General features: G+C 40.4%; 1 protein-coding gene across 1 annotated transcript; it reads left to right on the plus strand.

Moving 5' to 3' along the window:
* Positions 1 to 39,653: 39,653 nt before the first annotated feature.
* HFM1 (helicase for meiosis 1) lies at positions 39,654 to 105,336 on the plus strand (the record flags this gene model as incomplete). The annotated part of the gene is given in 38 exon segments (XM_070748573.1): positions 39,654 to 39,730; positions 40,322 to 40,434; positions 41,683 to 41,761; positions 43,007 to 43,254; positions 44,557 to 44,604; positions 45,118 to 45,188; positions 46,796 to 46,928; positions 48,890 to 49,041; positions 49,501 to 49,578; positions 49,659 to 49,820; positions 53,164 to 53,397; positions 53,399 to 53,541; positions 54,531 to 54,574; positions 54,665 to 54,766; positions 57,403 to 57,548; positions 61,198 to 61,292; positions 62,895 to 63,028; positions 66,610 to 66,657; positions 67,612 to 67,692; positions 69,573 to 69,664; positions 70,441 to 70,547; positions 72,259 to 72,306; positions 73,503 to 73,600; positions 74,133 to 74,264; positions 75,535 to 75,620; positions 76,907 to 76,990; positions 78,904 to 79,061; positions 79,151 to 79,254; positions 87,463 to 87,597; positions 89,530 to 89,625; positions 90,378 to 90,496; positions 91,931 to 92,013; positions 94,525 to 94,628; positions 95,061 to 95,288; positions 97,751 to 97,856; positions 98,324 to 98,435; positions 101,981 to 102,132; positions 104,940 to 105,336. Coding segments are annotated over 38 exon segments (4,296 nt in total), but the record flags the coding sequence as incomplete, so codon positions are not given.
* Between the last annotated feature and the right edge of the window lie 30,896 nt (positions 105,337 to 136,232).

The raw sequence follows: 136,232 nt of genomic DNA on the forward strand, positions 1-136,232 counted from the left end.
CCCCAGCAATAAATAACACGGCAAGAAAAAATATGTTAAAATAGCATTTTAATAAAATATGCAAAACGTATCTGAAATTTCAAAGCAACTGCTGCTTGTGAAATGTTGTCTTGCTACTCTCCTGAGGAATATTCACCCTGAGAGCTGGAAATAAATCAAGTTTTCTTCTCTCAAACAAACAGTTTGAGTTTTTTAAAAGACGGTCTTTATTTAAATTAGATTCGATAGTGAGCCTTGAATAAAACTAGCTTGTGCTTTTTGGTTATATACCTTGTTCACCCTCCCTCAATTAAATTAATTTTTTATGCTGGAACTGAAAGTGGGCTTTCTTTTTCTGCTTTTTCGCTTATTATTTATTCCTCCGGGAAGAAGATGTTTAAAAGTATAAAGAAACTTGTCTCTTTGGGGAATGTAGGCCAGCCTATACCTGTAGGTTGTTTTGGAAATATATGAATGTTCCTATCAACATGATCACCAATTCTTGCACGCATAAAAGGTATATAATAGAACTTAACATATCTTCCTTTAAAAAGTTGAGGAAAGGGAGAAAATTAAAATAGTTCAATAAAACATACATTCATTTGCCATATATCACATAATCTTATAGTGAATAACAATTCAGGGTAATGTATTTTGTGGATGCCGTCAAAAGGAAGCTGCACAAGTCAGGGAAGAATCACAATTATTGCAATGATTGTTGGCCCTGCTTTAGCAGAAAGAGGAACTCCAAACAATATAGAAACGGAGGGACTGTAGAGTGGGAAAACTCGAGGGTCAGATTTCTTGAACAGTTTTGGAGGGGCTAGAGAGATTCTTGTAAATGAAAATGAGCACGTAGATAATGTCTATTGTCAGATAAAAGCTGGACTTTCAGCAGCAGTTAGTTGGGCAGAGAAAGATATCCACTTTAAGGGAATAAATTGTTGATGTAACCAGACCTGATAAACTTAATTGACAATGGAACATTGTAGACTCTCATTTTGCTAGGTGTTGCAGTTTCTTTGCCAGGCTTTCCTTGGACTTATCACAGCTTCTGCTCTTCTGATGATCCTTCAGCTCCTATTGAAGCTCTGAAATGTCAGCCTCAGGAGACACCAAGTCAAGAATCACATGAGGCTAATCAAATATAGGTGCCACCTCGATAGTTAGAACAGTCAAATGACAGTGACGTAAGGCCTTCCAGGCCCGAACCATGGGCGACATGGTACCAGTTCAGGCTGGTTCGCCGGAACCATTAATAATAAATACTCCCAGTTCTCCAAATTGATAGTAAAAATGCTTTTTAAAAGTTTTTTTTTAAAGTTTTCCAGTTCACACAGTACAGCTGATTGTCAAAGCTGATAAACCTTTTTTTAAAAAAATTAAAAGCATTTTACTATCTATTCCACGGATCTAGTAGTAAGAAAATGCTTTAAAAAGTTTTTTTAAAGTCCCAACCAGTGTTCCCTCTAATTTTTTGGGGGGTGGGCGGAAAAGTATAGTGTCTGAGCGGCAGTCCCTTCGGGACTGGGCGGCACAGAAATAATAAATAAATAAATAAACAAACAAACAAATAAATAAAAAACCCACCCTGTTTTGCATCAGAGAATTTCAAAATAAAATACTGTACTGTGTGTCTATAACAGTGAGCTCATAATAGGGCAACTCTATCAATATCAAAATGCCACTTAAATGGTTGAGCTAGTTTCAAACTAGATTTTGATTTTCTTTCTCTCTTCCTTACTCCCATTCTTTTTCTTTCTCTTTTCCTTCCTCTCTTTTTTCTATCTGTTTCTCTCTCTTCCTCTCTTCCTCTCTCTCTCCTTCCCTCTCACTCTTTCCCTCTCGGCTTCTGGGCAGGTTTGGAAAACTCTGAGTTGATGATGATTTTTAAGTGAGCGATTGCTCACTGCTCAGCTTAAAGGGAACTATGGTCCCAACTCAACTGTTTGACAATCAGCTGAGAAGGATCATGGAACCTTTTAAAAAAAACAAAAACTTTTTAAAAGCATTTTTTTAAAAACTACCTATTCACTGTAACTGTGACTCTGTGAGGTTCCTGCTTTGTTGAAGGGGTCATTGTGTGTGAAGTTCAGCTGCTTCTGCATTGTGTGTGAGTCAGTTGTGTAGGAGTCAGTTGTGCAGCATTCATGTTATTTTTGTGTAAAGTGTGAAATTAGGTTTTTGAGTTTCCTGCTTGTTGCAGGGGCCATTTTGTTTGTTTGTTGTTTTTGCACAATGTGTGAGTGAGTTGGGTGGCTTTTGTATTATTTTTGTGCAAAATGTGATAGCTTTTGAGCTCTTTGTGGCTCTGTGAGGTTCCTGCTTGTTGTTGCAGGGACCATTTTGTGTGAAGTCAGCTGCTTTTGCATTGTATGTGAGTCAGTTGTGTGGCTTTTGTGTTGTTTGTGCGTGAAGTGTGAAAGTTGGTTTTTGAGCTCACCAGGTCACATGACCATGACCGCCAAGGCATGCCCACAGAACCAGTAGGGAAATTTTTTAGATTTCCCCACTAGCCCAAACCCAGTGAGTAGAGAGGAGAACAGAGATGTTCCACGAGGCTTCTTGCCAAGCAAGGGAGTAAATCTCCTGATTAATTATGGTTGTCTGCAGTTGATTTAAGAAGGAGATCTGATCCATGTTCCTTTTGCTGGAAACAATGTCCGATCTCTGGCTTTTGTGTGACATTCCTACAAATCCTATTTGTATAAAAAATACTTGAACGTTTGACCTCTGGACTAGCTAAAAACCCTGACCTGGCTCTCCCAGGTTTGGATTCGGACTATTCTTTTGCATGCTCCTATTAAACCAAACATTTCAGGCAAACATTCTGTTTTGTTTACATTCTTTGTTCGCTGTTCTATCTTCAGCCTTGAAATTAAAAGTGCAAGTCTTCATTGCAACTATGTTTGAGTGTGTGTGGCTGAAAGGTGAGGCAGGACACATAAGATAATAGGATTATAGAACACTTTGCCTGTAGGTGAGGATGGTAATTTGAGTATGATGGGATTAGAAAAAAAAAGAAAAGAGAGCAATCTAGGTCAAGGTGAAGCAATCTAAGTCATGAACACAATAGTCATTTTGAGATGCTACTTTGTTGTCTACATTACATTTATGCTCTTCCACTACTTCTAGCAATAACTTCAAGGATTATTGAAAATGTTGGGGGGGGGGTGACTTTTGGGTAGGAAATGGAGAACTAGATATTTCAGAAAGAGCCAAAATGACAATGCAGCACCAATTGACATATCAGTTGTAGTCTTGGCCAGTGAAATCTCTCCAGATAAGGAAAGGATGACAGATTGCCCATTTTTGCTCCACATGGCTACTTCTCACAAGGAGACTGCAGAAAACAATGGTCCTATAGGACTGAACATCAGACAAGAGAAGTCAACAAACTTTCAATCATGGTGGAGACTTTAAAGACATCAGGCTTATCTAATCTCATTTTCTAATTACTTTTGGATTTCTAATAATTTCAGCATTTTAAAAGGTTTTATCAGTTTATGAGGGAGAAAACATTTATTGTTGATTGCAACTGGCTTACATTTTTGAAAGGCTTATTGATGCTTTAAGACTCTGTTACTTCCTTATACGTACTAGCTTTTATACTAGCTTCCAAGTCTCTTTATTCACTCTACCAACTTGAACAATTTGATCTAGCAGTTAAGGCACCAGGTGTGATGGAATGTGTGCCTGAGAATTGATAGGTGGTAATAATAATAATAATAATAATAATAATAATAATAATAATAATAATTTATTAGATTTGTATGCCACCCCTCTCTGAAGACTCGGGGCGGCTCACAAGATAATAGAAATCATACTAGAATGGTGATAGAAATCGCCACTTATTGGTTGAAGAGTTTTGGTCAGTGTATGTAATAAGAGAAAATGGTGGAATCCTAGATATACACAGATAACAGGAGACAATTTAATTTGAAAGGCCACCAAGATTATAATGGAAATGACTGGAAATGAGTCCAAAAAGCTATGGTCCAGTTTTTACTATGGATGTTGTACTGTGAGATGTTTTGATTAAATCTATGACAGCTAGAAGAGCCAGATTGATGGAGTCTTCAAATCACTTGCAATCTTTATTAGCCTTTTCCAATTGAATGTAGAAGACTTGGTGGATCACCCACAATTCTAACTAAATTTAACTGTTTTCCTGTTTTAATCATTAGATTTGTATTTTGTATTCTTGTTGTGAGCTACTCCGAGTTTTCGGAGAGGGGCGGCATACAAATCTAATAAATAAATAAAATAAATTCTAAGAAATATATCCTAAGAAATCAATGGTTGTCCGTTCAAATTCACACTTCTTCTTGGCAGGGGTATAGCATAAGGTGCCTGGGCTTGAGTAGCTCCCAATTTGGTCCAGTCTAGTTGCCCTTCTAGACTGAGCGCAGTCTGTTTCATAACTGAGGAGGTCTAGTCTTCTTGGCAGGACAGTGGCAGGCATAGTGACCCTGCCCTGCAAATAGCATAGTCCAGTGATGGCAAACCTGTTTTTGGTTCACATGCCAAAAGGGGGTATGTGGGTGTGCTAGCATGCATGCATGTGCCCACATCCCTTCCCCTCACACATATGCACTCCCCACACTTCAGTGAGACCTATGTGCATGCACACAACCGCCTGTCCCTGCGCATGCACACATGCCTCACTGAAGCCTGGAAAGTGAAAAAAATGGGCAACCGGGCAAACTGGAATTTGGAAGAATGGACTTCTAATTTGCCCATTATGCTGTTTTTTTATGCTCTGGAGTGCAAAAAAAAAGCCCAACAGGCAAACTGAAAGTTAGGAAAACTCACTACCAGTTTGTTTGTTGTGCCGTTTTTTGCACTCTGGGTCTTCAGGAAGCTTCCCTGACCCCTCTGGAGTGCAAAAAACAGCACAACGGGCAAACTGGAAGTGTGTTTTCGAAACTTCCAGTTTGTTCATTGGGTGGGGCTTTTTGCACTCTGGGGCTTCAGGGAAGCTTCCCTGAAGCATCTGGAGGAAGAAATTGTCTTTCCCAAGGCTGAAAATCAGTTGGTCAGTGCGCGCATGCATGCTGGAGCTAACATAGGGCAATGTCTCCCATGCTCTCCAATATGGCTCCACATGCCACCTGTGGCACACGTGCCATAGGTTCGCCATCATGGGTACAGGCAGAGCCCTTCTATTGTCTTCTGTCCTTTTCTACTTGGCTGAGACAAGATGATAGAAAATTTGCCGATCTTTCTCTTTCATCTAAGATGGTAAATGGCTTCTTTTCTGTTAGCCCACCTTAAATCACATTTGTGATTGGTGTCATATGACTTACCTGCAGATTGCCCTACTAAAATCTTGGAGCTCTAACAAATGTTTATATTATCATTATTGTTTTTGAGTAATAGGAAAGCTATTGTCCCTCTTTTGTGGGTCATTCCATCTTATAAAACACCCCACTGTTTTCCAAATGTACCAATGTCTCCTTAAGTTTAAGTACAACAAGTGGCACTTTTGTGTATCCATAAATCACTAACATTATTGCAAGGTATTATGTATGTCACATTCTTCTTTAAATTCTCCCAGTCTTTGAAAACAATAACAATAAGCCAGTCTTTGAAAACAAATAAACTTCAGTATTATTCAGCAAGCAAACTACCGTAAGTCTAATTCTATACATGCTGTTCTACCTAACATAGAATATCTACCTGATGCAGGTCATGCAGAGATATCCACTAATGCATTCCAAATTAATTACTCCCAATGGTACTATCAGGTTACTAAACATTGGTTCGAGTTCTTGGCAGTAACCTTTTACAAGAAAATTGCTAAAATGTTTCTATGGGCTATATTTTCACTTCTGCATCTAATTTAAACCTTACTGTCATTTTGTTTTTACACAAGCATTAGCTCTTCCTATTGTCTGAACAATGGAAAACATATTTCCCAGTAAATATGCTATCCATGTTTTTGCTATGCAATTAATAGCATTCATATTCCTTGCGGTTTTGGAAATACATATATTTAGCTGCCTTTGCAAATTTATATTTATTTATTTCTACATTTATACACTAAGTTTTTCAAATGTGGGACAATTCTGAGAGGGTAAAGCCAATGATATTGAGGACAAATGTATACCTTTTTTTTTTGGTTGAATTCAGCTTCATTTTCTATTTTTTCCCCACCAGAACTGATGAAGCTTCTTGAGTGAGAAATAAAATGTCTTCTTCCTCAGAGAAAAAAATCAAGTCCAGTTAGTTTTTGAAAAGACACCTTTGAGATATTTTTTTCTTGTAATTTCTTTATTTCCTTATCATGGAAACCAGAGCCATTGCTTATCATAATTATTAAAGCAATCTTTAAAATACACTATGAATTGTACAGGCACATTCCACTTTTTATTTCATAACTAGGGAAGACCATGAGTTTCAGACAGAACAAAATTGGACATACAGAGCCTCCTTGTGGTAGTGTTGAATCAGAAGGACCATATTTCTCCCCCTGCTTCCTATAAATCTATGGACCGCTTATGCAGGGTTTTGTTTGAAATTGGTAGAAACTATTCAAACCATTTGGAATGGAAAATTAATTCTAGATAATATATTCATTTCTACTATCACAATGAGTCGAAAAAGTTTTAAATTCTTTTCTACCATTCTAGGCTTAATTTCCCCTTCTCACGATTGTTATAAATGTTCTGAATTGTATCTTTATTGCAGCCAGTCAAATCAGAGATTTAGAATGGAAAATTATTTCACAATTTTATCAATTCTTAATTTCTTTGCATAGCAATGCTTTTCTATTAACAATATTTGATACATTTCCATTGTCAGTTTTAGAAAGAAGATACCCCTAACTGGTAAATGTCTCTGCGGTGTTGGTGCCATCAAATTAATTGGGCCTATATTTTTATACTGCCATTTTTACTATACCTGAAAAAGAAAATTAGTATCTTCTCTCATGGGAAAATTGCTGGGCACTTAGATGAATTCTACATCACTTAACTTGAAAATCCTTTCATCTGCTTATACTACATGCCCAGAGTATATTAATTTTGGCTTGCTCACTTTGTTTTAGCTTTTTGTTTTGTTTTGTTTAATAACAATATCCCCAACAACCAAAACTGTAGTCAAATTTTTAATCCTTGAGAATGGACAATGGTAAAATTGAGGAAAAAATTGATTTGACATTACTGAGTTTCTGGGAAGTCTGCAGAGGATTTCAGTTCTTACAATCAGTCCAAAGCATTTTGTGATGTGCTGAACCCTTCTAAAAGATCTTTCCAGTATTGGAAAATATATTTCATGGCTAACAGTTCCTTGTTAAAAACATCATAGTTTAGTTCAACCTGGGAAAGCAGCGTGGAATAAATGGCAGAAGGCAAGGGATCTTTTCTCCTCTCAGTTGTGTCTTAAAGGAGGATACCACCTAAGGCAAAGTCTGAAGCATCGATTTGCACAATGAAAGAATGAGTGTGATCCAGATGGTGCAGCATAGGCTGGGAGGTAAAGATTTGTTTCCAATGCTAAAATGCTTCTTGAGTCAGCAATCCACTTAAACAGAATCCCTCCCCCTTTAAAGTAAGGTTGAATTAAAATCAGCAAAATCAGGTATAAAACACCTGCAAAAATTGCAGAAGCCTAAATACCATTGCACATCCCTGATAGTTTTTTTGCAGAATAGCAGGACAGAATAAGAGTCACCTTAGTAGAATCCATCTGCAGAGTGTCTGTAGAGATCCAGACAGGGATGTTTAAAGCACTTTGCAAACTTAGCAAACAGCCTATATGTGCACAGTCTTTCCAAAACATTTCTAACTTGATTGTTGTGGACAGTCAAATTGGGAAAATAAAAAAAAGCATCTAAACATACCATAATATAGTGAATGTTCAAGACTCAGAAAATACATTGTTCATGAATCTCATGAATACAGAAGGGTAATTAGACAGTCCTTGGGGTATGACCATGCATTAAAATGTCCCACAGCATGTGTCAAAGCCGGTTAAATACTCATGGCTTTCCTTCATATGGATCAAATTCCAAGCCTTTCACAAGTCAAGTTTAGTAAAAAAGAAATTTGCCTTTGGAGATATTCCAGAAGACCAGAGATAAATTACAGTGAATTAATGATGGTTATCATTTTCAAAAGTGTGAAATTGTAAACAATCTTCTGTTGTCACTTATAGTATTTTGGGGTCAGACAGCAAAGGAGGAATACACAAGGGAACAATACACCAGCACAACTGCAGTTAATTAAAATGTTAGTAAGGATTAGCTGCATTGTTAAGTGTCTAACAGATATTTGGCACTTAGTTAGGGCAAAAGCAGGAATAATTATTTAACTGGGGTTATAGTTAGGGGTTTGATATCTCACCATGCATACTTAGCAAGGCATGCTGCTCAGTAAATAGAATAAGCTTGCTTAAGAAGCCTCTTTTTCTAGTGTCAATTTTAAAAGTGTGGGTCAGCTACCAGAGATTCTCAAAAAAACATTTTCAATTTGGCAAAGTAGAGCAGAGGCAGAAGACTAAGAAGTGCTAATAAATCCTTTCTTAATGTTGTCATCAATTTTTTTTAAAAAAAAAAAGCCAACTGTGGTATACGCAGAATATTGGCTTGAAGCAGCTCCAGAACCTGAAGTTATAACAAAATCCCAGGAATAGGTTTAAAAAGCATGAAACACAATTACAACAGTGTGGGATTGGGACTTCAGCTCCTGCAATTAATGATCTTATCACTTATTTTAATATAAGAGACAGTTTTTCAAATATCACAAACATCAAAATTAAGAGTTTCTAAGCAACCCCAAGGTAATGGGAACATATAAGGCATTAAAAAAACCGATGGTTTCTATGGAATAATTGATGAGATAAAAGATAGAAGAACATTCAACAGAAGTTTTGAGCAGATAAGATAAATTGATGAACAGTATTCTTATTAATAAAATTTCTCATCATTCCTGAGACCAATAGTGCAAAAAGATACACAACTGGGCTTGTTTGAAAATTAAGATCACAGGTTAAATGTTGTTTCTTAACTTTTATTTAGTTACTGGCTGACTCTTTTCTGAACTCTTGAAAGGTTTGTCCTCCTCAGATTCCAAAATTTAGCAATGTAGGCTTTCCACAGGTAGTATTCAGGGCAAGCAAGTTTAGCAAGGTAGTCAAGGAAGAAGTCACCTGAGGTGACACAATAAACTGAGATTCTATTTGTAGAATCTGATCTTTGTATTCAAATAGTTTCCAGCAAGCAATCATTTTATATCATCAATTGCCTCTGAAAGTATCAGCCACAAGATAGAGAAGATGACTTAACATAGAAACATAGAAGACTGAGGGCATAAAAAGACCTCATGGTCCATCTAGTCTTCCCTTATACTATTTCCTGTATTTTATCTTAGGATTCATATATGTTTATCCCAGGCATGTTTAAATCCAGTTACTGTGGATTTACCAACCACGTCTGCTGGAAGTTTGTTCTAAGCATCTACTGCTCTTTCAGTAAAATAATACAGTGGTACCTTACTTAAGATCACCTTTACTTAAGAACTTTTCTAGATAAGAACCAGGTGTTCAAGATCTTTTTGCCTCTACTTAAGAGCCATTTTCTACTTAAGAACCTGAGCCCGGAAGAACTTCCCAGGAAATTTGAGAGCGGCATGAAGGCCCAACCAGTTTCCTGCCATTCCCCCTTTGGCAGCCCAGAGCAAACGGAGCGTTTTCCTTTCTCTGGGCTCTTGGAGAGGGAATAAACCACTTCGCTGTGATGACTCCCTCGCACTGCTTCCCATACACCCGGCGCGAGGTTGCCTCCTAGAGTGCCTGGGCACGGAAAGGCAAAAGGGGGCACTTCGCCCCAGCCAGATCAACTCGGCCTTAGCCAAACCGAGGAGTTGCCACAGTGAAGGAAAGGCGCCGGCTACAAAGCAAACAAGTGAGAGGAGAGGGGACCCTTTCAGCATGGGAAGGAAGAGGCAGCAGGCAGAAGCAGCAGCAGCAACCACCTTTCGGTCAAAGGAGTGGGAGGTTCCCCACTCTCGCCTGCCTGGGTTTCTCTCTCTGGCGCAGTGTATGGGAGGCAGCCTCACGCCGGGTGTATGGGAGGCGCATGCTCCTCCTCGCCCCTCAGAATCCCTCTTTTTTTTTTAAGCCTTAAAGTTTTGGATTTTTTTGATTCCCCTTACTCACCTTCTTTCTTCGGCAGCGACTGTCCTCCTCCTCTTCTTCCTCCTCCTCCTCCCACCCAAATTCTGAGCTTTTATTTCTTTCCTAGTGGATTTGCACGCATTATTTGCTTTTTCATTGATTCCTGAAGTAAACCCAGAGGCAGGGTTGGTTAGAACGGTACTTTATTCAGCTCAGCATAGGTAAGTGACTTTCAGCGAGTACCGTCTACTCTGCTTGGGAGAAACCGCTTCTTTTATACATTTGCGGTTCCCGCCAAAGCAAGAGCAGGGCGCGTCTGAGCCAATCAGGAGCGACTTCCTGATTTCCAGCTCAGACAGCGCTTTAGCAAGGAACAAACTATTTACAGAGATACAAGGTAGCCATTACAGGATACAACACCCCTCCCTCCTTAGATGGATGCAACCATCAAGAAAGCCATGTGACGAAGTCGTCCAATCTGTTGGGTCGCCGCGAGGCTCGCTCCGACCTGCGCAGTTCAGTTGCGTCCTCGCTATCGGCGGTGGAGGTTGGCTCGCTGTTGCTCCCCCGGCGCGGCTGGGGCCTAGTCGGGGCTCCGGCCGGTTGATTCGGCCTGGCCGGCACGACAATGGCTTCGGAGGAGGACGATGGTTCAGCGTCGCTGGAGGATTCCCCCTGACCCGATAAGTCCATTTGAATGTCTAGTAAATCGGGTTGCGAGTTACAGTCTGCTGGAATGGGAGAGGTTTTGTCAGCGGTTTGCTCCAGGGGGTTTCCCATGCGTTTCCGAATGTGATCAATGTGCCGTTTCCACATTCGACCATCCTCCAGTTTCACCAAATATGTTTTTGGAGCAGTCTGTTTAACAACAATTCCTTTCATCCAATTTACACCTCCATTAAAATTCTTTACAAATACATTTTGTCCCAAATACATTTGTCTTTCTGGGTTCACATATATTGGGTCATTAGTACAAAATCTTGGGTGTAACCTATCCAATGGGGACCTTAATTTTCTTCCCATTAGTAACTCAGCAGGACTCACGTGCGTGTGAGAGTTTGGGGTAATGTGCTGGGTTAACAAGAACTGGTCCAAATTCTGTTGTACATCTCCTGGGCCTGACCTGCGTAATGCTTCCTTAGCCACGCGAACATAACGTTCCGCCAACCCATTAGCCCAGGGCGAGTAAGGTGAGATGAGTGCATGTCTGACCCCTAGGTTATCTAAAAATAATTCAAACTGCCTGGCCGTTAATTGAGGCCCATTGTCAGACACTAGGATATCGGGACAACCATGGGTAGCGAACAGTCTGCGCAAAACCTTGATGGTGGCACTTGTGGTTATGTTGTTCATTGCTATGATTTCCACCCATTTGGAAAATGCATCAACCACTATTAGGAAATATTGTGACCCCACTGGCCCTGCAAAATCAATATGGACCCGTGACCAAGGCCCTGCAGGTTGCTCCCACTCTGCTGGAGTTGTTTTTGGGGGGTTAGGCCGTGATTCTTGGCATGGGTCATATTTGGCTACCCAATTTTCAATATCAGCATCCAAACCTGGCCACCATAAATGCCCTCTAGCTAGGCCTTTCATCCTGACAATCCCAGGATGGCCCACATGTAACATTTCAAGTACCTTTTCTCTTAGGCTTTTAGGAATGATTATTCTATCCCCCCACAATAGACAACCTTTTACATATGACCATTCAAGTCTTTTGGTTTTGAAGTCACACAATTCAGGTTTTACAGAGTCATATTACCATCCTTTTAGTACACAGTTAACCACCTGTTTTAGGATTGGGTCTTGCTGCGTATGTGCAGCCACCTCCCTTGCAGTAGTTAGTGGGTTGTCTTCGAGCTCTATCATTAAAACATCCGCAGAAGGGGCAGGGTCCTCCACTAACTCTGCCATGGGGCACCTACTGAGGCCATCTGCGTGGTTGATGGTTTTACCCCCTTTATGGATGAGCTCGTACTGGTATCCTGAGAGGAAAAGGGCCCATCTGATTAATCTTGGGAACATAAATGGAGGAGTAGGCTTGTTGGGGGCTAAAAGGCCTAATAAAGGCTTGTGGTCGGTAACCAACTCGAAACTCCTCCCAAAAAGGTAATTATGAAACTTTTTTACTCCTGCCACTAGAGCTAGAGCTGGCTATAGTTCCTTTCAGTATTGGTCATCGTTCTGGAAAAGAAAGCAATTGGGGCCTCTGTTTTGTTAGGCAAAACGTGAGCCAAGACTCCTCCCACGCCGTATGGGGAGGCGTCGCACGTAAGCCTGATAGGTAGCGAAGTACTATACTGGACTACCACACTTTTAGAGGTCAATAATTGTTTTATTTGTACAAAGGCTTCGTGTTCAGTTCTCCCCCATGTCCAAGGGGTTTCTTTCTGTAGCAAACGGTGTAGAGGCTCTGCTGCTGTTGCCTTCTGTTTTAAAAAAACGGAGTAAAAGTTAAGAAGGCCTAAAAAGGCTTGCAATTCAGTCTTATTTTGTGGCTCTGGGGCTTCTCTAACAGCTCTCAGTTTCTCATTGGTGGGGTGGATACCTTCCTTGTCGATTTTGTACCCTAGGAATTCTACACTGTTGGTTCCCCATATGCATTTGTCAGGCTTAATTCTCAACCCTTTGTCTTGAAGTCTCTGGAGTACTTCCCTAATCCTTTTGTTGAGCTGTTCTTGGTTTCCCCCTGCAATTAAGATGTCATCAAAATAGGGAATGGCCCCTTTAATCCCTGATAACAATCTTTCCATTATGCTTTGGAATATCCCTGGGGCTATGCTTACTCCAAACTGTAATCTGGTGCATTTAAAGGCACCCCTGTGAGTCACAATTGTTTGAGCATTTGCTGTCGCTTCATCGACCGGCAGCTGCTGATAAGCCTGGGCGAGGTCGATCTTTGCAAACCTTTTCCCTTCCCCCAGGGAGTGCAGGAGTTGTTGTACCACTGGAATGGGGTAAGGGTGGTGTTGGAGGGCCTTATTTAGCGTAGATTTATAGTCAGCGCAAACTCTTAAGGAGCCATCCGGTTTTAGAGGGGTGACTATGGGTGTTTCCCATGGTCCCTGCTCCACAGGAACTAGAATGCCCTGGCTTATGAGCTTATCCAGCTGCAGGTCAAGTTTGGGGAGTAGCGGAAGGGGTACCCTGCGAGGTTTGAGCCGGACAGGTGGGACCTTGGGATCGATGGAAAACGAGATAGGGGGCCCTTTATACGACCCCCAAGGTGGGGCTAAACACTTCAGGGAACTCTTGTAAAAAGTTAGGCATGCTATCACAGTTAACATTGCAAATACCAGAAATTTCAATTCCCAAAGGTTCCATCCAAGCCAACCCCAGGAGAGAGTGTTTAGCCCCTGTAACAACAATCATGGGTAGGGTACATTTAACATTCTTAAATACGATAGGTACATTCACTTTGCCCAGAACAGAGATTATCCCCCCTTGAAAATCTCTAATTACCAACGAGGTTTGCAATAGCTCAGATTTAGACAGGCTAGGCATGTACAATTTAAGCTTTTCCCACGGCATGATGGTGTATTTAGACCCCGTGTCAAGTTCCATAGAACATGGCTTGTTATTTAAAAGTAAAGAAATAACAATCTTGCCCCCATTTTCTGTTGCCGTGGTATTCACGAAAAATTGAGTGTTACCTCTTGAGTAGTCGCGGTTAGCGGCTGAGTAGTTCTTACGGCTCGAAAAACGAAAAGGTCGGTTTTCTCGCGGTTGCGGTGTTTGATTCTGGGGTCGTTGGTGGTGCGGTGTGGAGAAGGTTTCCTCCGGTGCTGATGCTCTGCAGGCTTCGTTGATGTGGCCCCGATGGTTGCAGCGGCGGCATATGGCGTCCCGGAAGGGGCAACGTTGGCGCTGATGGTTTCCTCGGCAGCCGGCGCAGGGGGTGGCGGGGTGAGGAAGTCTGTGTTGTCTCGGCTGGTCTTGCAACAGGAAACAGCTGTCCTCGTGGCGAGCTGGTGGGCTGCGGTCATCTGGGTCCTCGGCGCGGGAGAACGTGGACTCTATCTTGGCGATGACTTCTTTCTTTTTGTGATCTATCAGCTCTTTTGCAGCGGCGTCGGCGACCTCTGCAGTTTGCGCTAGCTTAATCACTGTTTGTAGGGTCGGTTCGTCTTCGGTGAGGAGTTTATTCCTGACCGCGGCGTTTCTCATGCCAAAGACTAAGGCACCGGTGAGGCGAGCTTCCGGGTTGTCAAACTTGCATTTCACAAGCACCGTTCGAAGTCGCGTTGCAAATTGGTTGATTGATTCCGCTTCGCGCTGAGCCATTCTCCCATGTCTCTGGAAGGAGAGTCCATCATGGGTTTAGCTCGAGTCTTATTGGTAGGGACTGAGTTATAAATTAATATAATTATCATATTAATTAGGTACCGCCCCCTTGCTGCCCCTGTACCTCAGTTTTAAAAAACTCAGTCAAGGAAGGGACTATGAGTTTTTTACTCCTGAGGGAGAGTAATTAATTTTATGGTTAATAAAGAGTATCAACTGTTAATTTCTGTATTAATGTTGTTGTTTTATCTTTCTACAGGTGACAGAAGGTTTGGGGTTCCTGCCCTCCGCGGGCAGCACCCCCCTCGGTCTCCTTATGGGGCCTCTTCTCCCCGCGAGTACTGCCCTGAAGAGGAGAGGATGGGCTGCAGGTCCCTGTCCCCAGAGGTCAAACCTAGCCCTACACCTCGGGTGGGGGGGGGGGTCCGCCCCCCCCCATTAACGAGGGCGGCAAGAAGTCAAATAACGTAAATATAAAATGAATAAAATGAACAGACCAAGCGAAAGCAGCACATTGGAGCGCCTGTCAGCTGATCCCCAGCGTGCTGGACACAGGCACCGAGACAAGCCGGGCTAAAGGCAGGCAGAGCGCAGCGGCGCCGCAGGAAGCGATTCCTTGCTGTCCCCAGCTTCCCGGCTAGATGGACAGCCAGAGAGCCGAGGGGAAAGTCGCGCCCGCCATTTTGGATGGCAAAAAAAGTGCGAAAAGCCGGCATTGCTACCGGCAAGCTTGGCGGCGAGCCAGGAGCAGTTTGGAGTCTGCCTAGTGACTCCTCTGATTGGCGGTGGGCAGGTCACGTGACGTGACGTCATAGCCCACATCGAGCAACCAAGCTGTGCTGCAGCCTACTGCTTTAATTGTGAGAGAGAGTTGCTTCGATTGTCATTCTGGTGCTGCTTGTATAAAAATAGACTGTGAGTACGCTGCCCCGTTATAATATTAAACAAGGATGGCTGATCAATCCAGCACTCATGGGGAGGACCAGCCTCAATCCACTGCTGTGCCTGCAAAAAGCAAGGAAAAGGTGTCTGGCAAGGCCAAATCCAAGTCTTCCCAGTCCTCAGCTTCAATTAAGGAGGCTGAGAGAAAGATCAAGGCCTTAGAACAGAGGCTGGAGGCGGCCTTAGCTTCTCCTGCTTCAGGAATCCTGGCCATACCCCCATTCCAGCCTCTTCCCCCTTCAAGAACAGCATCCCCTGGATTGTCCTTGGGGGCCATGGGCACTGCAAGTGAAAGGGATTGGTCTCCTGACCGCCAGGCCTTACCAGGCCCTACTCCACCTTCATCTTTCGCTAGGCCAGATAGGCCTGCTTCAGCCAGCCATCATGCTTATGGGGTTTCTTCAGGAACACAGGCTTGTGCTCCAACAGCAACGTTTACACCAACAGCTGCAGGGCTTAGATCCCACACTGATGTCTGGCAGGCCTTCCCGCCATCCCTGCAGGACATGATTGCTAACGTTTATGCGCAGGGAATGGCGGTTGGGGCCCAAAGTGTGACACCCCCATTGCCACAGTCATACCATCCCAGGGACCTTTGGTCAGCACCACCGCCCCCACCTGGGCTGGATTCACTGGCAGAAGATACTGGGCTGCTGGAGGAGGACAGTGAGCATGGGAACAATGAACTGTCTGATGATGAGTATGCCTTTCCAGAACAGCCCGCTCCCGCAGGGCTATTTAAGCCAACATTGTTTAGGCTACTCTTGCACAAGGTGAAACAAACCTTGGATGCGCCAGGTGCAGCAGCACCTCTGGATGCAGGTGATGGACTTAGAACTTCTGCTTCCCTGTGTAAGGAGCAGCCCAGGGAGTCCGATACTGTTCCGGCAATGGAGATATTCTTGGAGAACATCAAGCGCACCTGGCAACACCCAGCAGCGGCCCAAGGCCCTTCTAATGTAGAGCGTCGTTTCTACACATTTGATAGCGAGATGGAGAATCTATTACAGTTTCCGCCTGTGGACAAGCCGGTAGCCACACTGGTGTCCAATGCCGCCTTTCCTTCCGAAACGGCGGATAGTCTTAAGCCGGATGAGAGACGGGCCGAAACCCTCCTGAAGAAGGCCCATCAGATGGCAGCTTGGGCCCTACGAGCTGCATCAACGGCATCCATCTTTAATAGGGCATCCATCATGTGGCTCCAGGAGGTTCAGGCTCGGATGGGTCCTGAAGATCCTCGTCTTAAACAGGATCTCAACAAGCTCCTGGCTGCGGCCGAATTCTCGGCGGACGCTACCTTGCACGCAGCGAAATTTGCCGCAAGGGGCATGGCCTCTACGATTTCTTCTCGACGCCTACTTTGGCTTCGACACTGGCAGGCGGATGCCAAGTCGAAGTGGCGCTTGTCATCTGCCCCCTTCGAAGGCACGAAGTTGTTCGGGGAGGTGTTGGAGGCTGTTCTGGTGGAGGACAAGGACAAGAGGAAGGTCCTCACCAGATCCTCTAGGCGCCAAGATCGCAATAGTACCCCGTACCAACGCCGGCAGCCATTTCGATGGGACCCAGCTTCCGGAGTTACCCAGGCCTCCAGGCCTTATTCGCAGGGCCAATATGGTCAGTCCTATTCATACCGCAACGATAGGACCTACTTCCAGGGCCGGGACAGAGGATATCAATCGTCAAAACGGCCCTTTCGTGGTTCCAACCAGCGAGGTTTCCGTGGAGCCAAGTGACTCCACAGGGCAGGTCCCTTTGGGGGGAAAACTCCAAAGGTTTTGTACCGCCTGGACGGCCACAACCTCCGACGCTTGGATTTTGGACACAGTGACCCGAGGGCTCCGCCTCGAATTTTTATGTCTCCCACCTACCCAATTTGTGCCCTGTCCAGTGCCCGCCGATGCTGCCAGGCGGGCATTGCTGGAGCAGGAGATCGCACATCTCCTGGAGATCCACGCCATCGAGAAGGTGCCAACCCACATGGAGGGCATGGGGTTCTACTCCAGGGTCTTCATAGTGCCCAAGTCATCGGGAGGTTGCAGGCTAATTTTGAACCTGAAGCGCCTAAACAGGTACGTGCTATACCGCAGGTTCAAAATGGCCTCCCTTCGCACCATACTCGCGTCAATCAGAAACCGAGATCTCATGTCATCCATCGACCTGAAGGAGGCGTATTTGCATATCCCCATCCATCCGGGGCACCGGAGATACCTCCGGTTTTATGTCCAAGGGAAGCACTACCAGTACCGGGCAATGCCATTTGGCCTATCCTCCGCCCCGCGTACCTTCACGAAGTTACTGGACTCGCTGATCGCCTTCTTACGGTCCCGATCGATAAGAATAATCGCTTACTTGGACGATATCCTCTTACTGGCCAGGGATCTGGCGACTGCGCAACGAGACCTACGAGCCACGTTAGCACTGTTGCAGGAACATGGCTTTACAATAAACGAGGGAAAGAGTCACCTTTTCCCCACCTCCACTATTACTCATCTCGGCGCGGTGATAGACACCACCACCATGGAAGTCTACCTGTCATTGGAACGACGACGCAACATTCAGACCTTAGTCAACAAGTTGCAACACCACCGGATGGTGACGCTGGCCCTTTTATTCAAGGTGCTCGGGACACTAGTGTCATGCGTGGACATTGTTCCCTGGGCACGGTATCATTTTCGCACGCTGCAATGGACATTACTCCCATACCAGAAACGACAGGTCAGTCATACACACAGACTGGTCACGGTAGGAAGTCGCCTACGAGCCTCCTTGAAATGGTGGCAGTCCCGGGCAATACATCGAGGGTCTCCCTTTGGCCACTTACACCACGTCATTGTGACCACGGATGCAAGCCTCCTTGGTTGGGGGGCACATGTGGACCGTCATGTAACTCAGGGGTTGTGGCTTCCCCAGGACTTGACCCCAACGAATATCAACTTCCTGGAGCTGAAAGCGGTCCGTCTCGCCCTGCTAACCTTCACTCCGTTCCTTCAGGGAAAGCATGTGCTGATTCATACGGACAATGTCGCGACCAGGGCGCATCTCAACCACCAGGGGGGGACCAGATCGCTCAGACTGATGGAGGAAACTCAGCTCCTCTTCGACTGGGCAGAGGTCCACCTGGCATCTCTCCACGCGGAGCACATTGCGGGGGAAACCAATACTCAGGCGGATTGGCTAAGTCGGCAAACAGTGGACCCAGGGGAGTGGAGTCTCACCCTGCTGTTGTTCCAGCAGGTGACCAAAAGGTTTGGCAACCCGACGGTGGATCTGTTTGCGACTACGTACAATACTCAGCTTCCCCGCTTTTATTCCAGGTTCCCCACGCCGGGAGCCGAGGGGACCAATGCCTTGCACTCCCCGTGGCCCAAAGAACTGCTATACGCCTTCCCGCCAATACCACTCATCCCCAAGGTGATAGAGAAGATCATAGTGGAACAGGCGGAGATCATCTTGATGGCACCCCATTGGCCGCGGAGGGCTTGGTTCGCCGACCTAATGGGACTCTCAATTGTTCAACCCTGGCGGATTCCAGACGACCAAATCATCCTCACTCAGGGAGCAATCTTCCATCCGGAGCCACAGTGGTTCCATCTGACCGCTTGGCGCTTGAGGGGGACAGATTGAGAGCCTGGCATATTCCTGAGAATGTCATTGCTACGATCCAGTCGGCCAGGAAGCCTTCGACGACTAGGATTTACCAGGCCACTTGGACCGCATTCGACACCTTTTGTAGGGATAGACATCAGCGACCGCAAGATGCTAGTGTGGTAGTGGTGTTGGAATTCTTACAATCCGGACTAGAGAAAGGGCTGGCTCCCAACACCTTGAAAAGGCAGGTGGCAGCTTTGGCAACGATTGTTCGACCTGAGAATGGTGGTTCGTTGGCTCACCATGCCTTGATCAGGGACTTTCTGAAAGGGGCTGCCAATAGGCATCCTCCACCAATACGACGTTTTCCTACTTGGGATCTTACCATAGTACTACAAGCGCTCACAGCGCCCCCATTCGAGCCGCTGAGGACGGTTTCTTTAAGGATGTTATCCCTTAAGACAGCGTTCTTGGTGGCCATTACATCGGCACGACGGGTGTCGGAACTGTCTGCCTTGTCAGTAAGGCCGGACCTTTGTACGTTTCATCCTAATAAGGTTGTTCTCCATTTGGACCCAACGTTCATACCAAAGGTCAACACCCATTTTCACCGGATACAGGAACTTGTCCTGCCAGATTTCTGCGTGCATGGGTCACATCCGCTGGAGCTTAAGTGGCATAAAATAGATGTGCGCAGAGCTGTGAAACTCTATATTAGGCGCACTGCCCCTTTCCGCAAGTCTGAGGCCCTGTTTGTCTCCTTTGGTCAACATCGATTGGGCCTCAGGGTGACCTCGCAGACCATTAGCCAGTGGTTGAAGCTTTGTATCACAGAGGCGTACAAAGCAGATTCCCGGACGTTGCCTAGTGGAATCACGGCTCATTCGACTCGTAGTGCCGCTACTTCTGCGGCATGGGCCACTCAGGCATCGATAGAGGACATCTGTAGAGCGGCCACGTGGGCCTCTCCGACCACCTTTATACGGCATTATAAACTGGACACATTTGCTTCGGCTGAGGCGTCCTTTGGGAGGAGAGTTTTGCAGCAAGTGTGTGATCCTACTAGGACATGATTCAATGATATCCCTCCCTGGAACACTGGAACTTGGGTATATCCCATGATGGACTCTCCTTCCAGAGACATGGGAGAAGAACCGTTGTACTCACCTGAACGGTCTTCTCCAGGTCCTGGAAGGAGAGTCCATACCCTCCCATTGAACCATGGTTATTGTGGCATTCAGTTACTGGTTGTTGTTGGTTGTTAAATAAATTTCTGTTATTACTTGAATTCGTTTTTTAAAACTGAGGTACAGGGGCAGCAAGGGGGCGGTACCTAATTAATATGATAATTATATTAATTTATAACTCAGTCCCTACCAATAAGACTCGAGCTAAACCCATGATGGACTCTCCTTCCAGGACTTGGAGAAGACCGTTCAGGTGAGTACAACGGTTCTTCTCGAGAACTGGTGCCGGAAAACCATGGCTGGTTTTGTTGGCCTGAAATGGCTCGCGAGCTTGTCTTGTAGGACGTCCCAAGCGACGGATCTTGCCGGCAGCGGGTCGGTGAGAGTCTGGGTGAGGGCGCGGATTTCTGGACCGCAGTAATTTAGGAAAATGGCCCGTCTTCGATCGGCGTCGGCGTCCCATATTCCTGCTGCCTCGAGGAAGATCTCGAAGCTGGCTAGGTAGTCATCCCAGGAAGTCTTTTCTGGGTCGAAGAATTCAGGAGCCCGGCCGATTTGGAGATTGTTCATGTTGCACGCGTAGTTTCTTTCGTCCGTCGTCGCCAGTGAAGTAAACCCAGAGGCAGGGTTGGTTAGAACGGTACTTTATTCAGCTCAGCATAGGTAAGTGACTTTCAGCGAGTACCGTCTGCTCTGCTTGGGAGAAACCGCTTCTTTTATACATTTGCTGTTCCCGCCAAAGCAAGAGCAGGGCGCGTCTGAGCCAATCAGGAGCGACTTCCTGATTTCCAGCTCAGACAGCGCTTTAGCAAGGAACAAACTATTTACAGAGATACAAGGTAGCCATTACAGGATACAACAATTCCTATGGGAAAAATTGCTTCTACTTACAAACTTTTCTACTTAAGAACCTGGTCACGGAACGAATTAAGTTCTTACGTAGAGGTACCACTGTATATCCTAACGTGAAAAGAGCTAGATCGGGGACAAACTGTAATATATTATTGGAAGAAATGTGCTCCTGGGTTCAGTTCCATTGGAAGCATGGAGGCTCTTTGGAAAGATGGTTTAATGCTGGACAGTAGGATCACATGGTTTGATGTCCTGGGTAAAAAGGGGTATCACATGTATTTATTTACTTTGTCCAATACACAATAATATACAATGAAGCTTATAGAGATATGATAGAGAAGATATAGGAGATATAGGAGAGACAATAGGACAGGGGACGGAAGGCACCTTAGTGCGCTTATGTACGCCCCTTACTGACCTCTTAGGAATCTGGAGAGGTCAACCGTTGAAGAAGAAAAGAAGGGCTGAGATGCTGAGAGTGCCTGAGTTTTATACCCTCTGTTGGGCCCCAACTTAAGAGTTTTCTGCTCCTGTACATGAAATATATCCCATTGGCTGTCAGATTCCCTGCGGCAGGGGACATAGCTAACTCTGTAGGCTTTGTCTGTGTCCCAGGCTAGTTTAAGTGCTGACTGATGCAATCTTCCCAGGTGCCATATGGTGAGATGGGCAGAGGGCTAATCCTATCTTTGTTATGTAGAATAGACTGCCCATTGACAAAGGGGGGGAGGAATGAGTGAGCTGGGCTCAGGCCTTGATGGTCCATTGACAAAGGTCAGGGCTACTAAGAGTGAATCTGTTTCCTGCCTAAAAGCATGTTTCTCCCTTTTCTCATCCAGGGAAATATAATATTCTGCTTTTTTAATATTTCCTAAAATATTTTATTCCTCTGGGGGTGGGTGTTAACTTCCTACCATATATCCTCTAGAATTTATATAAACTCTATACCTGTATTCCTTATTCTTTTTTTAAAAATATCTTTATTAATTATTAACATTAAAAAGAGGACAAAACAAATACAGAACAAAGACTAAAGACAAAAATAAAACAAACATAAATTTGCCAATCTATTTGTTGGCATTGCAAACTACAGCTTTCTAACTATTATTTTTTATATTCATTTATAAGAATCTTGGCCGTATTAATTTTACACTTATGTCCAATATTTTTAAAAAAATGTTCCTTATTCTTAATATTTTTTTAAAATTAATTATAATGTAACCCCTTTCCTAGTTTGTTTAGAAATAAATCTCACTTGGCTTGTGTGTAGGATTGCAAATTGAAGTTCAATAGATTTCTGGATAGAAACTACATATGTTCTAACTGCAGGAGGCAGGAGAGACACCACCAAGTAGTAGTACCACTGATCTCTATTGCTTTCACTTAATAAGGTGTGGGGATCCTCAGCAGCCCTCCTTGGGTGAATGCACAGGATGGGTTGATTCTGGTCAAGAGAGATGATGTTGGAGATTTCCATTTGCTGATTCATGCATGGGTTTAAAAGTTAGAATGAGCATTAGACCCAGAAGCCAAGTAAGATACAATGGCTGTAGAGAAAGAGGCTTTTTGGTGATCTTTTTAAAAACAGGCTTGTCTGTTTATATTGTATTCAGTGAAGATATTTTCCCACTTTTCCGAGCTCAGTTTGTTTTAGTGAGAGTTTGGTGCTATTGTTGATTGTATTCTGTTCTGTTCTTTTTAATATATACTGTATACCAGAACCAAAAAGAATGGTCCAGAGGTAAGGACCTTTTTCCCCATAAGTAATGTATTTGTTGCATTGTTTCTATTGCAGACCTATAATCTACAATTAGGATTTCCTTAAAGTTTTAAATTTTGTTCCAAACACATGTGCTTTCTGTTGGTTATTACCAACTGAGTAAAAAGACTCTATTTCTGAAGCTTTATTAATAAGATGTGAATAATTCAAACTACTCTGTGAAGAAGCTTATTTGCATATAAATGAAATGATGCTTTAGTGTCAGAATCGAATATTAAATACAATATAAAGTTTTACAATGGTACCCTAACACTGATAAAAATAGTAGGTCAGAAGTTAACAATTTCAAGCAACTTATCTTTCGCAAATATACGACTGAGAGGCCAAATCCTCTTTGCCATACTGATATGAATTGTTCCAAAGACCGATACATGAATTAACACATATAATACAAACAAATCCACAATGACATTGGATTAGGGAAGACAGATACTAACCTAACAAAATATGTAGAAATTGAGGTTACATAAGTAAATAGAAAAGATCGAAAAAGAAACGAGTATTAGATTGTGGATGTATAATAGAATGGCAGCGCCGGACTTACCCGGCGGCAGGCTTTGCTGGAGGGACCGGGAGACACGGTCCCTCATGGCGGCCACCATTTTGGATCCCGGGCGAAGTCTCGCGATGCGAGACTTCGCTCGGGAGATCAGGCCTAATTGGCCAGGCTCCTGATTGGTCCGGGCGGGGCCTGCTTGCCCTATATAAGGGCGAGCAGGCCCGGGGCTCTCCCTTTTCGCCCGGACTGCAGAGCCTCGAGAAGACGTTTGTCAGTCTGCTCGCGGCGGCCATTTTGTGGACGGCCTCGTGCGAGGCGCCATTTTGTGGCCTGTAGGACAGCGAGAAGCCCTTCTTGTCACAGCGGAGCCAGCATCGGCTGGGCTCCGCTCCGGTTTGGAGCCGCATTAGCATCGTTGGTGGTGGTGTGGTGTGCTGCCCTTGGGTGGCCTCGCGGGCCCGCGGGCTCTTCCTGGGGGCTTGAGGCCTTGTCTTAAAAGGCCTGGTGGTGGGGCCTTCCTGCCACCGTCTGGGAGGGGTTGGTGGTTTGGCCTCCTGGGAGGTTTGTGCTTCGAGGCCTGCTGGTTAGGGCAGGCCTTGCCTGGGAGTGCAGGGCCTTCGGGGGGGATTTGTCACGCCCTCTTCTGCTCTTTGGTTTGCTACTAGACTACCAGTTAGGGTCATGGCTCCTAAAAAGCGTCAAGCTCAGGGCCCTCCGCCCCAACCAGTGGTGCGGCCCAGGAGGGCTGCCAGGCCGTCTGCCCGGGCTCGGGCTGCGGCAGAGGGGCCCCCGGGTGGGATCCCGGCGGGGGTGGTGGTGGGGTTTATGCCCACAGTCCCTCAACCCGAGATTTCCCCTTCTCTCTCCTGGGCCAGGGTCTTGGAGCGGCTTGATGACTTGGAGAGGTGGCGGTCGGGTGCAGGCCTGGAGGGGCTTCCCACGACTGCCACCGCAGCATGGGGCACCGACCCCGAAGAGGAGTCAACCCCAGAGGGGCAAGTGGCCCACAACACGCAGACGGCCCACACCGGGCAGACGGCCCACACCGGGCAGACGGCCCAGACCGGGCAGATGGCCCAGTCGGGGCAGTGGTCATCGTTCCAGGGCCCAACAAGGATAGGCCCACCGTGGATGGCTTCTACCCCTTACGGGGCAGGTGAGGTCGCACCACATGTAGGCACATCACCGCTCCTTCCTGTGCAGGGTCCCGGGTTTATCCCACCTGCATTGGGGAGTGGCAACAGCTTCATGGGGGCTGCTGCGGGCACATGCGGGCAGGTCTGGTCTCCGCCTGCCCCGCCAGTGGGGGCGCCAGGGGTGTCTTTCCCACCTGGGGCGGGGGTGGGGGGTTGGATCTCTCCTCCGCCGGCCATTATGCCACCGCCCCCTTTTGTGTATCCTTCGGGGCTTGGTGTGCTGGGGTCGGGGGCCACCACGGTGTGGGACCCGTTCGCCAGCATCAAGCCTGGGGCCATCCCTTGTGGGTTGCCCGCAACACCTTTAGGTTATCATCTCCACCCGTCGGTGAAGGAAGCAATATGGCGGGGGGAGTATGTCGACCTTTTCTCCATTCTAAACAGGGAGGTCCCCAAGCAAGACAAGGAGGTGGTGCCTGGGGAGAAGGTTAAGAAAACAAAGGTCACAAAGTGTTTCAGCTCTTGGCTGTACGCTTTTTTGACCTTTGCGTCGGTGGTAATTCAGAGGCAGCCGGGTAGGGCCGCTGCCTTGCTGAAGTACATCGACCTTATAGCGAGGGCCCACTTTGAATATGGGGGCACCATATGGAGGCATTACGATAAGGGGTTCAGGATGCGTATTGCCCATGACCCCTACTTGCCCTGGGATATGGTGGTTCCGGACCTGTGGTTCCAGGCCACGCATATGTCAGGGAAGGAGGGCTGTGATAGGACCGATAGCGGTCACTTTATGGAAGAGGAGCCCGTGACGCCCGCGCCGGCCAAGGCCGTGGCGGGTGCCGTCGGAAAAGGGGCCTCTTTGGTGTGTCACGAGTTCGCTGCAAAGGGGGCGTGTTTTCGTCCCATTTGCAGGTTTCGTCACGCCTGCGGGAGTTGTGGGGGGAACCATTCCGCAGCCGTGTGCCCCCGCCCCAAGAAGGGGACTGAAAAGAAGGGCTTGGGTCTCCCAAAGCCTCCCCCGCCTGCTGGGGGAAAAGGGGCCCAGCCCAATTAATTTACGAGTGCTTGAGGGTTGGTTGGGTGACTACCACCCTCGCTCGAGAGCGGCCGCTCTCTTGCTAGGTTTTTCGGAGGGATTTAGGATCCCTTACATGGGTGTTAGGAGGGCCTTCATGTCTGACAACCTTAGGTCGGTTGTTGGTCATGAAGACATTGTTAGGGAGAAGATTCGGAAGGAGGTGGCCGAGGGCAGGGTCCTCGGGCCCTTCCCGGGACCGCCCTTCCCGAATCTTCGTGTGTCTCCCTTAGGTGTGGTCCCCAAAAAGGCGAGTGGTGAATTTAGGTTGATTCACCATTTGTCTTTTCCAAAAGGGGAGTCAGTGAATGATTTCATTCCTGACGAGCTGTGTTCAGTCCGGTATGCGTCCTTTGATGCAGCCGTGACTATGGTTAGGAAGTGTGGGGTGGGAGCCCTTATGGGTAAATGCGACATTAAGTCGGCATTCCGGCTCCTCCCCATACACCCAGACGACTTTGAGCTGTTGGGCTTCCATTTCGAGGGGGGTTATTACGTGGACAGAGCCTTGCCCATGGGTTGCTCTGTCTCGTGCTCGCTTTTCGAGAGTTTTAGCACCTTTTTGGAGTGGGCGCTCAGGAGGCAAAGTGGTCTGGGTACTGTCGTTCACTACCTTGATGATTTCCTGTTGGCGGGGCCTGCGCATTCGGAGCAATGTTTTGCTCTGATGCGGGACTTCGAAGCCCTTTGTGCTCAATTAGGGGTGCCTTTAGCCTCTGAGAAGACCGAAGGCCCCGCCACCAGGATTACCTTTCTGGGTATTGAATTGGACTCAGAGGAGCAATCTTCCAGATTGCCCCTAGAGAAGTTGGTCAAGATTAAAAGGAAGCTGGATGAGGTGCTGGGCTGCCGGAAGGTGACCCTACGGCAGCTTCAGGAATTGGCAGGCATTCTTAATTTTGCCTGTCGGGTAGTTGTGCCTGGTAGGGCTTTTTCCAGGAGGTTGTATGACGCGATGAAGGGGCTCCGTTTGCCCCATCATCGTACCCGCCTCTGCGCTGGGGTCAGGGCTGACCTCGGTGTGTGGCGGGATTTCTTGGTCAGGTTTAATGGTTTGTCTTTCTGGAGGCACGAGCTTCTTTTGGAAGCTGAGTTGCAGCTCTGCTCTGATGCCGTGGGGACTTGTGGTTTCGGGGTGGTGTTAGGTGACCAGTGGTGCTGGTCGGCATGGCCTCCGGAATGGAGTGCCTCTTCGTTGGTTAAGGACCTGACGTTCTTGGAGCTCTTCCCCTTAATAGTGGCCTTAGAGCTTTGGGGGGAGCAGTTTAGGGACAAGACGGTGCACTTTTGGTGTGACAACCTAGCGGTTGTCCATGTGGTGAATGCCCTGTCCTCAAAGAGCGACAGGGTCATGCGGCTTGTCCGCCATTTTGTGCACAGGTCCTTGTCTCTAAACGCATTGTTTTTGGCTAAGCATGTCCCCGGGTTGGATAATGGGGTCGCTGATGCCTTGTCCCGTGGTCAGTTGTCCAGGTTTCGGACCCTGGCCCCGTGGGCCCGAGAGTTGCCAGAAGCGTTCCTCAGCCACCTCTGGAGTCTGGGGGGGATCCAGAGTGGTGGAGAGACGAGGCATCCCGGGCAATCTCCTTGTCTGTAGCGCCCGGCACCCTCAGGGCATACCAGCGTGCAGGTAAGGAGTTTGGGGAGTTCAGGCAGGGCAGGGGTTACCAGCTTAGTTGGCCTGTCCCTGTAGAGCACCTGGCCGAGTTTTGCGTCCAGCTTAGGCAGCGTGGCCTGTCAGTTAGGACGATCCGGTCCCGGTTAGCCGGCCTCGCCGTTCTGTCCAAGGCGGGGGGGTTTGCAGATTTTTCGGGTGACTTTCGCATCCGGAAGATGCTGGAAGGCTGGCTTAGGGAGCAAGCTCGGGCCCCTGGTGACACTCGTCAGGCTCTGACGGTGGAGCAGCTGTCTTTAATCAACGTGGTTTTTGACAGTCTGTGTTCCTCATTGTACGAGGCCCGTCTTTTTAGGGCAGCGGCTTGTGTCATGTTTTTTGGGGCCCTTAGGGTCAGCGAGGCCATGGCTTCATCTCAGGCTGACACTTCGCTCCGAGCCTTCCAGTACGCTGATCTGGCCTTTAGACAAGGGGGGGTGTCCCTTGTAGTAAGGCGGTCTAAGACAGATCAGCTGCGCAGAGGGGTTACCATCCAACTTAGTGCGGCAGTATGGGGGGGGCGGCTCCTGGAGTCGTGCCCAAATGGGTTTGGGTGGGCAGCGTCCTGTGGCCACACCCAGGTGGCTGGTATTGCACTTAGGTGGCAATGACCTGTGCATACTGGGAGGCCTGGCGCTGATCATCCAGGCACGCGAAGACCTGCGAAGGCTTCGTGAGGTATGGCCCACCACGCAAGTGGTGTGGTCAGAAATATTACCTAGGCTTGTGTGGAGGGACGCCTCTTCCCTTAGGGCCATTCACCGGGCTTGACGACGGGTGAATAGGGCTATGGGTAAAACAGTTAGGGAACTAGGTGGGGTTGTAGTGCCCCATCCCCTTATCACAATAGACCGGCCATGGCTTTACCGGGCCGATGGCGTTCACCTGTCTGAGCGGGGGAACACCATTTTCTTACAGGACCTGCAGCGGTCTCTGCGTGAGCTGGCGCAGCTAGAGGGGGGAGTCGGGGGGCCAAGATAGAGATCTGACCCCCACTCCTGTGGCAGGTTAGGGGCGGAAAACTGGGGTGGTTTAGCAACCGCGCGTTCTCCCTTGGGCATCTTTGGGGATGATTGACAGGTTCTCCGCAAGCTCATGGAGGGAGTTTCTGCCTGAGCAGCTGGGGGGAACCTGTCTTTGGGTCCTGCACCTTTAATTCCCGGATTCGGGTTAGCCGGTGGGACCCCCCTCATGCACAGCATGGCAGGGTCGCAGGTGACGGCCTGGCCCTCACCTGGACTTGCATCGAGATACGCCCATGAGTTGCCCAGGAATGTTTTTGGCATAACGTCATTTCCGCCCCGGAAGTATTTGTTTGACCCTGCAGGTCCATTTCCGGGTCATAGTTGATTATGCTAATTTATGCAAAGTATTGAATAAATTATGCAAATTTATGTTAATAAAAATGACCCAATTTAAATCCAGCTCTGGTGTCCGTGTCGTTACTCCGTCTCTCCAGCAATAGCTTATTTTTAAAAGTTAATGGTATAAAGAATTGTGTTCTATGTATCTAATTTAATTTCTGTTTGACATTTTAAAACAGACTTCTCTCATTTTTCTTCAGCCACGAAAGATCTTCAGTACTTGGCTAAGACTACCAGAAGTAGGTTGCAAAAATCCAGGCAGCCACTAGATGAAGCAGAGACACAGAAATCACTTTTCTGTGTTGTAATAGTCATGCAGATTTATGCAATCTCTTCTAGTAGCCTTAGGACCAGGTCTCCACTGGAAGACTTAGGTTATATTCATTGAATAGAAACATAGAAGATTGATGGCAGAAAAAGACTTCATGGTCCCCAAACCCCAAACATTTTACCCTTAGATTATCAAAGGTTGACCTATCCAGATTCCTAAGAGGTCAGTAAGGGGCGAGTACAAGTGCACTAGAGTCCCCTGTCCTATTGCTCTCCTATATATCCTATACCTTTTTTCTATTCCTATATCTCTTCTATTCTTTCTTAGATATATTTTACTATGAGTATCTCCTCTATAATCTTCTTCATGTATTTTACTATGTGTATATAGATATACACCCACTAAAACTCTCATTGTGTATTGGACAAAATAAATAAATAAATAAAAATAAATAAATCTAGTCTGCCCTTATACTATTTCTTGTATTTTATCTTAGGATGGATATATGTTTATCCCAGGCATGTTTAAATTCAGTTACTGTGGATTTACCAACCATGTCTGCTGAAAGTTTGTTCCAAGCATCTACTACTTTCAGTAAAATAATATTTTCTCATGTTGCTTCTGATCTTTCCCCCAACTAACCTCAGATTGTGTCCCCTTATTCTTATGCTATTAAAAACACTTCCCTCCTGAACCTTATTTAACCCTTTAACATATTTAAATGTTTTGATCATGTCCCCCCTTTCCCTTCTGTCCTCCAGGCTTTACAGATTGAGTTAATTAAGTCTTTCCTGATAGGCTTTATGCTTAAAACCTTCCACCATTTTTGTAGCCCACCTTTGGACCTCCTAAATGGGCTCCTTTAGTGTACATGTTGTGATTCTATTAAATGCGGACTTGTTTCCCCAGATTTATGTTTTAACTTTTTTCTAAAACTGTATTCTAAAACATTTATACTATAATTCCCTATAAATTTTGTTGGAAGTATTGTTAGCAAATATAACAAATTCTGAAGCTTCACTCCTTCTTGGTTCAAATCCACATTACCATTTTCATAGTCTCAGTTAATATTTCAGTATGTTTTAAGATAGTAATTTACTTAAAATTATGTCCTAATGAGTGAGTTCTGTAGGCAATACTCCCAGATAAAATGAGTTCTGAATTGCAATTTCCAAAATGTATAAATAATACTGGTATTGAGGAAGAGCAAATTGAAAGACAAAGATTTTGTTATTATTAGAAATAATTAATAATTACTTTTGATTGACTGGTATTGATCCTAAACCACTATTGCTCAGAATAATTTTTAAACAGAAGTAATTTGGTTTCTTTTGTGGATAGCACTTGAAATAAGTATTATTTGAGAAACTCTTCTGAATATTTCTCACAATCTGAATTTCACTGCATTAATGGTTTGTCTGAACAGTTTATATAGGCATTACTGTTGAAGTATGAAATGATTTCATAGTTATTTTTCACTGCTTTCGTGTCAAGCCCCACATAGCTTGCAAACTCAAGAAGTGAGAACCTCACAGGTTTTAGAAAGGCATGTTTAATTCTAGTCAGGAGTAAGAACAATCTTGAAAAGTGTAAAAGTAAGTTTTCGGGCAGACTTTTAGCAAGCCAATTAAAGCAGGATCTCTTTGAAATGTTTCTTTCCCACAACCTTCACAACCTTTATTCTCATACTAACTGAACTCCTTCTGCTTCTCACAGTCTCTCACATTTTGCCGTGAAGTGAAATATTAAATACTCTATGTAGCAGTAGTGTAGTTACAATAAATAATAATAATTCTGACCTATTAAGGAATTAACACCTGTTGCAAAATGGAGAAATTTTATGTTATGTTATTTTAATACAATATAGTGATATTTATATTAAAACTGTAACTTTAATTTTGCCAGAGACCTTACATTTGAAATGGATATTGGTTGATCTGGCCTGAGGAACTAATCAGAGTAGGTTTTAGTAGTACTGTATTTAGATGGAAAATTTCCAAAATTTCAATTGCTAAACTGGTAAACATGAGGGGAAAAATTGTAGAAGGAATTGACAAACCATTTTTTATTGTGGCTAAAGAAAAAATGCACTTGTCTATGAAATCACTAGAAATTGTACTGAACACAAGAGATTATTTACAACAATATGAACATATTTTTATTTCTGCAATGTAGTTTTCAAAGATGGCATTTATTTTTGTTATAGTATAAAGCCCTTTTCTGCATTTGTATTTTCAAACCATTGTAAAGAGTTAGCATCCACCCCTCTCCTAGAAGAATGAAATATTTTAGGAAATATTGAAAAGGCAGATTATTATATTTCCCAAAGGGAGAAAAGGAGAAACATAGTCCACAAGAGCAGCACTTAGGAGATAAAGAGCTTATTGAAAGAAAACTATTCAAAAGCAAATAGCCTTACTCAAGAGCCAAAACAGGATGAAAGCCATTAAGCCACAATAGGAATTGCCCAACACCCTTTCAGAACACAAGCCTTCATTGCATCACACTCAGAGCAGCTCAAACATCAACCAAGCTTAGCTCAGACAAAATCCTATCTAGGATTTGTAGTTTCCCTATAGTGCCATCTGTGACCCCTACATAACCTCTACATGGCCCCATGGGAATCTAACAACAGCCAATAGAATACATATTATTGCGCAGGGAGAGAGAGCTCACATACAAAGCCCAGAGAAATTATAACAATCCCCCCCCCCTATGTAGTCAGCTGTACCAGAACTTTAAACGCTGGTGGTTCTGTTCATCATTAAACCATTAAACCATCTTTCCAATCAGCCTCCATGTTTCCAGCGTCTTAGAACTCCTAGCTTAGAACTGAACAAGATGGATATGTCTTCCCACATTGTGTGTTGCAATTACAGTAGTCTCAGAAACTCCCTACAGGCTTACAGAGTGTATGACTAAAGCCATTTTACATCTGTTTAAAGTATGCCAAGCAAGTAACAAAAGGGATTAACTTGTTTTCTTCAGTAAAATTATTTTAGTGGCAAATTAAGTTGTTACTCTTGGGTATGTTCGTTATGCTTTCTCCTTCAAATCTTTGTGCATTCTTTCAGTTGCACAATAGATTCTGTTAAGATAAATTAATATAACAATGCTTTTGTCAAATACTTATATGTGGAACCAGCACTTCTAGTATCTTAGCATCTCCCCACACCTTTCTCTAATGTCACAAATTTCTTCCTACAGGAATGTACCTTGAAAATATTTTCCAAAATTAAGCTTTTTCCCTACTTAATTGCTGCAATTTCTGGGTTCTAGTATGTACTGTATCTCTCTATATATGTGTGTGTAGTTATGTATTTCTATGATCCTTTTATCTCCAAACTGATTTCAATGAGCATAAATGCAATGTATCACATGTATAGTGACCATTTATTTGATTGTTTCTTTCTTTGTTTCTTTATTTATTTGATTTGATTTGTATGCCTTCTTTGAAAAAGTACAGATCTGAAAAAAAGACATATCTGAAAGAGATTCATACAGATTTTTAAATGTTGTCAATGTTGCCATGCTGGAAAAATAACTCCCATCAGAGAGCAATATTTAGGAAAAAGGACTACCTGATAGGACAGGCAGCTGTCCTTAAGAAAAGCAGTCTTGCAGATAACCTAGATCAGGGGTGTCAAACTGGCGGCCCGTGGGATGGATGCGTCATGCGCAGCTCCGCAAAGGAGGGGAAATGTCATGATATGTCACATGATGGCAATGTGAGGCCGCGAGTTTGGTACCTGTGACCTAGATCTGTGACATATGAGCTTTTAAAGGTGATGACTAGAAATAAAATGAAAGCCAGGGTAGCTCACGCTGGCTTTTGTTACAAGGACAAACATAGGAGATCCCATTATTGTGTGCTGTATTCTGGATTAGTTGAAGTTTCCTTCGGATCTTCAAGGGCATATGTAATCAAGCAGCTTCAATTATTGAAAGATGGTATAGCTGATCTTGGTTAAAAACTCAACTAGTAAGGTGCTACTAAATATTGCTTACCTGATGCAGGAGGACCTAGCACTGTTAATTCATGCTCTCATCACCATGCACATAGACTACTGCAAACACGGAGACGCAGGTGCGCCCATGATTTGGAAGCAAAAAATGCACCAAAACACGGGCGCACCTGTGTTTCCACACACGATTTTGCTACCTGCACAGGTGCAATAGCATATAATTCTGCTGGACTCCACTAGCACTCAGAGCCACGGGGGTGAGCACAGGTCACCGTTCCACTTAGCAGCCCACCTCTGCACAGCATGATTATCATGTACAATTGAAAGTGCTGATGTTAGCCTATAAAACCTCTCTTGACGTGGTGCCTGGGTATCTACAGATCTGTCTCCTCCCAAATTTCTGAGATGCTAAGAGAATTGAAACCAGAAGGTCCTGCTTCTCTATAGCAGAGCCAATACTATTGAATGGATTTTCCACTGAGCTTAGATTGGCCCCTTCCTGGTAACTTTTGGAAGTTACTGAAAACAGAACTTTTAAAAAAGAAAACATCATTGGTAACATCATCAATACTTCTTGTTCTTATTTCTTTTTCCTATTTTTTTTTTTTTTACAACTTGGATTGTATATTACTAACATTTTGTTAATATATTGTGACATTGTGATTTCTGAGAGCCAGTGCAGCAGGTTAAAAAACAAATAACTAAATAAAGTGCTTTTTTAATGTATTAGATTTGTTTTGTACGCTTTGTTTCTATATTTATTCTGTTAGTCGCCCCGAGTTTTCGGAGAAGGGCGGCATACAAATCTAAATAATAATAATAATAATAATAATAATAATAATAATAATAATAATAATAATAATAATAATATAAAGGTTAGGTCTAGTGTTGCAGCTGTACATAAAAAGAATTTATAGGATTTAGTGAAACTTACAACTAAATTGTTAATAATTATCATGTTTAGTTGAAAGCCTTTTTCTTCACTGTATGGAACAAGAAGAGGAGGACATAGGATTAGCTTTTGATTCTTCTAGTTCAGACCTCTTTCACTAATCCATGGCCTGTATTTTAAGAAAGTTCCATACATCAGTTCCTACTGTTGTTTAGATCAAGTTATTTTAATTATATAAACCAGAAATAACAATGCAACCCCCTTCTTTCTTTCACATTTTCCCTACTGGGAAAAATAGACATCAAGTGTTTTTAAAGTTCTTCAAACTGTCTGACTCATAGCCACAGATGTATTCCTTAAGGAAGTAGCACATGTGATAAAGTTTAATTATCTTTTCACAAAGCATTATTTGGTTGAGTAAGTAAATACTCAGGTTTCCAATTTTTTTCCCTCTGAGCAAATATCCATTGTTATTTCATAGTCCAAGAGTGCAAATCCTGAGTGAATTTGTGGCTTGGCACATCTTATTTTCAATTCCCCCCCGCCCCCCAAAAAGTGGTATAGAGATGAAATCATGGCTGTATGTATGAATTGTAGGTATTTCTGTCCATGGTACCATCTACTGTGGCATCTCGGTAATTGGCAAAAATGAGGATAATAGCTCAGCTCAGACTTTTTAAAAAAATTATGAATTTACTGACAGTATTTCTTTTGGGGTAGCAATAGTTTAGTTGTTATAACAACATCTTAGTGGCTATAGAATAATTAGGAGTTGAAAAAATATTTGTTTAATGAGATGGAGCATTGCAGTAAATAGGAGCCAAATGGATAGCTTGTTAAAGTTCTGATGGAAGCCAACCCCCCAGTGGTTCCTGATCCGTGACTTGTCATCAGATAAACTTTGCTTAAGAAAAAGAAATTATGTCAGTTGGCAATAGAGGGACTGAATACCTCAAAGTTCTCACTTTGGCCATATCAACCAGCAATGTGCATTTAATAAGCATCTAGAAGGATTAGTGTCCATAGAAGATAAGTGTGTATTTGTATATGTACATGTGTATACATGTATACGTGTGTTTGTATGTGTGTGTACTTACAGGTTGTTCTTAACTTAAGAACCATTCATTTAGCAACAGTTCAAAGTTGCTAAAGGGCACTGAAGAAAGTGACTTGACAAAAAATCCTCATACTTGCAACTGTTGCAGCATCCCCACCGTCACTTGATTAAAATTTGGTTGCTTGGCAACCGGCACTCGCTTACAATGGTTGCAGCATCCCCAGGTCATGTGATTACCATTTGCAACCATCCCAATTAGCTTCCAACAAGTAAAACCAATGGAGGAAACTTAATTGCATAATGGCCACATACTATAATTCCCTTAACAATTGCAATAATTTGCTGAACAATCACGGTAAAAAGACACCATAAGATTGGGCATGACTCATTTAACAACTGCTTGCTTAGCAATGGAAATTCTGGTCTTAACTGTGGTTGTAAGTCGAGGACTTAATGTGTGTGTGTGTGTTTTTGTGTGCTTGTGCATTTTCTAAACAAGAATAGAGTTTAACTGAAAATGACAAGCTTTGGGACTTGAGTTTCCTGAACCAGCAGAAGTGAGGCAGCCCTGCATAAAATGTTCAGCCCCCGGAGAGGAAAAGGTTGTCACTTCAGTCCTGGGAGATTCCCTCTGGCAAACATACCGACAGTATTGGTGAGGTCCAGAGGGAGCCGTGTTTAGTTCTCTTAGGGCCCAATTTGGCAAACACTTATACACTTGGCTAACTTGAAGGGAGTCTTTTGCATGAGCAATTTTACTCAAGTGTGTAAGTGTTTGCGGGACACAATGAGTCAAATGGATGGGTATTGAGGTCAGTAAACATTGTCAAATCACCCCCATCACAATATTGCATCCAAGCAAACTGCCTTGCTTATGGTGGCTTACTGTAAGACCATCAAAAATGCATCGAACAGGAATATTTTGAATAGTTATGGGGGCTTGGGGGTATTTTTCATTTAAAAGGGATTGGAAGATTAAAAAAAACCAATCTCTTAGATCTAAGCATTGAAAACAACAACCAAGGACAGTCAAAAGTCAGAGGTAGCATGTTTAATTTGTGATTAATAGGCATTATTCTGAAGACTTAAAATGATGTTTAGACAGAACTTTCACGGTTTTTAGAAAGATCTGATTCTAAAAGAAAACAATTCTCCACATAAAGAGACTGAGATTTTTTTTTAACACGGCTTTTTTTTAAAATTGCCATGGCAATTCAGTCTTGATACTTTGAGCATTAAAAAAAATATTTGCATTTGTTTTTCTCAGCAACAAAGTCCCTCAGAATGTACAGTATTTGTCTTTTATTCACATTTCTCCATAGATGAGATAAGTTTTGTACTGTTCTTAAAATGGATTTGACTTTCTGGTGGTAGAGATTTTTCTGCTCACATTGCTCCAGAATACACAGGTTTATGACTTGTTATGTGGTCTCTGTGAGGGGAAAAAGACTCAACATATGGATGATCAGATGTTAAGCTTGGGGGAAATCAAAAATTAAACTGTCTCAGAGCTGTTAAGAGTCTCTTTCGCTATATATTTTATGTGATGTGTGTATTGTATGGGTGTAGAGGGAGATGCCATCTTGGGGGGGGGGGACTCTGAGGGGAAAAATGCTCTGAAAAATGAACTGTTTATATAGTTGCTGTAAAGTCTGGTCAGCTAAAAGCAGATGTTACAAATTAAGATGGAAACTTGCCTGAAGCCAAAAGGATTGGAGAGCATACTTTTTAATCATTAAAAAAGTGGGTCTGCTTTTGAAAACTGTAATGGATGAAATCCAGGAAGTTTAACGGTTTAAAATCCAAGTGACTTCTTCAGCAGAAACTCTGTGGTTGAAATGAGTCCTGGAGTTTTAGACTGCTTAAATCAGGTTGCTTTTAATTTTTTTAAAAAAATTAGGATTATCATAATATAAAATACAAATGAAAATAAAGAGGGTAAGGGGAATGTGAAATGGAAAGAGAAGTGTAGGGTAAAGGTGGAAAGGGAAAAAGGCATTGACTTTCACCTTTTTCTGGGCACTAAAATAAAATAAAATAAAATTTCAGCCTTTTACTTTATCAATTTAACAAATAGTAGCCATTTCTATTACAAATGCTTAAATTAGGTGACATTCACTGCATTTACTATGGCTGTTTTGGTTTTGTATATGATATTGTTTCAAATGGCTAATATTTTAGAAGTTTACTAAAAGTGATTCAAATATTAATATCTGAAGAGATTTCAAATACCAAGGAACTCTCAATCAGAATATATATGAGCCAGTTTGTACAATCCCCCCACCCTGTAAAGTTAGTTTGCTTTTTTATTGGGTGAAATAACTCTGAATAGAGCAGTTACCTCAGGTCCTAAATGATCAATCTCGGCTCAGAATTACAGTATCTGTAATTGCTTCACTGTTAGTTTCTATTTATTTACAGAATCACTATTAGAATAGCAATGTTAAGAGATCAATTGTTTTTTTTCTAAAACACTACATTAAATGTATACAGATATTTATTATCTATCTATCTATCTATCTATCTATCTATCTATCTATCTATCTATCTATCTATCTATCTATCTATCTATTGTTTATTTAGTGATATTTATATGCTGCCCAACTCCAGCAGGACTCTGGGCAACTAAATTCCCATTTTAAATTTTAGCAAATGATTTTTAATGATTTGAACCTAAAATGAAAGAATTAACTGAAATAAATATATATTATTTCTTTGTTTTAATTTATTTTAAGCCTCCAATTAAAAAAATTGGAGTGGATTATAACAGGTTAAAATCACGTGAGAAATTTAGTATCATTATTGCTACTTTTTCCTCACACACCCAGATAAAATTGCCAGACTGCAGAGATGCAGTTGTGATTGAATCAACAACATGCTTCCTATCTTTAAATTTAACCATCTTCAGTCCTACATTTAGGAAGGAGGGTTGGCTCCCTGAGCCACAATTTTAAAGTTTTTTTCCTCGGATAACTGTTTTTCCAAGTTATTTTCCCTCCCAGTGAGATACATTAAGCTTGCTTGTTTGATTTTTCTTCAGCTACTTTGAGATCTCTGATATTTTCTGTTTAGTTTTTAGTGGTCACATTTTCTGAGTATCTTCCTAGTAGCTCCTTCCTTCTCCCTCCTCCTTCCCTCCCTGAAATAAAACAGGCCATGTTGACTGTTAATTCTACTCTTATCACTTTGGCATCTACCACCATGAACACATGAAACTAGAAAGCAAATATGTATGACACTGGGGTATGTTAGTGTTTCCCAACATGGGCCACCTCTAGAATGTGAGCACTTCAACTCCCTGAATTCTCCATCCAAGATGATCCTTGCTGAAAATTCTGGAAGTTGGCCATATTGAGAAATCAGGTATCAGGCTAGGATCCGGTATCATGGGTTTCAGTGTAAATGGTTCTTCTAAGGAGATTGGGTTGTTCCCTGAGTAACTGGAAAGTTCTATATTACCATAAAAATAGCTCATGGAATCAGTGTTACGCTTCACTGCCAATTATGAAATATAGTGTAATCTAAAATTTAGGGGAAGATCATTGTTCATGCCACGATAACTTTCCATCCGGAGTGGCTGAGAAATTCTGAGAGCTGAAGTTCACATGTATTTCCCCCCCCCCAATTTTTTTCTCCACCTTACACAAATTCAACATTATAAAAATTAAATATAAATTCACATTTCTTATCATTTATTCAGAAGTTCCCTTCTTCTTTTACCTCCCCTAGTCTATTTCTTTCATCATTCTCTCTCAAACTCCCCTCTTTCTTTCTTCAACTCCTCTTCCTACCTACTAACATCTTCACTCTTCCTCTACCTCTCTCTCCTTCTCTTCCACCCTTTCTACTTCCTCTTCCACCCTCTTAAGCCTTTCCAGAGTATCTCCCCTCTCAAATTGAAGATTTAGAATGCTATAAGTAACAAAAATTCTTTTTCTTTTGGAATAATTAAGGGTATTATATAATACCAGTAAGTTCACATGTCTTAAAGTTGCCAAGGTTGAGAAACAGTGATCTACACTATCACAATTCTCTTTGTATAGAACTGCTCTGGAGGACATTTTGAAAACTGGAGAAAGAAGACCAGAATGTTACTCCTAAACTGCTCCCAGAATACTAAATGGTGAGATCAGTGGCATATAAATTTAATAAAGAAATAACTCTAAGATCTCTGATTTGTAGAAATTAAACTGGCTGCAAATAGATTCCTGGTCAGAGATCAGGTTAGTGTATTAATAATTACATTCAACTCTGAACCAATTTGAGGCCTAAATATATTTCTCTAAATACTTCTAGCCAAATATTATATTCCACCAAAATAAGGGATGGTACTCACTGTTGACAACAGTTCATTAGGAGTGGAGTTGCATGTCACCCAATGGACAGCTAAAACGGAGCACTTGTAAGCTATTTTAAAAAATATTTTCCACATGCTGCAATTCAGTTTTTAATTGTGTCTCTTCATTTATTCAGTGACACATTAGAGATACTTGAAATGAGAGACTTGAAAAAACTACACTTCCCAGAATTCCTTCGCAAAGCTTTATCAATAATGTGTTCCTTTCCTTTCTTTTCCTTTCCTTTGAAAAACAGAAAAGTTGAGAACTATTGATTTGACATACTATTACTTAGCCTACACTCAAATGCTTAAATGGTTGGTTCATTTGGTTTTCTAAAAAGCTTTTCTAAAAAGGAAATGAATATTGATTTACTATGCTTAGTTAAATCATTAGGGTAAATATTTTAAATGATACACTTGTTTTAATAATGGATTATAGCATGTATAGTTTTGGTGAATATGTCTATATGGTACAGGCTCAGAGTATTTGAAATTAAAACAGATCCAGATTAAAACAATCTCAGTAATGAAGCTCTTTTTTTATCAGCCACTAGTCTAAACTTCCTCACAAAGTGGCTAGGAGAATAAAATTGTGGGGGAAGACTATGAGCATAAACTGACATGAAATAAATAAATGTTGTTTATTGCATGTTTTTACAGCTAATTGAAAAATCAGATTTCAACAATGGCACAACCTGTCTTTTCTCTAGACAACTTATTTTTTGAAGGACCAGACACAAAGCAAATGTAAGTTGACTCAGTGATTGGTAAAAAATACTGATAATTTAAAATATGGTGTCAGCTGGGTAACGCAGTATTGGCTGAATACTGAGCCAATCATGTAGCTTTCTGTACAAAGAAATACCAATCTCCATTGCATTAACTGAACATCTCTGCTTAAAAATAATTCTTTTAGAAATAATTTAAAGCTGTTACTTTCATCCTTTAGATTCTATAGGCTATGCTGTTACATCTTTGAACATTTATTCCATAATAAATAATTTGTTATATGTTATATTTAATACTTTTTGGAGTTTCAATTATCTTACAAAATCGTTCTTCATTTAAATTGTTTTCCACATATTTTATAGGTTAGTTGTACAAGCAGAAAATCCACGGATTTTGGAATTATGGCTGCCAACCATTAGCCACCACATACCAAATTCATATTTAACTGAAGTGGGTTAACATTAACAGAAACCTTAAATGTTAAATATAACACTTTTTTACTCAAGTGTAATATTAAAAAAGCAAATTTAGAAGTCAATATGTTTGGTTGTTTCTTAGCAATTTGGATGGAACATCTTAAAGTGTTTTTGTGTATGCATATTTTGAAAGGTATCCAGAAAATGAAGAGCCAACAAATTGGGAACTTGCACCTGTTCCATCTGTTTTTGAAATTCCACCTACTCAGGAGCTACAAATGGATTTTGCAAAAATTAACCAAGAAGGTAGAATCTATGATTAGGATTAATATGACAACTCATAAAAGTTAAATAGAAAACAAAATTTACTATTTTTGTTTTAGAGAGCTCGTCCTGATAACCACAGGAATTTAAATAAATGTAATTTAATTTAATTTAATTAACAGGATTTATATGCCATCCAACTCCAATGGACTCTGGGCGGCTAACAAAATTTAAGATAATATATGATGATGCTTCTATAACTCCATTTAATAATCCTATTTGCTACTTATTCCAGGATAAAACTTGCTATTGGCATCAATGATAATACTTTTCCTTAGACAAAACAGCTTCTGAGCTGCAACACAAGGTTGAAATTGTTCCAGGAAACCCCAGCCCAGGATGCAAGGGAAGACACAGCTTACCCAGCAGTATGGTGCAAAGCTGCAGCTGCCTCAGGAAGCTCTAGTTGCACCAACTTGATAGTGCCATATGAATCCATAGCCATCCCCAAACACTGAAATTACCCTACCCCAGTCCAGCAATGCAGCACAAAGGCCTACTGCCTCAGCCCAGTTCCAGTCACATTTGTCCTCAGTGCCCTGTCTTCTCACAGCCACTCTCCACTCTGTTGCCCCAGCCACCCTCCATTCTGTTGTTCCAGACACTTTCATCATCTTCTTGCTCCTGCTGCTGACTAAGCATGCCCTGCCTGGCCCTTTGTTGGGTAGCTGCTGGTCACATGTAAGCCTATCATTATAATTCTTGTGGCAATTTATAAATTTAATTGAATAAAATAAATATTTTTAAATCATGCTATATGATATGTGCTTTGGAGTGGAAATCAGCTCAAAAATGGTTTATTTTGAACCGAAGGTTCACATGCTTCAATGTATGAATTTCTTCTGAAATGTCAGTCTATAAAACTAAGACGAATCCCTTTCTTTTAAATTTTCTTAGTTTTACTGTGGTACTCTGAATTTATATTTTTAGGTGAAATCAAATTTGAATTTATAATTTGATATTGCAAGAATATTACGCATGACAGATGCATATAAGATACAAAATGTGTTATCCATCCATTAAAAAATGAATACAATATAATAATTATTGAACTGACAGATTAATGACAAGCATGATATTGTGTATTTTTAGAAGATTTTTTACAAAGAGAATTATAGTAACTACAGGCTAAAATTGGGGCAAGAATATAACATTTTGGGGACAACAGCTGGAATCAGATTCATTGTTCTCCATGTCTTGATTAGAATATAAAGGGAACTTGTCTTATAGAGTTCTTTGGAAAAGAAAAATTAATTAATTTTCCAGAAGAAGATGGTGATGAAAGTGCTTACTCAACATTCAGGAAAAGGTATGATTCTATGCCAATTTTAATAATTATCAGAACTATTTGAATGTAGCATATCTGGGAACAAATTTTTAGTACTGTATAGTAGTTGGATTTGCCTTAGGCAAAACACTTTTTTACAAGGGGTTAAATACACAATTTAGTTTATTATTTAGTTAAAAAACACCTGATTTGCCACATGTCTATGGAAATTCTCAATCATCCAGGTCATGGTTGTCCCAATCCAAATATACTTTTTCTAAAAGGCAACTGTACTTTCTCATTTGTTTTTTTCTTTGAAAACATCCCAATAAAGTTCCACACCCCTCTGCACTTCATATAAGTCTGAGAATACAGATAAATCCTCAAGTCACTTCCCTGACTCTCAGAGAGCCAAGTACTGACTCTCGGGGTGCTAACAACCAGATGACTGCAAATAATATAAATCCTTCCATTCCCCACCAGTCAGTAGGAATTGAAGAAGCATCTTGGTTGAGAAATTAAACGTTTCACCTTTGGTACAACTGATTTGCCATCACTCTTCAGTTTGCTCACAAAAACATAATCTCTTACAGCATATAGATTTTGTACTCCAATCTTTATAGATGATAGTCATAAAATTTTTACTATATGAATGGGAATGTAACATCCCGTTACACTACCATTAGAAAGTAGTCTTTGGTGATTTAGGAGGCTAGATTGTCCTTTTTCAGGAATTTGTTCTGAAAGTCTAAGTAACTTTTATCTAGGTAGAGTTCATTTTAATGTGAACTTGATGAATCCTGATTCTCAGTTCAAAGAGGAATACATTAAAAAAATATGTATAGCAGACATTGTTTTTCCTTCATTAAGTATCCAAATATAAATGATGTAATGAAATGAAAATGAGAAAGGAGTAAGTCAGAATGAAATATTTTGTTACCTTCTGTTTTCTTCTTCAGTTTTTTGAAAACTTTAAAATGCTGCTTCTTGCAATATTCAAGTTATATAATTTTTCAGAAACTCAGTAGAAAAGGAGGTTATGGTGGGCTGAAAAAGCAGATATACGAGAGATGATCTGAATAATACCTCTCAACAAGAGAGCATACAATACTTACATGTACTGCTAATGGACCAGTCAGCTGAATAATCAGAGTTATATACATTGTTTATAAGATTTTAAAATTAATTATTAGAAACAATGCAACAGAGCAAAAATATATAATTGTCATATAAAAAGATGTGTTGTATTTATGTATATTATTAAAAAGTCCTTTGCATTTCTTACAGCTTGTTTAAACCAACTTCTTATACATATGCAAATAATGCCAGTACAAAGATAGAAATGGATACATATTGCAATATTATTAACAACAAAAAGATGAAAAAAGACTTATGGAAAAATAATACGCAGATAGCCCAAAATTCAAATTTTAATGGTCTTTCCATAAATAATACTTTTTCTACTTCTGCAAATACAAAAGAAATTAAAAAAGCACCATCATTTCCATGTATTTCAGAGATCTCTAGTACGGAAGGTAAATTATATTTTTTTCCTACACTTTTTTCGGCAAAAGTTACGTAACTTACAGTTCCCAAGAAACAACTGTAAATAATGTATGTTCATGAACAGAATCAAATTCAAATATACAGGTTAATCTATTAAAATTATGTAAACCAAAAGTTAGGACTACACTACTTATGTAGAAGGTAAATTGGATAAATTAGGTAAATTCGATAAACACAAATTAGGAAAAAAATGAATCACAAAAAAATATACATAAGCTGGATAATACTGAAGTTGTTACAATAGGGTATAAGATAATGCCAGTGACATAGAGTTGAATATTCCTCTACATTAAGACCAAGTAGACAAAATGATGGTGATTATTTGTACCTTCACATATTCTTTTCCCTTTTGTTTCCATTCCTATAGTTTAATCTAGTTATATAGGGGTAGCAATGAAGAAATATTAAAGCACAAGTGATCCTTGTTTAACAGCCACTTATACAATGACAATTCAAACTTACAACAATGTTGAATGAGTGATACTTAAAGTAGAACCAATGCACAACTATGACATTGCAACATCCTGTGTCATGTGATCATCATTTGTGACCTTATTGGCAAGCAAAGTCAATGGGGAATCTGACAGGAGGTTGCAAATGGCAATCACTTGACATGCTTAGCAATAGCATGGGATTCACTTAATGATAGCAACCTGAAGTGCCAGAACTTGTGAACTCATGTGATTTCAGTGCCAGTTGCCATCATTTACCCAAGGCTATTTGTATGATTTTTTTTTTAAAAAAAACTCTAAATGTGTGGGGATTTGGGGTACAGTGTTACCAATTTAAAGACATATGTCTTTTCTGTCTTAGAGGTTTACCTAATAACAAGAAAATATGGAAGGAATAGTGTGAAAGCACAGATGATTACTTACAAAATTCTGTAAATCGTGAAGGTTTGGTTATATCAGAAAAGCTTTGTTTAGAAGCAACCATCATAGAAGCACCCATCAACAATTATAAAGATTAAGTTAGGGTTAGAAATTATTTACATTGGAATAGGAACAGGGGTGAGTTCCAACTTACCTCACTTCCAGTTTAGAAACATAGAAGATTGACGGCAGAAAAAGACCTCATGGTCCATCTAGTCTGCCTTATACTATTTCCTGTATTTTATCTTATGATGAATTATCCCAGGCATGTTTAAATTCAATCTAACCTATTATATTTTTATTTGTGCCGTTTAAGTAAATATTGGCTAAGATCAAGTATAATGTGTGTGTGAATAAGAAAGAGAGAAAATTAAATCCAACTTTTTTTTTTGTTACTAGTAATATCTAAAAATGACTCTGTGGTTTTGAGGCCTGTGACTGAAATCCGTATCCTTTTATAAGTTATTGCGATAATTATGTAACATTTCTTGGATATAAGTAATAGCACTTTTAAAATCCAAAAATTATTCATGTGGCTAAGGGATTCCTATTATGGCTGCATAAGAGGAAAGATAATTGAACAAACTCATCATTATACCAAGGGTCATGATCCACAAGATTAATAATAAATATCTCTGTTATTCATAGATTGAGGTACAGTAATATTATTTAGCTTTAGTTGTTCACTAGAATGGTAGGGTCATTTGATTAGTTACCCACATAAATGAATAATATTTACATTAGATAACTTAATCAGTAATTTTATAAATAGTAAATACTGTACATATTTTCCCCAAGACATCTGTTTTCTTTTTTAGTTTTTTCTTGCATTTTCTCCTTTGTTTTAAGACCTATTTTATGAAATGCAACAAATGTGGAAATTTAGAAGGCTTTATTTTTATGTTTAGATAAAATTGTAGCCATACTTCACTAAAATGTCTCCTTAATTCCAGTTTTAAGCCACTCAATTTAGAAATATTTTCAAAGAGTTTCCTTATTTTAATTTTATTCAATCTAAGGCTATGGATGATGTGAGTATGAGCTAATTATGATATTATAATACTGATAATAAACTATTCTTACATTCTGAGGAAGTAATTATAACAAAAACTAAAACAAAATAAATAAATACCCAGAAAAACAAATAAATTCCCAGAAATAGCTTTCCATCCTTAGCACCCAAATGTCCTGGAGAATAGTAGGATCTTAAGCACCTTCTTCAAGATCAGTAAGTTAGGGTAGAAATACAGCATCACCCTATATTATGCTTCAGAAATTTGCGTATTGTTGTCTTCTATCAAAATATAACTCCACTAGTTTTTTATAGCACCATGCTAACATCTCAACAGATCTCTTTTTCTTGCTGTGGCCCATGCTACAGCAGCAAAGAAATGAATATTTTTAGAGTATAATGAGTAAATTTATAAGATATCTTTTCCAAAATCTCTTTAGATGTTATAATTGCCCAAACTACAATTGAATGAAATTTCTGATTTAATGGAACCATGAGCAATTTACACAGGACAATAACATATTTCAAACTCATATATCATTTATTTGTCTGTCTGTCTATCATCTATCTATCTATCTATCTATCTATCTATCTATCTATCTATCTATCTATCTATCATCTATCTATCTTTCATCTATCTATTAAACATGTATAGGATAGTAGTTTTGATAGGAATGTATATGATTAACAAAATTTATTGTATATTTGTAAAGACAAATTAAAAATTAAAGACATTTATCTGCTGAAAGACTTAAATTCAGGAATTCCCCACTGGCACTTGCCCAGCATCTGCCCAACAACTTTAACATTGTTTCCCAAATTGAAAGCCAAATGGGTTGCTGAATGCTGAGACATAGACATGTAAATGACTGCACAAAAAAGATGCCAGACATGTCAACAATGGACTAATCCTGAGTAGGATTTGTACCTCATACTGCATCTACCAGCATTCTCTATATAGAAGGGGCTTAGTATCTTCCCCTCAGTGTGACTGCAGGGTCCCATGTCAACTGTAGATTATATTATGACTGGTTATAAGATGAGGGCATATGCTGTCCAGTATCTGATTTTTTAAAATATAAGTGATGCTGTTCTTCAATGCTTAGATAGCCTAGACCAGTGATGGTGAAGCTTTTTTGGTGCCATAGATTCGCCATCATGGGCTTAGACGGTGATACTTGAAAATAGGTCTTTTAAACATTCCTGTTTTATTGTATTTTACTAATCTAGGTGAAATGTTAATATATATTGCTAGTCCATGTATGATATATCATGTGCTAAATAAATACATAAATAAATAAATTGCATATAACTTTTTCTCCTATGTACACTACTTCTTCTTGGGACTTATAACTGGTTTTATCTTAGCAATGCTATTTAAGACCATGCCACATAATCATTTTAAATACGATATATTTTCCCAATTGTTTGATTGGCAAATGCAAAGAAAAAAATTAAATATTCCAGTTTAGGTTCATTTGCTTCTCATGTTCTTTAAAAAGTGGATTTTTTAAAAGTCAAAATTTATTTATTTATTTAATAATTGGACTTCTATGCCGCCCCTCTTCGAGGACTGGCTGTTGTTGGCTGCTGTACTATATTTTACTGTTTGTTACTACTTTGTAGCTCCTTTACACAGACAGAAATTTTGTAATCTGCGCACCAACTGGTTCTGGAAAAACTGTGATGTTTGAACTTGCAGTTACAAGATTATTAATCAAAGTGCCAATACCTTGGTTAAATATTAAAATTGTATATAGTAAGTATACTACTTGTTAAACTTATTATTGCTCATAAAACTTTCATTTTTGCTTGTTTTAGTTATTACATGTAGCCTTATGGCAGCAACAAAACTGTATATATATTTTAATGATGATTTATTTATTTATTTGTTTGTTTGTTTGTAGTTGTGCATAATGTGGTTTTGATTTATCCTTTCATAACTCTTGCTTTGGATGACATCTTCTCTGTGGCGGCCCCGGCCCTCTGGAACCAACTCCCCACAGAGATTAGAATTGCCCCCACCCTCCTTGCCTTTCGGAAGCTACTTAAAACCCACCTCTGCCGCCAGGCATGGGGGAATTAAGACTTCTTCTCCCCCTAGGCCGTTACAACTGTATGCATGGTATGTTTGTAGGTATGTTTGGTTTTATATATTAAGGGGTTTTAATTTACTTTTAGTATTGGATTTTATTGTATATTGTTCATGATTGTTGTTAGACGCCCCGAGTTTTCGGAGAGGGGCGGCATATAAATCCAATAAAACTTGAAACTAAACTTAGGCCAGTAATTAGTAGCTATGCCTCTTCGTGACATGATTCAGTGGATAAGGTTGCAGATAGGAAGATCTTCCTCCAAAGCTAAGTCCTCTGGTCTAAACGTTGCTTCAGTCACTTTATACTAGAAATTCTTTCTGTACTTTTGACCCTTGTTTTAAGCAGGCAGTGATATGTAATGATTGGGCTGCACTCTTTCTGCAATATACAGAGAGGCAGAAATAGTTCTGCTCAGAGAGTGGGATTTCCTTTGCTTTCATTGCCTTTTTCTATTAAAACATTTACTTTATTGGTTTCACTAATAAGGAAAATAAATCCAGAAGCTCCAAATTTGGACAACGTTTTTTGTACTTTCTGGTGATAACAGAAATATGGACTTGAATCCAGCAGCTGCAACGTCTCGCCTGGTCCTCCTTCACAATGTGTTATTTTCTGTAGTGCCATCAGAATAATTGTCCTTTACTGCTAAAAGTGAAAATATGGCAAAATTAACAAAAAAGAAATTTATAAGATGTAATGGCAGCAGAGCCAGTTTCTCGAAAAATGGAGAATTTCTCTTTTTAAATATTAATTTATTACAAAAAGAATATGTAAACTAAACCAAAAAAGTGTGCTCTTTAAAAGTTTTTAAAAAAATTATTGGTTTTTCATAACATTTCTATATGTATAGACACTTAAATACATATATTCTTATTTAATATTTCATCATTTTACACATTGCCTTTTTTTATTTGTATACTCTTACATACTCGTCTCATATTGTCTCTTGAATCTTCTTATTTTTTTAGTCCAGTCATGCCATTTAGTCCAAATATTGTAGTACTCTGTGCCTATTTCTGGCTCCTCTTTCCTTTTTCTCGCCGCTAGGTTCTTTCTTTTGGAGCTTCATTTCTGTCCTCGTACTCAGATCGCTCTATTTCCAGTTAGTTCCTTATGCTATGAGAGTCTTTTCCAAATGGATTTAGATGTAATGTCCTAGTGTTTTAGCTTCCTAGATCAGTGGGACTCACTGTGGCTTCGGCCCACCATGATGTAGCAACAAGACTTTCACTTTGGAGAGGGAGGGTGCCTTTCGCTCCAGTGAGTAAAGGCCTTTGCCCACTGTTGCCCAGGATGCCCCTCTTTCTCCACATAGTTCTCCATACCTTTGTGCCTCAAAAGGTCTCCTATCGCGAAAGAAAAAATAGCCTCAAAGGATGGAGCTCTTCCTTCTCCAGCTGCAGCGCCCCGCATCACCACTGGAAATCAAAGAAAAAATTTAAAGAGTATACAGTTAAGGCTCAGTGAAAGAATTTGAAGACATATAGTAAACTCATTGGAGTATAACCTTAAAAGGAGTTGGGACATTTAAAGAGATTTGAAGTGGTGGAAAAGTATTGGCGTTATTGTACTGGAATTATTTTGTAGATGTCTTGTTCTTTTACAACACTTGACATTGTTTTAGTGGCTCCAATAAAAGCTCTCTGCAGTCAGCGCTTTGATGATTGGAAAGAAAAATTTGGACCCATTGGACTCACCTGTAAGGAGCTAACAGGAGATACAGCAGTGGATGATTTATTTGAGATACAGCATGCTCATATTATTTTGACTACGCCAGTAAGTTTCTAAAATTAGTTAATGTTGGTTTGTTCATTAGAAACATTCAGTACTGTTCAAGTTATATTTTAATGTTTAGAAATAAGTCTGATCAGTCTCCAGTTGATTTATCTATAATTTCACATGGCATGAACAAGAGGTTTCTTTGCTGTAGAGTAGCTTTAGCTACACAATGATTAAATCTGAAAAATTAAAATGCAGCATTACTTTGTACAATTCATTAGATTATTCTGAAATTCTGTTTGAATTTGATCTGTTGTAATTTTTTTTAAATAAAATGCTGCTACCTTGAAACAAAAACAGATTGAAATAATTCCTAGATTGAAATAATTTATAATGCTAAAACTGATTGCTAGGTGTAGTAATAATAGTGATTGATAGTACCAACAGTATTTTAATCATATAAAACAGATGGTTAATATTGTACTACAATATTATGTTTTTCCTATTATCCCTTAGGAAAAGTGGGATAGCATGACTAGAAAGTGGAGAGATAACTCTTTAGTTCAGCTAGTGAGACTTATCCTTATTGATGAGGTAAAGTAGAAACTGATGACTTAAAATATAATAATGGAAAGCAGTAGATGTTTTATATAGAGTTGTATTTAATTCCGTAGGTACATGTTGTAAAAGATGAGAGCCGAGGTGCTACTCTTGAAGTGGTGGTCAGCCGGATGAAAACTATTCAGTCTTCTTTCTCACAAAGTTCTGACAACCCTGGCTCAGTATTTCCCATGAGATTTGTGGCAGTTTCTGCAACGATTCCAAATGCAGAAGATGTAAGAAACATGAATTAACTTTTCTTTTTATACATTATATTTTATACTTAAGATTTGAAAATATTTTTTTCTTTCTTTTCAACTGTTTGCTATCCAAAATCAAATATCCCAAAAAAGAAAGAAAAAAGAAAAGAATGGACAATTATAGCACTTTAAATTTTAAAAAAAGCTATACTTGATGGGCAAACTTTGTAGTTCTCTAATATTTGTTACAGTACTGGCAGTCTTATGATTGTGTTCCAAAATGCATTGATGGGTCATAAATTTGTGATGTATGTGGTTAGTATGTGAGTGTATGTATTCAGTAACTGTTATATCTCTCCTGATCTTCTAATGCATCAGACTACTATATTTTAAAACAAAATAATCTAAAAGCAGAATTTAACCCTAATCTTTCATAAGACAGAAGTTATTTCTCTCACTGTGTTTATATAGCTAGCTTGGCCTAACTAATCCTGACTCCCATATCTTGCAACTTTCAATCAGAGTTGTAGGAGCACTTCCTCTTAGCTCCTCTAGACTCCCTACATATTTTTGGTTTATACTTCAATGCCTTATCTTACCTCAAATGCCAGAATAGTTTGGCCTGCTTTTACCATGGATCCCATCCTGATCATGTAGAAACTTTGTTCCTGCAAATTTATTTATTATTATTTATTTATTACTTAGATTTGTATGCCACCCCTCTCCGAAGACTCGGGGCGGCTCACAACATGTAGAAACAAATCATGGGTAATCAGACAAGTTTAAAATGTTTAAATATTAAAAACCCCATATGCTAACAGACACACACACAGACATACCATGCATAAATTAAACGTGCCCAGGGGGAGATGTTTCAGTTCCCCCATGCCTGACGGCAAAGGTGGGTTTTAAGGAGTTTACGGAAGGCAGGAAGAGCAGGGGCAGTCCTAATCTCCGGGGGGAGTTGGTTCCAGAGGGCCGGTGCCGCCACAGAGAAGGCTCTTCCCCTGGGGCCCGCCAACCGACATTGTTTAGTTGACGGAACCCGGAGAAGGCCCACTCTGTGGGACCTAATCGGTCGCTGGGATTCGTGCGGCAGGAGGCGGTCTCGGAGATATTCTGGTCCGATGCCATGAAGGGCTTTAAAGGTCATAACCAACACTTTGAATTGTGACCGGAAATTGATCGGCAGCCAATGCAGACTGCGGAGTGATGGTGAAACATGGGCATATCTAGGTAGGCCCATGACTGCTCTCGCAGCTGCATTTTGCACGATCTGAAGTTTCCGAACACTTTTCAAAGGTAGCCCCATGTAGAGAGCATTACAGTAGTCGAACCTCGAGGTGATGAGGGCATGAGTGACTGTGAGCAATGAGTCCCGGTCCAGATAGGGCCGCAACTGGTGCACCAGGCGAACCTGGGCAAACGCCCCCCTCGCCACAGCTGAAAGATGTTAGTACTTTTATGTTCTCAAAAGATATTCTTAGCTCAGGTATGTTGCCCTTCCACACTTGCAGTTCAGAAATTGCCCCCAGGGCCGGGAGACACTGCCTGCTCTTCCGGCTTCCAGTTTCTGGAGAAAACCAGAAGTTTGGCTTCTGGCAGCGCGCCAGGCCAGCACGCTGCCTCCTGGGCTTGGGGGGAGGTCCTAAGCTGCCTATTTAAGGGCGTCTCGAAGCGGACTTCCCCCTTCTGCCCTCAGCTATCCTGAAGCGAACACCCACCCGCCCTCCTCTATCATACCGTGTGCCTGGATGGGGTTGCCTCGGGGCCAAATAGGAATTTTTTGCGGTCTCTCCTACGAGTGCGGCTGTTCTTTCGCCTATTCCACACTGATGTTAAGGATGGACTGGTTAGGGGGTGCGGTGCAATACATTGGATCAATTTGGCTTCCTTCTGGTCACTGGGGTTGGCAGGTTAGGGGCGGAAATGGGCAGTAGGAGCAACTGCACATTCTCCTTTTGGGCATCTTTTCAAGATGATGGGCCACCTCTCCCCATGAATTATAGATTGGTGCAACTTCAGGGATTGGAGAGGGGATGCCCATGGGACTCACCTTATCCAATTTCCCTCGGGGATTGGAGGGTGAGCTCCTCCCACATGCTTATGGGCGTGGCTCGGATCTAGGTGAAGGTGGCTACCTTCACCTGGATCAGCAAGGAGTTATGCCCAATTGTTGCCTATGAATGTTTTGACAGGTTAACTCTGCCCCATTAGTTGTTGGCCTCTGCAGGTCCTTTGTTTACACTGTTATGTTTGAGTTACGTTATTTTAATTGACGGTTTTAAAATTGACGGTTTTAAAATTTATGCTAATTTAATAAAGTGACCAATTTTTAAATTCCAGCTACTGTCTCAGCGTCATTACTCTGCTTCCGGGGCAAATGGTTATCTTCGCTATTACTACATTTCCTCCTGCTCAAGCATCTCTTGGTTGCATATTTCTCCTGGAAACTAGTCTATTGAAACCATCTTGTTATTTTTCCAGTCTTCATTTTGCTTAAATATTTTTGTAATAGAAAAAAATAATTCTATGTTTTCTTTCCATTGGTTTTTTCTGAGTGTCTACTTCTTTTCATATCTAGCCACTTCCATGTTATTTGTCTCAAAATAACATTTTTTAAACAGAAAGGGGAATTTCCTCCTGGTTTTCCTCAGGAAAGTTCTGTCACCATTATTGCTACCTGCCAGTGGCCAGAATTCCAGAAACAACATAATATTTGTCCTCTATAGCTAAAAAAAAGGAAAGAAGTTATCTTAGATTGTATTTATACATGCAATTATAGTCATGGATTCTCCTGCCTATTTGCTCAGGCATCTAGGATATGTGTACAGTACTGGCTATTTGGATGAATGTGGAGGAAGGAACAGTTTGCTATGTCCTACTTGAGTGAATAAGGGATCACTCATTTACTACACTCAGTGCTTATTTCTGATTCCTGTTTTGCATGGAATAGCCAATAAATCAGTGCAAGTGACTTTGAAGTTGTATTGTTTTGTTTTTTTACTGTTATGCCAGGGATGCGGTGATTGAACATTATACAGAACAGCTAATGTCTTGCATATAGATGACATTCTCTACTCACTATCTTCATATAAAGTAGGAAGCACTCTATACAGTAATAGCAGAAAGATAGACATGTAAGCAGTATTTAGCTGTATTAGCTGGTAAATCTTGGTAAAATTTCTGGAACAGTACTTTGTATTCATCACACAGATAAGCACACTGAATACCCATAATAAATAAATCTAAAAATATTTGTGCCAGTGGAGCTTTCATGATTAAAGTACAGTTCCTCTTGAGCAAGTCCTTTCAGGACTGCAGCCCAAGGCATTTCTTTTCCAATTTCAATCCTAACATGTTTTCTTTTCCTTTAAAGATTGCAGAATGGCTTTCAGATGGCAAGAGGCCTGCTGTATGCCTGAAAATAGATGAAAGATACCGTCCAGTGAAGCTGCACAAAGTTGTGCTTGGATTTCCCTGCAGTAGCAATCAAACTGAATTCAAATTTGACTTAACACTTAACTATAAAGTAGCTAGTGTTATTCAAACATATTCTGAACAAAAGCCAACACTCGTGGTATGCATGACAGTTTCCCCCTTAACAATTGTTATCTTCTAGTGTATTTTTCAGAATTATTATAAACAATGGATTTTCTTATTTACAGTTCTGTGCCACAAGGAAAGGAGTTCAGCAAGCTGCTTCTGTACTAGCAAAAGATGCTAAATTTATTATGACAATAGAACAAAAACAAAGGTACCTTGTAATGCAGACTTTCTCTTGGTTACAACATATGCATAGTCTATATGTAACTAAATTGGTGCTTCTCATCAATTTATAATGGACTGCTATAGAATCAGTACCCCCAAGTTGTTAGCATATGGTGATTAGATAATGTAGCTAAAAATATTTTTCATAGGACTATTTCAGGCAATGCAAATTAATAGCATCAGACCATTTACTTATAATGTAATTGAATTCATCCTTTTGAAAAGTAATTGGTTTTAGAATATCTAAAATAAATATCTATGTGCTCTGCAGTTTCATGCAGATACCAGCAATTAGAGCATTAGTGCTGAATATTTTCATTGTTTTTCCAGTCTCCCCATAACAGTCTTTAAAACTCCTTAAAAATACACTTCATTGATTTGCAATCAATTTCTTGAAGCAGTAATTTTACTGCTTTAATTGCATACTCCATATACAGTACATTTTCTCTATAAGTACAGCAAAAGTATTTAATTTATTTGTTATTTCAATTTTATAGTTGCCCATCTCAAATAGAATACGGTATATAAATATAAAACAATATAAAACCCTATAATATTTATATAACAATTCACAACCAAGGTATAAAAAAAGCCAATAACACTCAACAAAACCATTGTATAGGTTCTATTGCATAGCCAGTTCTCCAAGCCTCATGAGAAACTATGTATTCATTGAATAATAAAGAAGAGAGCTAGTGTGAGAACATTTTTTAATGAGAATAGCTTTTTTTAAATGTAAAATTCATTTGTAGTCTTTTTGAACTAAAAATGTTTGTTTATTGGTGTCATGAAATGAGTGAAAATATTTTAGTCTTATCAGGTGATAAATGGGGTTCTCCTATTTTTCACCCTGGTCCAATTTGATGTTTATCATGATGAAATGAAACAGAGTTATCTTTAAAAAAAACTATTACTTTTTTGTACTTATTTAATGATTTGTTTCAATTGCCATATTTCCTTATTCTCTCCTTGAAGGTTACAAAGATCTGCACATTTAATAAAAGAAGCCAAGCTTAGGGGTATGTATGTAATTGCTACCTGGAGAAACTATAATTATTTCTGTATGGAGGGGGGAGGATCAATGTCTCAAGTTTGAATTTTATTTGTAGATCTCCTCATTTGTGGAGTTGCTTATCATCATGCTGGAATAGAAGTGTCAGATAGAAAAATAATTGAAGCAGCTTTTAATATGGGAGACATACCAGTTCTTTGTGAGTAAAGGCACTTCAGAATAGAAATACTTTAATAACTTTATAGTTTTTTCTTAGACATAAATACGGTAAGTACTTTGTGAACAGTGTATTGTTTGGGTCAATTTACTTTAATAATACTGATGATAATAATAATATTCTATTTTAGGTATACATGGTAATCTTTCAACTTCTAACATTTATGTATACATAAGAATTACAGTATAATATATTATGTAGCAGTATACATAATAATATTTTCCCAATTTCTAATCTCTACCTCTATTTTCTAATCCTTAATAAAGTAAATCCCACATTAAGAAGTATATTGTATCTATCCATCACCTCTTGCCCTTTTTAGTATTTCATTTCTTATTGATGTTTTGACAATTCTCCCATGCTCCTCCCTTGGGATCTTATATCCCCTTACATCACCCATGTTTAATCTTAAGTATTTCATCTGCCTCTGCATCTACCTCTTGCTGTCAAATCTCTAGCACACCCCTCAATAACTCAATAATTCAGGAAGCTATGGCAAGGAGCTATAGAGAGATGAAGAAACTGATGCATGATATAGATGTGAGACTAGGAAACCCTCAGCAAATGACAATTTAAAAAAAACAAAAAAAGTCAGAAAATAGAGGGGAAATTAAAAGGAGAAGAGGAAAGAATAGAGGAGATAAATCAACAAATAACACAAACAGATAAAGATATGGAAGAGATAGTAAAAATTCTTGAAGTAGTAGATTACTCTTTAAGAGGTCAAAATATAGGACAAAGAGAAAGATCTCCCAGAAGTCTATCTCATTCTCTTTGTCCTCTTCTGTATTTTGACCTCTTAAAGAGTAATCTACTAAAATCATTTTTCACATTACTACGAGTTCTAGTCCAGTCTTTCTATATTTTAAAACTTCATAGTTTTCCATTAAAATTTCGTTTATCTTTTGAGTCTATAATCTATCTCCATGTGCTAACTCATTGCTTTCTCAGCACTTTGGAGAGTCTTTTTTCAAAAATTATTTTACTTGGGGTTGAGTTTCTAATATAGAAATTGAAAATCATCTCACCCAGTTCCAATCCTCTGTTCATTAACCACTCCAGCTCATTAGTATTTCTTCTTCAGTTGCCCCAGCTTTGGTCTCTCTCTTCTTCGTTGGTCAGGAGGGTACCTTGGATGGAGCAGGGGAGCCACCACTCTCCTGCAATCAGCAAGGGGTCACTCCTTTCTTCCTCACAGGTGACCTTAGCTCCTTAGGGCTTCCTAACAAAGAAGAATGAGCTGGGATTTGTGGAGTCCTACTAACCACAACCATCTCACCACAACGCTGAACCTGAGGTTTTTTAAATAAAAATAATTTTAATACTTTTAAAAAAAAGTTAACAGTCAGCCTGTTACTGAATGATTGATTTGTTAATTGATTGATTCATTATATGCTGTCACATCAATGTTGACTGCCAGCAACCACATGGGTAGAATTTCTTCATGACAATCTGTTCCTTTCAGCTCTCCCAACAATGCAGTCCTCACTATTATAATCATCTTGCTGCTAGTCATCTTCTTCTTCTCCTTCCTTCTATGTTCCCAGGCATTAAAGTTTTCTCCAAATAGCTAGATTTTCATATAACATATCTAAAGCAGAATAATTTCAGTGTGGAGTTCATTTTTTTAAAAAATGGGATAATCTTAAAAAACTTTAATATGTAAAAATGGAATTTATCATGATAGTTTATAAATGTGGTATGGGGACAGAATTATTTCCCTTTTTCACTTAATAACATTGAAATTATTAATTATTGAAATTAATTACCTCATTCATTAATTAAGGTAATTATCTCATTCAATAATTGAGGTAATTAATGAATTACCTCATGATGAGGAATTCTGTTTTTTGCACTTTTATTTTATTTTTATGTGGAGTCATTATTGTAACTATAAAAGTCCTAACTCTGGTCCCTGGGTTTTTGAGAGAGCCTATTGGTAAATTAATAAGTATTTTTTTAGAAATTGCTATTCAAAATTATCTAAATGCAAAGGCAGCACTGCGTTAAAAAGTAAATGGTTAAGGACATGAAGAAGAGGGCTTAGAGTCAAATTCTTATTTTCTTGCAGATTTTCTGAATTTTAGTTTGGCTAACTTCTTATATATATTTCATTTACCAAACTAGTGACATTATCAGTGTTTTGACCCAAACAAGTGGTGTTTGTTAACTACTCTACTACCTTGTTCAGAGCCCTGATGATATTAGCTAATTCAGTAATGAAACATTGGAAGAAGAAACCAAGATCAGCAAACAGCAATATCTCAAAATTTTAATCCTGAGCTATATATATTTTCACTTTCTAGTCCTTTAGATATATGTGTCACTAGTGGACTACTACACAGTTGCTACACATAATACTGTATATGCAAAATGAAATGTCTGACTACAGCTTGACATAATATTTGAGTATACTTGATTGAAATAATAGGGGCTGTGTCAGCAAAATGTAATATATAATGTTATAAGATGGATAATTGAATGAGTAAGCTTAACACTTTTTTCTCACTTCATTGTATCAAAAGGGAGAATGTCTAGTATGTTAGAAAAATATACTTATATGCACAATTTTTAAAAAATTCATCTCTTCTAACAAGTTCAATATCTGATTTCTGCAGTTACTACTAGTACACTTGCCATGGGAGTAAATTTACCAGCACACCTGGTAGTTATAAAATCAACAATGCATTATGCTGGAGGAATGTTTCAAGAGTACAGTGAAACTGATATTTTGCAAATGATTGGGAGAGCAGGAAGACCTCAAGTAAGATAAATGTATTTTAAAGCAAGTTTTATATGGAATTAGTAAAAGTTGGCACTAATATGTTTGATTGTGTGTGTGTGTGTGTGTGTGTGTGTGTGTGTGTGTGTGTGTCTGTATTGGAGTCATTAGTAACTCTTAGTAACTGCCTGGATCAATCTCTGAAGTTTTCTTGGCAAGCTTTCAGAATTGGTTTGCAATTGCCTGCTTCCTAGGGCAGAGAGAGTATGACTGGACCAAGGCCATGCAGCAGGCTTTGTATCCAAGTTAGTATTAGAAACCACAATCTCATTGTTTCTAATCTAGAGCCTTAACTACACCTAATTGTCTTTCACATTTGAGACATTAATTCTGTTCTAAATGAATGTCTGCCCATCTTATTGTCAAAGTTTTTATTAGCACACTAGAGCTATTGATGAATAATTAATATAACTATATTTAAGAGAAAAAATATAGTTGTTACTAGGGTTTAAAAATGAATGTTAAATGTTTCTGAATTAAGAATCTGTAAAACATCAATAGGAAAAAAGAACTTCCATAAAAATATCAGCAGTTCATATTGCTTGTTGTTAACACTAGCTAGAATACAGTGATCCCTCGATTATCGCGAGGGTTCCGTTCCAAGACCCCTCGCGATAATCGATTTTTCGCGATATAGTGGTGCGGAAGTAAAAACACCACCTGCGCATGCGTGCCCTTTTTTCCATGGCCGCGCATGCGCAGATGGTGTTTTTACTTCCGCACCTGGGAAGACCCAGGGAAGGTTCCTTCCGCCGCCCAGCAGCTAATCTGCTCGGCAGCGCCGCAGCAGCGAGGAGCCGAAGATCGGGGTTTCCCCGCTGCCCACGCAAAGGGGAAACCCCGACCTTCGGCTCCTCGCTGCTGCGGCGCTGCCGAGGAACCTTCCCTGGGTCTTCCCCGCCGCCCACGCAAAGGGGAAACCCCGATCTTCGGCTCCTCGCTGCTGCCCGCCCGCCGCTCGCCCGCCGCCCGCCGCTCGAGAGCAAGAGGGGGAGACATAGAGAAAGAGAGAGAAGGAAAGAAAGAGATGAGAGAGGGAGGGAGAGAGTGTGAGAGAGGAAGAAGCAAGATAGAGAAAGAGAGAGGGAAAGAAAGATGAGAAAGGAAGAGAGTGACGTCATCGGGTGGGAAAATATTTTTAATTAATATTTTTTGAAAAATCGCGATATAGCGTTTCGCGAAGATCGAGATCGCGAAAATCGAGGGATCACTGTATTCTAATTTTATAACTTTTGCAACTGATAAGCAAGGCTGCAAGAAAAATATGGGAAGATAATGCAGGCAATTTTACTATTTTGTGCAACTTTCTTATAAATTCTATTCCTAGACAGTATGAAAACTTCATATTTTTAATGTTCATTTTATGAGTTTATCAAGAAATGGTTAGAGCAGTGTTCAGCCCATTCTTCTTATTGATCATCTCTTAAATGAAACCCCTATTTTTGTACTTACCGTATATACTCGAGTATAAGCCGAGTTTTTCAGCCCAAAAAATGGGCTGAAAAACACAACCTCGGCTTATACTCGGATCATTGACAAAGTCACCACACGAGGGCGCCATTGCTTGAGCCAGAGCGAGGAGGCACCAGCTTTTGTCCCCTCTCGCACGCCGTAGTTCCTCTCCCTGGCTCAAGCAAAGGAGGCAGCCATTTGCTCCAACCGAGAGGGGGAAAAAGCAATGGGAAGCCGGTGAGGTCGTGTGTGTGTGTGTGTGTGTGTGCATGCCCCCTCTCCCCCCCACCGTGAAAAAAGCCAGCTACCTCTTGCTGAAACCCAGAGGCTTTTTTTTTTTACTCCCTGTGTGTATTTGTCAACAGGTTTACAGCAACTATTCCTTGCTCTTGTTCCTTAATCCTTAGTTGGATTAAAAAGGCCCCCTGCTGTCAGATTCTCCTCCCCCTCCTTTGAAAGGATTTAAACTGTTTAAAAAATGGTATTTTGTGGTAGTTGCTGTCCTTGCTTGGATAGGATCTAATAATGTGTTATGAGGCAGAGCTAGACAGGAATTCTTTTTCTATCTGTCTATCTTTCTATCTATCTATTTTTCTATCTATCTATTTTTCTATCTATCCATTTTTCTATCTATCTATCTATCTATTTTTCTATCTATCTGTCTGTCTATCTATATCTATCTGTCTGTCTGTCTGTCTATCTATCTATCTATCTGTATCTATTTCTATCTATCTATCTATTTTTCTATCTATCTATCTATTTTTCTTTCTTTCTATCTATCTATCTATCTATCTATCTATCTATCTATATCTATTTCTATCTATCTATCTATCTATCTATCTATCTATCTATCTATCTATCTATCTATTTTTCTATCTGTCTGTCTATCTATCTATTTGGTTTTCTATGCTGATAACCTCACAGCAGCTAATGCTGAAGCTCTTCTTTGGATACACTTATTTATTTGTTTGTTTGTTTGTTTGTTTATTTAATTGGATTTGTATGCCATCCCTCTCCAAGGACTCAGGGTGGCTCACAGCATATATAAAAACAGAACAATAATGTAAATCCAATTAATGATGAGAAGGAATCCAGTTTTGAAGGATTTTAACTCTTAGGTTTTAGCTTTGTTGCTGATCGAGCTACTTTTTTTACTTTTTAATTTATTGTTAATATTGTTAATTTGTTTACCCTCTTTTAAATTTACAGAGCTAGTTTACTGGTTTTCTTTAAAATAAATATTCTAAAACATGTCTCAATTAATGTAATTTTATTGGTTTCCATTTTTATAAGTTACCAGTAGCCACTGCATTTTCTAACCTCGGCTTATACTCGGGTCAATACGTTTTCCCAGTTTTTGTGGCAAAAATTGGTGCCTCGGCTTATACTCGGGTCGGCTTATACTCGAGTATATACGGTAACTATAATATTTTAATAGAGGGTGAAACATAATCCTTGCTCATTATCTTTGTAAAGTGTTTAAATGAATTAAAGTAAAAGAATTTGTATAACCTCTTTACATTTCAGAAATTTCCTTTTGGGATTTCCAATAGCAAATGACCTATAAAGCCCTTCATGGCATCGGACCAGAATATCTCTGGGACCGCCTTCTGCCGCACAAATCCCAGCGACCGATTAGGTCCCACAGAGTTGGCCTACTCCGGGTCCCGTCGACTAAACAATGTCGTTTGGTGGGACCCAGGGGAAGAGACTTCTCTGTGGTGGCCCTGACCCTCTGGAACCAGCTCCCCCCAGAGATTAGAACTGCCCCCACCTTCCTTGCCTTTCGTAAACTCCTTAAAACCCACCTCTGCCATCAGGCATGGGGGAATTGAGACATCCCCCCCCCCCGGGCCTATACAATTCATGTATGGTATGTTTGTGTGTATGTTTGCTTTAATAATGGGGTTTTTAATTATTATTTTTTAATTATTAGATTTGTCATACATTTTTTTATTGTTGCTGTGAGCCGTCCCGAGTCTACAGAGAGGGGCAGCATACAAATCTAATAAATAAATGAATGAATGAATAAATAAATAAATAAATAAAAGACATGTCTTGAATTAACATAATAATAATATGCTTTCCTAAAACCTTCAGAATTATAAATCCCAAAGACTTTAGTTTGCTTACTTTCTATTATGCTTGAAGGTGTATTGTATATATTTTTTCCCCGCAGTTTGATACAACAGCAACAGCAGTTATCATGACAAGGCTAAGTACAAGGGACAAGTATGTTCACATGTTAAATGGTGCAGATACAATAGAAAGCAGGTAACTAAAATTGTTTTTAGTATGTAGCTAGAAATGCTGTCCATATTTGTTTGATTATTGCTAAGAAATGTTTTGTGAAGATAGGCCTATGAGGAAAAAAGTTTAGAAAGTCTTTGTCTTTCAGCATGAACCACAATAGTAACCATTAAAGCAAACGATACTCCGCAACTTGGGCGTCCTCCTCGACCCACAACTTACCTTAGAACACCTTCTTTCAGCTATGATGAGGGGGGCATTTGCCCAGGTTCGCTTGGTGTACCAGTTGCGTCCCTATCCCTTCAATCCCCTCATTTAAGTAATTTATGAAAATGCTAAAGAGTACTGTGCCCATGACAGAACCTTGAGATACCCTACTGCATGCTTCCTTCCACATAGATGTAGTTCCATTGAGGACCACACACTGCCATTAGTCATCCAAATGCAAATACAGCTGGTGTGGTCCAATCTATCCCACATTGTTCTATCTTGCCAAGAAGTAAGCTGTGGATTCTTTTATCAAGCACCTTACTGAAGTCAAAGTATACTATGGCCACAGCATTTCCTTGATCCACTAATTTAATCATTTTATTAAAAATGACAATAATGTTTGTTTGTTATGATCTGCTTTTAACAAACCCATGCTTGTTTCTAGTAGTGCTCACAAATCCACAACTTAATTATCTTTTCCAGGATTTTCTCAGGTATTGACATCAAGCTGATTGCTTTGTAGTTTCCTGTATCCACACACACACCCCTTTTGAAGATTGGATCCACATCAGCTCTTTTACAGCCCTCTGACAGTTCCCCCATTCTCATTCAGTAGTTTCAAAATAACATCTGCCAGCTCCTTGGATGTAAATCATCTGGTCATGGAGATTTGAATTTGTAGAACACCCCCCACCCCCAAGCTAAATTAGCCACAGGCTAATTCCCAAAGAGTTGAGTATAAGCCTTCCTAAACTACTGTTTGATAACACTTGGGGAAATGGGAACAGAAACTTCATGCTTAGTAAACTAGGATTTCCATTCTCTGACTTCATCAAGAGCTCCAACAAAATACCATAAGCAGTGTTATCAAAGTTACCATGAATTCAAGAGGTGTCAACAGAATTCCTGTCTCCTGGAATATGTAATTAATGCATCCAAGGCAAATCTAAGTTTTATTTCATATTTAATTTCATATTTAGATCTATTGTCTCAAGCTTCGAACACCTCAATAGAATGTTCAGTGTATTTGAAGCATAAAATTTGCTTCTTAATTTGAAAATTACAGTTAGAGAGTTCACGACATAGTTTAATCTTTAGAAGAAGCAGACTGCACAAGGCCTATGCTGAGGGCTGCCAGATTTTGTTGTTGTTTTTCCTTTGAATGACATAAAAATATCTAAGCTCTCCCATAAAGAAATGAAACCAACTATGTATATCTTAATATTTAACTATTAAATGTATTATTCTTTTAAATATCTATATTTAACGGGTTTGGCACTAGTTGGCACACCAAATCACTAGTTCTCTATTTTAGAATGAAATGTATTGATAATAATATATTGATAATAATATAAATTTTATTATGCATTTAATTTGTAGCTTATTTTTTCCCTTGTCTCTCTCTTTTTATATTAGTTTGCACAAACATCTAATTGAGCACTTAAATGCTGAAATAGTGCTTCACACCATCACTGATGTGAACATAGCTTTAGAATGGATGAAATCAACTTTCCTCTATATCAGAGCTTTGAAGAATCCAGCTTATTATGGTAGGTGCACTTAAAATTTGTGAATTGAAGTAGATAATTAAAATGTGATGTGGTAATTTGTTTCTTATGATAAAACAGTTTTCTGTTGGCAGATATGGTAATTTATTCAAAACATTAATAGTATTTCTTATGCATTTCCTTTTTCAGTAGAAATCTAGGCAATCAGAATATGTAGTTTCTTATTGTTTAAGACAATATATTCCTGCTTCTGAATACAGAACAATACTTTTTGTGCCGTCATTAAGCAAATGCCATGATTATTAAATAAACAGCATGGTCATTATGCGAATCCATTATACCCAATGGGTATTTTTTTGCTGGAAACTAGCAAACAATGTAAAAAATTATGGTCATATGATCATGGGATGCTGTAAAACGAGCACAAAGGTAAGCCAGTTGCATTTTGGGCCATCATGAACCAGCAGTGTGCAGCAGCTACCAAAAAAGCCAACACAGTTCTAAGCTTCTTAAACAGGGGGATAGAATCAAGATTGTGTGAAGTGTTAATAACACTTTATAATGCCTTGGTAAGGCCACATTTGGAATACTGCATTCAGTTTTGGTTGCCATGAATGTAAAAAAGATGTGGGTGGAGATTCTAGAAAGAGTGCAGAGAAGAGCAACAAAGATGACTAGGGGATTGGAGGCTAAAACATATGAATAATGGTTACAGGAACTGAGTATATCTAGTTTTATGAAAAGAAGGACTAGGAGTGACATGATAGCAGTGCTCCAATATCTTAGAGGCTGCCACAAAGAAGAGGGAGTCAACCTATTCTCTAAAGTACCTGAGGTCAGGACAAGAAACAATGGGTGGAAATTAATCAAAGAGAGAAGCAATCTAGAACTAAGGAGAAATTTCCTGACAGAACAATTAATCAGTGGAACAACTTGCCTCCAGAAGCTGTGAACATTGGAAACTTTTAAGAAGATATTGGATAACCATTTGTCTGAAGTGGTGTAGGGTTTCCTGCCTAAGCAGGGGGTTGGACTAAGACCCCCAAGGTCCCCTCCAACTCTGTTGTTATTATACAGACTTGAACAATGGGCCCTATCCAACAAAATTAATGTGGAGAAAAGCAAGGTTTTACACCTGGGCAGGAAAAACCAAAGATACAAGTATAGATTAGGTGAAATCTGGCTCAAAAACAGTATCTATGAGAGGGACCTTGAAGTCTTAGTGGACAATCGCTTAAACATGAGCTAGCAGTGTGCAGCAGCAGCCAAACAAAGCTAATACAATGCTTGGTTGTATAAACAGAGGCATAGAATCAAAATTACATGAAATAATAGTATCCCTTTATCAAGGCTTAGTAAGGGCACACCTGGAATACTGCATTCAGTTTTGGTCATCTCATTACATAAAAGATATTGAGACTTTGGAAAAAGTTAGCAAAGAAGAGCAACTAAGATGAGTAAAGGCCTGGAGATTAAAACATATGAACAATGGTTGCAGGATATGGATTTGGCGAGTCTAGGGAAAAGAAGGACTCGGAGGACATGATAGCAGTATTCCAATATTTGAGAGGCTGCCACAAAAAAAGAGGAGTCAATTTATTTTCCAAAGAATCACAGGGTAGGACAAGAAACAATGGGTAGAAATAAGAAACAATGGAGAGAAGCAACCTAGAATTAAGGAGAAACTTCCTGACAGTGAGGACAATTAAGCAGTGGAACAGCTTGCCTTCAGAGGTTGTGGGTGCTTCATCACTGGAAGTTTTTAAGAAGAGACTGGACAGTCACTTGTCTGAAATGGTATATGGCCTTCTGCCTGAGCAGGGCACTGGGCTAAAGGACTTCCAAGTTCTCTTCCAGCTCTAATGAGATTGAGGTTGCTTAATAAAAACGTTAGGAAAAATTACTGAAGCCCAGTCAAGCTATGTAGTTTCCTTATCTTCAAACAGATTTGGCAAGACAGTTTATGAATACTGAACCTCTTTTGATATTTACGTGAACGCTTTGCTTACCAATCATCTCATAGTTTGTAAGATGCTTGTTAAATTACCACCCTGGATTACAAATCGGAATTTTTACCAAGTTTTTGAATGGCATTCTTGGATTTGAGCACTCAAAATGGAAAGTTAATATTATACTAGAGAACTTGGAAATAGAAAATCAGTTTGTCTTTGGGATATTGCAGCTGAATCTCCTATTTCTTCCATAGATGGCCTTGAAGATACCGGTCCTTAGACTTTTAACAGGCTTTTTGCAGATTCATACTGCAATTTGTTTTGTAGAAATCTGGTAATTCTTTCTCTGCAACATTTCAAAATATAAAAATGTCAGCTACATATTGGCATGTGATACAGATAGTATTTTGTTCCCTACAGTAAGTATAGGTTGCTTGTTTTTGAAGAAGATTAATTCACTTTCTTGAATAGTGTATAATTTTTAAAAAAGTTTTCAGCTAAATAGGCTTGTTTTTATAGAGGATCAAATGAGAACATTAAAATTCATAAACTATTTTATATCAAGTGAATGCAGATCTATTTCCCCCAAAGGCAGAGTTACTGTTTCTTCACTGATCCTTCTTGCTGTCATCACCACAGCATAAGGCATTCTGCAGTGTTCAGCACAGTAGGATCTCTCTATATGTGGAACAGCTGCTTTTTAGAACTGTGAAAGAAAAGGGGGGGGGGAAGTGGTAAATGAAATACTTACTTTCTTGAAATGCCCTTAAATGATAACAGTTAGGACATTTAGCACCTTTCACTACATCTGTTTTCACACCGATTTTGTATATATGTGTGTATGTGTGAGAGAAAGAGCAAGAGAGAAAGTGAGAGAAAGATGAAAGCAGATATAAAATCTTTGTAGTAGTGGAAAAATATTCACAAAAATAACTATTTTTTTAAAAAAAGGTCTGTATTTGTTAGCAGAAATATAATGGAAGAAATGTTAATGTTTGAATACTGTCTTGCTTTTTCTGTAATAAACTGAGATTTTAAAAAGCAGAAATAGAAAATAGGGGAAATGTCTGTTGCTGAAAGCATTTTGAACTTTGAAAACTGACTATTATTTTCTAAGCCATTTTTAATGCTAGAACAGATTCTTTTGTTGTTTCATGAATAATGAACAAATATTTATATGTGCAACTAGGATACTTATATTATAGAGGGAAGGAAAAATTTAGAGCTCTGAGGGGAGAGTGTTCAATTCCTACAAGGAAGCACTATGACAGATTGCTACCTATAAGAACAGCAGGCAGCAGTTACTTTAGTTCTACAAGCCAATTTAAAAGGAAATTTGAAATTTCTGGTATATCTAGTCATTAGCTGACCACCTATGGACTATAGTGGGTTGATACATTGTAAAATATACCGTAGTTTATGGTGTCTAGGTCTTCTTATCCACTGCTCCTTCTATATTGGAAGTACAGCAATATGTGTAGCAAGGCACAAGCTGGGACAATTTAAAGTTAAATTAATAAATAATTTATAACTCTCTTTAAGCATCCTTTTGTGTCCCATAATAAATTGTGCGCTTAATATACAAATCTATTAATTGTAAAATTTTACATAGGTTTCGATAACAAAAGAGCTGTACATTATTCTTTTAAAAATTGTATTCTTTTAACCAAGGTTTTTCAGCTGAGCTGGACAGAAATGGAATTGAAGCAAAATTACAAGGTCAGATTTCTTGAAAATGCAAAGAACAGTGTATTCAAATAGTCTTTAACTGGATACTTAAATTTGTTTGCTCATTTTGCTTCACATTCTAATACTAGCTCTGCTAATGTTTTCATTTTTCCTCTTAGCTCCTGTGGATTCCTTAGAGATTATGGGAAAAGTGCCTTTTCCCCAGTGATGGGGTACCATTTTTGCTACCCCATTGCGTGTGTCCACCCCCCCCCCCCCGGTCTGGGCAGCAGCCCACCCTTGCTTTTCCCCTTTGAGCCCAGAGACAGATAGCCCTTCTTGTATCACCAACTCCAGAATTCTTTTCCCTTCACTTAGAATCTCTGCCTTTCTCAATAAAGCTAGCCTATTTCTCTGCCCCCAAAGAGCTTCCACCTCATATTTTCACCTCTAATCCCAAAGTTCAGTTCTGCTCCTATTGTTGCTCCTCTCATTTCAGCATTGCTTACATTCTTTATTTTCTTAAGATCTAACTCATTAGGACTATGTGGTCATTTTCAGTCTTTATCTTGTTTACATCTTCTCTCTATTGCATCTTTCTTTTTTGCCTTTTCCCAGAAGAGTATTCCTTCAATTCTTTCAGCCATGCTGCTTCCCTTTGTCCCAAAACAAAACTTTTTCCCAAACAAAGTTGGACCCAGGAAGAACAACTCCCTAGTTTTATGTGAGACTAAGATTTTAAACTGACCAAGAATCTCCTTTATTTTATCTGGGCAAGTGTAAACTTATTTTTCTTGTTTGCTCACTTGTTCATAGCTATTACATTTCAGAAGTTGATTTTCTATCTGGGAAATATGGTGAGTGAACGTGGGGAATGGAAGTACTTGCCTTGTCTGAGTTGAATCAGAGTTTGCCTGTTCACAGAAGATAAATAAAATTTCTACTTTTTCTAACTGCAAAATTATTTTTCCTGCATATCAAAAATTATCACTTCAAATTGGACAGAACTATGTTTGAAGAATTTAAATGATCTGTCATCACTTGATCTGATCAAGATGGATGATAATCTCTACTTCAAGACTACAGGTAATATTACATAATACGGTATATATCATCTGAATGTTCAGAATTTATTTTTTTTAATATTTTAAAATTTAAAATGTTTTCTGGGGCATGCATTGTTCTCATAAAAACTGTGCCCTATGGTAGTGATGATGAATCTTTTAGACACTGAGTGCCCAAACTCTGCATAAATGCATGCCCAAATGGAAAGGTGTGAATGAGCACATATGCAGGCATGCGAGCATGCATGTGCAGACATATGCGGGCATGTGCAGCAGAGACTCGAAGACCAGTTTGTTGGCAGGAGGCGGGACATCCCAACACCGGCAATGCGACAAGAGGTAAGATCTTTTTCTTAGGTGAGTTTCTGTTTCGTTGTTTGCAGGGAAACAGAAGCTTGCAAAATAAATGCCACAGAGATCTGACCTCGGGCGACGGAGTGCGCGCCAGCAGAGATTGCTTTGCCTGCCACCTCTGGCACGTGTGCCATAGGTTTGTCATCACGGCCTTAGAACAATTTGCAATTACAAGGTGTCACATAGCTCTCAAGTCCCTGTTATGTGACCAGTTCTTTCTTTCCATAATTTTAAATGAGAATTGACAGTGTAGTTTTTGTCATTTTCAGTAAAAACCTGAAAATTGTAATCAGGCATAAAATAGACATAACATTGTTTTTAAAAAATCCAATAGAAAATATAAATCAGAAAAAATATACCGGTAACCGTAGCCGCATTTATAGTGTCATGGTTCTAGCCTGGGACTACTCACTGCAACTCACAGGTCTCAGAAAAATGTTAACTGGGACCAACTCCAGTTACAAAACTTTGCTCATCTTTGACTTAGAGCATTCCATAAATTAAGAGCAGCTTCTTGATAAGATATTTGTATCACAATCATGGGCTAGGAAAATTGGATAATGGGGGCAGAAACTTGAGAATTAAGTCACTGTCACATAGCAATAGCAATAACACTTTGACCAGTGATAGCAAACCTTTTTGTCACTGTGTGCCAAAAATATGTGTGTGTGCACCCCAGCACTCCCATGTACCAGCACCCATAATGGATTGCACAGCTCCATGTGCACGTGCGCACACGCACACCAGTGCACACACCCCATGTGTGCCTGCACCCCACACTGTGCATGCACATATCCACTGTGCATGCACGCATCCACTGTGCATGCACTCCCATACCCTGTTTTGGATCAACCTTTGTCGACACGAATGGCCTGCCTTTGCAGAGGCAGCAACGGCTCCTCCTTCTGCCAGCCTTGCGCTCTGGGCAGCCAGCCAGCCAGCAAGACTGCGGAGAAGTAAGCCTCCCAGTCTGCTATTGCTGGTGCCACCCTTGGATCAATGACCCCCTTGCAGCTACCGAGAATAAGGAGCCGTGCCCCTGCTGCTCTCCTGTGGCTGTGTAGCAATTCTCACCCTGCTACTTGCAAAATGTTCCTTTGGCACAGAGTCTGCTCCTTCAGCAGTGTTGCTCATTCTTTTGAGTTAAAATCAATGTCACAGAATAACAGAACGGGAAGAATTTGTTTGTTTGTTTGTTTGTTGATTGATTGATTGATTGATTGATTGATTGATTGCATTTTTTAAGCCTATCACTCCAAATGGACTCTGAGTGACTATGTTTTAACCATTGAGCCAAATTTTGTGCTCAATGCGAGAATCCTAACAGAAGCATCCCAAAACTGATGGCTATCTAACCAATCCAATAACGAGGATCCCCCCACCTCTTTAGATAATTGGTTCCAAAGGACATCTGGACTTACTATTAAAAAGGGGGATTCCTATGATATGCATTCTCAAACTTAAAACTATTATTCAACTACAAAAAATGTATTTTATATTTCACTTATTAAAAATACTTAATTGTTTTATATATTTATTTTTCTACAGAAACTGGACGACAGATGGCTTGGTATTATATTGCATTTGACACTGCAAAAAAGGGTTTCATGATTAATGGAACAGCAACTTTATCTGAACTGGTAATTTTATTATTCATATGAAGAATTAATACTCTTACAAATTAGCTGAAAACTCATTTATGCTTTCAGATTTTTGAAAGTTGCTTTTTATTGAAACTTTGCATAATTCATACCATTTGGGTTAGATCTGTGATCAGGGTTGTGAGATGAAGGAGAAATGACTTGTAGCTCATTAATTATTGTGCAAGGTACTAGAAGAATTTATATTGTTCAGTTACATACAATTATCAAGAATTGCATTAAATTCTAATGCAAAGTTATTAGGAAATAATCTGTTCAACTTGAAAATACCTTTTGTGGAACTGGATCACCAATTCTCTGTGGCTCATAAAAGAATGGTCTTTTTAAAGAAGACCACATTACATTACATGCGTTACCAAACCATTATTTCTCATTGATAAAATTCAGTTTGTCATTGCTCACCATCAGTTGTATAGACTATTCTTCCAGGCTTAGTAATAAAAACAACATTATCCAATCTATGTTTGTTCAAAAGTAAATTCTACTGAGATCAATGCATTCTGTTTTCACATAAATATTGGTAATCTAACCAATCTTATAAAAATAACGATCACAAATTAAAAAAAACCCCTAAATAATGCCTCCATCAAGTCTTGTGAATTATTAAAACTGAATTGCCAGAAATAATTCTGAACCGATTTCTCTGCAATTACATCCAAGTCATTAGACAAATTTTAAAATACTGTAAGTGCTTAAAATATATTGAAACAAATAGAACAAAAATAGAACAAAATTAATGAAAGAAACTATTGCAGCTTGTATGGATATCTGGTTGCAGTGAATTTTCAGACATCAAGTTAAGAACAAACGAGAAAAAAGTACTTAATTCCTTGAACAAAGATAAGAAGTGGATGAACATAAGGTACAAGATTTAAATTATTTTTGACTAAGGAGTAATTTTAATTACACCAATATTTTTGTCTTCTGCACAGTGTATGTACTTAAAACCTATATATTAAGTTATTATAAATTCTGTCCTACTTAGAATTTCACATTGAAGATGTCAGTGCCTGGGCGAAGACTTTCCTCGTCATGTCCTTCACCTGCTATTCTGGAAAAAGCCCTAGATTCGTTGGGGGAATACAATCCCATCAAGAATCTATGATAGTAATTTTAGGCTTTAATCCAAAATTGCTTAGATTGAGTCTCAATCTGTTTTTCCCTTTCTCCAAATACCAGGTCATAATTTTTATCAGATCTCCTATTTGGTAGATGATACAAATTTGTATCATTCACATGTTGATATTGTCTCACTTGGCAGCTTTGGATATTAAAAAACATTAAGGAAAGGACTGAGTTCTGGGATTCTTTATACTGGAGGGACCAACCTGTTGCTGCCATACCAAAATAATACCTACCTATGCAGATAGCTGGTCATTGTCAAAATTGAACATCCCTCTCTCAACAGAGGAGGGTGGGATATGACATCATTTATCTTCAGTCTGCAACACAATTCTTTCAACAGTCCCAAGAAGGCTTTATTTGCACTACTGAGGTGACCTTGTTGATGCAGATAAACCTCCAGGTGGCATCAATGAGTTTCTAAAATAATGCAAATGACCAGCCCTCTGCATGGAATATAAATCAGTCATGGTCTCCTCCCCTCACACGGGGGTAGCGGAAATGGCCCGGGAATGGCACGACTGACAGATTTCCAGTGAAAATTGCCAGTTTTTTGCTTCCGCGCATGTGCGGAAGCAAAAATACCCACAATAGCCAAAATCTTGCTTACGCTCATTGATTTCATCAATTTTTGCAGTTTTTTTGCTTCTGCACATGCACAAAAGCAAAACTATTGCTGAAAATAGTTGAAATCTCGGTATATGCAGAAGCCAAATCTCGCGCAGTGTGCACACACATGTCAGGAGCGTGCCAGCCTGCAATGGCCACCAAGGACCGTCCAGGTAGTGAGGTAAGTGGCTTCCTGCCGCTGGTATAAATCCTTCCATTTCCCACCATCCAGCCAGAGTTGGAGAATATTCTGGGGTGAGAAACAAAATGTCTTCAAAGAAAAGTAGAAAGTCCAGTTGTCTCTTGAAAAAGCACCTTTGGGACAACCATGGCCTGGATGACTGAGAATCTCCATAGATAAAGTAGCTAAGCAGGCTCTGCTGATTGTATCATGGAAGAATAATCTCATGTCCAGTTGTACTCAACCCAGGAAATGTATGAACATCTCTATCTGTTTTTGAGAGCTCTCAAAAATGAATTCACTAGGATCAGAGGGTGGAGAGCTATACCTCTTAGAACTTTCAGTGTTAAAATGTGCACATTTGAAGCTGTAAAGAATGGAGAATGGAGACTAGCAGAGACTAGCAAACCCCGTCTCAAATACAAATAGCCAAAACTGAACAGTATAATTCAAGAACATTTGGAGGGTCACAGGTCTCAAACCTGTTCCGAAACTATAATTCTATAGTAATATAATTATAAATAAATCTTACTGAACTCTTATTTATGTGTATGATGCCTCCATATCTTCTTGATAATGAGAAACACATCTCATTTTATTATCTAAATTAATGCCATATATTTAGTACAAGTAAATGAAAATTTATATATTTTATGTACAGATATCCAATGGAAGGAAAAATAAAAACAAGAGAAATGAAAGTAAACTGGTAATTATTTTATACAAAACATTATTATTATTTTAAAATAGTAACAAGGGTTATTGGTGAATTATTATATGGTATTTCCTTGTTTATTTATTATTTATTTATTATTTATTTATTTATTTATTTATTTATTTATTGGATTTCTAGGCCACCCTTCTCCATAAACACAGGGTGGCTTACAAACAAAATAAATACAAATAGAACATACAAGAAATCCAAATGTTAAAATCTAATCTGAAAACCCCAGTTATTAAAAACGATCATCCACCATTCACTCCATCACAATTTTACATACGGCCCGAGCAGGGTATTGATACTCAACGGCCCCAAGCCTCCTGGCAAAAGTGAGTTTTTAAAACCCTATGAAAGGCCATGAGATTGGGGGCAGCATGAATCTGTGGGGGATTTGCTTACAAAGGGCCAGAGCTGCCACAGAGAAGGCTCTTCCCTAGGCCCCGCCAAGTGGCATTGCTTAGCTCAGTGTTTCCCAACCAGTGTGCCGTGGCACACTAGTGTACCACGGCACATGGTCAGGTGTGCCGCGAGCCCGGCCTGGCTGGAGCTTCCCTAGCGGTGACGGCGTGAGCTTTTGCGGCCCGGTGGGAGGGCACCGGCCACTGTTGCTTCTAAGCTGCGTGGGCGGGTGCCCGCACAGCCATTAGGAACACCCCCCCGCAGAAATTTTTGAAGTGGCGCAAAGCCACGCAGTCCTGAATCGCTCCCTTCTCCGGCCAGCAAAGTCTGCTGCCTAGGAAAGCGGCACATTTGAAAAACACGCGTTTTAAAAGCGCGCCGCTTTCCCAGGCAGCCGGCTTGCTGGCCGGAGAAGCAAGCGATCCGGGACTGTGTGGCTTTGCGCCATGATGACAACAACAGCGGGGTGGTGGCTTTTAAGCGCCGCCCTTCGTGGCGCCCCACCACCCGTTCCTGCAGGTAGCAGTCAGACGGGGTACCGGGAGGCAGAGGCGGCGCGTGGAGTTTGGCAGTTCATGTCTCATTGGCTCAATGTTGACTCAGGCTTCCATCCTTCCGAGGTTGGTAAAATGAGGGCCCAGATTGCTGGGGGCAACATGTTGACTCTCTAAACTGCTTAGAGAGTGCCTAAGTGCTATTATTTTTTAAAATCAGTGGATTTATTGTTTATAATATTTACACATTAGTGTTTTAAATATTTTGAAAATTTGTAACTTCTTTTTCAGTCTTATTCAGGCACAGCTAGGATGCATTCCCATACAAGATTTCACCTTGACACAAGATATAGGAAACATTTTTAGAAATGGCATAAGACTTACAAAATGTATGGTAAAAATTTAAAATTACTCTTTTCATTATATATTTGCTTACAGCTAATCCTTGTTTAGTGACCACAAATGGAACTGGCAACTATTAAATATAGTGGCTGCTAAGTGAAACAGTACAATTTTACAATGTTCAGTTTTCCTTTGCTTTACAGATCTACAAAAACACAAAGGGTTTTTTTTGTAATCACCATTGCAACTGGAGATGAGGCAGTCTAAGTTAGATTTCTAGGGCCACTCATTTTCTAATATGTTTGAGTGATTTATAAGACTAAAAAAGAGAAGCAATGTATTTAAAATAATAATAATTACAGCCTGTGATGATAGTTGTAGTACCATCAAACATCAAATATCCACACCTTCCTATTCCAGGTCCTTGAAAATAATTAAAAACAAAAATGCCAAATCCATCTGAACAGCTGGGTGACTCTACAATGAACCATATAATGTAATAATGATGATAATATAGATGAGCATATATTATTTCCTACCTCTTCCTCTTTCTACACTTGGTTTTTTTTTCTTGTATAGGGTTATCTGAATTTCTGGCTACCCATCAAAACAACTTTATTGTATTACTAAATGCTTTGATTTTAGCGAAGTGCTTCAGATGTAGACTTTGGGAAAATTCACTCTATGTATCCAAACAGATAGAAAAAATTGGTAGGTACCATAAAATTATTCTACCTTTCAACTCAGGATACAATACAAAAGTTGATTTTTTTTTCTATTTAGGGTACAGTCCAATAATTTCAATCTCATAGCATAAAATCTAGTAGAATAGAATTGTTCTCTTTTTACATCCTCAGATTGGACAAGGCTCGAGATATTGAGGAAAATTTAAATGCAGATGTGTACTTTATGTTACCTTAAATATCACTTGTAAAAATGTTAGAGGTACAAACTGCAAAATAATATTAAGGATGATTCCTACCCTTTACTGGGTTTTTTAATATCAGATTTTTTTTTTTAAAAAAATACAGGTAATACTTGCTTAACAACCAAAATTGGGATTGTAATATTGGTAGTTGAGCAAAGCAGTCATTAAACAAGACACCCATGTGACTGCTTTGCTCAATGATTGCAATCGTAGCACTTTCAGTTGTGGTCATTAAACTACTTCTCGAGTTATAAAGTGGATGGAGAACCATCTCACCATGCTTCAGCTGGATATTATTGGTGCAATCTTTGCTGTTGTTGCCTTTTTTTTCCTATTACCCTGCACTTCAATCTGAAATATCTACAGGGATAAAGCACCCAAAATGCAGTCTAGTCAAACCTCACCATCCTTACCAACAGCTGCAGAACCCTGACAGATGATCATTTTGAAATACAGTGTTCCCTCGATTTTCGCGGGTTTGAACTTCGCGAATAGCCTATACCACGGTTTTTCAAAAAATATTAATTAAAAAATACTTCGCGGGTTTTTTCCTATACCACGGTTTTTCCCACCTGATGACGTCATATGTCATTGCCAAACTAATAATTTTTGCAAATAAAAAAAAAATGTTAATAAATAATTATGTTTATAAATATCAGGATCACTAAGTGTCTTATTCAATGATGAGTACCAGTAATAATGGTGAGTAAATGGTCTGCGGAGAGGGGCGGCATACAAATCTAAATAATATATAAATAAATAATAAGGGAATGGGAAATGGTAATTTAGGGGTTTTAAATGTTAAGGGGAGGCTTGTGATACTGTCCATAGCCAAAAATGGTGTATTTACTTCCGCATCTCTACTTCGCGGAAATTCTACTTTCGCGGGTGGTCTCAGAACGCATCCCCAGCGGAAATTGAGGGAACACTGTATATTTCAGAGTAGATACTTAGCTTAAATTATATTTTATATTTGTTTACTAGTAAAGAAGGTAAGTTATGAGGAAATGCAATTTGACAAATTAATCTTTAGCATCTTTTCATTTTCAATAGGCATGAGTTTATCAAATGCAATGATGAATGCAGGACTGACATCCTTTAAAAAAATAGAGGATATTAATGCAAGGGAGCTTGAATTGGTATTTATTTTATAATTTTTATGTTGTGTGTTACATATACTGTTCTGTATTTGCTCACATATCTGATTTGTATTCCGTGTAAATATATTGAATGAATGCACAGCTGTTTTTCCAGTGAAATGAGTATTTCCATCTGCAGAAGTGGTAATAAGGGAGCTCTTTCCTCAATAAATTTCCCTATTTTTTCAAAAACTACTCCAGATTTTTTGATAAGCCTATATAGGGAGGAAAGGTAGAAAAATGCCTTGTGTTAAAAGACTTTCTGTTCATACTACACTAGATAAATTCTGCCTGAGATTAAATGTAATATTCTAGAAAAAATGCATTGAATCATGATGTAAGCAGTATTTATAACATTCTGTTGCCAGGAATTCATAATTTTTCAAGTCTGGGATACTAGATATCTGAGGTGAGGCAAACAGAAAAGGAATTCATACTGCCAGAATTGCAAAATCATCTGTAACTGATAGAAGAGTTGAACAAATATGTAATTACTTACTATAGCTGTAGTACACAAACATGGGTTTTTTTTTAACCATTCTTATTTCATTTGATAAATTTAAACAGTGGATAACTGCAGTTGGTGGTGGGAGAGGGTTGGAAATGGCAACTGAAAGTAAGAAAAAAAGTAAATACAGGAGAAGGTTTTATACGGGAAGTTTATTTAGATTATCCTAAAGGCATATCCAGATAGCCAGTTTTGTGTCCTGTTCTCTATCCTCAAAGATCAGAATGTATTTGCTTTATTTACATAGCTAGTCCTTACTCTGCCTCATTAATGAAACTGTAGAATTGTGCTTAGAGTTTCCTGCTGGGCAAGTTATATGGCAGGGACTATTGGATTTTATTTCCTGACCAGATTGCTGCCTCTAACTATGTCATCAATATGGATGGTGCCAAAATATCATATATCATGCAAGGATTGTATTAAGAGAAGATTGAAAACAGCATTTCCACATCTGTTTGTAAGAATCTGAAGTTAATTGTTTCAGTAATAGGCTGGGGATGAAGGGAAATCTGCATCAAGATACATTTTTAAGGAACATTTGACAAAGCATTTTCAAGTCAATGGTAGACGTTTGTGTGGATGTGTCCTAAGCAAGAAAGACAAACTGACATAAATTATTCTAAAATGCACTGTTGCTATGTTTATTGATTTAAAGAACAATGCTAACAATGTAATGTTAGGAAGACTATGTTTTGTAAATACAGTAGTTTTTATGCTATGCTTAGCAAATATTGGCTTTGTAAATTAATATAAGTGCTATATGAATTTAAATTTACAGATTTTGAACAGACATCCTCCTTTTGGAAATCAGATTAAAGAATCAGTAGTGCACCTTCCAAAATATGAACTTAACATAGAGCAGGTATATTTTTGTTCTGTGTTCCCATTACAAAACAACTGAATTGAAAAGAACATTTAGAAGAAACTCCTTCCTAAAGTTTTGCAAATATTCATTGCACACTTGTGATTTAGGTGCTGTACTAAAGAATCACCCAAAAAAGTATTCAAACTATGGAGCCAATTGTTTATTATGATGTACTGGAATCAAATATATTACCTAGTACAGTGTGGAGGAGCGTGATAGACTAGAAAGTGTAATAGTGAAGATTTCTAATCATAGATTGGAAAAATTGATAAACTGAGCTTTGTGGCTTTATTACAATGCAGCAAGATAATATCATTTGGTCATACTGTGCCACATCACTAATGAGTGACATTTGCTCTTAAACTATTTAGCTCTGCATGGGATTATTTAATAATCCATACCATAGAATTAGCAAGAATGATGTAAGAACTAGATATAGTAACTATTTAAGAGGCATTTCACCACCACCAATATTTTCTCCTGAGTTTGAATATGCCTTGTTATTCTAAATGCTGGTTAATACCATGGGTATATACAATAAGGCAAGTGCAAGGGAAATTATACATGAGTGACAACATAATCATACAGATGTTCCAACTAGAGGTGACACGGCTGTGGTCTTCCAGTATTTGAGAGAACCTCACAAAGAAGGGGGGGGGGGTCCAACCTAATTTCCAAAGCACTTGAAGGCAAGGCAAAAAGTAATGGTTGGAAACTTACTAAAGAGATATCCAACTTAGAACAAGGGAGAAATTCTTGCTTTCAGCTTGTCTTCAGAAGTTGTGGGTGCTCTATTGCTGGAGATTTTAAATAAATGATTGGACAGCTATTTGTTCAGAATGGTATAGGGCCGTGATGGTGGACCTATGGCATGTGTGCCGCAGGTGGCACTGGAGCCATATCTGCTGGCACACAAGCACTTGCCCTAGCTCAGCTCCAGCATGCATGTATGCACTGGACAGCTGATTTTTTGGCTTGCGCAGAGGCTTTGGGAGGGCGTTTTAAGCCTCCAGAGGGGCAGAGGAGGACATTTTCACCCTCCCAGCCTCCAAGAAAGCCTCTGGAGCATAGGGAAGGCAAAACAATACTAGGCCCAACAGTAGTCAAGAAATGGGGCAATGGGGGGGGTCACATGTGGGGAACGGGGCAGCACAGGGGGCTCATGTGTGCATGCACAGGGGGTGGGGCATGTGGAGGGCATTGAATTCTGATTATGGGCACATGTGTGCATACATGCACGTACTTTTTTGGCAGCCAAAGGAAAAGAGGTTCACCATCACTGGTATAGGGTCTCCTGCTTGAGCAGGGGGTTGGACTAAAAGTCCCTTCCAACTCGGGTTACTCTGTATTCTACATTCTGTAACATATGTATATGACTTTGGAGTCCAATTATGTAATGGTAGCATTAGGTGGAATGGCATCATTACATACAAGAATGGGTTGCTACCACTGTGGTAGGTAACTGTGCACTGGTAGTGGCCGCCAGATTGGGCATGACCGCTCTGGTCCTATGGGCGTCACTATCTTTTTTCTTTAATTTTTCGTATTTTTTGTTTTGTGCGCCTGTGCAGAAGCAAAATCTCACGAGGAGACGCTCGTGGGTGCAGGATTTTGGCAATTTTTTGCTTCTGCACATGCACAGCAAAAAATTGCCAAAATCCTGTGCCCACGCAAGATTGGGGTCATGCTGGGAGCACATGTATAGCACACGCACAAATACAAGACAACTAAAGCTGCGCACGCAATGCACCGGAAGTGGCCAGTAATAGCAATCTGTCCCTGGTGTCATAACATTGAAATAGATTAGAATGGTATCTGACTCCATCTAATATCAATCTATTCTTATTTATTTACCATGTCATATCCAAAAACTAGTTTTATTTTTGAATGGTATGTCATTTATTTTCAAGCTGGCAAAGTACAATGAAGGAGTAGCTGAAATCATAGTGACAATCATATTAACCAACTTTGAACAGCTGCAGATAAAAAGAACTGCTCCAGATTCTCATTATGCAACCCTAATAATAGGAGATAATGATAATAATGTGGTTTTTAGACAAAAGATTATGTGAGTAAATTTAAATTATTTTAAAACTTTAACAATTGTGCATTTTTGTATATTTAATTTTAAGCTATTGATTCATTATATACTTTCAGGGATTCTGCTTTGCTGAAAACTGGAAACTGGACTAAAAAAATTGAAGTGAGAAGAGCCGTTAATTCTGATGAGCTTAATATAAATCTAATCAGTTCTGAATATGGTAAATTAATTTATGGATTTGGATTTTGAAAATGTCTACTAAGTTTTAAACTGAGAACCTTTTGGGTTTCACTTTTCTTAAATTACTATATCCTGATTTTACAGGGAAACTTCCTGTCTGCTTTACATTATATTGTGTCATGGAAAAAAGTCATGGAGTGAATTTGAACAAAAAGCAATGGAGATCTGAAAGAAAAGTTGTTTATTGAAATATCTGTCTGAGAAGCCCAACAATAGACTGACAAAGGTTGTCATAGGACAGTGATGGCAAACCTTTTTTCCCTCGGGTGCCAAAAGAGCATGGGTGTGTGCTATCGCACATGTGCAAGCACCCATACCCATATTTCAATGCCTGGGGAGGGCGAAAACAGCTCTCCCAGCCCCCTGGACGCCCTCTGCAGGCTGGAAACTTCTGGTGGGCCCAGTAGGCTTGTGTTTTGCCCTCCCCAGGCTCCAAAGGCTTCCCTAGAGCGGGTAAATATGCCCTCCTCATCCCCCCTCGAGCACTGACGGACCCCACCCAGTACGGATGGGATCAGAAATGCATTAGCGGTTTTTGATGGGTTCCAGAGGCCAAGCCTGACGTGTGCATGTGCCTCCATGTGAGATTTTGCTTCTGTGAATGCGCAGAAATCTCGTGCAAGGATGCTTGTGTGAGTGAAATTTCAACAATTTTTGCCCTCAAAAATTTTTGGGGCAAAAATTGCTGCAATCTCGATTGTGTGAGATTTTGCTTTGAGTGCATGTACAGAAGTAAATCTCACACAGGGCGCGCATACACATGTTAGGTACACATGGGTGCCTGCCCCGGCCTCAGGATCCCATACCGGGAGGAGAAAGTAAGTGGAGCTCTTCACTGTCATGGAAGCTCTCTGGAAGCCAAAAACACCATCCCAGAGTCTCTGTGCGAGCCAAAAATCAGCTGGCTGGAGCACACATGCACATTGGAGCTGAGCTAGGGCAACGACTTGCATGCTAGCACATATGGCTCTGTGTGCCACCTGTGACACTCATGCCGTAGGTTTGCCATCACTATCATTGGAGATAATGGCACATTTATATAACTGTGTTTTAAGGATGGAGCTTGGAATGAAGCTAAAGTTTATAAATTATTTGGTCTAGTGATTAAGCCTCTAGTCTAGAAACTCTGGAATTGTGAGTTCTAGTGACACCTTAGCCATGAAAGCCAACTGGGCAACTTTGAACCAGTCTCTCAGCCCAACCCACCTCACCTGGTGATTTTTGTGGGGAAAGAAGGAGAAGGGATATTCATTACCTTGAGTTATTTATAAAAATAATAATAAATATAATAAACAATAAAATAATTACTATTTTATAATAGTTTATTATAAAAAGTAATAATACCAAAACAAACTAGGATTTTTACAATGGCAAATAAATATTAGGTAAAGGTAATGGTTCTACTTGCACATATGTGCTAGTTGCTCCTGACTAGATAAATAGATAGTTAGACAGACAGACAGACAGACATATATATATCCTACACGGGAAGAAACCCAAAAATCTACGAAAACAAACATATGTATATATTTGCCTCTAGGCCCAACCCAGGGCCATTTAAAGACAGTTAATTTATTCATAGCCAACAAGCTATGTTCTGTATGCATCACATGTTTTTGCTGAATTTTTAAAATTAAGGGAGACTAGGATAGCGCTATTTCGGCCTTGTTCTGGCCTCATCAGCTAGCCATACCTTTACTAGGATTTGATCCTGGGGCTTCTGCCTTGTAGAATCCCAGGATCAAATCCCAACACAGCGAGACCTGAGCTGCCTTCCCTCTATAAATACGGGTGGGTGGGTGGGTGTGGTGTGCTGGCTCAGCAGTTGCAAGCTGTGTTGAAACTTCCTGGTGAGTCAGTGGGGTAACACCTGAGGTCATGGATGTAATTGATGTATGCTGATTAGTTGATGTTTGTGGATTGGGGGTGATATCCTGAGTAGTTGGAGCTTGCAGGCTACTTAGCTGTTTCTCCACTGCATCTGGAAGGAGAGTCCAACATGGGGGGGGGGTCCAACATGGGTAATTCACCAATCTTATTGGTAGAGACTGAGTTAATTTAAATATTTAAATATGAGGTAGTCACCGCCCCTCAGCAGCCCCCAATACCTCAGTTTTAAAAACTCAGTCTTAGTGTAGAGACTGTTGAGTTTGCTTCTCTGATGAAGCATTAATAGTAATAATAATAATAATAATAATAATAATAATAATAATAATAATAAAAATAATAATAATAATATTAATAATTAATTATTTAATTTCTGTTTTTTCTCCCCTTTCTAATTGCAGGTGCAGTGAATCTTGAAAGGGAAATTAAGGGGTCTCTGCCCTCCGCGGGCAGAATAACCCCCACCGTTAATCTCCTCGAGCTTCCCTTCCCTCCGTGGGTACCATGCCTAATGAGGAGCACCTCAGCCTAGGGTCCCCGACCTCAGTGGTCATACCCGGCTGTCAGCTGAAGGTGAGGGGGTCCGCCCCCCTCACTGGGAAGCTTGGACTGCAGAATTTTAATAAAGAACTGCAGGATTGCCGCGGAGAATGAAGGCGGCTTGATTTGGCGCCGGGCCAGCGCCTCTCAGCTGTTCGGCGGCTTTTGATTGCCGCCGCCGCCGCCGCCGTTGCCGCCGAAGCCGAAAAGCCGTTTACAGAGCCGGGAAGCCGCTGGGATCGGCTGGCTCAAAAAAGCGAATTGTGTGGGGGAAGCATCAATTGCTGGAAGCTCCCTGTGTTGGCGAGGGCGGCAAAAAAGAGCGGGAACGCCATTTTGAAGCAACGGATGCCCGCGCCCGCCCTGTTTAGGCGGGTATAAGGTTGCTCTCCGCCCAATCAATGGGCGCGACCAACCTGTCAAACACAGGCGTAGGCTCTGAAGTGCCAAAACGCCATTTTGAGTGCATTTGCTCAGTGACAGCTATATCTGTCAGCGTGCTGTAGCTTCTGTTAATAATAGAACAACTGTTAACCGTGAGTAATGGAGGATAAAACCTTAGAGAAAGCATCTTCCCCCATTGTATTGCCTCAGGATAAAGGCAAGGGGAAGTCCAAAGAAAAATCTAAGGCCACAGCCTCTTCTTCAATCAAGGAGGCAGAGAGGCGCATTAAAGCGTTGGAGCAGAAACTGGAGGCAGCCCTCTTAGCTCCAAGAACCGTCTCTCCCTTATTGCAGGCCAGGGATCCACCAGCCTTATCTGTTTTGAGACCCTCAGAGACATTATCAGAGAGAGATTGGTCTCCAGAGAGGCAGCACCCATTTATGCCTCAGGCTATTCCTCCATCTGGCCTTCAGCTACCAAGGCCAGGGTCTGCCAGCCACTCATTGAAGAGTGCCCCTTCTGCCACCTTTACGCCCACTGCGGCTGGGCTGCGTGTGCAACCAGATACCTGGCAGCAGATGTCCCCCTGCCTTACAGGGACTCATTTCTGATGTTTACTCACAAGGGATGGCAGCTGGGGTGCAACAGAATACCCAACACCCCCAGCCAGCACAGCCCAGGAACCTATGGCTGCACCGCCCCCCTCGGGTATGGGGTCCTGGATGGAGGAGCCGTCACCCCTAGAGGATGCCGAAAGAGAATACGACTTTTCGGATGATGAGACAACTCCTGATCCTCCGGTGACAGCTGGACTCTTTAAGGCTCCCCTTTTCAAGATTCTGCTGCATAAAGCTAAGCAGGTGGCAGATTTACCGGGTCCAACCAAGGCTACTGAGGCCTCAGATGACCCTAAGCCTTCGGCAGTATTATTCAAGGAACCCCAACCCAAGTCTGATCATGTGCCATCCTCGGACATATTCAGGCAAAGCATCAAGCGCCCATGGCAGCAGCCTGCAGCAGCTCAAGGCCCTTCGGTCATCGAAAGGAAGTTTTATACCTTAGATGATGACATGGAAAAGCTGCTGGAATTTCCGCCCATAGACCAGCCGGTAATGACTTTGATATCTAAGGCCTTGGTACCATCTGAGACGGGCGATAGCTTGAAACCAGAGGATAGAAAGGCGGAAATTTTACTAAGAAAATCCCATCAAATGGCAAGCTGGGCATTTAGGGCGGCGACCGCAGCTTCATTTTTCAATAGGGCCTCCATAATGTGGGTGCAGGAGGTGCAAGCCCGCCTAGGTCCAGAAGAAGGTCGCTTACGTCAGGACCTCAGTAAATTATTGGCAGCTGCGCAGTTTTCAGCAGATGCAACTCTCCATGCCGCAAAGTTTTCGGCCAGAGGGATGGCGGCGTCACTTGCATCCAGACGCCTCCTTTGGCTGAGGAGCTGGCCAGCGGACCTGAAGTCCAAATGGAACCTGGCATCATCTCCATACCAAGGGGAGAAGCTCTTTGGAGAGGCTTTGGACCCTGTCCTCATTGAGGATAAGGACAAACGTAAGACCCTCCCCAGAGCATACCGGCGCCAGGAGCGTAGACCCAATCCTTACGCTCGCCGTCAGCCCTTTCGTTGGGATTCCTCTTCCTCGGCTAGCCAGAATAATAGGTCATCCACCCAAAATCAGTATGGCCAACCCGCCTTTAGAGGGGACCGAGCGGCCTTTCAGGATAGACCCAGAGGATACCAGCAGTCAAGGCGTCCTTTTAGAGGGAACCAACGTGGCTTCAGGCGCACAAAAATGACTTGGCTCCCTTACAGCCCATAGGAGGCAAACTTCAACGCTTCAGTGCCTCCTGGAGGATTACCTCCACCGACCAATGGGCAAGGGCCACAATATCAAGAGGACTGCGCCTGGAGTTCTTGCAGCCCCCGCCAAACCGGTTTGTCACCTGTCCGCTAACGCGAGACCCATTCAAAAGGCGTCATCTTCAACTGGAGATAACACACCTTCTCAACATACAAGCAATAGAGAAGGTGCCCGAACATGCCAAGGGCACGGGATTTTATTCTGTTGTGTTCCTAGTGCCGAAGTCTTCGGGGGGGTTCAGGATGATATTAAACCTAAAGCTCCTGAATACCTTCATTCGGTATCGCAGATTTCGCATGCACTCCCTGCAGTCGATTTTGGCCTCTGTTCGGCACAACGATTTTCTCACCTCTATCGACCTCAAAGAGGCTTACCTTCATGTTCCGGTTTGGCCAGCTCATCGTCGGTACCTCAGGTTTTGTCTCAACGGGGTCCACTACCAGTACCGTGCCATGCCGTTCGGCCTATCTTCGGCTCCCCGTACATTTACGAAGCTGATGGACATTCTGACAGCACATCTAAGGGCCCAGTCCATAAGAGTTATGGCATACTTGGACGACATAATCGTTATGTCCAAGTCTATGGTCCAAGCGCAACACCATCTGGCGCTCACACGGGAAACTCTGGAGAGGCACGGGTACACGGTCAACGTGGAGAAGAGCCATCTTCATCCCACCACATCAATCCAACACCTCGGCTCCATCATAGACACCGCAGAGGACACGGTCTCGCTAACACCAGAGAGGGTCCTCAATATACGGAGATTGGTAACCAGCCTTCGTCGACAAAGGCAACTACCGTTGGCGACATTGTCCAAGGTACTAGGGACTATGGTCTCAGCCATAGGGATTGTGCCTTGGGCTCGCCATCATATGAGGGGCCTCCAATGGTTTCTCCTTCCGGCCCAGAGGGACAAGGTGAGTCACTCCCACCGGAAGGTGCGACTCCCAGCTTCAGTCAAGCAGTCCCTGGCATGGTGGTTGTCCCCAGCTTTGGTCCAGGGTTCTCCTCTTCACAGCCACGAGCGTGTGATCATCACAACAGACGCGAGCTTGTCGGGCTGGGGCGCTCATATGGGGCCTCATATAGCTCAGGGCCTGTGGTCTCAGGAGGACTTAACCCAGGTCAATATCAACGTTCTCGAACTCAGAGCGGTTTTCTTAGCCCTTCAGGCCTTCGCTCCCTGGGTTCAGGACAGGCATGTCCTGGTTCTGACGGACAACGTGGCCACAAAAGCCCACCTGAACCATCAAGGAGGTACCAGATCTCATCGCCTCATGGCTCAAGCCACGGACCTCTTCGATTGGGCCGAATCTCATCTGGCCTCTCTGACGGCGGAGCATATTGCGGGGACCAGCAATGTGCAGGCGGACTGGCTGAGCAGGTCCACTCTGGATCCTTCGGAGTGGCATCTGGACCCTGCACTCTTCAAGCAGATAGTGCTACGATTTGGTCTTCCATTGGTGGACCTATTCGCAACCCCAGCAAACACCCAATTACAGAGGTTTTTCTCCCGGTTTCCGACGCCAGGGGCGGAAGGGGTCAACGCCCTATGGTCACCATGGCCCCAGGGGTTACTGTATGCCTTCCCCCCCACGTGTCTTATTCAAAGGATATTAGACAAGACAATTCGGGAGGGGGTGGAAATGATCTTGGTGGCTCCCTATTGGCCGAGACGGCCTTGGTTTGCAGACCTAGTAGCCCTGTCGGTGTCTCCCCCGTGGAGGATTCCAGATTCCGAGGTAGTGTTGGTTCAGGGGTCAGTTTGCCATCCGGACCCTCAGTGGTTCAAACTGACCGCCTGGCACTTGAAAGGGCGGGTCTGAGACAGCAAGCCTTGCCAGACGAGGTCATATCCACCATTCAGGCAGCACGTCGCCCTTCAACGGTAAGACTCTACCAGGCCACTTGGGCGGCCTTCTGTAAGTTTTGTTTGGATCACCACCTTAATCCGGGGGAGGCTTCGGTTGTGTCAATCTTACGATTCCTACAGTCAGGGATAGAGAAAGGGTTAGCCCCGAATACCTTGAAAAGGCATTTAGCTGCTCTGGCAACCATCATCCGGGTACCCCATGCTCGCTCCCTCGCACAAGATCCTTGGATTAGGGATTTTATTAAGGGCGCGATTAACACCCATGCGCCTCCAGTACACAGATTCCCGACATGGGACCTTTCCCTGGTACTCAAGGCGTTGACAGCCCCTCCTTTCGAGCCGATGAGGACGATTCCAGTACGATTGCTCTCCTTAAAGACTGCCTTTTTAGTGGCAATTACGTCGGCACGCAGAGTGTCGGAGCTGTCGGCCCTGTCTACGCGTGCAGATTTATGTATATTCAACCCTGATCGGGTAGTTTTGAGGTTAGACCCTACATTTATCCCCAAGGTTAACTCTGGGTTTCATAGGGCTCAAGAGTTAGTGTTGCCAGACTTTTGCACACATGGACAGCACCCTCTCGAGCTGAGATGGCACAAGGTAGATGTTCGGAGGGCCTTGAAAATCTACATCAGACGGACTGGACATTTCAGGAAATCTGAGCGGCTGTTTGTGTCCTTTGGTCAGCGATCAATGGGTCTGGCGGTGTCAGCTAAATCCATCAGTCGCTGGCTGAAAGACTGTATTGAGGAGGCTTACAAAGCCCGGTCTCAAGTACCACCAACCGGGATAACAGCGCATTCCACTAGAAGTGCAGCCACTTCAGTGGCCTGGAGGACTCAGGCGTCCATAGAGGACATTTGCAGGGCGGCTACGTGGGCGTCTCCTACCACCTTTATACGCCATTACAAACTGGACTCAGTGGCTTCAGCGGAAGCTTCGTTTGGGAGACGGGTTTTGCAGCAAGTGTGTTCAACTCCTGCGACCGTAGCTCAGCCTTTTCCCTCCCATGGGCAGTAATCTTTGGCATATCCCATGTTGGACTCTCCTTCCAGATGCAGTGGAGAAGAACCCTTGTACATACCTGAACGGTCTTCTCGATGCACTGGAAGGAGAGTCCAAACCCACCCGGCATGGTTGTTTCGCCAGGTCGCTGGAGTTTGGGGATTCAAGTTACACAGTTATGAGGTTATATGGTTATTGTTCAATAAACAGGTTATCCTTAAACTGGCTTCGTTTTTAAAACTGAGGTATTGGGGGCTGCTGAGGGGCGGTGACTACCTCATATTTAAATATTTAAATTAACTCAGTCTCTACCAATAAGATTGGTGAATTACCCATGTTGGACCCCCCCCCCCCATGTTGGACTCTCCTTCCAGTGCATCGAGAAGACCGTTCAGGTATGTACAACGGTTCTTTGCAATGTGTGTCTGGAGTGTAACAATTTTGGTTTGGCTGCGAATTTGTGGTCTGGTCATGTGTTTATGGTGTTTGTCAGTTTGCTTTGTGTGCATGTCAGAGGGGGCTGCATATGTATGTGTATATGTATAGATATATAGATATACATATATACATACATACATACATACATACATACATGTATACATGGTATATATTTTTCTTCCCTAATAGTTGGATTGGATATTCAGCAGAAATATAAACCATTTTACTTGGGACCAAAGAAGATTGGAATCATGATCATTCATGGAAAATCTGATAGCTCCCAGATATCTTCAGTAGGGTCATCAAAATTAAGAACAAATAAAGGTAAACAAAAATTCCATACTAAATATTTATTGCTAGCAGCAGAATAGATTTTAGGTACGTAAGTGTTTTATGTCAGAACCTGGATTGATGGTGAATAATGTTTGACTAAAAGGTTCAGGCCTGCTTCATAAGTTTTTGATTGCAGAATATTAAAATAATGAGAAGAGTTGATAAACAAGAAAAATCAATGTGCTTTTGTATTTAATATTCAACATGCAAATCCTGCTTATTTAGTAGGCATTTGAAATTTGCCAAGGTATTCTCTTTGTGATGATAAATAGTACTAAAATTCTGATGGATTTTTGTTGTTTTAAAGTTTGTTTCTAATACTTTAAATAGCATGTAACTTTGTTATGATTTTAGGTCAATTCATTAAAAATAATATATAAAATGGATCCATAATGTATCGTATTTTTTCAAAGTATAAGACGCACCGGAATATAAAATGCACATTAGTTTTCGGGGAGGAAAATAGGGGGGGGAAATCTGCCTACCAGATATTTATCTGGCTAGCATCCTTAGTCTGGTCAGCTTCAGCACATTATTTTATCTCTTGGTTAGGGCTTTAAAAAACCCTTATTCAGAGACAGTAACAATGAAAGAGGTTGCAAGTTGGTAAGAGCTGGGAACATCATTAGCACCTGGTTAGGGCTGGAAAGAAACATTTAGAGCAAGTAGAGCAATGAAAAAACAACTGCAAAGACTTAGGGCAGTGATGGCGAACCTATGGCACAGGTGCCACAGGTGGCATGCGGAGCCATATCTGCTGGAATGCAAGCCGTTGCCCTAGCTCAGCTTTTACATGCATGTGCATGCCAAGCACCTGATTTCTGGCTTGCACAGAGGCTCTGGGAGGGCGTTTTTGGCTTCCAGATTGCCTCCAGGGGGATGAGGGAGGGCATTTTTACCCTTCCCTGGTTCCAGGGAAGCCTTTGGAGCCTGGGCAGGGCGAAACACGAGCCTACTGGTTCCACCAGAAGTTGAGAAACAGACAGTTTTCAGCCTCCAGAGGGCCTCTGGGGAGCAGGGGTGAGAGAAGCTGTTTTCATCCTCCTGAGGCATTTAATTATGGGTGTTGGCACTCACACATATGTGAAGGCATGCGTGCATGCTATTTCGGCACCCAAGGAAAAAAAAGGTTCGCCATTACTGACTTAGGGCTTGGAATACATTCTTTGCAGAGAGTAACAATGATGGAGCTTGCAAGCCGCTAAGAGCTAGGAACATTGTTAGCACCTGGTTAGAGCTGGAAAGAAACATTTAGAGCAAGTTGAGCAATAAAAAATAAGGCTCCACAGACTTAGGGCTTGGAAAACATTCTTCACAGAAAGAAACAATGAAAGAGCCTGCAAGGTAAGAGCTGTGAAGATTGTTAGCAGCTAGTTAGAGCTGAAAAAAAGCTCCACCCCAAACCCCCCCCCCTACATTCAGAGTATAAGATGCACCCAAATTTTAGCTTCTTTTTCGGGAGGAAAAAGGTGCATCTTATACTCCAAAAAATACGGTATGAGTATTTTTTCTAATCTGAATATTTTAGTTGTTTTTTCATTTAAATTTGCTCAGATAAATTTTCCAATGATAGCCTTACTGAACACAGTGGGATTTAATCTGGCACAAATTTTTTAGAAACAAAATGTATACTTTATGTCTTATTTTTTGTTTTAACATTGAAGTATCAGTGTGTGTGTGTGTGTATGTTTAATTATAGTAAAGTTTTAGTAGGCTTATCATCTGTTTCTTGCATGATCATTTTCAACAGTTTTCTATATGTTCCTTCTTCAATTATCGTACATATTTCCTTATAGAATTTATTGAATAAATAGTAAAATAATGTGCAAAGGCTGACATTTGTCACTGATTACCGTGTATTTAATTCTGATATAATGTTTAAAGTGTTTTTTGTTTCTTTTATGCCATAAAATAAAACAAAAGAAGCCACTTGTAGCCAAGAATCACTAAGCATAAAGAATGGAAATAGAAAATGCAATCATCATTGCAAAAATAAAGAAACATGTGGACATGATTGTTGTGAGTTTTTTTTCTTATTGTAACTTATGAATGATACAGTTTGCATGTAAAGCATTATCAGAAGGTTTCACTCAGCCTCCTGAGTTTGGAAATGTGCACATGCTCATAAATGTAAACACTTTTAAAAGTGGGTATATTGGAGGAAGTTTCACATTTAATACATGACAGATTCTTAATGAGTACAATAATGGCCCCCAACCTTTTTGACACCAGGGACTAGTTTCAAGGAAGACAATTTTTCTCTGAATGAGTGGTGATGGATGATTTCATTTGCAACTTAGATCCAACACATGTGCAGATGTAGTTTTCCTTGCTCACCTGCTGCTACCTTCAGTGGCACAGCCCAATTCCAAAAAGGCCACAATCTGGTACCGGTCCATGGCTCGGAATTTGGGGATTTTTAGTCTACAATACATACCCAAAACCTACAAACAATTTTTTAAAATGTGCATCTGGAAGAGTAAAATTAAAAAACAGATAAAAAATCAATACAAATGAACAAAATTTCATTGTAATTTATTCATAACTGTGCTATATTCCTCACAGCTTCTGGTTTTTTGTCATTAAAATGAATTTAAGAATTATTTAGAAGTGAATGTTGCCAATAAAATGGAAGTGGTTGTCACACAAGAGTTTACTTGAAACTTCTGTAAATTCTGTAAATTTCTTCTGTAGTTTTCTTTTGTTTCTAGTTTTCTGTAACAAAAATAAAATAATAAATATAAAATGAAAATATATATTACATTTTTAAGGTAAAATTGGAGTTTCAGAGAAATCTAACATGAAGAATGACTCAGTTTTTTCTTCATATCTTACTGACTTAAGAAACAGGAATGCTGAATCTGCCATTACCCCCGTCAAGCGATTAAAGGTATATGAATTTGGAAGAATATGTATGCTTTTAAAAAATAAAATAACTATTTGAAATTAAGAACATTTTTGTTAGTGAAACATAATATTTAATGTTGAATATTTCCTGTGAAATAAGAAAAGAGGCTATGGGAATATTATAGTAACATTAAAAATGCCTATGAAAAGATTAAGGTGACACTACAAATTATTCAGAAAAATTATTCGGAAATAAATGTTTTATAATCTTCTAGATCATTTATTTGGAATAAATCTAGAAACTGAAATCAATATTCCACAGGCCGTAACTTTGAAATGAAAAAAGGGATTGTGCATTTTGGCAATACATGATATTTTTTAAACATTTGTAGCTAATTTGTATATGATTGTTGGATTGAATAATAAGCTAAGATTGGATATTGTACATTATGCTACTCTTTGCAGCAAAAGTTTGACAATTCTTCTTGCCTGCCATCTTAACATGGTTTGGGGAATAAAGTTGATACTCTGTTTTTAACATCTATTTTATTTACAATGCAATCATTTTTATTTCTATGGAATTGCCATTTAGTGTTCCCCTTTGCTAAAGTTAAACAATAGGAGTTGTTTTTTCCTACCATAAAATGATAACAATAGTGAGTGAAATATAATAAATTATATTTCTATAATACATCGTAATAATAAACTATAAATAGATTTATAGCCATCCTTGGTTTGCTGAGATCTTTTCATAATTCAAAGCTGCCATTCACTAAAATCACTGTCGTTCAAAATCCATTTCCATATAAAGCCCTTTTTACTGAAGGTTATGCCCTGATACCTATTATGTTAGTTAAGTATATGTTGGTAGCAAGTCCCAAAAGTGCTTTGAAGACATTTCACTTCTCATCCAAGAAACTTCTTCAGCTCTATGTAATGGACTTGTGGAGGAGGATTCAAAGGGTCCACCTGCAACAGTAATTCAGTATGTTATACTTTCAGAAATGAACTTATCCATCCAATTAGAGCTAAGAAGCAAAACATCTTCAAAGAAAAACCAGAAAGTCCAGTTGCCTTTTGAAAAAGCACTTTTGGGATCACTATGGCCTTGATTATTGAGAATCTTCATAGACATGTTGGTAGCAAGATAGTTTTCAGCTTCTGGATTGAAGTCTGAGAGGGAATAACAGGTCCAAAACATCACCCAGCTGGCTTCCGAGAGAGGATTAGAACTCCTTGCTCCTAATCTTAACCATAGAAAACTCTCAACCCATAGATAAGTAGATCTCTCTCTTGCTCTACACACATACAGAAACAGCTATTTTCTACCATATAAAAACATATCAGTAAAGAAAATAATGTTTATATATAGTTTTTTAAAAAAAAATAGTGATAGTTTCTCTTTTTCTAGTTATATACAAGAAACAATTATATGTGTACCTGTATATTATAATAATAATCTTTTTCTACATTTTAGATGCAGATGTCAAATAAATCTCAAAAAGTCAATCTTAAACAATTTAGTTATATCCCAAAAGCTTTTCTTCCAGGATTGCCAAGGTATTGTAGTAAGAGTAATCTATCATTATCATCTTTCCTTATTTCAGCTCAAGATTGGTAAGACATAAATTGGAAGAACACTGGTGCAATCTAAAAATATAAATAATGTTAACAGTTTAATATATGACATAGCTTTAATAAGAAATCTAGATTGGTAGCTTGATCACTATAGCACAAAATTTGAATGTTAAAACAATGATTTCAGGATGTCTGTGATTTATCAAAACTTCTAGATAAATAACATTGATCTGGAGGGCAAGGCAATGTTTCCAAAAAGTGAATTAATTGACAATACAGTTCTGCATAGAATTTACATCTTAGAGAAACATATTCTAGTGTTTCAGTTTCACCTAAAACACAAGGGATTCCTTTATAACTGCCATCCATAACTGCAGAAGGAAGGGCATTAAAACATGCTTGGAAAATGAATATAGAATAACTTGAATTAATAGTATGCGGGTTATGGTTCCGTTGATTTACTGAGGAGACAATGTAATCTGGGGTGTTGCTAAATTACTGTATACTGAAGTTCAATATCTGGAAGAAATTAAGGGACATGCCAAGATGAAGTGCTGTGTTAGTTATGACTATACTGTATATCATCTAAATTTAAAGTGAACATTCCTAAACTAGGAGAGGCAGAAGCCCCATGGGGGAAGATAGATAGAATTTAAGCCAGGGATAGGGCAGGGGGTGTTTCTCAGAGGAAGGGCTAAATACACAAGGCATAAAGGTCTTTCCAATTGCCCAGCTAAAGCAAGCCGGCACCTATAACTGGGGATTACAAGAAGATGCTGGAAATAGCAATAGCAGTTAGACTTGTACAGTGGAACCTCAACATACGAGCAGCTCACCTTACGAGCAACTCGAGATAAGAGCTTGGAGGCGAGCAACATTTTTGCTTGCCTCCCGAGCTCAAACCCGGGATACGAGCGGAGAAGAGCCAGGCTGGTTTGCTTTGCTTCCTTCCCCTGCAGAGCCGAATAAAGCGTCCCGCCCCTCTGACGCTTTTGGCGGCTTCCCAAGCGACGCTGGGCTCTTTTGCCGCCAAAAGCGTCAGGGGGGCGTGACGCTTTATTCGGCTCTGCAGGGGAAGGAAGCAAAGCAAACCAGCCTGGCTCTTCTCCTCGCTTGGTGAGTCCTTGGCTTCTGCTGGGGGTGGGGGGATCTGAACGCTTTCTGCTGGGGGTGGGGGGATCTGAACGCTCTCCCTGGCTGGGAGCACTTTCGCTGCGAGAGAGGGCTTTCCCGAAAGGGACGGAGCCCTCTCTTGCAGCGAAAGTGCTCCCAGCCAGGAGGCTGCGAGAGAGGGCTTTCTCCGCGCTTTCGAGAAAGCGCGCCTGTCTGAAAAGATCGCCGCCGGTCTGGTGGGGTTTTGCAGCAACCTCCGAGCAACCTGGGCTCAGAGGTTGCTGCAAAACCCCACCGGACCGGCAGCGATCTTTTCAGACAGGCGCGCCGATTCTCCGCTCACTGCTAAAAGCGGAGAATCGGTGCGCCTGTTTAAAAAGATCATAGCCGGCATGGAACATCCCCCTACGATCTTTTTAAACAGACGCGCTGATTCGCAGCTCACCAGGAGTGAGCGGAGAATCGGCGCGTCTGTTTAAAAAGATCGTAGCCGGCATAGGGGGATGTTCCATGCCGGCTACGATCTTTTTAAACAAAGGCGCCGATTCTCCGCTCACTCCGGGTGAGCTGCGAATCGGCGCGTCTGTTTAAAAAGATTGTAGCCGGCATAGGGGGATGTTCCATGCCGGCTATGATCTTTTTAAACAGAGGCGCCGATTCTCCGCTTTTAGCAGTGAGCGGAGAATCGGCGCGCCTGTTTAAAAAGATTGTAGCCGGCATAGGGGGATGTTCCATGCCGGCTACGATCTTTTTAAACAGACGCGCCGATTCGCAGCTCACCCGGAGTGAGCGGAGAATCGGCGCGTCTGTTTAAAAAGATCGGAGCCGGCATGGAAAGCCCCCCCCATGCCGGCTCCGAAGCACCGGGCACCCCTCAGCCGACGTCTTTTCCCCTCAGCCCTCGCGCTTGCACGCATTAATCACTTTTGCATTGTTTCCTATGGGAAACAATGCTTCGACCTACGAGCTCTTCGACATACGAGGTTCCTTCCGGAACCAATTAATGTCGTATGTCGAGGTTCCACTGTATATTGCTTCACAGTGCTTTACAGCCCTCTCTAAGTGGTTTACAGAGAGTAAGCATATTGCCCCCAACAATTTGGGCCCTCATTTTACTGACCTTGGGAGGAAGGAACCTGAGTCAACCTTGAACCTTCTGAAATTCAATCTGCCAAACTGTTGGCAGCCGGTGATCAGCAGAAGTAGCTTGCAGTACTGCACTTTTAACCACTGCGCCATTGAGGCTCTATGCATAATCACTTTAGAAATAATGGCATCAAATTGTACTGTATAAGAAAATGAATTTGTTTGCTTTCTTTAATAATAATCTCAAATTTATTTCACTATAACACTGATTCTAATTGTTTCATTTTTCTAAAGATTAGAACATGTAGAACATCCAAGATCCCCTTTACCAGAAGACATCTACAGTTCTAATGTCTGTCAAACATTTCAACTAGAAACTGAAGTTGACAAAATGAATGGTAGATTTCTAATGGTTCTTAACATTTATTTTACTTGGCCACAATTTAGTCACTGTTCAATTATTTCAATAGTTTCAATGATAGAAATTAACTTCATTAAGTATTTGGAACATCATGTTTCTTCATGGCATTATATGGTAACATAAAGGGTTTATTATCCCAGAATATTCTTATTTTATAGATTTTTGACACAAAAGAATACATTTACTGTTCAAGCCAATGTCATAATTATCAGATCAGTATATAATAATTAGAAAAGCTTGTAAAAAATCAATGCAATAAAATGCACATTTTATAAATAAATATCTGTTTCACATTACAAACATGATACCTGCTTCCAAAAATGGTGTTTATTTGTTTAAATTGGATAAATTTATTATTTTAGTAATGCAAGAAATTACATTGAAATATTATTGTTATGTCAAATTTTAGGTGTCTTTGCTATCAAGCAGTCTGATGAAAAGAATAATCTGTCAATGAGCTCACATGAAAGTCTTGAAGAATCATCAATGAGCAACTTGACTGATACAGATAAAAGCATTTCTTTGTTTTCCGAAACTTTGAATGTAAATTTTGAATTAGGAAATGACATTTGGAATGATAATAATGATAGGAGTTTTGTACACAGGAACACTAATATGCAGAAGTTTAAAAATCCAGGTAAAAATTAAATGCAGTAGCCGATTTTAGCTTAAACTATGTACTAGTATTTTGTATATAAAAGCTGCATTATTAGTTTCAGCCAAAAAACAAAACCTCTCCAGTCACAAACACAGTGCAAAAAAAATGTTTTCAACAAGTGACTAAAATATTATTTTTGTTATATAAAAAGTGGTAAATAGAATAATAGAATACAGTTTCTAAAACTTTGTTGTTCTGAGCCGCTCCGAGTCTTCAGAGAGGAGCGGCATACAAATCTAATAAATAATAATAATAATAATAATAATAATAATAACATAGCATACCCATAGTCGCATGCCCAGATAATTCCTTAATAATTTGGAACACTGGAACCAGATACACTTAATTGTCATATCTGATCTTTCTTTGCATTGATTTTAGGAATATAGACAAGATGTTAAGAAGAAAGATTTACTTTCCAGTATATTACTGAATTAAAAGTTAGATTTAAACCACAAAGAAGCATGCTGTATGACTGATTAGCTTTTGTTTTGATAAAGATTTTGTTTTCCTTAATTCCTGGTAATTAAATTAAAATATTAGTCTGAATATTTGGCAAAATGCAAAAGTAGCTTTCTATTATTTTTTTACAGGATTACATTTTACTTGACAATTTAAGCTACAACCAATGTTCCCTCTAATTTTTTTTCTGGGTGGGCAGAAAAGTATAGTGTCTGAGCGGCAGTCCCCTTGGGACTGGGCGGCATAGAAGTATAAATAAATAAATAAATAAATAAATAAATAAATAAATAAATAAATAAATAAATAAATAAATAAATAAATAAATAAATAAATAAATAAATAAATAAATAAATAAATACCTTCTTTTTTATTAAAAGAAATTAATAATAAAACAAAACCAAACTCTATTACTATTAAAACTAAAACAACCAGCAAATCCAAAAACATAACTATTAATAAAAACAGGTGAGGGCTGAGGTTTTTTCCCTCTGTTATTATTTAAGTGCTTTTACCATATGCTTTAAATCAAGAGTCACTTCTCTCTCTGTTTCTCTCTCTTTCCTGTCATTCTCTGCCTCAATCATTTTCTCATTTCTCTTCCCCCCTTTTTTTCCTATCATTTCTCTCTCCCTCTCCCTTCCACTCCTCTCTCTCTCTTGCTTTCTTCCTCTCTCTCACTCTCTTCCTTCCTCTCTCCTCTCTCTCTCTTTCTTGCTCTCTCACTCTCTCTCTTCCTTCCTATCTTCTCTCTCTCTCTCTCTTTCTCCCTCTCTCCCTTTATATTTATCTCTTCCTTCCTTGCTACAGGGAGACCTCTTTGCTAGAGCCTTCCTCAAATGAGCCTTGTAACGAGGAGTCCGATTTATTATTGGCAGAAAGAAAGGGGGGGAACGGTTTTGCCCATCTTTTCAGTTCTTTTTTCCCTCGGCTTCTAGAGGCGGCCTCTCTCCCTCTCGTTCACTTTTCTTTCCCTTCCTTCCTTCCCTCCCTCCCTCCCTTTTTCCTCTCCTCTTTCCCTCCCTCTCTTTCCCTTCTTTCTCTCCACGTCTCTGGCGGGCAGCTGGATTTGCTGACCGGCACAAGGTTCAAGCCAGCTGCCCGGGAAAGCCAGGAAGGTCCTCCTGCCCCCCCCAGCTGAAAACACAACGGAGGTCTGCCGCCACCAGCTTGAGCCTCCTGTTGCTCCACCCTGCTTCGCCTGTCATCCTGGACCTCCGTTGTGTTTTCGGGGAGGAGCGGCAGGAAAGCCCTGTGCTGGCCAGGGCTTTTCAAATGCGCTGCTTTCTTGCAACTCTTTCCTGGGCGGGGGGGAGCTGGCCGGCACAGGGCTTTCCCGCCGCTCCTCCCCGAAAACACAACGGAGGATGACATGCAGGGGTGGAGCTACGGGAGGCTCAAGCAGGCAGCCTCCGTGCTTTTCTTTCAGCGGAAGAAGAGGAGAGGGGGCGGATCGGGTGGGGGGGGCAGCGCCTTCTACTGCCGGCACCTCCCCGCCCCCCCCCCCCGCGGGCTGGCAGGGGGATGGGGACTGCGCGCCCGTGGAAAAGGGTGCGTGGGGGGGTATTTTGGGGGGGCGCGTCCTCACGCACACAGCTTACAGGGAACGGTGCCCCCCACGCGCACTTAGCCATGGCGCACTTAGCTGCGTCTTTCAGTTTTTGAACCCTGCCCAGGAGCCAATCGCCAAAGGTAGGCTTTTGCAAAAGGTAGGCGATTGGCTCCTGGGCAGGGTTAAAAAATGCGCGCTGACAGCTGCAGCTAAGCGCGCTATGGCACATAACTCAGCTTACAGGGATCTATGGCTACAACTTTGATTTTTTTAATCAAACAAAGGCTAACTCTATTTATCTTGTTTTTCAAAACCAGATTTTATTATAGTACAGTACTAAAATGATAGATATATCAAATCAATTTCAAATATCTTTAGATACTGTTTAGATACTGTTTGCAAGATGTTTGGCATGATTTTTATGTTTTAGAATCATCTCCCCAGGAATCCAGAAAAACATGCATCCAGAATTTGAGAAAAAATACATCATTTTGTCAAAACACTCCGAAAAAATCTCCTGGGGTACTTTTTAAAAGGTATTTATAATGTAATAAAATAACTATTTATGTATCTTAATTTATGCTTGCATATAAAAAGATTTTCAAATGTAAATCCCCCAGAGATACACCATCCCACTTGTCATCTGGCTATTTCTAACAGACTGCTTTTGCATAGGAAGATATGTTTATGATTTTTTTTAAAAGGTCACTTTGGTTCGTAAGTTAAGAGTTACATATGGAAAAAAAAATGTATGCAAATCTTTTCTCTTTAATGAAAACTGAATCTTGGTATCAGATCAAACTTGTAAATAAAATTTCTGCAGAAACATCCTAAATATTAAGAGTGGAATACAAAGATGTATATATTTCCTACTGTTACTACACACCTTCTTATATGTTTAGAATGAAAATGCTCCAAAAGGTTAAATAATTTATTGCTGTCTTTTAAAACCTTTTATTTTGCAGTATTTAATTTTGTTTTATATTCTATTTCATTTTTTTAGTTATTCTAAAGATAAAACAAAACCTGATATCTGTTTACAAAATTCTTACTCTCCTTCACTGACTCCTCCATCCAGTAGCAAATTACATATAGAATATGGAAATGAAAATATTGTAAGTGATAATATTCAAATTTGATAATCTTACTAGTCTAATATTGTACTAAATGCATATTGAACACATGCCTGGTTTTTATTTATTTATTACCAATTATATCTGACAAACTTTTCTGACATTTGTGTATGTGCATATGCATAACTGAGGCAGGACAGAAGTTGCAAGTTCTTGGATATCTGTGATTCCATAACATTTTCTGAAAGATAGTTGCTGTCATGAAAAATTCAGATGAAAGAAAGGGGTACCGCACAGAGCACATTTATTCAGTGATTATTGGGTTCCAGATTGCTGGATGCCACATAATGGGAAAATAAAGGTTTTTGCAGGACTACAGGCAGCAAATCCAAGAATCTAGTTTATTGGTAAATATTGGGGACAGTTGACTATGGGCCTAGGCCAGTGATGGGCAACCTTTTGAGCTTGGTGTGTCAAAATTCGCCAAAAAACCGAGCATAATTCGGGTGGTGTGTCACCTTGAGAAAAAAACACTGTCACTCTCTCTCACTCTCTTCCTTCCTCTCTCACTCTTTCTTTCTTGCTCTCTCTCATTCTCTCTCTTCCTTCCTATCTTCTCTCTCTCTCTTTCTCTATCTTGCTTTCTTCCTCTCTCTCACTCTCTTCCTTCCTCTCTCATCTCTTTCTTTCTTTCTCCCTCTCTTTCTCTATCTTGCTTTCTTCCTCTCTCTCACTCTCTTCCTTCCTTTCATCTCTTTCTTTCTTCCTATCTCTCTCACTCTCTTCCTTCCTCTCTCATCTCTCTTTCTTTCTTTCTTTCTCTCTCTCTCTCTCTATCTTTCCCCCTCTTGCTCTCCCTCTCTTTTTCTCACTTTCCCTCTCTTGTTTTATTTCTCTCTCTCTCTCTCTTGCTTTCTCTCTCACACTCTTTCTCTCGTTTTCTTTCTCTCACTCTTTCTTGTTCTCTCTCTCTTGCTATCTCTTTCTCTCCCCCCTCTCTCTTTCTCACTTTCTCTCTATCTTGCTCTGTCGCTCTCACTCTCTTTCGTTCTCCGGAGGCTGGCGAAAGTGATTTTCAGTGTCGGGCGTGCGGCCCGGCGCGCGCTATCCCCATCTCCCTGCCAGCCCGCCCAGAATATTCAAAGTAAAAGCAAAGGTTTTTCTTACTTTGAATGTTCCTGGCAGGCTGGCAGGGTGATGGGGAGAGCGCGCGCCGGGCCGCGCGCCCAACACTGAAAATTGCCTTCGCCGGCCCCCACTGTGACAATGCCTGCTGTGCCTCTCTTGCAGCGGAGGAGAAAGAGAGGCGAAGCGGGCAGGCGGGTGGGCAGGGGGCAGCGGCGAGTAGCCAGGGGCATGAGGGGGCTAGAGGCGCGGGGGGTGGGGTTGGTTCGTGCGCGCCCTTGGAAAAGGGTGCGCGGGGCGGGCGGTGTTTTGGGGTGCGCTGGCGCAGGCGTGCGCAGGCTACAGCGAACAGTGCGGCACAATGACTGCTGCGGGCGCCAGGGGGCTGGCACACGGTGGTGGGCCAAAACCGGGGCGGCCGGCGCCCCCCCCAATTTTCAGTTTGACCGGGCCCCTGACGCCAGTCCCGGTAGTACCGGCCTATCGGCGGCCCTGCTGTACCTGCTTGCAGTCGGTGGGAAATTGGAAAGCGGGGAGATTTGCATCTCCCTAAAGCTCCCCTTTTCTTGGCAGCCGCGTGTCACCGAAAATGGCTACGCGTGTCAGTGCTGACACGAGTGTCATAGGTTCACCATCACTGGCCTAGGCCAATGATGGTGAACTTATAGCACAGGTGCCACTGGTGGCATGCAGAGCCATATGTACTGGCAGGCGAGCTCCAGTATGCATGTCTGTGCTGGCCAGCTGATTTGGGGCTCGCACAGAGGCTCTAGAAGGGTGTTTTTGGCTTCCAGAGATCCTCTGGGGATGAGGGGCAGGGTATTTTTAGCCTCCCACAGCTCCAGGGATGCCTTTGGAGCATAGGAAGGGTGAAACACAAGCCTAATGGGCCCACCAGAAGTTGGGAAAAAGGCTGTTTCCTGCCTTAATTGTATCCGGGAGACGGGGGATGCTGTTTTCGCCCTCCCCAGGCATTGAATTATGGGTGTGGGCACTTGCACATGTGTGATAGCACACGTCCACACTCTTTCGGCATCCAAGGAAAAAAAGGTTCACCATCACTGGCCTAGGCAAAAGCCCCACCTTCAGAAGAGGCAGCAGCACTGAGGAAGTTTATTGTTTATTGTTAAGGAGATGCTAATCAACTACCTGATTATGATGAAGGATGATACCCTAATCTAGTGTCCAGATGTCCCTCTTTCAGCGGGACAGTCACACTTTTTGATTATTTGTCCTGCGTCCCGCGCCTTTTGAAAAATGTCCCGCTTTTTTTCTTTTCCAACCAGCCCTCTTGGGAAGAGGCTGAAGGGAGAGGATTCCAGGCTCTTTGCTTGTGCCTTGCCCTCCGCACCCCAATGCAGCTTGTCCGGAGGTCTCTGTGCTTACTTCCGGCCAGCTGTGCAGGGTTTTTGCTCACCTGTTTTCCCCACCCCGCCTCCTCTCCCGCCTTCGCCTCCCCCTGGGCACCATTGGAGCAGAGAAGCCGGGCAGCTCTTATGCTGCAGACGTCCTGCCTGTCGGCCTCTGAGCCCGAAGGAAAAGTGGAAGCCCCGGCCTCTCTCTCCAGGTGAAGCCTTCTGAGCCCCAGGAGAGGGCGGGAGGGGAGAAGAGGAAGGAAGGGAGAGAAAGAAAGAGAGGAAGGGAAGGAGGGAGAGAGAGAGAAAAAAGAAAGAGAAATAAATAAATAAATAAAAATTTTGCTAATTTCTTTTGGCAAATCTTTTTTTTTACTACCACCCCGCCCCTGCTCAATGTGTCCCTCTTCCACAATCTTAAAATCTAGTCACTTTACCTTGCTCACTAGTTATTATATTGCAATTTTTTATTAAGGCTGCCCTTGAGTTATAGCATAAACAGTGAGTGAAGTTTCTATTCTTTGGTTAGATGGAATGAGGGGATGCTCTCTCTGAAGGCATGGAGGCTTGTTTATGGCTCTGATGAAGTTAAGCACTGCCCAGGTCATATCCATAATAACTGGATAATAAATGGGGCTACAACCTCCCCCTCCCCTCCCCTTTTTTAAAATCCTGCTTATTTTTCCCACTACGTAGTTATGTAGTTGATCTACTATGTTATGGACAGCAAGTTGCCAGTCCATGGGACCAGTGTGGCATGTAATGCCTTAAGTTCAGGGCCTTCGATTTTTGCTAAAGAAATAACCATTTTGTAGGGAAGATATCTAGGGTAAAAGATCAGGTGTAACTTGTTTACTTGATATTTGGATTGTGGTAGAGAGAAAAACATTGGGAAATATTTTTTTTAATTTAGTGTCACTTTTGATACTTGGACCCTTGAGAAATATTCTTGGTGCAATACGGCATAGAATCATCCTAGCATAATACTGTATTAGGCCTTCAGTTTATATTTCCAAGATTCAATTATGTAAATTTATGTAATATAGAAGTAAGTCGTTAATCATATGATGCTAAATGTATCTACTTGTTTTGGGGGGTTTGTTACAGTTTAGACTTCAAGAAGAATATAATTCACCAGAAAATCTGAAAATGGCACCATTAACTACAACCTCAGGAACAACCTTGAGATCTTACCAAGTTGCTGGAAAGGGAGACTTTTTTATTACTAACAGAACTATAACAAAAGGGGATGATCTTAGGTATTAAGAAACATTTTAGAAGAATTTCCAAATTGAAATTTTCATAATTTCATACAAATCTAATAAATAATAATACAAGTCTAAATAATAATAATAATGCTTTCTGAACATGTATTTCACAAGCAATGAAGGGCCAAATGTTTTTTACTACTACACTATAGGCGTGGTTTATTTTGTGAATGTGGCTTGCTGGCCATGTGACTGGGGGTAGCTTAAAGGTCATGTGACTGGCTGAAAGGTGACCAACTTGACGTCACTCACATCAAGGGTTTGGGTTAGGATGCCTAGCCTTTCTTCGCCTCAAAGAAATACAAATATTTACTATTACTGAACATCCAAAATATACTATTTAATCCTATATATATATATATATGCCATATTTATATATACATATTATACACAGGCACTCAAAAATATACATTATCTACTTTATGTACACAAACACACACACAGCTCTTCTAAAATTATACACATTCAACCTCATTTACTGCGATAGGAAAAACATATCCAGAGTCCATTTTCTGCCAGACATTTAACCATAACCTCTGTACATTAGAACATTACACATGCCTTCAGATGTACTTCCCTAGCTTGCACATCACTGTTAGAGCTAGGAAATTACCTCAGGGACCGCCTTCTGCTGCACGAATCCCAGCGACCAGTTAGGTCCCACAGAGTGGGTCTTCTCTGGGTCCCGTCAACCAAACAATGTCGCTTGGCGGGACCCAGGGGAAGAGCCTTCTCTGTGGTGGCCCCGGCCCTCTGGAACCAACTCCCCCCAGAGATTAGAATTGCCCCCACCCTCCTTGCCTTTCGTAAGCTGCTTAAAACCCACCTCTGCCGCCAGGCATGGGGGAATTGAGATACACTTTCCCCCTAGGCCTTTACAATTTTATTCATGGTATGTCTGTAGGTATGATTGGTTTTTATATAATGGGTTTTTAACTGGTTTTAGTATTGGATTATTGTCATATACTGTTTTATTACTGTTGTTAGCCGCCCCAAGTCTGCGGAGAGGGGCGGCATACAAATCCAATAAATAAAAATTTTAAAAAAAATTAAAATGTCATGGATTGAGTAAAATGTGGTGAATCTCACTTTTGCTAAGTTTAGCAACCAAATTTTGGACTCAATTATGGTCAAAAGTCTTTCTTTCTCCCTCCCTCCCTCCCTCCCGCTCTTTCTTTCTCTTCCTTTCCTCCCCTTTCATTTCCTTTCCTTTTATTTCATTTCATTTCCTCCTTTCCTTTCCCCCCTTTCCTTCTTTCCTTTCTTTTCCCCCATTCCATTCCTTTCCTTCCCTTTCCTCCCCTTCCTCCCCTTCTTCCCTTCCCTTCCCTCAGTTCCATTTTCGCTACCCCCACTGCGTCCCCTTCCCCATGCGGGCAGCAGCCCATGACTGTTCACAAGGCATAAACACAGAACTAACCAACTCTTTTTACTGCTATATATTTCAGACTTATTCTTTTGGCTACAAATCTGAACTTTCTGCAACTGCATAGACACAATTTACTCAACTAGTTTCAGACAACAGTAAAATTACAAACACAGACAATTGCTGATTGCAGTACACAGTGTTATGTCTCTATGTGTTCCAAAGTATAGACTCTGAATTTTTTCTTCCTAACTGAGTTAATGGATATTTGACTGTCAAATATCCATGAGAATGCTCATTGCTGACATAAGATAGGACATGCAAATAATTAAGATTGTATAAAATTCATTGTTTCAGGAATGAAATATTCTAGAAAATCCTGGAACACTTTCTTCTTCCTCCAGTGCAATATCAGGATCATTGTCATTCTGAAATGATACAGTGGTTTCCAGGAGTAAATTCTCTGTTCAATTTGTACATCCAACTAATATTTATACTTTAGCACAATATTTTGGTTTAATAGCTGTTCCACATTATAAATAATAAATATTAATATTGATTTATTAAATATTAATTACTATTTGTTTAGATTATTATTGAAATAAAATTTATTTATCAAATACTAATATTAAATATTAACAATATAAATAATAAATGTCAAAAATAGGAGAGAGAGAGCGAGCTGCAAAACTGAGTTTCCTGAAGTGGACCATTATTCCTAAACAACTTAAAAAATGATCTAGTAAAAAAAATAGTCAACCTAAAGAGCACGTGCAAACAAAACAAATAAAACACCCTAGGAGCAAAATAAATTGAAGTTTGATTTGTGAGTATTGTTTAATGGACTGCTAAATTGGCCACACCCACCCAGTCACATGGCCACCTAGCCACACCCACTTAGCCGGTCTGGGCCCCCAACAGTCTGAGGGAGCGTGATTTATGGATTCCTAATCCAGGCCTTAGTTGCTCACATCGGAACTTTTTTCAAAGTCTCAACATCTTTTTTGTAGTATGTTGACCAAAGGTTTGTGTTGGCTAATCCTACCAGTTTAGCATCATTTGCAAATTTGATGAGTTCCCCTTCTATTCCTTCATCTAAGTAATTTATAAAGATATTGAAGAGTATTGGGCCTAAGATGTAGCCTTGTAGCACCCCACTGCTTACTTGCCATTAAGGACTACGTGTTGTGTATGGTTTGTCAGCCACCTACAAATTCATCTGGGGGTGATGTTGTCTAGCCCACATTTTTCTAGCTTATTAAGAAATAGATTGTGGTCAAATGCCTTACTGTACCCTATGTCCACAGCATTTTACTGGTCTACTAATTTCATGATTACTTTTAATTTTTTTAATTTTATATTAATTTTTAATAATTTTATAGTATATAATATATATAGTAAAAATGTCTTATTTTGTGCTTTTTTGTCCTAGGCATCAGCACGATGATAATGGTGATATTAAGCCTTTTCTTGGCATATTTGATGGCCTTTTCTAATGCTCATAAACACAATATTTTATCAGAGGGGAAGAATAAAGTTTAATTTTGAGGATGAGAGACCTTCAAATGCTAATTGAGCCTTTTCTACTTTTTTGATTTATAATAATTCATTGATAGTCAATTTTGCTATATGGATAATACCATAATTACCAAAATGCTATAAATGTACTTGCATGCATACTTAATTTATAATATTTAAATGTTAAAATGTTTCATTAGATAAGATTGTACTCAAAACATACTATTTTTAAATTTTAAATGTTACAGTTTTATTCTGGAAAATAATATCTTTGCCAAATATCTCTCTTAAATAAATATCTTTGTGAACTATTTTTTATTGTTTTCTTTCCTTTGGTCAGTGTTGACAACTGGTGGCTACTTAGATAAATCCCTTAGTGTTTTTTGGCAAAATTCCAGAAGTGACTTGTCCTTGCATTCTTGTTAGGGCTGAGAAAGAGTAGGATTAGCTCAAAACTGTCCAGTTGGCTTTATGCCTAAGGCAGGACTAGAACTTATGACCTCAAGACCTTTAACTCAGCATCTTTAAAAATTAATAAAAAGTACAATAGCTTTATTCTTAAATTATTACTGGAAAAAATACTTTTTTTCAATATTTTTATATCTGTCAATTACTTGTATTGACTTTGCATTTTAAAATTGTGTCTTTGTGAGTGCTATCTCTTTGGACTTTTAAATACTATTATTTCAAATTGCTTTTTATTTAGCAACATTAAGAATGGGTTAGATCCAAATATGTTCATGAATGAGGTTTTTTTCTGTCATAGAAAAAGTTTTTTTATGAATAAAAGGAATCCCGGTATAAGCAGAATGCTTTTTTTCATGAGCAAAATAAAATCTTTGGATCCAATCATTCTAATATCTTTGCATCTTAATTATAGAAAGAGACTCAAAATAAAATAAAATGTAGATTTTAATTGAACATTAGCTTATTAGCACATAGAATAGGATGGTACTGTATTTACAAAAAACAAACCAACCATGAGCACACTGTAAATATATATTTATGTTTCTCAGCTGTTCCTTCTGCATGCAACTCTGGTGACCTCTTAAAAGCCCTTCCCGAATATTAGAGGTTCTACTTAAATTAAAAAAAAGTACTAAATTGTTAGAACTCTGTCCATAGTGCTTGGGTTGGCAATATATAAAACCGACAATATGTATTATAACTGAGCTGTCTATTTAGCTGAGGTGTTGCAGGCTGCCACAAGAGGGAGCTAGAGTTCATAGCTTATTTTTCTGAATCACCCTCTCTATTTCTTTTTCTCTGGCTACTTACTGTTAGGTTTGCAATGTCTCTACAATCTCTCTGTATTGTAGTTATGCATTATAGCTAAAATGTGTTTAGGCTTGATATCTTTATTTACTGATTATGACAAAGACAACTGATAAGAAAGACTATGTACAGTACTTGATAATATTTTGATTGCTATTCTGACTTATTATGTTTATGACTGTTTATCTGAATATGTTCTCAAGGTAAACTTTAATTCAGGTTAGTGGAGATGTGTGTGGCTGAGTAGTTATACACAACTAATCTCAATCTAAACATTTCTGTTTGTGCACAACCTTGATAAACAAAGATTACTCTGCTCATGCATTAACATAAAAAACAAAAGGCAGCACATACAATGATCTTTGGACATTTATGTTTATATATGTGTCAATCATAACAATGTATAGCTCTAAGAACAGAAATGTTTAGCTCTAAGAAGTACTACTCAAATGTTTGTAAACATTTAAACATTAACTGAATCTTACTATTTCTCCAGTTTGTATGCAGAAACTTAAATGCAATCAATAGTTTATTTGAAAATAAAATAAAATTTGAGTGTTAACAGACCCAAGTTTTAGGAAACTAATTCAGTAATCAAAATAGCTAAGGAAACAAGTCATTTTAATTTTGCTGTGGCAATTGGTATACATTAGGCTCAAATCTCTGTTCTTTCTTCTTTCTACTTGTTCTTCTCTTCAGTCATCTGTGGCCATCATTTCAAAATTAGATGGTAAAATGATTTGCAGCCTACTAGAGCTTTCCACCATCATAGTGGAAACAATTGATCAATATAAACAGATTTAGTTCTACTGTTTACTTAGATACCTGGGAGAAAATCCAATGGCATAAATGGAGCTTAATTCTTAGTAGATATATAGGGATTATCAGTCTGACTCTTAGATGAAATGAATGGAATATTATCCTCCCACCTTACATTTTGGGTATATTTTATATCAGATAACAGCATGGAAAAAAATAGCTCCAAGTTACTTTCTTTTTCTTCTTAAATTAAATCTTGCCCAAGGGTGGGATTAGTAGTTATTAATGTTTTTTTTATTTCAGTCTTAAAAGTGATTAATGTTCAAAAGATAAATTTGAAGTTTCTTCTTACAACTTTTTTCTTTATGTAATATTGCCTTCATTTTTCATATGCTGCTCATCAATAATCTGTCTCTCATACCTTAGGGAACAACTTCAGTTCTTTTTGCAATATACTCTACACTGTTCTTTTTATTTTAAGAGGCTTTAATTTCCATGTTCTACCACAGGATAAGAGCAAAATCCATCAGCAAGTTCTTGAAGTTATGAATGATAGAATATATTTCTGGTAGACTGTGTCCAATAAAGCTTTTAATAAACAATTTCTACTACTTCCTCTGGTAACTACATTTATTGTTAAGAATTTCTTATAATAAATATGAAATCTACATGACTATTAAATCTGTGTTGTGCCAAACAAAAAGTTGTGTTGGTTTCCTCCACTAATTAATTTTAGTTGGTTTCATATTTCTTTTAGAGTCCAACCCCCATAAAATCAATTTATGGGGAATCTTTTAGATACACTCTTTCAATACTTTCTTGATTGTTTGTTTTTCTGGCTTACTTATTAATTACATATTTGCATTGCAAACTCAAACTCAACCTAGACAAGACGGAGTGGCTGTGGGTTTTGCCTCCCAAGGACAATTCCATCTGTCCATCCATTACCCTGGGGGGGGGAATTATTGACCCCCCTCAGAGAGGGTTCGCAACTTGGGCGTCCTCCTCGATCCACAGCTAACATTGGAACATCATCTTTCAGCTGTGGCGAGGAGGGCGTTTGCCCAGGTTCGCCTGGTGCACCAGTTGCGGCCCTACTTGGACAGGGAGTCATTGCTCACAGTTGCTCATGCCCTCATCACCTCGAGGTTCGATTACTGCAATGCTCTCTACATGGGGCTACCCTTGAAAAGTGTTCAGAAACTTCAGATCATGCAGAATGCGGCCGCGAGAGCCATCGTGGGGCTCCCTAGATTCACTCACGTTTCTGCAACACTCCGTGGCCTACATTGGCTGCCGATCAGTTTCCGGTCACAATTCAAAGTGTTGCTAATGACCTTTAAAGCCCTACACGGCAGTGGACCAGAATACTTCCGGAACCGCCTTCTACCGCACGAATCCCAGTGGCCGATAAGGTCCCACAGAGTTGGCCTTCTCCAGGTCCCGTCGACCAAATAATGTCGTTTGGCGGGCCCCAGGGGAAGAGCCTTCTCTGTGGCGACCCCGGCCCTCTGGAATCAACTTCCCCCGGAGATTAGAACAGCCCCCACCCTCCTTGTCTTTCGCAAATTACTTAAGACCCACCTATATCGCCAGGCATGGGGGAACTAAGACATCCTCCCCCAGGCTTTTATATTTTATGTTTGGTATGTATGTGCTGTATGGTTTTAATTGCTGGGGTTTTATATATGTTTTTTAATATTGGATTTGTTTTACTGCTATATTGTTTTATTATTGTTGGGAGCCGCCCCGAGTCTTCGGAGAGGGGCGGCATACAAGTCCAATAAATTATTAATTATTATTATTATTGCCCAACTCCCACAATGGGTGCCCTTCCGCAATCTCCACTTGCCTATCTCTCCCCATCTCTGCCCTTTTGGTCCCCTGCACTCTGCCAGTTTTTATAGGATTAAGTGGGAGACAGTTCTTCCCCATTCACACTTGCACAGCCTCCAGGCATATTCAACCACACTGAGTAAAATCATAACAGGTAAACAATCCCCATTATATTTATCTTTTAAAATAATCATCATCGTCTTCGAATTCAGTTGAAAGTTAATGTCAAACCCTGTATATTGAATAGGCACAGAAACCTGGCAGTTTTACTTGGCAGTCCCAAGGCTGAAAGATACTGTGTAACTGGGTATCATCGGGGGTACTGATGATACTGAACTGTAAGATAATGGATGGCCTTGCCCAACATGTAGATGTTGAAGTGGGGGATGGGAGGAGTAAAATCCTATGGCACCCAACCAAAAAGCCTATTGAGCAACCTCTCCCTCTGACCAATCTGACTGAAATCAGTCTGGAGAAAAAAACAAAAACATTGTAAATTGGTGCCTCTTCTCTCCAGCCCTCGGAACAGGCTCAGGATTCCATGATCAACAATATTGACAGCCACTGAGTGACCAAAGTACACAAGTATCTCCATCGTTGTTTTGCCATGGGTTATTTACAATACTCAATCCTGGTGTGAAACCTGACAGAAATAGGTTTAGATAATTCACTTCCTCCAAGTTTCTCATCCCTGAAGATAATCCAGGCAACTTTCTCAGGAGTCACCCGTCAATCTTACCCCATCACAACCCCAGATTGTGCCTCATGCCCCTCAGCCTGACCTGTGCAGCCAACTTTCATCGACTAGAATGAAAGAGTCCACTGAAAGAGTCCAACTTTTATCCACTAGATAGGTTAAGCAGTCTTGACAGTGACTCAGTAGATGTTCCAGGGAGCCCTCCTTGACCAATAGGGAACATGACTTCTAGATGGCTATCAATGGACACAATAATCACAGAAACACACTGATGTTCTGTAGCCCTTAGTACTATAAGGTAATCCCTAATGTGGGCTCTTATTTGTCTGCTCAGACTTGTTTCAAATTTCCTCCAATGGTACTCAGGGATTTTTCTGTTGCTTCATTTCCAGGCGCTTCTCAACAAAGCAAGCAGCACCCTCAATCGGTACATAGGGAATGAGCACATAGACTAAACCTGTCCCAAATCCTCAGCTAAACTACCCACCAAATCCTCAGGGAAAACCTCAAGATCTCTCTAAAACCAAACCAGCATTTATTAGGATAATGGAGAAGATAAGGCAGCATCCAGAAATTTTTCCATGGAACTTTTTCAGGAGCACTCTTTGGCCCAACTTTACCTTGTTCCTGTAATTAACTTGAGCTGGTTTTATAAACTATTGTGGTGGTTCATCCTCCCCCACATTAAGGATTCCTCAGAAATAAACATTAGGAGTAATAAAACTGCAGGATACCATTGCCTTAGGCCTTCCCCAGGCTAGAAGGTAAAAAAGAAATGTCCACCTTGCATATGCTTTTAGTTGCTCTTTACATCTTTTGCAAAGTAAGTCTCTTTTCGCCAGGAAAGCAGATCTTTTAGTTCTTTCTTACATGTAATTTTGCAGTACTGGAGGTTTCTATGACTTTTTAAAAAGTGGTATAGGGAAGGATGCAACAATGAAGGATTATGACTTTATAATCAATAATCATAGTAAAAATAAGCATTTCCTTATAGACAATCCCATTGAAGCTTGAAGGTTGATATCGATCACTTTAGGGTGCCCTGTTTTAAAACCATGAAAAAAAAATTGGAAGTTTGAGTGCATACAAGTAGTCCTCAAATTACGACCACTATTGAGCCCAACCTTTTCATTGCTAAGTAAAATGAGTTTTCCTCCATTTTACCACCTTTCTTGCCACTGTTGTTAAATGAATCACTGTAGTTGTTAAACTAGTAAAACAGTTGTAAAGTGGCTTCCCCATTGGTTTTACTTGTCAGAAGGTCCCAAAAGATGATTAGCTGACCCTGGGACACTGCAGCCATCATCAATATGAAACAGTTGCCAAGCTTCCAAATTTTGATCTTATGATTTTATAATGGTCGTAAGTGTGGAAAAAGAATCATAAGTAACTTTATTCAGTGCCACTTTGAGCAGTCAGTAAAGAAATGGTTATAGGTGAAGGACTCCCGTACCTTTATAGTTTATCTAAAAGATGATTACTGAAATGAAGTTTTGCTAGGGTTACATGGAACTCATACGGGACTATGATCTAGCTCCCTGGTACCCAACGTGGGGCCTACACCCACAGAAAGGGCAATTTGATTTTTAATAGGGGCCAATGGAACCTTGTTTAAATCAAGTTAATGGCCTTTTAGGCTTCCTCCACATGAGTAGGAGTTCACTTTTTGAATAGTAAGAATTATAAGTCACAGGGAGGGGAGGATTTTAGAGATGCTTAATGTGGCATGGGCAAAAAAAGGTTTGGAATCACTGATTTAGCTGCTACAGAAATTATTCCAAATGAAGATTTAATTCCTAGTTTTTTTTAATATAAAATATTTTTATTAATTTTAATAATATAGAACAGCCACCCAGCACACAGCCTATAATAATGTGCTCAGTGTTTAAGTGCCTGCCACCAAAAAACATTCATACCCTTCCACCAAAATGGGGGCATATTTTGTATATACGATTTTAACTCAAGAGCAATATATCTAATTACATATTATAAAGTGATTCTAATTTATTCTTTATAGCTTGGTCTCAAATTCTACTAACCACATATCCTCTTAACTTGTCCCATCATCCTATCAGTTCCTGCAGATTGGTTTCATTATCCAAATTCATCCTCTTATCCATAATCTCAAACTGAATGTGATCCACCATGCACTGTCCATTTTGTCATATCCTTCCAGCCTAGGACTATTACCACTTGAGCGCTTTCTATCACCGCTTCTTTTATTTCTCTAAATTCTCCCATCTCGTCCCTTTTGACCAATACGGCCATTTCCCTTGTAAATTGTCCATTGTACATTTAACATCCTTTAAGTGTCCTCTTGCACTTCTTTCCAAAATTTCTGCACTACCGGACATTCCCAAAACATATGCATTGTTCTGCTGGCTTCTAGTACAAACCTCCAATGAAAAGGAAATTGGTTCAAAATAGACACACATACTCAATAGAAGTCCAGTAAATGTTTTTTATCTCAACAAAAGAGAAGCAAAACTCCCTTTTAGAATTGAAAGGGATTTCTTGTAATTCAGTAATAAATTACAATCTGATAACAAGGCAAGCAATAAATCAGCAATAAACCAGTACTGTGCAGTTCGGCACAAATACTCTTTGTAAGCAAAAACTTACAAGGATTTCTTTTCTCAAACTCCATGACTCCCAACAACTATGATCAGATAATCTCCACACTGCTCAGCCAGTACGCTGCCAATTTAACAGCTGCTATAATTATGTGAGCCCCACCCAACCATAGGTGGATTCCCTATTGCCTGTAATATTTCTTCAATTGGTCTCTTCTATGCATAACTCTGCGCATGCGTGGGTCTAGCAATTTCTCATCCGAATCGACCGAAGATAATGGAGATTGGCTTCCTGGGCTGTCTGCCAAGCCCCCCTCTTCCAAGTCACCCCCACCTTCTTCTTCTTCCGAGGAAACTTCACTACCTGACTCTGTCGGCAATAAAACAAGCCTATGACATGTTGATGTTTCCCCTGCATCCACCTCCACATTCCTTGGGGCAGGAGCTGGGCCAGACCCTTATCTTGACACCCATGCCAACAAGTATTCTTAAATTCCAAGTTAAATCATTAGTATCACATATATCTTGAACTAAAATGTAACATTATATGACTGTGATGGTGAAATCCAATTATTATTATTATTAATAATAATAATAATAATTCCACACGATGCTGCCAGCTGTCTTCTGGTTTCCAGTGCACATCTGCCTGCCGACCAGCTGATCTTCCTGGGTGCCGAAGTGCCAGAAAATTGGCCAAAAAAAGGGGCTGTTTTCCAGGCCATTTTTGGCCTAAAGATGGTCCTGAAAATGGCCTAAAAAATGCCCCCAAAACAGTTATGTGCACACCAGCTAGCGAGTCTTCGGGCTTCTGGTGCTCCGATGTATGCATATACACATTCACCTGCATTCCGTTTTGAGCAGTCGGTGCTGAAAAGGTTCGCCATCACTGCTATATGGCGTTCTTTATTCAAAAAGGAAAGAAATAGGATATCTAACTCTCAAATGATAAAATAGAATGCTAAAGCTGTTATTCAACAGAGGAGTCTGTATAATTTGCATCACAGCTATATTTTTCTTGTAACAATGTAAACAAAGGAAAATTCAATATAACAAGAGTCACATTTACAGTCATACTGGTTTGAGTTTGGTAATAAACTACTGTACATGTTGATACCTGCTTTTAATTTTATTTCAGCACCATTATATGTTTCCTTGTCTTACCAGGTATATTGATTTGAATTATAAAGTGAGCTTGACACAGAATCTGCACCTGAACATGAAAGAGAAACATGGTTTTTTTTAGTTTTCCTTCTCTGAAAAAAATCAGGAACTCAAAGGAACTGCCAGAAAAGTACTTCTGCTTTTACTGCTTTTACTGCTTAGACACGCTTCCAATAACACACCAGACCATACAATATCACACATCAGATAAGCTCAGTAATATAAGAGACACATTGTTTTAAAAGAAAGATGCAATTTTATATTTCGTAGTTTATTTTGAAATGAAATAGTTCAAAATAAAAGTATAAAATAGCCAACAAAGTATTTTCCATTATATTTCATTTGGCCCCAAGTAAATATTGAATAATAAAAATTAATTATACTTGTTGCCTGACATTCATTACTATTTTACAATTAGTTCTAAAACCCTGCCCGTTATATTTTCTTAATTCTTTAAGCACCACACAAGTCTTTATGCCAAACTCTGTTCAGTGTTGTTGTTTTTGTTAATTTTCTGACCCCACCGAGTCTACGGAGAGGGGCGGCATACAAATCTAATAAAATAATAATAATAATAATAATAATAATAATAATAATAATAATAATAAATTCCCTTAATCCAATTTGCCCCTGGTTGGGAAATTCTGGGAGTTGAAGTTCACAACTCTTAAAATTGCCAAGGCTGAGAATCACTGACCTAGATAATTCTAGACATGGTTCCAGAAACCAACACTCTCCTCCCTTTGTCCTCACTCAAAGTCATTTTCTTGCTTTCCTTTCTCATCTCTTTCCTTAGACCTCAAGAATGGATGAAACACCATCTGAACTTCCTGAACATTCTACTGTACTTCCTTCCAAAATCTTTTAAGGTTTACATGGTATATTTATAGCTTTCTTATCTCTGTATGTATTAACATGAAACAATGGCTTTCACTGGACTTTATAAATTTTACCTTAAGAACGTTACTTCTACTTTTTGTAAGCCATCCAAAGTGGCTTGGAATCAAACAGCATCCAAAAAAACGTATTAAATAAATAAACATTGACAGTTGTTCTGTCACAATTTTGGTTTTGGCAGACAACATGTTTCACAAACCTGTTGGCACACATTTATTGGAACAGTGAGGTATCAACTACTCCAATATTTCTGAGAAAAGCGAGAAAAGGATCAATTTGGATCTAATTTTAGCTTTTTGTCGAAGTGAAGACAAGAGAGTACTGTACTTCTGTCTTATTGCAAGACATAGTTGCTCCCTTAATTCTATAATGTCTTATTTACTTCTGCTGAAGCAGAGATGAGTTCCTCTCAGTTTGCACCTGTTCTATAAAACTGGTAGCAAATCACTGGTGATGTCACGGATTCTGTCGGTGCCAGTCTGAGGATGCTGCCATCTCTTTTTTTGGATTTTTTTTTTGGGGGGGAGGGATTTTTTTGCTGACTCAGACATTACCACCATTGGGGTTTCTACAATCTCTGGAGGTTCCTCAGGTTTTTCAGGTTCACTGGCATAGAGTACCAAGATGGACCCAGTTCATCCTCCTCAGAATCTGTGACTAACTGATTCTGGTCGTGGACCACTCACAACAGAACCCAACCCTGCCCTGAAGGTTCTGATCCATTTCTTCTGTGAGACCATGGACAATTTCTGAATTGCAGGGAAACAAAGACCTCTTCTATGTCTCCTGTTGTTCTCAACTGGTAGGGTTGCTCCTTTATTCACTTGTCTTCTTGGTAGAGAGCGTGTTCTTTGCCTGCTTCTGCTATAAACTCTTATCTGATGTGATAATTTTTTTTGTCACCTGAAATGGGGCCATTCACTTTAAGGACTGCTGCAAGACTGTACAGTGGTACCTCTACCTAAGAAGCACCTCTACTTACAAACTTTTCTAGATAACATAAGATAATAAGGCAGGGAGAAGCCTCCATGGGGCTTCTCTGTAGGAATCTCCTGGGAGGAAACAGGGCGGAAAAGGCAGGGGAAAACCTCTGTGGGCCTCTCTAGGAATCTCCTAGGAGGAAACAGGGCTGGAAAAGGTGGGGAGAAGCTTCCATGAGGCCTCTCTAGGAATCTCCTGGGAGGAAACAGGGCGGAAAAGGCAGGGAGAAGCCTCTACGGGGCCTTTCTAAAAATCTCCTGGAAGGAAACAGGGCAGGAAAAGGTGGGGAGAAACCTCCGTGGGGCTTCTCTAGGAATCTCCTGGGAGGAAACAGGGCCTCCACCCTCCCTGTGGTTTCCCCAATCGCATACATTACTTGCTTTTACATTGATTCCTATGGGAAAAATGGCTTGTTCTTACAAACTTTTCTACTTAAGAACCTGTTCATGGAACGAATTAAGTTCGTAAGTAGAGGTACCACTGTAGTTGCTGCAAACACGTCCCCAAATACTCTCAGGCAGTGGTATAAACATACCACGAGATTTGCAGACTTCTTTCTCTCTGTTCCTTTTCATTTGTCTCTAGAGCAGTGGTTCCCAACCTTTTTTTGGCCATGCCCCAACCTAAGCATCTCTAAAATTCTGAGGCCTCCCCCCCCCCACCATGACATATAATTCTTATCATTCAAAAAGTGAGGAAGCGTGGAGAAAGCCTAAAAGGCCATTAACTAGGTTTAAACAAGGTTCCAATTACCCCCATTAAAAATGAAATTGCCTCCCTGTGGGGTGTGGGCCCCACATTGGGAACGGGTCTAGGGGCATTGCTGGTGGTAGTCTTATATTTTCTTTATTCCTTTTATTCCCAGGCTTTCAGATAAAGCTCTTGATTGAAAATTGGTTAAAGATTACCTTTAGTTCATTGCCTGGCAAACTCCCATTAACCCTTCTTGTAGAATTTGGATTTTTTTCCTACGTTTTCTGCAGAACTTTCCCTGTAGAATTTGGATTTTTTTCCTACGTTTTCTGCTGGCTCATTGGGAAGCAATCATTCTGAATGGATAATCGGCAATTTTTCAGGAGATGAATCTTCTTTGGATCTGTACCTCGCCATGATAGTTGTAAGTCATGATTGATGGGATAAGTTGCGCAATCCCAGCATACTCTCCCTTGGTGAAGACATCTTTGGTAGTTAAGGTTAAGAATCGAGTAATTAGACATTTTTGATTTGGCATTCAATTAATGTTTAAGATGCTAGCCTAGAAACCAGGAGATGAAGTGCTTTAGTCGGAAAGCTGGCTGGGTGACTTTGGGCAAATCATTCTCTCTCCGTTCCTACAGGGTTGTTTTTGTGGGGGAAATGTTCGCTGCCTGGAATCACTTATAAAAGTAATAAAGGCAGGATTAAAAAGTCTAATAAATTAAATGCATTTGAAATCAAAGACCTCCTTTTCCCCAGAGCATAGCCACCTGTTCTGTAAAAGTGAAGGCTCCAAATTCCATTGCAGACAAGGAATCACTATCCTAGCATTTTCGTAGCTTTAGGTGGTCAGATAGGCAGCAGAAATAATGAAAAGAAAAGAGTTAAGAGGAGGAGCCAAAAGAGAAAAAAAAATATGGATTGCAAGTTTATTTGTTTGTTTGTTTGTTTATTCATTTATTTATTTATTTATTTATTTTGTCCAATACAAATTGAAAGTTAAGGAGAATAAAAATGTGTAGTAGTAATTATCAGGGAAGGGATAGAAGAAGAGATATGAGAATAGAATACATCAATGAAGAGTAGAGGAAGGATATATGGATGGGAGAAAAGATAAGAGTTAAGAGAAATGTTCGTTCAATTTCATATTAATATTTGACATACATAAGAGAGCACGAGTCGATAATTCAGATAAAAATAAGCAGAAACTTAACAAGAAGAAACAGATCTAGAAAAATATTGTCCTGCATTTATAATATTGGCCCACCTTGAACGCAGAAAAACACTGTCAAGGATTCGTCTATATTATATATTCTTTGGATATAGTGGCACTATAGTGGCAAATACATTCAGGGCCTGCCAAAGAAAAAGGCTGCAATTTTTATAGGTATTATGTGCGTAAAGTATACTACAAAGAAGACAAAGCCAACCATCAGACAATAGCTTTTTGGAAATAAAGGCAGAAATGAAAGAACACCACTTAGCTTAGAGTGAGATGAGGTGGCACCTAAATTTAATTTTTTTTTAATTATTTATTTATTTATTTATTTATTTATTTATTTATTTATTTATTTATTTATTTATTTATTTATTTATTATCATATTTGGAGACTGCCAATCTTCCTCATACAGCAACTCTCGGTGCTGTACAAAATGATTAATAAGTGAGTGAATAAATACCATATTTTTCAGACTACAAAATGCTTCAGATTATAAGATGCATATTAGCTTTGGAGGAGGAAAACAAGAAAAAATAATATGCCTCCCAGCATCCATCCGATATTCCACTAGCTAGCATCCTTGCAGCAAACAGCCTGGTCAGTTTCAGCACATTATCACTGCCATGGCCTATTTGTTACAGCCCATTCGCCACTGTCACCTGTTCGCCGCTATTATGGCCCATTCGCCATGGCACATTTGCCACTGCGAGCCCATTTGTCACCTATATCCACCTATTCACTGAGACCTATTTGCCGCCAATCACTGTGATCAGTGGCAAATGGACAGTGGTGAACAGGCAGCCGCAGCAGTGATAGGCGGAAGCTGTGATCTCCACTACTGGAACAACTGATCAGCGCCACATATATTAGCTCTATAAGAAGCACAGACATTTCCATCCACTCTGAGGGGGAAGTCCATCCTATAGTCCAAAAAATATGGCATGTAAATAAAATATATATGGACAATAACCACAAAACCCATCTGCAAAACTGGTCCATTATATTGTGTCTGCTGAAAATGTCATTTTCTGGAGAAATATTTGCTTAATGTATCTATTTACCATTCGTAGTTCCTAGAGTCTCTACTTGAAGAACTCAAAGAGTTTAGTACAAGCAATATATAGTTCTTCAAGCAAGTAAGCCATGCAGTCAGTGAAGGGCTACCAAATTTTTACTACCACAATGTGGGTGTGGCTTATGTAGGATGCCCTGCATTTTCTTTCAACATCTTTCAGTGCAAATTGGGTGCTCTGGAGTGGAGCTCCATTTTCGCTACCCCACTGAGTCCCCCGCACCCCATCCAGGTAGTAGCCCACCTGTTCTGCTGGCGTGTCTCAATCATCCATAATTACAGGGTAATTAGTCCAGGAAGACACACACCACACAATAAAAGGAAAACCCAAAAGTTATTATAAACAGAAAAACAGAAACAGCTCCCTTTTTAAATGTCAAAGGGATTTTCTGGTACACACAAGGCACAGGTTAAATGCAATCCAATTGCTCACCCAATAACTGGGAAATTGAGTCCAATTCTATAGTCCAGAGAGTCCATACACACAATCCTGAACAGTAAAAAACCACGATCTTGATGAAACAATGAATCAGATAAACTGCCATGAGGCTAAAACACCAGGTTGCACTTTTATCTGTAGCACTAATTACAGCAGCCCCACCCAACCACAGGTGGCCTCATTTTCTCTTGTAATAGTCATTCAGTTGTTGTCTCCTATGCATCACTCTATGCATGCGTGGATGTGTCATTAATTCTTGTTCAGAATCCAAGGATGATACAGATGACTGATCTCCTCCTGGGCTGTCTGCCAAACTCCCCTCTTCCCTGTCACTCATGCTTCCTTGGTCAGAGGAGGCTTCGTCGACAGATTCTACTGGAAGCAAAACAGGCCTGCGGAATGTGGACGTCTCCCCCACATCCACCTCCACATTCCTTGGGGCAGGAGCTGGGCCAGAGCCAACCACAACACCCACCCTTGCATGTAGCAGAAAAATTCAAAAAATCTTGGAGGTTACTACCAGGCTACTTAGAAGTTGGTGGTCTTTTATGCCTTCCTAGGAGGATGGATCATTTTATAAAATGTCAAACATTACTGTCAAACATAACATTTAGAATTGTGTTTTGTTTTGTTTTGTGTTATTTTTTTTAAAGCCTCCTTATTCTGGATGGTAAAATAATATATACACGGGGAGAAAGCTTTTGTTTGTGTAAATGAAATTGTGATTTACTTGTAACTGTGAAACTTTCTATTAAAAGATGCCTGGCTTCAAAATATGAAAAGAAACTTGCAACTGCAAATTGATACGATCAATTTGCTACTCCACCTGTTTAAAGCCAAAATCTATTTATGAGATATTATTAAGTGCAAATAATTCCCAGAGCTTCAGGAGAGAAGATACAGCTGCAGAATGTGGTCTCATTTGCATATAAATGACATGATTTCAGCTCAGAGAGGAATATTGAAAAATATATGTTTCTACAGTGCAAGTTTGGAGAACTCCACATATTAAGGTCAGATTGTATCATTCTCACTCTCCCCTCCCAAATTTATTCTTGGCAGTGGCAGCAACTGATTGCATTTCCAAAAGTGTGTAAGTAGTGTCAAATTTACCCGTTCTGTATATTTTTAAATCTGTATTAATTAAACTACCATTTTGTAAAGCTTGCATATGCATGCATATTAAAAAAAAACCTAAAATGAAACACCGTTCTCAATCTGATGATTGCTAATGAATTAATTCAAGTCCATTAGTTCCCCAGCCAGAGAGATGAAAATGGGAGATGAAAATTCCAGTCCCATAAAACTGAAGAGGGGCTCTGTTAGGAAAGGATGGTTTTAAAAAAATAATAATTTGAAAAAGGCTAAAAAGAATTCTAGGAATGTTAAACGTTGATATGCTTCCTTCTAGTTCTAAAAAGAAATGATGGTTTTAGGACGGGGCAAAGAAAGCGCCGAAAATCGCACCGAAAACCGTGCAAGATTCGGCATCTGGGCCTGCGCAGGAAGCTGAATCTCGTGCCGATGCACACGCCCCCGCGCACCAGATGTGGAAGCCCCTGCCCCCGCCACCGGGAGTGCACCGGGAGCACCGGCAACTGGTTGTACATACTCCTGGTCAGTTGGAGGATGATGAAGATATTGAGGACTCGGATTCAGATAGTGTTTATGAATTAGTGGGGGGCCCGGGGTTACAGGTAGTAGAACAGGTGGGAGGCCAGCCACAGGATGGGGCTATGAGTTCAGGATCTAGCGAGGGAGAATCAGACGCTCACTGGGTTAATCCTAAATTCAGAAGGGCCCAAAAACATAGAGAACAGGTGTATGGAAGAAGACATTAAGGAGAGGAATGGGTTAAATACTGTAGTGATGTATTTGGCACATCAGGGGGTCAGTGGGGAAGAAGGGTGGAGTTTCAACGTTGCCGAAGAGAAAAATGGAGGTTTTTCTTTGCCTCTCCCAAGTAAGCAAAAGTATTCTGTGTTGATTAACAGTCAGGGCTGCTGTTTTAGAAATCATGCTGTTAGGAAAATAAATCTTGTTAAGTGGAGAAGGAGAAGGAATGTGAGAAATGCAGTTAAGGGAGATAACGGACCAATAGATAAGTGCCTGTATGAAATGTGTTTGAATTCCAGAAGAGCAGAGAAATAAATGGAGTTTCTTTATTCATGAAATAATGCATTTAATAAGAGTTATTTGTAATTACTAAATTTCTACCAGAAACCAGAACAGCAACGGGCAGCCCTTCCCTGCTTGTGACTTCTTAATTGTGTAGTGACATTTAGCAGCATTTTATCTCAACTATGACAGCGATATCAAACTTGCAAAATCACATTATCATTACATGACATATCACAATTTTAAATCAGTAATTTAATCGACCCTCTGAAAGCATGTTTAGAAATATGGTCTAAATGGCAGAGAAAATGTGGAACTAGGAATTCCAAGCTATCAACGTTACATGTATTGAACATAGGTGATGATGTTAATTTAAGCAGAATTATTAAAGTACTAAATAGCAAAGGGGTAATGAGAATTGAACAATTATCTGAGAAGTATGGAAGAGTTAGCAGAACTCGATTGGAATGGTGGCTTGGTCAACAGAAATGGCTGCAGATTAATGCAATAAACAAATATTTAAATAAAAGTGAGAATAAAGAAGCTTTCTTACGAGAAGAAAATTGTTTAGAAAAAATAATAAAAGAAAAGATTAATGAGATAAAAGCCCAAGCCGGTAATATATATAGAATGTTATTGCAGGCGGAAGAGGAAGTAATAAAAAGTTTGACAAGATGCTGGCAAAATGATTTACAAATAGATGAAAGTGAAATGAAAGAAATAGTAGAATATATATATAAGATTAAAAATACAAGAGTTAAAGAGATGAGAAGGAAAATTTTACATAAATGGTACTATACACCGGCTCAACTTGCACACTTCCAGGGGAAAGAGAAGGGTAATTGTTGGCATGGCTGCCAAAAAAAGGGAATCTTTATGCATATGTTCTGGGAGTGTGCAGAAATTCAGACATTCTGGAATGAAGTACAGAACGAAATTAACAAAATGTTAAATATTAACTGGATAATTGCAAAAGAAATAGCGATTTTAATTAAACAAAGAAAATTAGGAGAATTCAAGGAAATAAAATCTGCAGCATTGGAAAGTCCTCAAGCAGTAGTGGTATTGGGTTGGAAAGACTCCACAAAATGGACAATACAGAATTGGTACTGGTACATGGTGGACCACATACATTTTGAAATTATGGAAATAAGATTAAACAACTTTGATGAAAACAAACTGGAGAAGCTGATGGTACGATGGAATAAGGTGAAGGATTATATGTTGAGTAGAATCTGTGATGTAAATGTGAAAAATAAACTGCAATCACTCTTTTAATAATATCTAATGCAAGATAGAGCCAAGGAAATACAGATAAACAAAAATTAAAAACCTTTGAATCCCCTTGTATGGGTGGTGGTGGTGAAGGGGGGTGTTTTGTCTGTTAGGTGATGGGCACACGCACTGTGCACTGTTATATGTTTGTTTTATGTAATCATTTTATAAAATCAATAAAATTTATTATTAAAAAAAAATATCACAATTTTTCCCCTTTGCTAAACCAGGGGTAGGCATGCCCAGGTGTAATGCATCCAGTCCATGGGCCATGACTGACATTCCTGAGCTATGAAGGGGGTTCTGCTCCAGCTGTATGGTTTGGGGGCTGCTTTAATGGATCGTTGACAGGTGTCATCTTTGCCCTTCCCAGGCAATGAAAAGCAACCTTTCAGAATTAAAAATAAAATTTTAAACGAAACTACACAAACAGCAATAATAGAGGAAATGTGTATTTAGAAAGTCCCCCCTTATCAAATTAAGATTAGAATTTTAGAGAAGTGTATGAAGATAATCCAAGGAATGCAAGAACCATGAAGTAAGTGACAATCCTGGGAAAGGAGAAGAGGTGAGAAAGAAACTCGAGAAAATGTCACCTTGATTTTCTTTAGAATGAAATGGATGCTCGGGCAGAATTTCAATGTTCAAAATTCTGTCATTATATCTAGAACAATGCAGTAATCCAGTAATCTGTGGATTGTTTGTTCCGTAATTTGAGAAACAAATTAAGAAATGATAAATTTTATGCACTTAGTGTATATCTAAAGAAGGATAAATATTTTCCCCAAAGTGCTTACAGGTGCGCAATGTAATTTCATCATTTGATTCACTGGAAGGTAGGTTTCTGGACAAGGGTGCGAAAGATAAAGGAGCCATCGGAAGTACTTCATTTTTCCAGGTGGAATTCTAGCAATGTAAGAAGACAAGTCATACCTGAATTACAGTCTCGGAAACTCTGCCTTGCTTTCAGTCTTTTTAATCTTCCAATCACCTTTGGATGATGTACATTTTGTAAACCACAATAGCAATAGCACTTAGACTTATATACTGCTTCACAGTGCTTTACAGCCCTCTCTAAACAGAGTCAGCATATCACCCCTAACAGAATCAGCATATCACTAGTGATGGGCGAACCCAACGGTGTTCGGGTTTGGCAAGTTCGGACGAACTTTACGCAAAATTCATCCGAACCCAAACCTGAACCCGAACCCGAACGGGGAATCCCACCAAGAGATTCCGGGGGCGGAGCTTTGACATCACGTATACCGGCAGGTTGCTAAGGACGCCAAGGTGATCACTTCCTGGATTCCATGGAATCCAGGAAGTGATCACCTTGGCGTCCTTAGCAACCTGCCGGTGACGTCAAGGCTCCACCCCCAGAATCTCTTTGTGGGAGGGATTCCCCAGCTCCTTCAAAGGGAGGTCTTCACGTAAAAATAAACTGTTATTTTTACGTGAAAGGACACCGCAGCAGCGCTGCAAGCAAAGGGCGGTCCTTTCACGTAAAAATAACAATGTTTATTTTTACATGAAGACCTCCCTTTGAAGAAGCTGGGGAATCCCTCCCACGAAGAGATTCCGGGGGCAGAGCCTTGACGTCACCAGCAGGTTGCTAAGGACGCCAAGGTGATCACTTCCTGGATTCCATGGAATCCAGGAAGTGATCACCTTGGCGTCCTTAGCAACCTGCCGGTGACATCAAAGCTCCAAATGCCGAACGCAACCCCAAACTTTGCCCGAAGTCTCAAAAAATTTCAGGTTCGTGTTTGGCATACCGAACACCGCAAAATTCGGTACGGACCCGAATTGTGCGGGTTCGGTTCGCCCATCACTACATATCACCCCTAACAATTTGGGTCCTCATTTTACCAACCTTGGAAGGATGGAAGGATAAGTCAACCTTGAGCCTGGTGAGATTTGAACTGGTGAACTACAGCCACCATTCAACAGAATGGCTTTTATGATCCAGAAAAGCAAAACAACATGTTTAGAGAAGAAAGAAACCAGATTGACACTCTTATTGTGAGTTCCTCAGCAGAGGAACACAAGAGAAACTGGTGACAAAGCCATTATATCAGATATAAAATCTCACTTTTAAAACTAATTGGAAATATTTATTTCCATGGTATGCCTCTTTTCTTTTTTTCCTTAACGTCCTAATCCTAGTAAGTAAGCATTTTATGAAGTAGTGGGTTCTAAAATCCTTTACTACTGGTTCATGTGCACAATGTTTCTGCGCATGTGCAGAAGCGTCCCAAGAATGTGGGCGGAGCCTCCTGCCACCAGCGCTATATGGTTCTAAGAACCGATCAGAACCAGGAGCAACCCACCGCTGATTCTATGGCTATTAACTTTCGGGATTTCAGAGATTAACATTTTTAGACAATTCTAATACCCTCTAGATGTATTTTGTGCTATTTAACAGTGAGTATGGAACAACTTCATGGTTGTTCAATATTGAAAGAGACACAGAGAGAGACAGAGAGAAAGAGAGGGAGAGAAAAAGAAGGAGGGAGAGAGGGAGAGTCAGAAAGAGAGACAAACTTCATTTTACTCTTCTTTAACATTTTATCCTATTGTGTATGACCTTGGGACTTGCCACAGCCTCAGTCCTGTTGGCATTTTTACACAATGAGTTATTATTATCCATACTTGGCTCTTTCTGAATTTTTCCTTGAGTGACTTGAGCTATGGATAAAGAGAAGAGAGGGGAAGGGACATTAGAGCAAGACAGAGGGGTGAAATTCACTTCTGATTCTATAAGACATGTCAACCCAAAGCAAAGATTAGAATAACCTTGGGAAAATATGGGATAAAAGTTGCAGTCAAGATTTTTTAAAAAGAGAGTCTGATAAGATGCTTCAAAGAGAAAAGGGAGACCTGGTGAGCAAAATAGATCTCCTAGCCTGAACAAATAGGTTGATGGCCTTAAAAGGGTATTCTTTTGGTTAACAAAGAAAGAACAGATACGTAATTGATAAGCATGTGTCTATTGTTCGGATTAACAGAAAGAATGACCCACCCCAATGAATCTATTCCATATGGAATCTCTTTAAAGGTATCTGCCTTCTCCCAAGGCCAGTAATCAGTTTTGCAAATGGGAAGAATTTAGAGGGGGGGGGAGGAGTTTGGGGAAATAATCTTTTAATATTATTTTGATTCCCATTTTCTGAACATGAGGGGTCATGGTAAGGACAACTGAGGACACACTACCTTATTTCAATTTGTGGTCCCTGCAGGTTTCTTGGCAAGATGATTTCAGAAATTGGTTGACCACATTTTTCTAAGGGCTGTGAGAGAGTGACTGGCCTGAGGTCACCAGCTGAGACTACAACTCACAGTCTCCTGATTTTTTAACCCTAACACCTTAAAGCACTACACCAAGATGGTTCGCCCCAACTGGACATTCCTGCCAAATTCATCATGGAACTCCTGTCACCAACTCTAATTACTTTGGTGTCTTTTTAAAAATTCCATGACTCCTTCCAAAAATAAATTCCTCTTGGCTGCTCAAGAGCAAAGAGAGAGCAACTATAGCTCTTCAAACTTTCCAGAACATTTAAGAAATAAAGGTTTAGATGGCTTGATGACAGAGCACATCCCTGGCAATGTCATTTCAAGAGAAACAGGCAGGGGTGGACAGCAGGCAGGAAGGGGTGGAACGCAGTTCCACCAGCGGAAATGAAGATGCGTGCGCTGCTCCAGCTGATCGGCGGATGTCACTTCCTGGATTACTGGTCTTGGCTTGGCTCTCCTTTTTTCCACTGCTGCTGCGTCTGCGCTCCTTGCTTTTTTCTTCTTTCCTCCTTCCTGGCCTCGGACGAGCTTTTTTTTCCCCCTCTTCTCTTTTAATATTATATTTGTTCCACTGTAACATTGTTTTTATTATTATTGTGAGCCGCACCGAGTCTTCGGAGAGGGGCAGCATACAAATCTAATAAAAAATAAATAAATAAATAAATTATTATTATTATTATTATTATTATTATTATTATTATTCCCTCTCTCCTGCCCGGCTCCCTTCCAGCCTCACACGGCCACCTCCCGCCTGAGGTGCAAGCAGAAGGTGTGGGTGGAAGCGGTGTTTGCAGCCTTTATGCTTCTGGCAGCACCTGTTCTCCTAACTACCCAACCTGAGGAAGGGGGCGACCCAGAAAGGAGAGTCTGGGAAACGCGAAGCAAATTGTCACCCCAGCAAGCGACACTGGTGAGGTTGTAAGTCGAGGACTTAACAGTTCACTTGAACAATGATGATCGTTCAAGCCACTCCCACCTGGTCACATGGCCGGCGAGCCACTCCTACCCAGTCACATGGCCATTAAGCCACACCCACAAAATAAGCCACACCCACAGTGTGGCAGTAAAAATTTTGGCTGCCCATTACTGGAAACAGGTAATACAGAGAGCAGGTGTGGTATTCACTTACTTTCCTTACCGGTTTGCAAATGTGAGCCGGGGTGGCGCAGCAGGTAGAGTGCTGTACTGCAGGCCACTGAAGCTGACTGTAGATCTGAAGGTCAGCAGTTCAAATCTCATCACCGGCTCAAGGTTGACTCAGCCTTCCATCCTTCCGAGGTGGGTAAAATGAGGACCTGGATTGTGGGGGCAATAGGCTGGCTCGGTTAAAAAGTGCTATTGCTACCATGTTGTAAGCCGCCCTGAGTCTAAGGAGAAGGGCGGCATAAAAATTGAATAAATAATAATAAATAATAAATAATAATAATACTCGCTTCAGTCATGCATGCGCCTTCCATGCATACACCTGTCTTCCACGCATGTGTGGGCCTTCCACACATGTGCTTTGCTCTCTCATGCGGCTTGCACTCATGTGTGAGGCTTTAAAATGTTCCTAAATAGGACAACATCGTGCTGGGGCAGGTGGGCGGTTGTTCGCTACTGCCAGTTCGTCCAAACTGGCTGAATATCATAGAGAAGCATATAGAAGCTACAGTATAATGGCCACCCAGGCAGAATGCTGGGCTATCAATTTAAATAGGCAGATCTGGTTTAAGGCAGCTTCTGTGATTGCCCTCTAAAAGCAGTGCTATTCTTGTGCAGTCAGTTCTGTTGAGGAAGGAGGATACTAAAAATGCACAACTGGGAACCACAAGCATGTAATTTTAATATGTTGCTTTTTTACTTCACCCAGTCAAAAAGTACAATCGATTCTCATTCTTCCCAGTCCTTTGCCTGAAATGATGCATTCTCAGATCCAGAGTGTTGAGGAATGGCAAAGAAAGACTAGGCCAATTTAAAACCTGCCCCTCTTGCTGAGAAACAGGGCTTGGCTAAATTCTCCCTTTTTAAAAAGCTGAACTGAAATGCCAACATGCGTTGGGGATAATGGTGATATAAGTGTTTTTGGGTCCTGCAAGGAAATTAAGTTAAATTAAGTTAGCAGTTTAAGTTGTTGCACTGCTGTTTATGATAAGCTTGTTATTCCATAGAAATGAATCTCAACCTCTGTAAGTTATACCAACCAATCAGGATATTCTTAAAAGTTCAGGCAATTAATGATATCTCACATCTTTGTAGCTTAAGGAAAACAGTTTTCAAAATTACTGTAGTGTGGGAACAATAAATTCCCGCACTGGAAAGGCTGCATGCCATATAATTTATTTTAGATTTTCATCTAGGGTATATTATGACACTCGGCTTGAAAGTCAAATTGTCCATGTAAAATGTTTTCCAGGTGATAAGTTTACCCTGGAGGGTCGAATAAGATAATAGATTCAAAGTTATATCCAACTCGGATATCTATAAAAGTATCTTATGATCAGGAGCGCACACACTCCCACATACAAAACCAGTAGCATTTGGACACTAGCATTTTCTCCTTAATAAGGGAGCAATTAGCTGCTTCTGGATTTGGCAGTAAATATTGTGATGACACCCAGGGCTGGAGTTCTGAGTGATTCAAAATGGGTTTGTCTAATCTTATTCAGGAGGACAGGACAATGGGTAATGGGTGGAAGATCATTAAGGAGAGATGCAACTTAGAGCTAAAGAAAAATTTACTGACTCTGAGAACAGTTAATCAGTGGAATGGTTTACCGAGCCTTCGGAAAGGGGTGGCACACAAATCTAAATAATAATAATAATAATAATAATAATTATTATTATTATTATTATTATTATTATTATTATTATTATTATTATTATTATGTCAGTACAACACAGCAAACAAGATCACTATGCTGGATTTTGAATTTCATCACCAGTCGGGTGCTTCCCAAGCACCTAGGACTGCGTGATGTAGGGGCGAATTATGTTTGCCGATCCCAGTAAAGCAGCCTTTTGCAATTGACAGATGGAGATTTTGTCAATTCTGATGGTTTTCAAATGTCCGCTGAGATCCTTTGGCACTGCGCCCAGCATGCCAAGTACCACTGGGATCATTTTCACTGGCTTATGCCAGAGTTGTTGCAGCTCGATTTTTAGATCTTTGTATTTCACTAATTTCTGTAGCTGCTTCTCCTCAATTCTGTTGTCCCCTGGGATTGCGATGTCGATGATCCATACTTTCTTTTTCTCCACAATCAGGATGTCTGGTGTGTTATGCTTCAGAATTCGGTCAGTCGGAAGTCGGAAGTCCCACAGTAGTTTTGCTTGCTCATTTTTGACCACTTTTTCGGGCTTATGATCCCACCAGTTCTTTGCCACTGGTAAATGGTAGTTCTGGCACAGGTTCCAGTGGATCATCTGGAATAATTTCTTATTCTTATTCTTATTCTTATTCTTATTCTTATTCTTATTCTTATTCTTATTCTTATTCTTATTCTTATTCTTATTCTTATTCTTATTCTTATTCTTATTCTTATTCTTATTCTTATTCTTATTCTTATTCTTATTCTTATTCTTATTCTTATTCTTATTCTTACCTCCAGAGGTTCTGGATGAGGTTTTCAAGAAGTGATTGAACAGCCTTTTGTCTGGAATGGAGTTTCCTGCTTGAGCAGGGGTTGGACTAGAACAGCGTTTCCCAACCGGTGTGCCGTGAGACACCGTTAGGTGTGCCGCGGTGCTCCTAGGAAGCTCCAGCTGGGCGGGGCGCTGCCGGACGGCCGTATCCGGCGTTCTCCTGCTGGGCCCCAAAGAAGGAAGGCGGGAAAAAAGAGGCAGGGGCAGGGAGGTGCGGCAGTAGGAGTAAAGGGAGCCGCGGCTGCCCCTGCCTCCCCATGGTGCCTCCGGCCAAACGCGCCCCTGGCTTCTCCGCCCTGCTCCATTGCCCGCCCGATCCGCCCCCTCTCCTCCTCCGCCGCCGCCGCCTCCTGCCTTGGGGCGCGATCCGCCCCCTCTCCTCCGCCGCTGCCTCCTGCCTTGGGGCGAGCAATCCGGGAGTCCGGGACTGTGTGGCTTTTCGCCATGAAGAGAAAACGGCCGACTTTTCCCTGCTGCCGTTTTCTCTTCATGGTGCAAAGCCACACAGTCCCGGACTCCCGGATCGCTCGCTTCTCTGGTCAGCAAAGCCATCTGCCCAGGAAAGCGCCGCGCTGGCCGGAGAAGCAAGTGATCTGGGAGTCCGGGACTGTGTGGCTTTGCGCCATGAAGAGAAAACGGCAGCAGGGAAAAGTCGGCCGGGCTAACGGGAGGCGGCGCAAGGCCGGGCGCTGGGGACGTCTGAGAGGGCGAGGAGGCTGATGGCTGCTGCACACTCCACTCTCTCTCCGGCTCTCTCTCGCTCTTTCTTTTTCTCTCTGTTGCTGGCGTGGTGAACGAGAGAGAAAGAGAGAGAGAGAAAAAGGAGGGGAGAGAGAATGAGAGAGAAAGAAAGCAAGAGAAAGAGAGGGAAAGAAAGCAAGAGAGAGAGAGAAAGAAAGGGGGAAGGAGGGAGAGGGAAAGACATAGAGGGAGGGAAGGAGGGAGAGAGAAAGAGAGCAAAAAAGAGAGGAAGAAAGAAAGAAAGAGGGATGGAGAGAAAGAAGGGAAGGAAGGGAGAGAAAGAGGGAGGGAGAAATAGAGTGAAATGGAGGAAGAGATATTTTTTTTGTCCAAACTTTTCTTTAGCCCCCCCGCCCCCCGTTCAGTGTTCCCCAGAATTTTGAAAACATGAATAATGTGCCGCGGCTCAAAAAAGGTTGGGAAACACTGGACTAGAAGACCTTTAAGATCCTTTCCAACCCTATTATTCAATGTTCCATGTAAATTATATTTGGCTTCTGGAATCTGAAATGTTTTTGCCAAATAGATTAAGCAGGTTGTTTAAAATATTTTTTTTTACTACTGTACAACAACTACTACTAATTTCATATCATTGCCACTTAACTATTGGATTCTATCATCAGGATACAGAACAAGCAAAATCATCTTTTTTAATGTTGGTGTAAGGAGGGAAGAAAAGAGGCAAAAAGCTTCTGATCAGCAATGTCACATTGGTTGTATTGTTTTCCAAAATTGCAGCTGAAAGGATTAAAATCTGTATTCTGAATCTGAAGTATGATCTTGAATTGTTTATTGCCCTCGTTCAGTTGAGCTGCAAGCAATGCTTTTTTTTCCACGTGTATTGCTTTGAAGTTTGATTTTTTTTTAAAGCAAAGTCATTCGGAACTGACGTGTGGATCTCCATTTTCCACATGGGCTTTGTAAAGAAGCCTGCAGAGATTTGAGCATTTCCCTTCCTGAATGAGTCCTATGTGCTCAGATGGAGAACTCATCCTTTCCTTTCCCAAGAATCCAGAAGAACAAGTCATTATTAGGCAGGCAGGTATTATCAGGCAGAAAGGCATTATTATCTCCTTTGCCACCAAATGTTTTTACATATGATTACTTAAACCAAAAAAGGGCTCCTTGCATATTCTCTCTCCATCCATCCCTCCCTCCCTCTCAATAAAGATTGATTTTATTTCTCATTTGAGGCTGATCTGTCTCCCCAAGAGTTAGATGTTCACCCAAAACCTATCTCACTGGGGAAAAGAGGCTTGCAAAATGTCAACATTTGAAAAAGTCAGTACAAATATGTCCACTTGGGTGAACATTTATTTTTATTTATTTATTTGTTTTGTCAAGTACATATTGGTGGTATGCAAAGATATAATAATATTTATATACAAGATACTGGTAAAAAAGAAACATTAGGACAGGGGACGGAAGGCACGCTGGTGCCCTTATGTTCACCCATTACTGACCTATTAGGAATCAGGAGAGGTCAACAGTGGATAGTCTAAGGGTAAAGTTTTGGGGGTTAGGTGATGATACTGCAGAGTCTGGTAATGAGTTCCATGCATCAGCTACTTGGTTACTGAAGTTGTATTTCCTGCAGTCAAGTTTGGAGCGGTTTACATTAAGTTTGAATCTGTTGTGTGCTCGTGTGTTGTTATGGTTGAAGCTGAAATATATGCATGTATATATATCATGCAGAGTTATATATATAAAACTCTGCATGATTTGGAACAGAGGCTGATTAAACCAAAGATTCTTTCTAATGTGTTTCATGATGTCAACAAATATGAAAATCACATTTGGTAGCACTGCGGTCAAATTCTCAGAATCCTTTGCATGCAAATTTGTTACTCAAAGCCACATCTGAAACGAGCCCAGCCTGACGGGTGCATCCTTCAAACACCAACATTTTGAGCAAAACCAAAGAAAATGAAACATCCTTCTCTCTTTTCCTCTTATCTTTTTCACAACCCATGTTTTCACTCCTTTGGAGAAAATATTCTCATGTGTTGCAGAATTCAAGTGAGAGGCGTCTTTGCTAGGAAATGGCATTAGCAACATCATTTCATGTCTTGGCTAACATCTGTAAACATCTGCACTTGCCTACCATTTTCAGCAAGAGTTTTCAAAACATACTTGTTTAAAAGGTCAAGGAGGAATACAAGCCTCCTGATGCACCACACACTAAGTGGTTTAATATGGCCTTCATACAGGTCTCATATTGGACATTTTCCCTTCCTAATTATGCTAACAGCCTCCAGCCTGAGGCATGCTTAAGAAATCTCCATCTGTTTGGGGTGGGGTGGGGGGTGGGGAGAAGCAAGAAACCTCTCTCTTTTGAAACCCAGGCATTATCCCCCCCCCCCCCCCCCCCCCCCGATACCAGCGCTTAAAGGAACATTACCTTCTTTTTAAAAGTAGCTTCCTGTGAAGTCTCCTAGCTCTCTAAAATGGCTTAGCATATTGAGAAAATTCCCTCTCTTGGCTACCTCTAAACATGTTTGGCAAAGAGTAAGTCCCATTGATTGCAGGGGGCTAACTTCAAAGAAACAGTGCACAGAATTGTAGGTGTGTGCATGTGTTTTAAAATGAAAATCTGAAGGACTAGCGGCCTTCCAAAGAAGCAATAAATACCCCCCTCCACTTCCGTGTAACTTCTTTGTTATGGATCTCAGCTGTTCTTTCTCCTTTGCTGCATCTTGGCTCACACCTGGGAATGAGCAGACAAGGTGCCTAAGACAAGAATCCCTTGTTTCAAGGCAGCTGTTTCTGTACACAGCAGGCCGGCAGATGAAAAGAGCTTTGGTCTTGCCTTTGCGGAACCGGTGGAGAAGGCAGGGCTGCAAAAATCAAGGATACGAAGGCCCCATGTGCTCCTTTCAATGATGAGACTAAAATGCTTATGCTTTTCACGTGCTCAGCTCTAAAGACAGATAACCCATTTGTGAATCATTGAACAAGAAATGTAATTCAACACGTTGTGATGAAACATGACCAGGTGACGCAAATACCGGCTCTCTTGCCCAGAGATTTGTTCTAGCTTCTGATGGTTGATACACCTGTATGCAAATACATCCACACATGTAGCCACCATGTGAATGCTTTCAAGGTAAGTAAAATTATGCATGATGCATGAATAAAATAAACACTAAACTAAAGAAAGCAGAGATATACTTTAACCCAAAATCACTTACTGTGTTTTTCCATACCTTGTAAATCATCCTTACTTATCCAATGACAGGGGATAGAAAGCCTTGGGATGTTCGCAATAATGGGCTGCAGGTTATGCGGACCGGTGCGCAGCTTCAGTTGGAAAATTGGATTTAAATAAATCCTTCCATTCCACATTATTCAGTCAGAACTGAGGAAGGTTCTTGGATGAGAAGTGAAATGTCTTTAAGGAAAAAAACCAAGGAAGTCCACTTGTCTTTTGGAGAAGCTTTGGGACAACAATGATCTGGATGGTTGAGACTCTCAATAGACAGATGTGGAAGAAGTTGAAAAAATAATTGATTTTGTTTTTCTAGGCTCAAAATTTAGCTGGGAAGGTGACGATGGCCACGAATTACAAACAAACAAACAAACAACATTTGTTTCTTGGGTGAAAGACTTGGACAGAATATTGAAGCGCAGGAGAATATATTGGTAAACAAGGCATTATTAAAGCCCTCTTTAATAATCAACAGTAGAGACCTTCAAATTTCTAGGTTCTATCATATCTCAAGACCTAAAATGGTCACCTAACATCAAAAACATCATCAAAAAAGCACAACAAAGAATGTTTTTTCTGCGCCAGCTCAGGAAGCTCAAACTGCCCAAGGAGCTGCTGATACAGTTCTACAGAGGAATCATTGAGTCTGTCATCTGCACCTCTATAACTCTCTGGTTTGGTGCTGCAACCCAACAGGATCGACACAGACTTCAGAGGATAATCAGAACTGCAGAAAAAACAATTGCTGCCAACCTGCCTTCCATTGAGGACCTGTATACTGCACGAGTCAAAAAGAGGGCGGGTAAAATATTTACTGACCCCTCACATCCTGGACACAAATTGTTTCAACTCCTACCCTCAAAACGTCGCTATAGAGCACTGCACACCAAGACAACTAGACACAAGAACAGGTTTTTTCTGAACGCCATCACTCTACTAAACAAATAATTCTCTCAACACTGTCAGACTTTCTATTAAATGTGCACTTCTATTCTACTAATTTTTTACATCATTCCTTTCACCCATTTCCTCCCATGTTGACTGTATGACTGTAACTTGTTGCTTATATCCTAAGATTTTTATTAATATTGCTTCTTCATTGCTGATTTGACCCCTATGACAATCATTAAGTGTTGTACCACATGATTCTTGACAAATGTATATTTTATTTTATGTACGCTGAGAGCATATGCACCAAGACAAATTCCTTGTGTGTCCAATCACACTTGGCCAATAAAAATTCTATTCTATTCTATTCTATTCTTTTTCCCCCAAGTTATAATATATACTCCTGAAAGCTGGATCAATAATAAAGAAAAAAAGTAGATTAATAAACAGAACCTGATTTATATTTCAGATTGAAGTGTATTTAATTTGTCTGAGCAACATAATGGCAGCTAGTGAATCTCAAATCTGCTTCTATATAAATGTCACATTCTCTTGAGCTAAGGAGCTGTATCCTGAGTTCAATTTATTGGTAACATGACCCTGTGTATGGCACACGTTACATTCATGTGTTCATCTTTGAATTAAAAGCTTCCATATTAAACTTTCAAGAGGCAGAATGAATTAATCCAGGTGGAACTGTAAATACTTAAGACAATCCAAAGGAAAATTTCCATAGTTTTCTCATTTCTTTTTTTCAATAAAAAATAAAGCCTTCTGCACTACCATAGCCGAGAGAAGAAAACCTGCATGCTGGCATGCATAGAGGTTGATTAGCTTGGGAAAATAATGAGAATACTAAATGATTACTAATAATACTTAATCAAGATACTGGTAAGCCTTTTCTATATTAATTTTCTCTTTTGAGGATAGTTTGAACCTCGCTTTATTAAAGAAAAGAAAAAGTAACTCAGGAGTAACTATTTAATCTTCAAATGGAAAATGTAATTTTGAAAACCATTATCTTAGGAATGCAGTAATCAAAGCAAGTAATCATAGAAGTTAAGTCTGCTTTGAATGTTATTTAGAATACATCCCAGATGAAAGCAACAATTGGCAGCCCCATGCCAGCATCTGTTGGGACTGTTGTTTTGGTCTATCCAGTTGCACATTTATACAATAAATAGGTGGATGGATGGATAGATAGATAGGCAGGCAGGCAGGCAGGCAGGCAGGCAGGCAGGCAGGCAGGCAGGCAGGCAGGCAGGCAGGCAGGCAGGCAGGCATATAGATATAGTGACAGTGCAATTTTTTTCTAAAATGATCAAAGACCATGTTAACCTTGCAAGGTGGTTCCCACACACCATGAAATCTCAAAAGTTATTGGTATGAATCATGAGTACTTTCATTTTCCATTTGGTGGTATGGAAATGGTTAAAACTAGACTACTGTGCCAACAGCAGCAAACCCCACCGATTAGTCTCTGAATGCAATTTGCAATTTAAAGTGTTGGTTATTTCCTTTAAAGCCCTACATGGCTTAGGGCAAGATTACTTACAGGACCGTCTCCTGCCTCACGTATCCCAGTAGCCAGTCGGATACCACAGAGTTGGCCTTCTCCAGGTCCTGTCAGCCAAGCAATATCACCTGGTGGGAGCTAGGGGAAGGGCCTTCTCTGTGGTGGCTCTTGTCCTTTGGAATCAACTCCCCCCCAGAGATTCGTACTGCCTCTACTCTCGTTAAAAGGATTTAAAAACACACCTTTGCTGGCAGGATAAACAAACAAACAAACAAACAAATACAGTGATGTTTTAAAATATGATTTATCACAGTTATGACCATCACAGTATTACTACTGTAGGAAGTTAGCACCCATCCCAATCCTGGAAAAATGAAATATCCTAGGAACTATTAAAAATAGAATAGAATTCTTTATTGGCCAAGTGAGATTGGACACATAAGGAATTTGTCTTTGGTGCATTTTTTCTTTTTCTGTCGAATCACCCTGTTATACCCAAATATGGGAGGAGCATATTGCTTCCATTTTGCCTCTCAGTCCCTGCAAGGGCCATATCCAAGGCAGTTTTATAGCCGACAAATTATAATGTGTAGCATATTTTTTGTTGATGAAAAGGAAGGGAGACTAGTATAGATCTATTTTGAGCTTATTATGCTCTCATCAGCTAGCCATACCCTTACTGGGATTTGAACCTGCAGAGTCTGCCTTGTAAGGCAGTGGCTTTAATCTTTAGAATCCAGCTGAATCAGTCGTCTGTGTGTGCTTCTGGAAATTGATTTATATGCAACAAACTCTAATACAGATGTAATTCCTTGCATGTCCAACTAAGACACTTAGGGAAGGCTTTATTGTGCTGGAGATTTTTGTGTGTGTGTGGAGGGGAAAATGGTAAAGCAAATATTGTAGGAATGATGGCCTAACTACATCCAGT

This window comes from Erythrolamprus reginae, chromosome 3 (genome assembly GCF_031021105.1).
Source record: "Erythrolamprus reginae isolate rEryReg1 chromosome 3, rEryReg1.hap1, whole genome shotgun sequence".
Classification (NCBI taxonomy): domain Eukaryota; kingdom Metazoa; phylum Chordata; class Lepidosauria; order Squamata; family Dipsadidae; genus Erythrolamprus; species Erythrolamprus reginae.